This window comes from Dromaius novaehollandiae, chromosome 1, assembly GCF_036370855.1.
Source record: "Dromaius novaehollandiae isolate bDroNov1 chromosome 1, bDroNov1.hap1, whole genome shotgun sequence".
Lineage (NCBI taxonomy): Eukaryota > Metazoa > Chordata > Aves > Casuariiformes > Dromaiidae > Dromaius > Dromaius novaehollandiae.
In genome coordinates, this window is record NC_088098.1 from 39,069,444 (window position 1) to 39,211,529 (window position 142,086).

At 40.6% G+C, this 142,086-nt stretch overlaps 2 protein-coding genes and 1 long non-coding RNA gene across 8 annotated transcripts; 1 reads left to right on the forward strand and 2 right to left on the reverse strand.

Moving 5' to 3' along the window:
• Positions 1 to 1,222: 1,222 nt before the first annotated feature.
• ZDHHC17 (zinc finger DHHC-type palmitoyltransferase 17) lies at positions 1,223 to 79,083 on the forward strand. Of its 2 annotated transcripts, XM_064509338.1 has the most exons (17): positions 1,223 to 1,373; positions 22,588 to 22,691; positions 30,650 to 30,772; positions 36,120 to 36,197; positions 37,612 to 37,756; positions 43,996 to 44,060; positions 44,813 to 44,975; positions 49,661 to 49,786; positions 51,336 to 51,478; positions 56,589 to 56,689; positions 64,575 to 64,699; positions 67,703 to 67,765; positions 68,651 to 68,744; positions 72,550 to 72,633; positions 73,045 to 73,202; positions 73,838 to 73,932; positions 75,888 to 79,083. In XM_064509338.1, exons 1-17 carry the CDS (start codon positions 1,311 to 1,313, stop codon positions 76,024 to 76,026), a joined length of 1,869 nt encoding a protein of 622 aa, XP_064365408.1. In that variant the 5' UTR covers positions 1,223 to 1,310; the 3' UTR covers positions 76,027 to 79,083. The 2 variants fall into 2 exon arrangements, with proteins under 2 accessions (XP_064365408.1, XP_064365411.1); XM_064509341.1 differs by lacking the exon at positions 36,120 to 36,197.
• A 4,454-nt stretch (positions 79,084 to 83,537) lies between these two features.
• On the reverse strand, positions 83,538 to 92,396 carry CSRP2 (cysteine and glycine rich protein 2). Of its 5 annotated transcripts, none has more exons than XM_026100401.2 (6): positions 92,319 to 92,396; positions 88,714 to 88,849; positions 86,488 to 86,656; positions 85,304 to 85,436; positions 84,551 to 84,644; positions 83,538 to 83,914 (listed from the first exon to the last, which is right to left on the reverse strand). In XM_026100401.2, the coding sequence occupies exons 2-6, from the start codon at positions 88,823 to 88,825 to the stop codon at positions 83,838 to 83,840; spliced, it is 585 nt and encodes a 194-aa protein (XP_025956186.1). In that variant the 5' UTR covers positions 88,826 to 88,849; positions 92,319 to 92,396; the 3' UTR covers positions 83,538 to 83,837. The 5 variants fall into 5 exon arrangements, with proteins under 5 accessions (XP_025956186.1, XP_064365438.1, XP_064365428.1 ...); XM_064509368.1 differs by having other exon boundaries at positions 92,298 to 92,350; XM_064509358.1 differs by having other exon boundaries at positions 92,270 to 92,345.
• A 21,795-nt stretch (positions 92,397 to 114,191) lies between these two features.
• LOC112983332 (uncharacterized) lies at positions 114,192 to 118,030 on the reverse strand. The gene is made up of 2 exons (XR_003259208.2): positions 117,734 to 118,030; positions 114,192 to 116,930 (listed from the first exon to the last, which is right to left on the reverse strand). It is a non-coding gene; the product is annotated as an uncharacterized LOC112983332 (long non-coding RNA).
• Positions 118,031 to 142,086: the final 24,056 nt, after the last annotated feature.

Genomic DNA, 142,086 nt, shown 5'->3' on the forward strand with positions numbered 1-142,086 from the left:
GAAAACCTTAAAAAACTTGCTTCTATGCTCCCGGTACTACCTAGTAGGCATGAAGATAACTTTCAAAGAAAACCGGACAGACATTACTTAAAGTTTAGCGTCAAATCAATATTAAATACACGGAGGAGTTCTCAGTTTGCTTTCATTCCACATTATAATGAAACTAATTAAGCTGAACTTTCTCCTGAAACATAAGTTGTACCAAATATTCATTTCAGAAGCGCTGATACTGGTATCTCAAAAGCTAACATGCTTCTCCAGACCTCAAAGCCACTAAGAAGAAATATGCTTTCCCCCAGGTTTGCTGCTGCCTCCCGCAGAGCAGCCGCTCCGTGAGCGTGCTGCAAGGCCATCTGCACCGGGAGCGAGGGGCCTCTGGGGCCCAAGCCCCACGGGCACGGCCAGGCTGTGAGAAGGCAGCGGCACAAAAGCAGAAAGCTCTCCACTGGAAAGCCGGCAAGCCGGCTTTGAACCTCTTGGAAGATTTGTTGAGAAATGTTCGAAGAAGCACTTTAAAGGACTGAATCGGGCTGCCTCGTTCCATACCCAGTGGGCATTTGCGCACATCACAGAGCCAACGCATGATGTGACAGCAGAATACAACTACTGTCATATACATCCAGGAGACGCCAGGAACCACGCTGGCATGCGTGGATTTGGGGAGCGAGATGTGTGTTTAGCTCGCAGAAGCATTACAGTGGCTGACTTTCAAGGACAGCAAATGTTCCTGCTGAAATCATCAAAACCACAGGGGAATACTTTTAAAAAAAATGATAAATTTGTTCTAGAATGAGCAAGTTTTCACCCTAAACTGACAAGCGCTGGCACGTGGGCAAACCCAACAGCTGCCGGGGGGCCCGGTCCAGACTGGTGCTCGCAGCCTGCGGGCTGGGCGGGGAGAGGCCGTTCCCCCCGCCGGCGGACAGGCACGGGCTGGGCTCGCAACGCGCCCTCTCCGCACCTCCTTCCCAGCCTTTCGCTATGGCAGGCGCTGGAAGCCTTTGGACTTGATCGCCAGGGGCCAGCAGCCGCAACAAACGAGGAGCGCCGCCGCTCAGCCCCTCGGCAAAGTCAAGTTCACCGCACGGCCGACCCCGAGGCCGCGGCTGGGCGCCCCTGGGCGGCGCCGCTGCCCGGGGAGCGCTGCCGCCAGCTCAGGCCACGCCAACGGCCGCCAACGGCCGCGCGCCCTCTGCGCCGCGGGGCGGGAGGCGGCGGGCGCGCGCGCGGCGAGGGGCGGGGGCGGGGGGCGAGCGGCGCGGGCGCGCGCGCACTACCCGGCATGCAGCGGGCGGCGGGTTCGCACCAAGATGGCAGCGCCTCTGGATGAGTACGAGAAAGAAGCGGGTTGCGTCCCCATCCTGCACCCGGAGGTGAGGCCCGGCCGCGGCGGGCGGCGGCGCCGCAGCGAGCCCGGCGGGGCGGGGGAGGCGGGCGGAGGGCGGGAGGCGCCGCCGCTCCCAGTCTGGGCGCGCGCCGCGGCGGCGGCCCGGCGTGGGCAGGGCCGCGGGGAGGCGGCGGCCGCGGGCGGGGGGTCTCGCCGCCCCCGGACTGGGGCAGGGGGGAGGCCGGCGGCGGGGCCCTGCCGCCCCCGGGCGGCCGCTCGGGCTCCGCGGGCGGCAGCGGCGTCGCCGCGCAGCATCGCTCGGTGCCCGGCGGCGCTGGGCGCCCGCCCCCGCTGCCCGGCGGGGGGGACGCGGGCGGCCTGCTGCGGTCTCCCGGCCCTGGTCGGCGGCTTGGGCCTGGTCCCGGCCCCGCGGCGTCCTGGGCTGTGTTCTGGAAACGAGCGGTCTGTCTTTCCCGGCGTATTGGCCAGGCGGTGGGAGGAATATTTGCAGATAACGTGTAGAGGTCATTTTATGTCCTATTTTTACTCTTCTTGTCAGCTTTTTTTCCCTCCCCTCTGTGACAACAGCCAGCGAACATGCTTTGGGAATAATGTGATTGTTTGGAAGGGTATTATAAACAGCTCAGAAAACCTATTACGTGCGGACTTCTCACCCACCTGATACATTAAGGATTGTAAGAATTGATTTTTTTTTTTCAGCCTACAAAAAAGATTAATGCATGTGGCAGGCTCCAGTTTTCTTACTTAACAGATGGCACTTCTTTTCCTTAAACAACATCTTAAAGACACTTTTAGTTTTCTTGATGACTGAAGAGGCTGTATAGGCTATATGTGATTGTGTATCCTACCCACTCTTCTCTACCTCTCCCAACTGTGCTCGACTGAGACTTTAAAATAGAGCCATCTGTTCTGAAGGTTAAGCAGCAAAGTATACACCCCAAACAGTGATTCCTTAAGTGAGGTGCAAAGGAGGATGCTACATGCTGCTTTAAAGTAATGGGGAAAGTGCCCTCATTTGCACTGTCTGATGTTTTCAGCTCTGTGTTTCACTGAAGTTTTCAATAGAGGTCCAGGCTATGTCTGATATTATTATTATTCTTTGAAAGGAAATGTTCTTAACTTGTTGGAATTTTAGATGGGCAATCTGGAACAATAAAATAGAATTAAAAAAATGTGCAGACTGCTAGGAAACCATTGTCATTTAAAGATTGAAGATGAGTACTCGTTAACTTTTTGAGTAATTACTATTTAGCAAACAGAAATGTAATTTCATCTTAAATTGATTTTCACTAGTTAGGCAGTAGTCTGGTGGAACTTGATACTTTTCCCTTTGTATATAAAGTTGAGCATTTATAAAAAGATGGAGGAGGAAGTGAATATATTATATACCAACTTCAATCTCTTAATATGCAATAAGTATTAGTAGTCCAATATTGTGTTCTTTAAAATCTGATTCAGCTGGAAATGCTGTGTATCTGACTATCCATTATTAGCTCTGCAGTTGCGTGGAATTCAGTGGGTGTTACCTGGGTCCTTAGAATCCCTTTTATAAGCTTTGAAAGAGAAGGATGTTCTTAATGTTTGTAGTGCGACTAGCTGTTAAAAGAGGGGTTTCTGGAAGTTGTGTGTGTGTGTGGGGGGAGTGTTTGTTTTAAAGCTTGAGGATCCTGTGCCATAGCAGAACTCTGTCCACAGCGCTGTCATCACAGGACCTGCCCACTGAACAATATAGTGCCGCAGAGTTCAGTGATTTTTGGAGGTCAGGGACCTTAATTCTTGTTGGTCTCTGCTTTTTAGGGAAGTAGCACCATATTCTTGTGTAAGTACTGAAGTTGCTGCATATAATCAGTTCTTACTCATGTATACATATAAAGTTGATGGTTTGTTTGTTTTTTTTTCTAATAGAATTGGACTGCCATAATCTTTCCTGGTTTTATCACATTTCCTTTTGCCATTATCTCCATGTTATAACGCTTTTTCAGATTTTTTTTGTGTGTCTTTTTAATTCTTAGTTTCTTACTGTCTTTTTGTTTTGGCTTATTTGTGTTACTTTCAAAGTTTGCTTGGGGGAGTTTTGAGGAGGGAGGTTTTTGTTTTTGTATGGGCTCTTTGGCTTTGCGTTTTGCCATGTGTTTTACCTCTTTGCAAAATACCATAAGCTATTGAACACTATCTGTGTTAATGTTGTAGGAAAGATGGTTTTAGAAATAGTGAGAAATTACTTAAATAGTGAAGTGATGAGAAAAATTTTTGTTTTCTTGTGAAGTGCTTAGCTGAAGCAATTGATTCAAATAATTTTGATAAGGAGAGAGGTAAAAAGCAATGATGGAAATATGGACTCTACAGTATTGATGGTAGAACTGCTTTTGGTGGTGCTTGAGTGGTATCTTGTGGACTGAGTTCTTGGACCTCCCTCTCTTCCACTATAAAAACAAGCCTAATTTATATAATTTCAGTTCAAAGGTTATTTATTCTTTCCTAGTATTGCAAGTTCAGCTAAGCATGACTATGTAGATCCCACTGTATTTTTCTGTTTCTACACCAGCAATGACAGAATGCTTAGTCTTATAGGAGTTTTGAAATAGAGTATGTGCCTGAAGAGTATACATTGTTTACAGTTTTTTTAGAGGGCACAAGCAGGATGTGCTTTTTGTTTGTGTAAGTATTAGGCATTGCTACAAGACTGATGGCGCAACAGCAAAGTGCATAAACAGGGAAGTCCAATAAATAATGTCTATTTCTCATTGTATGAGCATTGTATGATCTAGCATATGATAAATGAATTGAGAACTGCTGGATAACTGATGCATCTCAGAAGTAGTTGCTAGAGGGAATTATTGCTCAAAGCTTACAGGAGTGCATCTACTAGACCAAAACCCGTTAGACTCTTTCATGAATGGTTTGGAAGTAATTGCAAAATTGTCACTAATAAAACTTGCAAATGAAGAAGGCGGGTAGATAGTAAACAGTGAGGACAGAACTACACAAAACTGCCTAGCTCTCATGTTATATTTTGCTAGTAAAATAAAAGTTCACTTTAGTGCAGCCATAATCAAATTAATGCATTGAAAATAAGAAGCGTGGCATGGGATTGCATCCTGAAACTTATTGACTGGTAGGATATTGATAGGAATGAGCAGTTCAGCAGAAGTTCCCAGTATAATGCTTTGCTTAAAAAAAGGTGTAATATGTTATTTGAGTATTTTTTTTTTTTTTAAGTGAGTTAGTGTATAGGAGCAAGGAGATGATTTTTTTTGCCTGAGTATGTGGCAGTACTGACAGTGAAGCCCTGCATTCAGGTTCTGAGTCTTTAAAAGTCATGTTAAAGACTGGAGAGTGTGGAAAGAAGTTAAATGGTTGTAATAATGCCTTATGGCAAAAAGTTAAAGAGCTCAGTCTGCTCACAGTACTAAAAATAGTAAGAAGTGACTTTTTTGCAGCATGTAAGTACTTCCTTACTGAGAAGGGGTTCTTTAATCAGAAGATACTTAACAAGATCCAGTTGCTGGAAAGTGAAGCCAGATGGGATCAAATTAAAAGGCACAAGCTGTAAACAGTGAGGGTGAGTAATCACTATAACAAAATAAGAAGGGAAACAGTGGATTATCCATCTCTTGATGTTTTCAGCTTGAGCTTGGATGTCTTTTTGGAGGCTAAACCCAAGCTTTTGAATCCCAAATAGAGGTAACTGGATGATGATTAAAATCCATGAATACAGAACAGCTCAGACTACATTAGGATGGCTGACTCTGATTTTTGTGAGTGACATACCGCTGCTTTTACGTACATGAAATCATCAGCGTGTTTATGATGTGTGTGGAGGCCCAAAGAGAGGAGGTCCTCTGGGTGTAGATCCCAGGGTGAAGATGGCATCAGTTGCCCTGCAGTCTGATAGCTCCCTTGGAAGAGACAGGATGTGTATGCAAGGCACCCCGAGATAGCGCGGGAACTCTGGTCTGAGCAGTCTCTGCTGGTTTCCTTCTCCCTGCTAAGTTAAGCTTACCTAGTGGCACAACTCTGCTTCCATTTATACAGTGTGGTCCTAGTGTGGGAATGCTACTCAGTGTTTGTGCTTGCCATCTTTGGACTAGATGATTTTAATAGTCCTTCTGACCTTAAACTCCTTAAATTTTCTCGGCAGAGGTTTTTGATAAAAGTCTCTGAATATTTTGTAGTAGGCGATGATAGGTTTGGTTATTTAATTTTGAAATTCAAGAGTTATGGGGGGATCTTTAGGAAATGGATTTTGTTTCTAGTATTCCTTTTTTTATTTGTTTGAAAATATTCCTGGCGTGTGACATTGCCTGAACTGCTGAAGGTATTTCAACTATCCAGGGCTGCGTTTGTTCCTAAAGAACTATTACTGGGAAGAAAGCTTTGTTTTATACTGTTATGAAATGTATACTCCAGTGTTGTTAGGTTGTTGACTATGTTTGAGAGATGGAAATATTGATTATTACAAATACTTTGTGGCATTAGAAAAGTCTTAGTATGGAAGTTGATTTGGCTTACTCTGAAGTCAGAAAAAAGTCTTCCAGTGAAATTGGAAGAAAATGCTAAGAGTCATGGGCTGTGACTTGTCCCAGCTGGAAGCCTTTGTTTTATCTATGGTTTCCTCTCCCTGTGGTACAATATGTAACTACCTATGGAGTTAGAAGCGTGGTATCTCCTTGTATACCTTTGGTGGTGGTGTGAAGAAAACAGGTAAACTTATTGTAGATAGCTTTGAGTCTAATTCATTATGTTTTAAAATGTCAGTGAAAGAAAGTGAGTGGCCTGATCTTAGTCTGACTTTACTCCCCATGGAGTTCTGTTGACATCATTGAGTCTGTGTAGGCATGCAGATTGTTCTCGTTCTTCCTGTAAAGGTATGGAATTTATTTTGTAGTTTATTCAGGGTCACTCCAGCAACTAAGCGTACAGTTGTGATCTCATTCCAAGCCTGATTATTTTTTATCCTGTTACTTAAAAAGGAAGATGGAGCTATGATGTCTCAGAGAAATTCTCATGCTTGTGAATTAGAGTTAATATTGAGAATTGAGTTCTGTTTCAAATACAATGGTTAGCTTCATGGGTTATGAGGCCGGAGGGAACTGCAGATCTAATCTGACCTTCTGTATATCACACAGGCATGGAGTTTAGTTCATGAACTAGTCCTTTTTGTATCAGGGCATTTCTTCTAGAGATGCATCCAATAAAAAAGAAAATAAGCTAAATCCTACAGTAATGGATCATACTGTATAGCTGGGCAAGCTACCCCAAAAGCTACTCTGTTCAAGACTTGCACCTATTTCTAGTATGGATTTAATTTCAGTTTTCCAGTCATTGTATCTTGAGATTTTAACTTACTTAACTTACATATTTCTGTATGTATTGGTGTGTATGTATATATATTTGGTATGTTGACTAGTGTCAGATCCCTATGTTGGTGCTATGGCCTGTAGTCATATTTTAATAGACTAAATAGATTGAACCTCGTGTGTCTCGTTAAGACATGTTTTTCTTGTTCTGTGTTTTCATGGGTTTGCTCTGAGTACAACATCTATCATAACTGTGAAGTCAAGATCAGAACATTATTCCAGTTGTAGTCACACCAGTGCCAGTTGCAGGCAATAAAATAAATTCCATGTTGTTACTCAATATTCCCTGTATGCATATACCAAGAATTGTACTGGTCATCTTCAGAGCTATATCACTTTGGAAGCTTGTGGGAGATAATTATCCTTATCCAGGTCTCTTCAGTGCTTTCTGGATAGCTTCCTCTCTAGGTCTTTGTTTTAGATATGACTTTGCCTTTCATGTTTAAGAATCATTATGCTGGCTTGTCCCAAGATCTGGAAGTGATACAAGCTATACTGTATAGATTATATATCTAGAAATAGATTATTTATGACTTTTTTTTTCTGACTATAAAACTAATCTATAATTACTGTTTCCTCCTAGGCTGCAGACAACTACACAGTAGCGTGGGGTCAAATACAAGCTTTGTAGGATTCTGAGTGCCGTCTCAATAGTATTCTCATATTGACAGTCCACTGAGAATTTAGAAAATGTGAACTGCTGAAAAGACAAGCAAAAGGAGATATTTCAGCTAGCACAGTTAAAGACAATATGTGTAATAGTCACAAAATCAACCATAATAAAATTTGTTCATCACTAACTTTTAATACGTGAAGGTACACTAATAAGAAAGTTAACGCGGTCTGGCTTCTTAATCAGAATGCCAAAAAATACTAACACAAACACTTTGAATGTTAACTCTGTTTAACTAGCACTACTCCTTTACTAAGCAAAAGTGCTGGGTTTATTTTTCTATGAAGTCATGCTACTTAGCATTATTAGTATCTTCTTTTTTATTAATTCTGTACCAAACTTAGACAGGTGAATAATAATTTAAAATAGTAACCCATGTTAGCTTTTATCCAGACCATTCTCCAGGCTTAATGAAAATCTAAAAATTAAATCTGTTGCATGGCATGGCTGACTTAAACTTTTTAAAAATACAGGTCATTTAATAGGAGTTATTAGGCTAGAAAGCATTTAATCATGGCAACAGGATATAATTTAAACTATCTGGCTTTTTCTCAGCTGTTTTTGTTCTGTACTTATTGAATGCTTTCAGATTTTGCATTTTATTGATGGTTCTGCCATTCTCATGTCGTAATAGACAAAAGCTACCAGGATTTCTTTTGTTCTTAGTGCACTGTTTGCCCTTCTAGGGATGTTCTTGTCCTTTTGCTTGCCTTTGAATTTTCCCTGTTTCTCTAATTTGTCACATTCATTGCCTTTCTCTTGTGTGCTTTTTGTTTGTTTGTTTAGCAGTTGCTTTCAATTCTGTCATAAACCAGACTGTGTTTCAGCCCTTCAGACTTTTTCTCCATAGATGCCCAAGATGTCACAGTGTTACTATTAAAACATTTTAAAACAGTTTTCAATTATTTACAGTTTTTCTCCTACATATTTTCCTCTAATTTGGGTAGTAATTATTTTTTAACTTGGAGGCAGGGCCTCTTAAAGCACCAGTGATAAATGTCTGGTTTGACCTACATTTTGTATTTACTTAGACTTGTTGAACACAGACTTTCACTCAGATTTCACAGTATTTTAGTCTTTCAACATTACTTGTTTCATTGTGTTTATCTGTTTGCTCAGGAAGATTATATGACATAAAAATATGAAATGGGTTATGTTTTAACTTTGCAGAAGTTAGTTTAAGGGTATAAAGAGAAAAATATTTAAGTTTGTTGTAAATATTTGAAAACTGGATAATAATTGTCATTGATACCGATATGTTTAGATGGGAGCAACCTCAGTAATTGATATTTCAGCATTCACACTGTCCTTTGCTGCTTTCCAGAGACAAGAGGTAAGGATTTGACTTTCATAACATCCCTTTAGTTGTACATTTCTCTCTCAAGTCTTTTCCAGATGAGACTGCAAATGAATGGAAAGTCAAAAGCTTATCTAAATTCAGAGGGAATCTGTGACTGAACCCTCAGACGTGTTATGCCCACTATGCAATTTAACATTAGACTACAGTTTATCTTTTGTGGTTCTGAAACTCAGCAGTTCCTTCCTACGCTTCCTAGGATGCATGCCCTGAGATCTTTAAACATGTGTCCTTGACCCTCTGTGCAAGAGGAGAGGTATCAAAACCAGAGAGTAGTGGGATGAAGGTGACCCAACAAGGAGGGACTGCAGTAGAAAGCAAGAGAGGACATCAGAGAGAGATCAGAAAGTACTTGTATTGCCAGCTTTTAAAGGATGTGGTTTCATGACTGAGCTTCAGCTGATCTAAAACAATGGTGAGACCCAAACAGTCCTTTACCCTCGCCCAGTGGCTCAACTGTGATTCTTCCTTTTTTCTGCATCAGTCGGTGAGCTGATCTGAGTGAAGCCATTGCTGTGTTTGTGTGAGAACTGATGAGAGGCAGTGGGGAAGGTGCAGCTGGGACCGAGAGCATGACCACCCCTTCTGACGGCAGGACAGTTTTAGCTCGACTTAGGCTGATCGTGAGACCTGTCTTTGAACACTTCTGGCCACCCTGATACTCATTTGATCCCAGGATAAGCCAGTTCAAGGAAGTAAACCAGGAGAAAACTAATCCTTTACTGAGGAATGTGAATAACTTTCTGCCTGTTAGTTCCCTAAACTTACTCATTGTAGGATCAGATGAGTTAAAATACTGACACAAGGCAGGGGCTGAGGTGGTGTGACCAATGCAGGATGTGAGGAGTGGAATAGATTGGACTGCTTCTCTTAAATGGCAGGCCATAGATTTACTGAGTTGTCTTGTACATGCCAAAAAATTAACTATCAGCAGGGCTAGAAGTGACTTTCACCTGCTCCGACTAGTAAGTGCATGAACCAGTCTATCTTTTTAAGTGGGAGCGAGTTTGTTTAGCTGAATGCTGAGCTGAAGTTCCATTTGCTGCTTGGAGGTTGTTGGGAATGCTGAACTGAAACTATTCCATGAGGGCTTGCTCAATTCATACTTTCTTTTTGTGTATGCTAAGGATCAATGGGTCCATGATTAGACTCTGATACTTGTTCTATACTGTGTGTTTGACTGTGCTTATTTAATTTTTTAACTGTTTCTCTGAGACAAGTTAGCTATAAATTCACTGAACAGCATAATTAACGTTTGATGTGTGTGTCTTGGCAAGTACTTGTTGACTGAGGCAGAACCTTCAGCATGCTATGTTTGTTTTTTAGAAGTATGTGGTGTTACCATACTGTAAAGCTGAACTAAGAACATTCATCTCTGAAAATTAATTTTCAGAATTTCCTTGTCTGGGAATTTTAAAAAGTTTGTTTCAACAAGCAGTTGAGCATCAAGATTCAGCTGTATACATATTCAATTACATTTATGAAATTTAGCACTTTGAAAGTAGCAAAATGAATGATTGGTTTTAAGTTACCCTCATGATGACTGACGACTAGTGCTGGTGCTCTCAGCAATTTTTTGATGTTAAATGAAAGCTCCACAAAGCTCTGTTTTATTTTTTTTGAAATACTTACTGAGATTATGGATGAAAACACAATGCGAAACTGCTTGAAAAGAAAGCTGAAAAAGATGTATGTAGATGTTAATATAAGTTACTAACTAAAACAAAACGTGCAGATATTTACCTATGCTGGGGGGGGAGTAACCCTCATGTTTTCAAGAAACAAGCAATAAGAATTTTAATCAGAAAAATTGCCCATTTAATAACTACAAATAATTACTACTTAAAAAGCACAATCTCAAAGACAGTTATGCAACTAGTATGAAAATAGGTGTATAATCCAGGGTAGTTTTTTGTTTTCTAAAAGTTGTCAAATTGGTATGCACTTATGAGAAGTTTTAGGTTACTTGGAAGAAGTTCTGTAAGTGCATAAATATAATGAAGATCTAGAAAACAGTTTCGAAGAATTAAGTTTGAGAGGAGGATTTCAGCATGCTTATGTGGTGCTTGGCTAAACTTGACAAACCTTCTTTGGTGTCAGCATTTCTGATCATCTTTACTGAAAAGTTTTGTTACTGCTGTCACTAAGAAAAATGATCATTTAGAATGGAATGTGTGGTCCATTTAATATTTTCTAGTACTCAGCAGGTGTATCTTGCTGGTTTTGCTTTTTATTCACACTCCCAGGAGACAAACTGAAAATTTTACTATATTTTAACAGTTTTCTGTCTAGCGTATTTTCACCACTGGCTTTTATTGTTGACTAGTACGGTTTTCATACCCTGAGACCTTTATTGTAGAAGCTTCTGCTGGTAAATGACAAAGACTGGTTTTATTTTAATAACTTTAACAGAGGATACTTTTATATGAAATATGCTCATCTGAAAAGGGACTGACAAAGTAAATAAAGGCACAAATAGAAAATACGACAGAACGTAGGGGATTTGTGTGCTATTTAAATAATTCTTTAAATCAGTAAATAACATGATTAAGTACTTGCATTTTTCTTAATTTGCCTATTGACATACCACATTTATATAGCATAAATTCGTATTTACTGTTTCTAAATACTTAATCTTTCACCTTTATGTACAGAAACTAGGGTGAGAAGTGAACTTTAAACCATAGTATTTTAAGCTTTACTTTTCTTAAGCTTTACAAATGCTAGTGAATACATCTGTCTTTCATACTTGTTGGTGACACTGCACATGCAAATGTGAGGCAAACTGGAAAGTCTTCTTATGAAGCTATTACTTACTAAAATATTATCTTTCAACTTAGAGCCATTGACGTGAGTGACTAGAAAGCAGTCAGTTGGTTATGGACACTTGCTTTGAACAAACAAAACTTGCTCTTTACCAGCTGCACCTTAAACCACATGATCTCTGACCTCCATGTACAGTGGTGGGATTAAAGGCTCTCTCTGAGCATCTCTTTCCCATTGTTACATAAAAATTATGTCTGCACTGGAGAGTATTCAGGTTTATTCACTTTGCATGATGGCTGACTTTTTTGCGGCTGAAACTTTATATCAGTGAAATAATTACTTTATCATGCTTGAAATAGAATTTCAGATTTTTTTTTTCAATTTTTCTTCTTTTTAAAGAATGCCATTGTCAACTTAAACTGTAACTTGCTTTGAAAAAGAATCAAAATATTATTTCGGGTACTGAATTTCTCCCATGGTGTTTTAATTCTGTAATTAACTTCTTGGAGGATTTTCATAAATTTATCTTCCTTTCTGTGAGTACATCAAGGATCCATGCAAATAGGACCAAAAAAAGGGGGAGGAAGGTAGAACAGACTACTCACAAAATACTGTCAAATGTGAAAAATGAAAAACAATGACAGTTAACAATGGAGGGAAGGGTTTTTTTGTCATGTCATATTCATTTTGTGTAATTTAATGCTGTACTAGGGGGAAGGGAGAATCTCCAAATAAATTGCATGTTCAAGTAAAATAACAATCTGATAGTATGTATTTGCAAGCCAAACGTTGAACTGTTTCCTTTTTTTTTTTTTTTTGCTGTTTTTTTTGGATAGATAAAATGACCAGTTAAAATTCAAGTGAAAGTGATGTCACACCACCTTTGTGCTTGGGAAATGTAATCTGGTTTAGACAGAAGTTTTCTAGCATTTGTTAACTAAACAGAAGATGTATATGTGTGGTCCTGTTAAGCCAATCTAACAGCTCATAGTTGCTGAAGGCTCTGACTCCTGGAGCTGATAAATCTGTGCTGCCCCGTAGAATTTTTCTTTTGTCTGGCTAGGATATCTTTGTGCGAGTATGGGGCAGATCAGGACTGCTCTCACTTGATGACAATGAGCTGTTGGTCGAATTAGCTGTTATTGGCTGTATCCTGTGGTTTTTCTGTTCTTTCTATGTAAGAAAAAGCTACTCTTCCCATGCCTATAAAGAAAAAAAAATGTGGTGGTGTTTAAAATGATGACATGATTGCTTTAGTCTCTGTTCATGTGACTTCCTCTGTTGCAGAGGTGGGTGGCAATAGTTACAAGGGGGTAGGGACAAGAAAGGAAGTTCTTGCAGATTTTGAAGAACTTCCTTTAAAAAAGTTAAATACCTGCAATAGCTTTTTTAGCAGTGTAGTTAATTGATTTGTTTTGTACTCATTCCATGAGTCTTTCTATTAATGCTAGTCCATGAATGGCTTGTGTATGATGTGTATATGGCATATATGTAATACACAAATCAATGTAAACAAATTGATATATTCTTGCACTTTTCTTTTTAAAAGAGAGAGGAAAACCAAGAAAGCTTATTAAAAAGCATTGTATTCTAACAAGCAAAGAACAGAGCAAAAGGATGTACAGGTGTGAGGAGAAGAAATTCTTAAATATAAATGTGTTAGATGTAAAAAAAATTCTTATATATAAAGGTGTTAATATTAAAGAGGGTTGTTTTATTATTTAGTTCTGTGAAACAGCATGCTTAAAGACTGATATAAAGCATGGGGCAGCATGTTCCAGTCATGCCCGACTTTTATCACGATTCTTATTTCAGTATCTGGTTGCAATCATAATATTGAGAAGTTAAAAAAATACATAAAACAACTGCCTGAACATTATGATTTCCCCTGTTTTCATTAAAAGCCACAGGAAATAGAATATTTTATTAAAGATAATGCATGTATATTTCTGAATCTTTTATTGTAGACCTTATTAGTATTTTCATTTTAAGTGTCTGTTAATTAACTTGGTCAACATTCAGAATTTGCATCTCTGATCATGGTATCGCCTCCTTGCAGCAATATTGCGTAATGTTAAAGGAAAAGCAATTCTAGCCATCTGTTACTGTCCACCAGAGCCATGTGTAGCAGCTGTAAGCTGCAGTATTTTCTTCCCTTCCTTATGTCCGGGCAGGCATGTTGACCTATTCATATCCTCTTGCTATCTGTAATTGAGAATTATGAAATTGCTCTCACAGAATAATTCAGTCTTTGCCATCTTATTCTTTCATGCATAATTTCTCACATTTTTTCCATATAAATACTGTTCTCAGAATTCTCTTTGAAATTATTTCATTTTGGTTTTTGTTTATTGGAAAAGATATAAAGACTTGAATGCTGAAGGAGAAATAAGCATAGCTTTACTTGTGCATTTAGTTATGAGGAGAATTGATTGGGAACAGCAGTATTAGTGCTCTTTCTTGGAAGTTATACTTTTTCTCCACTGCCCTTTTTTATTTCTCATATTTTTCTTCATTTCCATTTATTCCATCTTACTAGTCCTGTTTTCCAAAGGTGGTTCCCTTTTCTCTTTTATCTAGTTGTCTTTTCTTTCCAAAATATTCTTTTTTGAGTCTTACTCTCCCTCCCCTTAGTTTTTTCTTATGCTGCATTATTTATACATGTGCGCAAAGACCTTGTCCTACTTGTTGGTAATGAGTAATGACAAACTAGTCACAGATGCATGTGAGTGATTAGGGCACTGTCAGAGGTGAGAAGCCAGCCTTGCTTTCTTTCCTAGCTGCTCAGAGTTTCCACGTGCAGGCACCTTTGGAAATCAAGTTTGATATGTAGATGGAATTTCTTTTCCTCTTGCCACCTTCCAAGCCAACCAGCTCTACCAGTTTCTAGAAAAAGCATCATTTTCTCCACCCTGTCAGCCTGCTGCCCTTGGGGTGTACAGTTCCATAAGGACCTGGCCAGATTAACACTTGGCAGCTGCCACAGTGTTTTTGCTCCCTTCTCTTTCCTTGCTTTCCCTCTGCCAATGGCTCTGGGGCTTGTCTTCTCACAGGAGAAACAGATTCAACTTGCTGTCCTGATAAAAGAATCTGTTTTTCTGTTCCTTGGGTTTGGAATTTTTATTTATTTATTTCCTCCCAACCGTCTCTCTAGTGAGTTGAGTTGGCTCCTGTAATCACAGAACTGGCTTTGAGGTGAGCAGTGGGAAGATGTAGCCACAAGCAGCAGGAGAGGGTGGCTAGAGAAACGACCTTTCCTTTTTAGCAATGGTAAACTATTTAATCAACTCAAGTCACCCTTGGAAATGGCTCCATAAAATAGGAAGGAGTGAGTGAGAGATTTAGTATTTGCAACCTGTTATTGTAAGTCAGTAAAATCAGGCCTTGTCCCTACTACCTTCTCTGTAGTTTTCCTGACTTTCACTGGGGCAGGAGGGAGAGAAAAGCGATTGTCAGTAGAGAGGTGTGTGTGTATATATATATATATATAGGTAGAGAGGTATGTGTGTGTGTGTGTGTGTATATATATATATATATATATATATATATAAAAAAAAGCTTGGATTTCAGTGAGTTTTTTTTCTCTTCTAATTAAGAATAGCTGTTAATGTTTTTAATGATGGATCATTTTAAAATTAAATTTCCTCAGAATAAATCATTTTCAGCATTAAAGGAAACTTATTTTAACACTGGAAAATTCTTGAAGCTATTTGTGAAGATGAGAAATCTTCTAGGCTCAAAATGTTATATCATTACTTTATCATGAGGCTATTTGAAGCTTTCTAAAAAAACCACCTTAGTAGTTTCAGGAACTTTAACTATTTTCATGAAAACTTGTGCGAGGGCAGGTGGTTTTTAGAGGATGTTCAACCATATTTTTTAGCTGGAAAAAAATTTCTTTTGTATTTATGTGAGAAAGTAAAAGACAAATGGTGACAATACAAAGGTTTTTTTGAAAGGCATGGAGATCATTAGCAATTACTATTTTTCACTTTTTTATAGTTATTCTTGTTTCTTCAATAATGATGGTAAGTGTTCTAGATCAGAATAGGATTTTTAAGCAGTGCTTTCTGTCCTGACAAGTTGGAGGAAATGATCTGTATTTTTGCGTGTTTTCATCTTCTGTTGCACTGCAGAAATAGATGCTATCCGAATGTCATGACTTGTGATTTCTTTTATCTTAGCTGCTGATGCAGAATGACTAACATACTGGGCAAACTCATGCCTGGTGTAACACCACTGTGATTGGTTGTAGCGGGGTGAACTGGACTTGCTGTTCCTGGATGTAGGCTGCTCTGTCCAGGGAGGGTAAGGTCGGCTTAGAGCTGTGCCTGCACGTAGATTATGGCTGCACTGAAGCCATTATCTTTGGCAATAATGCATGGAGAAAGATGGTGTTTAATATCCATTGTTTTTTAAATAGTGATCTTTTACATTACTATACTAAGCTTTTCTGCCGCCTTCTTTGGCCAATTTTATAAGTTTTCTAGTCTTAAAATTCTGTCATGGTGTTGTTTTAAGGAGTAATATCTCTTACGCATAGTTCTGAGCCTTGCTATGATTGCTCTTGTCTTTCTCAATTGCTCTGTTTCTGAACAGCTTCTTCTGAAAATATGATTATATTTGTTTTTACAGTCTGAAAAAGTTTTATTTCTCTCAAGTGTTATTGAGATCAGTGAGCTCTTTTTGCATGTGTTTTTGTACAGTTGTGCTAGAAAGCAGATCAGCTGTTAAATTATCACTACTAGATTGGCAAACCCTCACCTTTTGATACAAGGAGGATTCATAACTCTGTAGATAGCATCAGAATCACTGGATTAACATTTTGTATGTAAAAAGGTTACTTATACACCTTACAAATGGGATAGTGTAAGTATCGTGATTCCTCACATTGTCTTTTTTTTGTCCTGTGCTTCTTCCTGTGTTATATTCATATTATTATGACTCAAGAGGCCTAGCCTGAAAATCCCTGTATGGACAGGGTGATTGTCTAGCAGCGTCAGACCTAAAAATGTACTGTAAATGAAACATCCCATCTGTTAACATAGAATTACAAAGCAGTGGACTTGCGTGGATAAGTGTCTTTTTTTTTAGGCTTATTTATTTGGAAAATAGCGTAAATGTCTATGGAAGTCCTTTCAGTATATCCTTTGGATCGACCTATGTCACTCTAACGCATAGACTGTATCTGAAAGAGTTTTACACTGTGCATGGTAACTAAATAAGATGTTGAATGGTGTCAAATTCTTACTGTTTTATAGAGCAGGGCAAAGGTTTTCTTGTATTTTAAGTGTAGCTTTTCACAGAACTTGTAACAGATGAATATGTACAGGGATGCATAGGCTTTAGAAGAATTTTGGTGTCTATACAGGTCTTATTTACAAGACAATTGAAATCCTTGTGTATTTATGCTTTGCTTTTACCATTTTTCAAATGTCTGTCTTACTGCCAAGTTCTTGTTACAAACTCTATAATAGTTTGTTTATATTATTGCAGTCGTTGAGACAGTGTTCGCTTATCCTAATTGCATTTGCAGATCTTGTCTACAGTCAGGTTATATCTGCAATAAAGTAGTGTAGTCAAACAATTACCCATACATTTCTTCTGATTCTTACTTTCTAAATAACTACAGAAATAACCAGCAGAATTTGACTTCTGGGTAAATAGTTACAAAAGAAGAATTAGTTGCTCTTTTTTTCATTTGTGCAACAGATGCTTCAGAAAACAGTTGTTTAAAAAAATTTATATTGTAATATTGCAAATTATGGTTTTAAATTACAGACCCTTAAAGGACATGATATGAATTTCCTAGAGTGTCTTAAACTTTTGGGGTTGTGCTCTGTGTGGAGTGAAGTGAACTGTATTGATGGGACCAAATGCATATCTGGCATTGACCTAGGAATCCAAAAGTTACTTTGCGACCACAGTCATTAGGCACTCCCAATGCCAAGTATAAGTTATATCCCATAGCATGGCATTGCTAGCAGTCAACATGCTACTGTGAGCCAAAATGCAACCGTCAAGTTGCATAGGTAGTCCTGAATGTTAAAATGTTAAATCTTGACTTTGAGCTAAAGAATTTGTGTCCAGGCTACAAAGAATCGACCATGTTGGATGAGAATTCAAAGCCTTGATAGGCTTTTCTGGAATGTGTCTTAAATGATTTATTTTGAAAGGGAGCAGGAGTTGGATCTTCTTTTGAGGCAAATCTGAGGAGATCCTTTTTTCACAATAACCCAGTGGTTAGAAAACTACATCATACGAGATTGGAGGCTGAGGTCTTTATGCATCTTCCAGGATTTTAGGGATTGTTTTTAACTATTTTTAAATGTAAAATGGAAAATAAATTTGGCTCCTGTTTTCACTAATCAGGAAGCAGAGTTCATTCTTAGTTCATATTTTTCTTGAGTCTCTATCCTTTGAGTTATTTGTTAAATATAATGTAGGCACGGGGTGGGGATTGTTTCTCACTTATTTCATATCGAGCAGTCTTATTTGTCATCACCTCAAATGTAATTTTTTAATCACTTTGGCTATATTAATGCAACATAGTCAAAGCTGAAAGTTTCAGCTTAACAAAGTAGTTCTAAAAATTAACCGTACAAAATGAGATTCAAAGCTACCTTTGTTTTGTTAAGGGTACTATATAGGTACCCTGAAGTGCTTAGTAAAAGTGGTAGATAAGATGTAGGTGAGGCTGATATATATTACATCTTACTTGTTTTGAATTTACATACTTAATATTTTGCTATATTCCTGTAAACCTTTTTGAGAAAGCATTAATAGCATAAAGCTGTGGTTTCATGGTTACTTTAGGCAGCCATAAATATCGTGTTTCTAAAAGGGCGGCTCTCTTGATTTGCTAGTATTGGGCTCAAGGGAGCATAAGCTTGGCTTATGTCTGCTTAAAATGGTCAGGAAAATGCAGCCTAAGAGTAGTGTTTCCTGGTAAATTAATATCTGCCTGAGAATAACTCAGATTTTGCAGTTTGCTCTTATGAGTTTTAGATAATAAGATGACAGAATTTTCCCCTTCCAACTGCTGGCCAAGGCCAAGAAATACTGAACTAAGTATCTCCTCATCAGGGCATTCCAGGACAGCAAATCTCCTTTGTTCTGGCCTCTGGCTACTCGGTTTATCTGCTGCCTCTCTGCTGGGCTTCTCAGAGTCTGAGCACCGCAATTTAATATGCAAAATCCTTGTACAGTTATATAGTATAATATGAGGTGAACAGAGTCGGTATAAATCCTTGTTTCATTTGGAACATGAGGAAAAAGAATATTACATGACACAATACTGAATTAAGCATGCCCTTGTGTTTTAAACTTTGTTTTTCATCTGAATTAATGTCCTCTGTTTGGTACCCTTTTCAACATCATTTTCAACATCAACATCACCCAGGTAACACCCTGGCTTATCCTGTAGCTGGAAAGAAAGGTTTTGTTAAGCTATTGCCATCTTCAGATACAGAAAGAGGCTGTGTTTCCAGATAGTAAGTGTATTGGTTACAACATGATTTCGATGACAGCAGATGCCCTGGTACATATTTAGCTGCTCATCCTGTATAGATGGCAACAGAGCAGCCCTACTGCTGGGCTGGCAAAGTTTGATTAATATAGTTAACTTTTCAGTCTCACGAAATGGTGAAAATATCGAGCATCACAGAAAGCATCGTAGTCATGAAAAGATGCACTCCATTTGTTGAGCACTTAAGTACTAAGTAAAATTGAAATATTCATTTTTCTGAAAAGTATGCATAAAAGATTAATTTTGAAAATAAACCACATATATAGCTCATTTGTCCTGAAAAAGGCATGGAGGAAATAAAGATGTTAAATTATGTTTTCCTTCTGATTTTTTGAAGCTTCACAAATGTCAGAGGATGATGGTTCTTAAGTGTTACATGAGCCACTTTCTCTTTTTATGGTTTTGTGAGGTGTTTAATTTTGTAGAATAAAGAAACTCTAAACAAAAGTGAACATTCAGTGACAAGGTTTTTCTCCAGTTTCTTCATGTGTACATATTCCTATTGAGTAAGACTTTTCTTTCTAGATGAGTATTCCTAAAAGGAGATTTATTTTTATACACAAGTATGCATATATGTATATTAAATTTTTAGTGTTTAAGTACAGTACAGTAAATGGGTTGAAGATGGAAATAGGCTTTTTTGAGTTAGGTAAATCTTTTGCTAGCTAAATTTCAATATTCAGCAATGTTTTCTGATAGTCTTATGTGATAGTTCTGTCTTTCAAGGGTATGATGAGTACTGGCTAGGTCTTTTTGAAAGACTTATGAAAATAGGAATGATTGAGAAGAAGGGAAAGAGGTTTTTCCTTATCTCTTCCAAAAATAGATTCCTGTTTTGCTGCTATGAACTGTTTCTGATCTGTTAGGTTTATCGTCATTATAGATGAAGGATGCAAGTAGCGTGAAGATGCCTTGTTTGGGTCATCTTCAGGAGCTGCACTTCCCTCTTGTGATATGAACGCGTAAGCTCCTGCAGTTTGAAATAAAGAACTAGGCATAGCAATTAGGTCCCAGACAGGGATAATGCTTTAAACTATTTATTTATTTATTTATTAGAGTGCAAGCTTATGGTTTGAGATGATAAAAAAAATCAAGTAACAGAGGATACAAAAAAGTATCTATTAAAATACAAGATTAAGATTGGTTTGCTTACCTAAATGTATGTTATAAGCAGGGGAAAAAATATGGTGTTAAAATAGTTTGTCCAAGTTTAATGACTGACTTTTCTGTACACTTTTCTTTTCTTTTTTTTATTCAAGGCAGAAATCTTAGTTTAATTTGGAGGAAGAACTCTTTTTGTATGTCAAGTATTTGACAGCCCTAATGAGTAAACATTCAGTCCTTATTTTTGACCTGCTTTGTCCTTTTGCATTTGTTGCTGAAGACTTTTGCTGTATTATTTCTTAGTCTTGCTATGGTTTTAAAAGGTCTAAAAATTTGAATTTCCTTAAAAGGGTTTCTAATGTATGAAATTTCTATTAAAATACATTAATTTAATACACTTCACCAGTACAAAATGTAATACCTCATGAAGAAAGATTCCAGTGCTTCTGATCTTATTTCCGCTCTAAAATGTGCACGGGTACCTTATATGGAACAAATACGAACATGACCAGTCTAAGTTACTCAGTTTTGAAATTAATGCAGAGTTTTGGGATTTGCAACTGACTAGTTTCTTGATGGTTTAGTCTGAGATTGCTATTGCCTAATATGTTTAAGACTTCTAGTAATTGACATTTCAGTATGTTGAAATCTGGTATTAGCTATTTAAAATGTGCTTTCCAGACGGAATTGATTCTTGGCTTTTTGTCTCTCTAAAAAAGATATATAATGCATATAATTATTTTAGGCTAGAAATACGTGTAAAGTAGCTTTAATGAGAAAAATGTGTAATGACTGATTTGATTAACTTTATGCAGACATTGGGAAGGCATTGTGTTTATACATGTATGATGAATAAATTCCAACTAAGAAATTAAGACTTGTTTACTTGTTTGCATGTGAGCTAGGTTGATAGGTATGTGGTTAATGTTGTCCCTGGAAGTCAGAAATTGCTTTGGCTGGCTAACCAAAATTGGATGAGATAAGAAGTTACTAATATTTCCCCTTGTTACTGACAGCTTCTTTTCCAGAAATAATTGCACAGATGAGAGTGTGAGAAATGAGAGGCCTGCTCATCTTGGCAATAAATCCTTCTCTCTAGTGATAACATAATAGAGCTTTTAGTCACTTTAAGGTAGGAGTTGGCGGGGCGGGGGGGGGGAGTTTGCCTTTTAGGAAAGAATATTGTGGGGACTTGTGACTGACAGTCCTTCTGTTAAAGTTAGGTGTCTTATAACATGGTTGTCTTAGTTCAGATTATTATTTTCCCCAATTAAAAAATTCCTACATAGTAAAACGGCGAAAAAGTCAATCACCGACTTTAAGTGGAAGTTGGAATGTTTCATAAGGTGTTTAATGTTTTCAGGTGTAGATTAAAGAAACAGAATTTCTGTCCACTTAAACGTACTTTGGGGGGAAATTGAGCGAATGAACTGCTACATAGAAAGATATTACATATTTCACTAAAATCAATTCAAATCCATGTTTCAGAACTTTAACTGCAGGGTTTCTTTCATTTTTTGCTTTAGTGTTCTAGTTATCACATTTTTGATTGATGCACAAAGGTAATCAACTGTGATATTTGTCATTTATGAAGATTTCTGTAGAAATTGTTAAAAAAAAAAACAAAAAACCTCATTCTTTTCAGCTTGCTGAGCTGATTTCTTTGAATTCCTTCCTTCATGTGGTTTGTAAAGCAAAATGGTACATTGCTGCCCTAGTGATTTATGAATACAAGTGTTTTAGTGTAAAAAAAATTGTCAAGGAAAACCATGTTTCACCCTTCATCAAAAGAATTAAGTATGTAGGGAACAGTATCTGTGAACAAGTCATGGTGATGCCATTTATTTCTGTGATGAGGAGCTCTGGCAAAGTGTCACAATCTGTTTCTTAATTTTCATGTCAAGAGACTAGTTAAATGTATAGATTGTCCCTGAAGCTGATACCGGAGTTGAAGAACCAATATAGTATAAAAAGTAGGTTCTAGTAATTGATTTTAACTGTTTGCAAGTACTTCTGGTTTTACAGACAATATTCAGCTACGCAACCTGATGAAGTATAACGTTTGTAGTAACACAGTAAGATGAAACCTTGTCATTATACAGCAAATGGCTTTTCTTAGCTATGTTGTTTTGTGTTGCATTTATAAAATATTGTTATTACCTTTTGTTAGCATTCAAAAATAGCATGGCATAGGATTTGGCAGAACTCTGCTACTACAAATGGTATCTTCTGGAAGATGTTTGAAATGCAATATAGGCTACTGCATTCTGTAGTATACAGAATGTAAAAACATGCAACTGGCCACCCTCAGATTTATGTAGCTTTATATATAATTTAACTGGATACTGCCTTTATTTTTACTTACTTCTAATTTTTTGGTTTTAATTTTTTCCTGAGAAACTTCAGTACTGCTGAGTCTGATGTTCTAATAGTAAACTTTTCTTTTTTTAGGAACTCAAGCCTCAGAGCCATTACAACCATGGATATAGTGAATCTCTTGGGCGGAAAAGCCACATTGATGATTATAGCACTTGGGACATTGTCAAAGCCACACAGTAAGTTTATTCTTGTTGAGCGTTAGGTTTGTCTGTGTCTGTAGTAGTTGAAAAACAGTAAAATGAAATTTTCATTTATGTCAGTTTGAAGGATAAGTTTACACTTGTAGAAATAGTAATGCAAGATCAAAACTGAACTTTACAACATTGCTGTTACAAGCATTCTATAAAAATATGCAGGAGTAATTGTTATAAATTGGGAATATAGGTGGTTGCTGGGCGGATGTTTGGAAGAGACACTAGTTTTGTTTTTTTTCCACCAGTTTGGACTGATGTTTATATTCTGTAGGTGATCATTAAGAGGTAAATGGGCAAAACAAGTATGCAAACCTGTGGGTTTGCTTGAATTGTTGGCATCATTTGTAGCTTAGAAATAATGCATCTGTATGTAATTTCCTTCATCACCTCTAATTCTGCTGTTTCAGGGTTCTTGTGAAACTGAATGTATTGCTGAGAAAGGACTGTAGGAATTAATTGAAATTATACTAATGAATAATTGCGTTTTTCATGCCAATTAATTTTATAAGTTTATTTCCTATACAGTCATGTAGTATATACTAACTCACAAGATTTTACTCGGGGTTATCATCACATCACTTCTCAGTTTGCCTTTGACAAACCACCACAGTGACTTTTCTTCAGCAAGTTGAGATGATAGGCTATTTTGTAAGGTACTTTTTCCTTTACTGGTAATTTGAATGCCTATGTTTCTTATCCTGATAAAGTATTTATCTTATTCAAAAGATTTTTCTTTCTTTTCTTTCTAAAAGCCATCTTCTCCAACTAAAAGCACCTTTTCAGCTATGTATTATGCACAGGCCCTGTGTAGGTGTAGGAAGTATGTACTTTCTGTCACTTCCATTTTTTTAAATTTCGAATTGTTAAGAATTACACTCCTTGGAGTGGATGTTGACTGATTCTGCAGTTGTTGCTGTAAAAACTTTAATAGTAATACTGCAAACTGTAACTTACTAGGGGAATTCCAGATGTGAAAATATTGGCATACTGTTAAATTAGCTACTTTTTAAAGATACGCAAGTATCATTATGGCACAAGTAACTTCTAGTTACCTGCTTCTGTTTTCTGTGATCATAGCACATTCTAAATTCAACCATAAAAGACTTGTGTCTCTGTTACCCCTCGAAGTTATGCGGATCTGTGCTTTGAGTTGAGTTGTTAGAATTCTTTTCTGGTGTTCACCAGTGAGGATTAACAGGGCTGGGAGTCACTTATGCTCCCCCGCAATCTTCTAAGGATGGTGGACTGCTGATTTACCTTCTCTGTAAGAGAGGGCTATAGTTTCATATCACAGGGAAAGGTAGCTGCTAGCATGGAATATGATGAACTTAGGTTAGTAATATCCCTTGGAACCTCCCTGACTAGAGGGAAATCTCACCTTTTATCTTAAATATTCACAAGGATTTTATGGCCATGTTATACAAAACAGGATGACCTTCACAAGCTGTCTTTGATAAGGGGAAAATCTCTGAAATTTAAGACAGGAAATAACCCCCCCTAATTATCATAAGGCCTGCAGTAAAATAAAGCATTCTGCTAACATGGTAATTCAAACAAAAAAAACTCATCTTGGCTCCACATTCCTATCAGAAGTAAAAGTTTCATTTGATAAACAGCAATGGCAAAAAGGTGCTTCACTAATATGCAATTCTTATTAAAAATGAATGAGGTGGTTACTGATTTTTGTAGAAATATAACTTTGTTTTTATATGAATGAAAAATAGAGGATCTCATTCTCTGCTGTTTGCCCTCAAAAATCAGTGTTCACTTAGATTAAAATATATGTTGACTTAGTTTGCTTGTCAGATCACTGCTAATGCAAAATAAAAAGGGTTTGCAAAAAAGGGCCATTTATCTGTCTCTCAGAATCCTCCATCCCAAACAGTTCAGCAAGTTCAAATGTAGCAAAATAGAATAAGAATTGTTTTCAGTCTCTTAGTTTTGGTGTCTGTCTTGCCCCTTACCTTCCCCAGCCCTCCCACCTGCAGGTCCAGACACTCACTATTTATGGGATTGGCAGCAGTTAGGATTTTTTCAGTACCTGAGCATGCTTCAAAAGCTCCCCAAAAGAACATTACGGGTTTTCTTTAAAGTGAGATACCATCAAATGCCATGTTGAGTGCTTAACACTAGCAAAATGAAATCCCATTGGATTTAAGAGTGATCTGATAAAGCTAATTAAAAAAAAAAAAGTTGTGTATCTTATCTCTTGCCCCACCCCCTGGACCAACAAACTGGTCTGTGTTGTCCAAAATCTATTCCCTTCTCACTCAGGACTGTTTGTCTGCAGGTTATTAATGGCCTTTAGTGGAATTTAAAACTTTGCTGTAATTTTGATTATTTCAAAATATTTTCATTACTTCCATGGAAACAGAAGGAAGAACTAAGAGCTAATGTTGATTGTCTCCCATCTGAGATTAAAAAAAAAAAATCAAGAACTGGTAAGCATATTCAGGGTTGTGTAGCTGCTGAAATTTGTTCTATCTACTGTCATTGTGCGAAGTATGTTTTATTGCTAGCATGTTATCCATATGTTCATTAATTTTAAATGGTTTGATGTTACAACTTAAGTGTTCTTACATGAAGGCTTCTTGATAGGTAGAAAATGTATTTTACCACAGTATAAAATTGTTGTCTGTCAAATTTTTGATAATCCAAATATTTAGTCATATAGTATGAATAGCTAGTCAGTTCTTTAAAGTTTTGTTTCTTGATTATTGTTGGTCATGCTGCATGTCTCATCGTTAGAGGTTTCTGTGTAAAACTAATGGGCTATGTTATTGTTACAATATACATTAAAATGGGCAACGTAATTCCTTAAACTTTCGAAGTTAAGGAAAAATGGGATGAAAAGATTACATTCATCTGTATTACACACATGCTGTTTGACTGTAGAATTCCACTTGAGATGTTGAGTTTATTGGCACTTGATTACAAAGAAATAAAACAATGTTAGTAAAATACTGTATTTGCTTTTTATGTTCTTCAGCAGGGGGAGAGGATAGGAGTTTGCAAGCTCCGTGCATTTCCAGTAAAATTTGTTCATTCTTTGTTTTCATACCTTGTTCAACTGTTCACATGCTTTATCTTTGTAGCCTGTGGATTAGATACTTACTACGTTAACATGCTCGTACACTGAGCTGCAAATCTAATAACTACTTTTACAATCAAATTCAGACTTTGTTTGGAAATGAGCAGTTCAGTTGATATTCTTGTTGCAGAGAATTTAGCTGTATTTCTCTGTTCCCTGCTCTGCACATGCTGTATGTTCCATGTAAGTTCTTGCAACTCTTACCCAGTCCCGCTTCTGCGTATGTTTTAACTGATACCAAGAGTATCCTCAGTCTCCTTATTTTGGAGAAACTTGTGCTGGAGTAAAAATGATAGTGCATGGTTTATTTAATTTGTATTGATATAGCTAATCCGGTGAAAAGTATCCTTTGTAATGTATTCAAAGGCATAGTTAAAAGTACTAGCACCAATACTAGGTCTTCAACTTGCAGATGTTGTTAAAATGTATGTGTCATCCCTTGGCATACTGTATTCAGTTAGAACAAAATTCTGTTCCTGTGTGTTTCTGAGAGCAGTACTGGGCCATTTGCTTACATGTATTTGAAAATTATTTTCAAAGAAATAGTCTAAATTGAGCCACGTTTGCCTTTGCTATTGCAGTGGAGGAACATTAGATATTTACTAATACTTTGTAAGTACTTCATGTCTAGCTGCATGGAAAGTCTTCAGTTTCTTCTATATCTTCATGACTTTTCAGTTCTGTTGAGTAAAGATGTGAGTGGGCAGCTCCTGCTATTTTGAAAATATCTTAAATAATCATTATGGACATTAGTATTAAACATTAATGATATTAATGAATGCTTTCATGCATTCTTTAAGATTGATTCCTTGTGCTCAAGTACGAGGGCATTGGGATTTTATTATTGTAAAGTTAACTTTTCTGTTACTGTTCTTATCCACTGAGATCCTTCAGAATGAGGTTTGTGAAACAGTGCAACACAAAATGAAATATGCTGCATCTTGCTCAGAAAAAAAACATGTCTTGAATATGTTTGAGAGCATGTTTTTTTCTTCTTCCTTTTCTCATCATTCAGAGGGTTACTGATAAGAAGTTAAACAAGATGCATATTGAATAATTCAAATCATTGAGGGCTGGTCAAAGTGACAGTTACTCCCACCTTCTTTGCATTACCGAAGGAGTCTGTCACACTCTGATCCAAGCGAATGGACAGAGCATCACCCAGATGTGGCTTCTCTGTGACTGACTGTTTGGGCCAGTGGATGCTGTTGATCTCTTTGCTAAAAGAGCAAAAAAGAAAACTTGGACATAGGTCCAAAGTTCACATGGAAAAGTGGTGGCTTTAACAAGAGTAGTGACATAACCACCTCTCTCTAGCCTGTTTGAGGTACGTTGAAATATATGCAGCTGCTGAACTTTGTGTCTCCTATTGTCATGGTTCAAGGTTCATTAAGCAGCTCTACTGAGTTACTGCTTTGCTGTCGGAAACAAAGCTGTCTTATGTTTTGCATGTTGAACAATAAGGATGAGTGAAAGACACATGTTGGTATTTAACCCCCATCATTCCCAGGGGCGAGGCTTTAAAAGATGAAAAAGAGCAGCTTTCTACTAATTGCATTTCCAGTTAAAACAGCTGTGAGTGGAGTTAGGATAGCAAGAGGCAGGAATAAGCTCCTGGCCTACCTCCTGGCTGTTGGTGTGGTGATATACTCACTGAAGAGAGATCCCTTCCTAGTATTGTGACCAAATTTGATGTTAATCATTCAGCAAAGCTGGATGCATCTGTTTACAAAGCCCTGTGTGCTTTTGGACAAAAGAAAAGTACCCCAGAATCTTTTCACATTTTAAGTATGTAACCCTGTTTTGAAAGTACTAAATTCAGAATATGTTTTAACTTAGGCTGACAAATACGAGGTTATAACTTAGCTACTGAAATGTCTTAGACTCTGTGATTATAAAACAAGCCTATGCAATGGTATTTGTGCTGTGAAAGAGCTAGTCCCATTTCTTTAAGAACAAGGCAAGATCAGTAGTATTCTTTAATAATGCTCCATATTGATGTTTACAAATGTCTTCTGGAATTCACCCAGATGCTGAATTTATTAGTTTAAATACAACCTGTCCTCTTATAAGAATTTGAACCTCTTTTTTCTTTCCTCTTTCCTGAAGGGTGTGTACCCCTTAATAGCAACATTGAGTGTAATTATGCTGAGCTTCTGAAATAAGTGAATGACTTTAACGTCGTGTAATCTAACAGTATATCATGAACTTTGGGGGAAGACAAGGTGAAGTCAGCTGCAGAAAACTGATGGAAGAAGTGTAGGTAGTATTTGAGAGAAGAATGCTGATACTCCTAGGGCAAGAACTTATGACTACATCAAATTCAGAGTGGGGGGATGGATGTGATTTGGGGGGGGTTGTTTTTTAATTATCGACAGCAAACTGGTTCCAGGAACAGGAGCAACTCGCTAAATTCCTAACCTTTTTAAAGCAGTTATCTGTCTCAATCCTTAAGCCCTCTTATGACAGCTTAGTAAATTGGAGCGTTATTTAATTATACCTGGTGTGTTGTGTCTTCTGTAATCAGTTGTGACTAAGTTCTAGGTAACAAAAATAAGCTGCTAGCAACAGAGAAGCTGATGGTGACTTAAAATACACTGTATACTCTATTCTCAGTGTAACTGGCTGAACTGGAATGCGTTTTGCTCTTGGAAAGGCTTTCCTGATGTATTGCTGAGCTGCATGGTATGTTTTGCGGCTGAGCAGTAGGAAATGTGTGACTTGCAGTTTGTCTTTGTGGGCAGGAGAAATCTGTGTGGCTAAGACTGGGGAGGGAATCTGGTAGGACTGCAGCTTGTTGTATCCAAACCCATGCAGTAGGCTTTGCCCAGGTGCTCGGAACAATGTATTAACCTGATAAATCCAGCATAAGAGTGAATTCTAGTGTAAGAAAGACTTAACTAAGCATGAGAGGTTACTTTCAAGGATATTCATTTTGTGCTGCATAGTTATCTAAATCATTTTTACTGTTTATCATAGCTGACTGATAGGATATGATTTTTTTTCTGTATTAATCTGTTACATGACAGATTCACATGCTCACTTCTTACACTTATTCTTGCCTGCTGTGTAGTCCTGCTTATTTAAGCAAGATGAGATTCAGCTAAGCTCAGCCTTAGCCAGTACAAATTTTTTTAAGCTGATGACCACTAAACTTAATAGCAGGGCTGTAGGACATTTATTTCTTATATTGTTGCTTCAGTTACTTGTTAAACAAACAACAGACTCTAGAGTAGAAAAGCTTATCAAGAAATGGGCTTTTTTGCTAGTGTCCATAGCGTAGTGTTAAGCCATTTGAACAAGCACTCATCTGACCACGCTTCTGGTCTAGCCTGGGGCTTCAGAGATAGTACACCTAAAGGATTGGATAGACTTGGTGTCTTTAGCTGATTTCCTGGCAGAGTATGTGTGTGTTGTCTGGTTGGCTGCGTAGTTTTGTGAGTCTTTGTAAACCAAATTCTCCTCCACTGATACAAAGCTTTGCTATCAAAATTATTCATGACTTGTGCTCTTTTATTCAGACTCAGGATTGTACAGACATGTTTTTAATGACACATTCCAGTTAGTATGTGGTGAATGTAATAGTCTGGGGGTTTTTTTAATACTTTGAGACAACTATAAGTATATAACAACAATTTCTACAATTTGTTACATCTAACTTAAATACTATCTAAGGAAGTATGTGCTTCAAAACTGTGGTAGGCTTGGAAAGCATTTAGGAGTTAGTTGACTTCAGTCACCTAAGGCCTTGCTCTGAGCACTGCCCAGATTGAAGCTCCGTTTGAATAAATGAAAGAAAAAGCAAGGGTGTCAACTACCAAGGAAGAAGGCCTCGGCATCAGTTGTACAAACTAATCAAGTGGAGCAAAGGGGACTCAATTTATTTAAGGATGTTTCTTTTGCAGAGAGCAAAATGTTGAAACAGCATAAGGAAAACATACCTAAACTCTAACTTTGAGACGTTATGGTACTGCTGTAGCAGAAGGCAGATGTTGCAGAGAGGGCAAGCAGTAATGTTATTCCAAGGTTTACACACACATCAGTCTCCTACATAAGATCTGGTATCCCTGTGGATGGCACAGACATTCAAACGTAATCTTTACACACCTTTCCAGGTTGCTTTTATTGCCACTAAAAATAGGTGACAGAACAGTGTGAACATCAACACAAGTGTTATTTAATGCTGGAGTTAGTCCTACATTAGATGCTGAAGTGATGTTTATGCTTCCTGCATTCTTTCAACTTTCACAATTATAGGCAGGTTTTTTTGAAATAACGTTTTGAAATAACGTCCTTTTTAATGAAAAAGTTAAGACTTGTTATTAAAGAAAACATATAATTTTGAAGTGGTGTTATAAAAAAAGAAAATAGTACTCACTTAAATCAAGCAAACTGTTAGTAGTTTGTTATCAGGGAAAAACTAGAAGTGCCTGGGATCTGTTACTGTTTGTAACTGACGTGATAATCTTGTGAATTTCTTAGGGAGTTACTGTTAAGTCAGGTGGCTAAGTGGTTCTGGCCTTCAAGAGAAAGAAGGGGGAAACAGAGGTGGAAGAAACAAATATAACTGAGTCCCTTGGGAAGAGAGAAACTTTGTTTCCACTAGACATACTACTGATCTGTATTTCATCTTGTTCTGCTGTGTGGTTTGCTGTGGAGACAAACTTTCTGTAAAATTTTGAATTGGTTAATATAACTTCTGGTGGTGGAAACTTCCTTCACCAGCATGTGAAATTTCCACCTTCTTTCTCTTCTGTTGAAGCTTCTGCACCTTGCTCATAACTGTGATGTTTGCTTGTTTTTTTTATCCAAGGTAACATCTTTGAAAAATCTTATTTTCTTCTTCAAGGTATGGAATATATGAACGATGTAGAGAGTTGGTAGAAGCAGGTTATGATGTACGGCAACCAGACAAAGAAAATGTAACACTTCTCCATTGGGCTGCAATCAACAACAGGATAGATTTGGTGAAGTATGTATCATGTTTTTACTTAAACATCAACTAATTGTTTCCTTAATGTTGGTATTTCTTTATGGTGTTAGTCTTAATTATCTTAACCTTGATTTTTGGCCTTGAAATTCAGGGAGGGGGAAAATAAAAATCTAATCTGCATTTAATGATGTGATGCCATAGTGAACAGAATTAACCTGTTAAATGTCCAGTAGTCAAGTTCAAGCATTTTTCAGATGAGATAAACCTGTGGAACAGCTGTGTGCAATTTATTTATACTATGGAATAGTCATTGTAATATTAAATTTCCCTTTGAGAAAGGGAAATCTGATGCACAACAGTAGTGAATTTTTTTAAGCAAGATTAATGTGGTACAAAGATATATCCTATTTAATTCAGCTTTTTGTCCCTGTCATTTCAAGAAGTCCTGACCTGACTACTTTGCATTTTAAAAACAGGCTTGCTACAATAGGCAAAGTTGTAGCACCTCTCCTTTCAAATAATAATAACAATAAAAGCCTTTAACTGTGGGAGCTGTGGAATTTGTTTTTTCTCAATTTATAAGATCCAGACCATTATATTTGAGGTTAGGTTTTTAAAGTGTATTATTATCTTTCAGAACCCTGAGAGCTTAAATCCTGAAGGAATAATTCTTAGTATTTGCTATTTTACAAATTGTGAAAATGAATTGAACGCGATCCTTTCTTTGTAACACTAACAAAACAATGAACTAAGTACATGCAATTAAACCTAAAAATGTAAAATATTATTGAATCAGCAGGATTCTATTGATTTGGCATAAACTGCACACTCTGGATTAGTCTAGTTTTCAAAATAGTTCATTAATGAATGGGTGTATATATTTACACAAAAAATGCAGAATATCTTCATTTAAGCTCAGTCTCCCTACATATGTCTATCACCAGAGCCTTCATCAGACCAGATCTTGAGTATTGTGAAGTTTCCTGAAGATCTCAAGTTCAGCTTTCTTTTATGTTGTTTTTAAGAGGACTTTTTTTTGTCCTAATACAGTTCTCTAAAAGCAAGTTAAACTGCTGAACATTTAGAAATAACTCAGTGTTTTTTGGAAGATTTCATTGTCCTCAGTGGATGGTACAACAGATTTTATATCTTGTGCATTTGGATATCCTTTCTTTGAAAGATAAGTAACAGTCTGCATCCTCCCAGCACGTTGAAAGAGAGCCATTTGCAAAAGTGACAACAAAATGCAAGACCCTGGCTTAGCTCATTAACCCTTATAGGAAGAGAATATTTTTAGACCCTATTTTTTTCTTTTTCATTATTTTTTCCTTGGGGTTTGTCTTGGGTCTTTCGTGATTAGCATCTTACAACTTGGTTTGAAATAATTGTAATACCTGTAATTTTTCAGATCACTATTCTTCTTTAGTAGACGTACAGCATCTGAAAGCAGTTGTTATTTCTTGAGCTCACTTTTCTGTCCAAGTTGAATGTGTAATGAATTGATCATCTTACTTGAGCTGTTTGAAGACATATTTGCATTACAGATATTCTGTCTCACTTGACATGTCTTCATAAAGTCTGAAAACTGAACGGCATGAGATAACTATCACTTCATTCATAAAAAGTCATTATGATGTTGGGCATTTGAAGAAAATAGACCTATACTGTGAATAAAGACTGAAGTCTCTGTATTAACTTCGCAGTGAACCTACCTGCATGATGCCTGCTTGCAGCTTAATGCTCTGCTTAGCTAGCATTGTATTTAATCTACAGCTTTTTTTATTAACCCTTGTTTTGAGACCTTTAGCCATTCACAGAGTAAAATCAAAGCAAGTTTTAAATTCCCTATTAGTCCTCTATTGTAGCTTAACTTCTGATAGAAGTAATTTAGCATGTGAATATCTTCTGTCCTGTTGTACAGTATTGTTTCCTCCAAGCTTGTTACTAATAGAACTGTTACAGCTATTATATTGTAAATAGAGGTGGTCAAAAATCACCTTTGGATTTGGGTAGATGGAAGTCTGTTTTCAAATCTGTCTGAATTTCCAGTTTGTTCCTTATTATATGATAGAGAGATGTCTCCACCTTCATTTGAGTATTGAAAGCTTTAGTTCTGAGACTGTATAGTCAAACTTAACTGTAATGGTGCCAGCCGTGTCTTTTTCAAGCTTTTTCAATATATATTGCTGGCAATTGAATGTTCATAAACCTAATGTGCCTAACTTTTCCATTTTCTTCAACAATGTGGCAGTGCTCTTGTCCCTTTTTAATGTATTTCTGCCAGTGTGGCATACTGCAGTGCATTTTCTTACTATTTACCGGAATGCATGCTGCTTCTTCCTCTCCTGAGACTACTAATGTGTCTAAGTGCATCTAAAATTCTGTCTTCCTGATAGAGCTGTCACTCTCTCCAAGTTTCTCTGTCTTCAGAGGTCTCAGTTTATTTTAGCTTTTGTCATGGCGTCTTTTTTTCTGAGACACTGGATTATTCTGTTTCCTCAGGAAGAGATGACTCTGCTTTTTCTTGTTTGATCTTGTTGTAGCATCTCTTCCCAAGTTTGCAGTATGTGTCCATTGTGGACACAGTGGGCAGTTCCATTAAGTATGCTAGCTGGTGAGCTTGTTATCAGAGACAGAGTCTAGGTGCAAGTAATCTGCCCTCTTGGTTCCAGATCAGAGCCCTGCTTGCTGGGTGCTGACTGCACAAGGTCATCCCAGTGAAGTAGCTTTGCAGCTTGTCTGTGGAAGGTTCAGACCTAGAAGTAGACTTCTCTCATTTATTTTTGCTAATCTTGTCTGTTGTGAGACTTCCAGGTTCAGTCTGGATACCAGTGAAACCCTTCGGCAGAGCTCTTTCTCATTTCTGTAGGGTCAGTGTCAGACCTCTGTAACACATTTTCATCATGAAACTGATCCATTATTTTGCTTTTGACACAGGTCTGTGAAGATGGCACAAACTGGCCTCATTCTCTTTACAGTTAGCCAGTGACTGCATTTCACCATGCCATTTGTTGAAAGTTTCTCCAGACAAGGGTCTCTTCTCCTTTTCCTCCTCTTAACAACACTGAATGCATGTACTTTAATCCCAAAGCTACTGAATCCAAGCAGGGGCAGCTTTCTGATGCTTGGCAAAGATGATTCTAATGTGGAGATCACTGAAAGTATTTGCTTCCTAAGGCAGCATCTTACCAGATCTGCTTGTTCTGAAGCAAGTAGGTTGCTTAAATTGGATTTGCATACCTGGCATCTTTTTAGCACGGATGCCTAGATGACTCAGAGTAGAATCAGCCAGCTGATCCTTTATCAGGGACATTCTCATCCAGCATAGAAGTGATTCTGTGGGACAGATCTATCTAGACAAGATTAAGTTCTCAAACTGATTTTGAAGAAAAATCTCACCATTTATGTGTATTGAAGCTGAAATAGTGATAAATCTCAGCTTATTTCACGTTCCCTTGAGGGTGTTGTAGACTGTTATCTCAGTACATTATCTGGCAGGGGATGGTCGCCTTTTCTTTCCCCAGTTGTCAAACTGCAAGTTTTTCATTTTAAACGAGATGTACTAACCCCTAAGCAATGTTGGTGCTCTGTAGAATCTGAATATAGACTCTGTCTTTCTGTGGGGACCAGTGTTTGAATGAAGATGAATATGCTTGATGGTCACCTCCCTGCAAGTGATTGTCACATCAGTGAGATGGATCAAAGCTTTGACTCTGAATTTCTCTATGCTGTCTTTTCTCTAGACAAGGTTCCCTTGAGATTTCCTTCCCAAGATTGGCTTAATCATCTTCTCAGTGTCTTTTCCACATTTGTTCTTTGGTAGCTGAGACTTTGCTTCACATAAATGAAATAGTCTTGTCCCCTTACCTGCAAAGAATAAATCTTATCTTTTCACCAACAGAGGACCAAGTCTTTCAGAAAATCTTTGGTGGCTCTTTTTGAAAAATTCAAAAGTTTAATAATTTCAGCAAAGATGTTGCAATTTTTTCTGTTGGTATCTGAGGCCATTTGAGTGGACTGTCCTGCCAAGGCAGTAGGACAGCAGGATTAGCAATAAGACTTAATTACACCAGAGTTGTATGACACTGGCGCTGCTGCTGAAGAACATCTCCATATCTGGCAGTTCTAGAGCAACCATGTGAAAAGACTTTCTTGTAGGGGTTTTTAGTGTGAGTGTTGTTAGCTAATGCATTTTTCAGATGTTGTTCCTATAGGTAACTTGTAGGCTGTTTTGAATTTGCACCCTGTGTGAATGCATAAGCACTCAAGAAAAAGGTAGTTACGTAGCAGTAATGTGTTTTTCAGATTTTTTGTTTCCCTTCTTGCCATCAGTCTTGAAATACTGAGAGGAAACTGAGGTGCAGCAAGGTCTGTGCTGAGGATTTGAAGGGTAGTTTGTGTGGGCAGGAGAGTAGGTTTCGTATGTACCTTACAGGTATTATGATGGCAAAAGTCTACAGGCACAGGTACTTGAAATGTGCAAGCATTTATGAATCTATAGATAGATTGTAATTTTCAAAGATCTGTTAGTAATAACTTTTTTCACTGGCTTGCACAGCACTAAATGAAGAACCAATGGAAGAGTAATATTGCCAGTTTAGTGTCCCAGATATAGTAGTACGGAAAACAGCTTACAAAAATAATACAAATGGACATGGATATGAATTGCTGTGGATTAAACATGGGCAACTTACTTTGTTGCTACAGGTGACTTCTCCGCTTAAAATGTTTTTGAGGGGAAAAAATAGCTTATAGCCAATCACTTTAAAGTATTTTTAAAGTAACCAGTGCTTTTGTCCTTTGTTTAACTGTGGCTGAGAAGCATCTAAAACCTTTATACTCAGCTAAAAGCATAGCAAGCATTAATACTTGGAACAGTGACTTTAGCTGATGCATTCCACTGCTGACACATGCTGCAAGTTGAATTATATAAAAGTTTCGTTTTGTCTTAGCCAAAATTCTCTAAATATGCCAGTCTTCTAGCAGCATTTTCTTCTACCGTTACATTTAGAATTCTTTTTAACCTAGCAAAATTATGTAAATCCTAAAAACAAAACAAAAAAAAATCCATTTTATTAAAATACTTACATGGTAGCACAATTTGTCTTAATAAATATAGCATTTCTGTTTTACAGTGGATCTGAACTAGGAAGCAATGATGTGTGTAAAACACTAAGAAGCATCCCTGCTCTCCCAACCCACATCAAAAAAGGCAAAAAATCCAACATATGTACATGACCTTTTAAAAAGGAAGTTTATGAGAAGGCAAGCAAAGGTTTTGATTTGTAGTTGTCTGTTTTGCATAATTTCAGACATATGCTTGCTGTGCGTACTTTATTTTTACCAAGACAATCAAGAATAATGTTTACTTTTCTTGTTTTTCTAGATACTATATATCAAAAGGTGCTATTGTTGATCAGCTGGGAGGAGATTTAAATTCTACCCCGCTTCACTGGGCAACAAGGTGGGGAAAAGTCTTCTGGGGTTTCCTTTCCTGCATTGTTTTTCTTTAACTGGAATCTGCTACTGATTGTTTTATGAAATTCCTTTATTTTATGGAGATACTTCACGCAAGAATCTATTTGGTCATTGTTGACTGGACCCACTGTGAATGTAGTATGTTTGAGCTACAAGAGCTTTCAGCATATGGTTTAACTTTTGTCTTATCTCTTTCTGGTCACTATGATGGGAAAAAGTAAAGAAAAGTTAGAGTTAATAGTTACCTTGGTTTACTCTTAGATCTTATTTTTGTCCCTTTTTCTGGAGTCAAGCAACACTTGTGCAGATGTGGCTTGCGATGAGTTTTGTGTGATATTTTCCTCTCAGTGGTCTCTTGTATGTGGACTTTTAAAGATGAACTTAAAGGAAGAAATCAGGTTTATGATACAGAAGATGGTCCAAGAATGATGAGTGGCTGGGAAAATAGATAGCTTTCTATTAGTGGCGGCTACTTTGGACTATTGCATATAAATAGGCAGGAAAGGAACACTGTACATATTAATATTAATAACTGTGGACTGCAAAAGGAGAGTTGGCACAGTGGCTTTTAGAGCATTTAATGTATCAAAATAATTTGTTTACTTAAGATGAGAACTTGCTCATTAGAATCAATCTTTAAAGGTTTTAGCATGTGTATTTCTTGGTATTAAAGGTAACACTTGACTTTCAATGTATTAATAGTAGGAATGCTTGATTAAATTCCTTGGCGTTCATAGCCGTAATCTGTTCTGTGAAGTATTGTTCAAAGGTGGTTCTGATACACTCAAGGTCTTTTTGCTCACGTCAGAAACTGTGCTGACAATTGTGCAGCTTATTAACAGGAAGAATATTTCTATTTTCATTATGCCAAAAATGTATTTGAACTTATAATGTAGTGTGGAGAAGATGTAGAGTGGAGAAGAGTAGGCCCATGTTTTTTTTTTTTTCTCCCCCATTTTTATGTCAGTACTGCTCTTAATAGTAGAAAGATAAACTATATGTCCTGCAAAAATCAGGAATATATAAACTAGCTTGACATCTCTTAAAATAGCTGGTTTCATATGTAGGTTGGAAGAAGTCACAATAGATTGGATATATGAGCTAATGACTTGGTTTTATTTTGTTGTCGACTGGCCTTTTGCTTCACAACACACCTAAGCCAACTGCATGTGATGCATGCATTGGCTGCATAGAATTGCTCATGTGAAAGAGTTTGCTTATTCAGTTGCAGAATCAGATCATGACAATCACTGTTTTCAAAGAATGAGTCAAAGTTCAGAAGCTCTAGTAGTATAATTAAACATGTTGAATGTATTTGTCCTATTCAAATATTAAAATCTTAATAGTTTTTCTGTGTATAGTTATTCAGTTGTTTGTTTTTTGTGTTTTGTTACATTTAGACAGGGTCACTTATCCATGGTTGTACAGCTGATGAAATATGGGGCAGATCCGTCGCTAATTGATGGAGAAGGATGTAGCTGTATTCATTTGGCTGCCCAGTTTGGACATACTTCGATTGTTGCTTACCTGATAGCAAAGGGACAGGTAAATTTTAAGTAATATCATATTTAAATAGATTCTACTCAAAATAGGAAAACAATTGAAAACTACATCTGTGATTCAAGTAATACAAAAAATTTACCTGACTAAACATAGAAATAATTCAGTGTATTTTACTGCAGATTACAGTTTTTGACGTATGTACCATCTGTTTTAAGTTTATCTCCTTGAACAGTGGTCGGAGTGCTTTGGTTTTAATTCATATATATGTTTAGCATAGTATGGGGAAATTCTAGATGATATTTTTTAATGCTCTTTATTTCTAATGAAGTTAACTTTTAAATGCTCATGGTGACAATGATAGCAAGTATTTTAGTAGTCTTCATAGAAGCATCAGGCTAGACATGGATAAAGAAGCTAATGACATAGGGCTGTCATAGGTCATCACTTTTTTACACCTCAGTCCACAACTTCTTATTGCTATAGTTGCATGTGTGTGTAGATCTAAAAAAAAAAAAACCAACAAAAACTCTTGCTTGCCTCTTGTATCATTGCTGTATCTATTAAATGTGTAGCATGTGTACCTGGTACTGTTCTCATTGTCTCCCATCCTTCATTTTGTATGTTTAAAACTATGTTCAGCTTTTTGTTACTCACCCTTCATTATAAATAAGTTGCAGATACCCACAGATATGTGCGTGAAACACAAAATTTGACACTCAAGTTTGCAGACCACATAGAAAAATCAGAACCCTCCTCTCTCTTTACAATTTAGTTAATGCTGTTCCCAATTTTATATTCTGATTTTTCTTTCAAATAGGAAGTGGGATATGATTCTGAGTCTTGTAGAATTCCCTTCTGAAATCAGTGCTTTTGGTCAGTGTTGGCTGGAAAGTATTGCTATATTATGTAACAAATACTAAACCCACTGCAGAAAATATGTCCTGACATTCCCTTTAAAAAAAATAAACTATTGCCATATGCATCAATTGGTTTGTATCTCAGAGTTTTGTCAAACAGTACTTAGTATATAGTAGAGATCAAGCTAGATACAAGAAGATGCAGATCATATATAAGAATTTTATAAGAGCACAGTGGGTGGAGAGAGATACTTTTTCATCAGGAACAACTGTTACACTTTGTTCATAAATTATGTATAATTTTATAGGGATTTTAAGTTACCAGAAGAATCTTGCAGATACTGTACATGTAGGAACTTGTTTAAAGTACAGCATTAAATTTAAGAATAAATGGCCTTTAAAATGCTCGATCTTGATTATGAAATCTCCCTGTAAATGTTTGCATGACCTGATGTCTATAAACAGAATGTCCTATTTATCTATCTGAGCATATAATGCTTCAGTCCGGGAGAAGCTGTGTGTACGTACATACATACATATGTAGGCACACAAAGCTTGTTTTAAAATCTGTCGTCTTGGAAACAGCTCTCCTTATCATAAGCTTTTAAAAAGATGATTCTTAAACTTGATAACATTTTGGGTTTAATGACTTCAGTATCCTTTCCATGCCTTAAGTTTGAATTGATTTTACTAGTCACTTTCAGAGCACTTCAGAAAGCAAAACTTTAAAATTATATATCGATTTGAATGTTAAAATTGAACTGAACTCAGTTCCGTACTATAGCTATACTACATACAGCTACAGAAACCACATAATTTCTACAGAACCTGTGGGAACTGCATGATTCTACTTTGTTTTCTCCTCTAATAACTATATGTGAGATCATTAATTGCTCACTTTATTTACACTGGTCTTTACCTCCTTTATACCATGATTTGGGGTTGGAAATGTAACTGCCGTTGCCTAAGTTTTGCCTTTACCTATACGGAGACCATGTTCTCTTAAATCCAAAAACTATATTTGCCAAACATAATTTTGTGTCATAATGTAGTATCTGCATGGTAAATGTTGAATAAATAAATGTCAAAATAAATCCATGTAGGCTGCTATGCTTTGTTAGTACTGGTCCTGACATCCTTTGGGGACCTTATGGTCAGAGGAAAGGCAACTTTCATGCCTCCAGTCAGCTGTGGAGAGAACTGAGTTACAACTGAGAGGCGGATTTAGTTTTACTCCTAATTGAAGCTGCTCCTAATTGTTTCTTGTCCCTTTTCCAGGCAGGGCTGGAACCCAGCTTCAGTATTACTGCTCTGTTCTCTTCCTGGGTTGCAGCGGCCAACATCAAAACTTCCCATCTGAGGCTAGAGTCCAGTCCTCTGGTGTCTGGAGTATATTGTATGGGAAGACCTCTTGATCAAGTTCCCTCTGGTCTCAGCTGGAAAGTAAACCCCCCTGCATGCCAGCAAGCACTACTTTGCCAAGAGGCAGCAGTTGCTGATAGCTGTTGCTTTTTATTTTGTCTCATCTCTTACTGAATCTTGAGAGACTAATTACTTGGCCATATCATAATTTGCTCATGTTGTGTCAGTAAGTTGCCTGGGCCAAAATCAGCCTGGGGCAAGTGTACGGTATAGACATAATCAACATGGCAAATATCAGAATCTGTAGCACTGTTCAGGTTTAGATAAAAGAAGATATTTTAAAAAAGAAGAAGAAAGACTTTGAAATAGCATGAAGGCACTTGAAAACTGCTTAAAATTGTCACTACTTGATACTGTACTTAAAATTCCAAAGGCAAATCAGGACATAGGATATACAAACACATCACCCCAGGGCAAGTTAGGATATCAATATGGTGTATCAGATATTTGAATAACTGGCAGTCTGTGTGTTCTTGATTCAGTGGCAAAACTTACCTCAGTTGCTTAGATCAGAAGTTACTGTAAAGTTACTGTTGGGGTAAAATCATATTCTGAGACTTATCTTGGAGTATCTATGATTCCTTAAGATCATAGCTGAACTATCCCTTACTTTATCAAGTACAGGATTTTTCTTATTTTTTATGCTTCAGATACTGTGCAGAGCTACTTAAGGCTTGATTCTGAGCTGTGGCTTAGGAATAGCTGGCATATGGGTTTGGAGAACATCAGTGTGATGAAAGCAGCTTTGCTCTTAAGTATTGTTAGCTCTCTACCGGTATTGAGGTTTGTTCTTCCAGCAGGGTTCAGGCCAGTGTATGACAGTGAACCAAGTGGTGTTTACTCCATAGACCTCCTATACAGACATTAGTTACAGAAGTGTAAGACAAGTCATGTTTCTTCTTCATGACTCTCAACGCAGTCTCTATTTCTGATGAAGGACTAGGTTCTTCAGAGCTTTTCTTGTTCAAAAGAGCAAGGTTGCTTCTGGGTTTTTGTGTGTGTGTGTGTGTTTGTGTTACCTTGCTTGATAAAAGTTGCCTGTCAGCCTGCACTCAGCTTTTATCACTCATGACTCTGATCTCAGAAATCTCAAATCTTTGCTTTGTGAATAACTGAGTCTTTCTCAGCGTAAGAAATGTTTTCAGTCTTAACTCTTCCTGATAAATTTTCTTCATTCTTTGCCTCTAAATATGTCCTCTCTTTTAGAGTCCAAGTTCCCCTTTTGCTGGATAACAGTCCGTGTAAAAGAGATCTTTCCTTGTAGAGAACAAGGTTCTGTACAAGGGCATGATGCATCTCTGTATCAAGGCCTGCATTCTATAAAAGAACCAATAATGGTTCCAGAGATGCTCCTTTTGGGCAACTTAATGCATTTCTAAGTGTAATCTCTTGATGCTTTTTGTGCTTTTGAGAAGGCCATATTGTAACACGTTAGTGTTTGACCATTATTTGTTAAATGTCCTGATAAGACTAGATGCTGCTGTGAGCTATTTGCTCGTCAGAATTCTAACTCGCAAACCATACTGTTTCAGGTTTTTGTTTTCAGAAACTGGGTTTAAGCAGTGGGATGATTGCTACAGCAGGAGTTTCTTCCTTGAGTTTTGCCTCCCCAAAAGCTTTTATGCGAAATCCTGTATTCATATCCTAGGATGAAAAGCTGGTTTGTCTTTAGATATGCAGAGTTCTGTTTTAGAACCAGAATTGTCCTATTCCAGAGCCAACTAACAGATGTACCAATTTTGGTACAAGGTATTCTTGTGTTTGAAATATGTATACAGAGTAGTAGCTTGTGCAGTCTTTGATCATTGCATCTCTTTACTTGTTACTGAGATACTTGCTTTTTGCAGGGCTTTGACTGTTGTCCTAACCTCATAGAGACCTGTCCCTGAGAAGTATCAGATTGACTTGTCATTGAGAGTCAGACAAGAAGTTAATACCAAAACACCTATGGTACAAGCCAGAGCACATGAACAGTTTCTAAATATGTATATGCTGTTGGAGGAGGCTTTTTTTTTTCCTGGAATGTACCCTCATGTTGCTTTGGGTGATGAGGTTATGATCTGGCAGAATAACAAAACTTTTGAGAGAAGTTTTGTTAGATCATTTGTCTGCTATCCACAGGTTATGTGTATAAAATTGTATGAAGTGAACCTCAGTTTCTTTGGGACTTGTAGTTCCCTTGAAGAAGGATCTACCTTAGCCCCCACTGGAGCTTATTTTGAGTAATGGTTGTAGGCTCTTCAGGTAATCTGTTAAGATGTGCAGGGAGTAACCTGTTCTTACTCAGTGTCACCTAGCGCAAAGTTTAACTTTGATTTGTCAGCGTGGAATTGCTAAAGAAGTCTCTTTACCTACTTGCAGGCAGTCAGGTACCTGCTGTTGGTCACGGAAGGTTAGCATTTCTGTATGAAATCTAAAGATGAAAGAGTGATTATTCATATTATAGTAACTTTTACATTCTTCAAAATGTGTTGTTCACACAGTATGAACTATGAATCGGTTACACTTCTGAAGGACAGAGAACTTGAGGTTAGGCCATGCCTCTAATTTTCTTCTTGGCAAGAGGAGGTGAAAGGGAGTCTCAGCTGCTGTGCAGCCCTAGTAGGCTCAAAAAGATCTAGTGTAGACACATGCCTGGGACAAACAGACATGGATTCTGATCTCAATGCATGCAACGCACTTCTGAAAAAACAGTGCACTAAAATAATGGGTCTTTTTCCACACAGTCAATCTGTTTTTATTTCCGTTGTTTTGGTTTTGTTTGGGGTTTTGGGTTTTTTTTTTTGTTGTTTTTTATGTAAAATGTAAAAGCTTCTGCAAGGTCGGGAGCTTCTTAAAGCAATTATTTGGAAGACTAAATTGCATTTTCTGGGAAACTTCTGCCTGGTCAGGCTAGCAGTGCAGTCAGTGAGGATCCCAAGGTGCTAGGCGTCTGGCAGACAACAGAGAGAAGCACAAGGTTCTGGAGGAGATGGAAAGCAACGTTATCTGCTTTCTTGGTTTCTGTCAAGGGTTTCAACAGCAAATGGTTTTACTGCGAAACTTCCATCTTAATTTTTCTAGTAAGAACTGAGCAGGGAGTAGCATAGATGTTGATAGAGCTCTGCTGTCTCTAGGGGAAATTATGGAGGTCTTTATTTTAGAGTAATTTTGTGTTTGCAGTCATGAAAGCTGCCCAAATGTACTTGAGAATCTCATCTGCCTGATGTGTTTAGGAATTCCCAGCTTCTATGTTACTGAGGCAAGGGTCTGTAACAGCAAAAATACTGTAGGTAATATATGCTTTCCCTTCTGATGATCTCGGAGGATTGTCTTAATCAATTGCCCTGGATGATAATGTTCTGTTATTCAGTTGTAATGTTCAGTTAAGCATCATAATGGAATACATTTTTTTGTTTGTTTTAGCCATCTGTTTAGTCTCCACTTGATTTTAAGTTAGTTTTGTTTCTGAGTAGGTTAATTGTTTTTTATTAATGGCTTTTGCTTACACTTAACTCTTTTGTGGTTTCCATTAAGTTGATATCCAGATATGTAAATGCCCTTGGAAATGTGCAAAGTAAAACTGCTTTGCAAGTAGAGAACTACAGATACAGCTAGCATGTGACCATGTAGGATGCTAAGTCATGTTTTTTATGTTTATTTGTAAAGTACTTTATCAAATGTTAGAGCATTTTATTTAAATTTCCCCTGCTTTTGAGTGCAATATTGCACCAGTTATGTATGGGGTATTTTATGTTGAAGGTAATTTAAGATTGAAATGACCAGTCTTGTACCCTGTAGTTGCTCCTTAGTTTCCAAAATAGCTTGAAATGGTCGTGTTTTTGCACTGGTGGTGTTAATAAAATGATATTTAAAAATGAAAACAAACATTATATACTAAAAGCCTGCTAGGTTTTCTCCAAATCAATTGGCTAGTCTCATAAAATGCTGCTTCTTAGTACAAATCTTCTAGCTACTGAAACTTGAGGATGCATATCTCACCAGCATTTTTTTTTTTTTTAGGATGTAGATATGATGGATCAAAATGGAATGACACCTCTAATGTGGGCAGCTTACAGAACACATAGGTAATATACTCGCTGCATTTCTGACTTCTTGGCATTAAACAAATGGCATGGAATGATGACTTTCTGATTTGGAGAGTGTTTTGTTTTAATTAGCCAAGGTACTTCTCACAGTTACCGCTTTCTTCACTTCTGACCTATTCAAGAGAGAGGATATTATGAAGATGTATTCACCAATATGAACTTTCAGTCTACAAAGTAAATCTTCTTGTAGAGGTTAGCGAAAAAGACACTTCTCCAAAGAACAAATTTGTCTGAATTAGTTTGCTGCTCAGAGGGGCCTGTCTCCATTGATTGTTGAGGAGCTGAAGTTAGGTTTTGAAAATAGCAACTATTATCAGTATTGTCATTGCCTCTTTTGTTTTCATCTTTCAGCATGTGGGATGGAGGTATAACACATTCAGTACTTTCATTGTCATCTTTCAAACATATAATCATGTACATGCTTTTACAAATTTGTTAGTGCTGTTACATTTTTGAGAGATGCAAAAATAAAAATGCATACAAAAATGTGGTACAAGACACCAGAGAATGAGCTTTAATAGATTTGGGCAATGTATGTCTTACTAAGCTCCATTTAAATTCAGTAAGATCTTTGTGGATTGTTAATATTTATCAGCAAAAAAGTAATTTTGCTGTTAAATAGTATACTTAATTACTTAATTAATGTCCATTATAGAAGCTGAACTCATTAACCAAATTGGAATGTGTTTTAGTTAATCTTCTGTAGATCTAACAAGACTTTTCTTTTCTAGTGTGGATCCAACCCGATTACTGCTTACATTTAATGTTTCTGTTAATCTTGGAGACAAATATCATAAAAACACAGCACTGCACTGGGCTGTGCTAGCAGGAAATACTACAGTCATTAGTCTTCTGTTAGAAGCTGGAGCCAATGTAGATGCTCAGAACATCAAGGTAAACACTCAATCTGTTTTTATCCTAAGTGATTTAATGCAGAAATAATCTGTGATAAATTTAAAGAACAGATAGATGATTGAGGGTATGGTGGGGCCATGAAGATGCAGCAAAAGCCATGCCACTAATGTTTAATCTAGAAATCAGTTTTTTACTAACAAGAATGTAGAATCACTAAATCTGCACCTTCAGTAGTACACATGTAAATGCATTTACCAATGGGTATGTGCAAACAGATGGTTTGTGTGTGTGCATTTAGACTGCATCCATGAAGACCGCGCATTTAGATGCAAAATTGGAAAACTGACTGAATGTCATCTAGTTATGATTTGGGGCGACTTCATGTTTTGATGGAGTGAGATGGGACATCTGTGTCTTCTCCCAGAAAGAAGATAGGTGCTCCAGTAGGTCTCCTTCACCCAGGGGCAGTAAGGAAGTTTGAGGCCTGGAAGTATCAATAAGAATAAAGTCAGAAAATTGGTTCTTTTTTGGGGGCAGATCTGAAGTTGTCCGCCTACTCTACCTGAACCTCTTAACCAAGCTAGATTCAGCACTAACAGAGCCCATCCTACCCATGGAACAACCAAGGAGCTGTTCCAATTTATGCTATAGACATAGAGTCCATAAGAGCTTGGCCAGCAGTGGGAAGTGGGCATATTAAAGCTTTGCTCTACAGTGGTTTCTCTCTATTGCTCCTAGACCATCCTGTATATCCCATTAGATGCATTTTATCACATAAGATAGTTCTTCTGTCTGTGGTGTCAGGAAAGAGCTCACTTGTAGAAAAATAATTCTCTCCTACTCAATTTCTCTTTGAATATTTGTGTTTTGCACTTAATGAATGGTACAAATAGGATGGTTAGATTGGAAAGTACAGCTTTACATGTACATTTATAAAATACTTAATATTTAGTTTATCTGACCTTTCACCATTTTTTTCTACTGATTAAGATGACCAGGGTCTGTTGTATTAGGCTATCAAACGAAAAAATTGTGTTGTGATCCACAAGTGTTTTAAACAAATCAACTAGTCTCTCTTGCATTCATTGTTGTGGATATATAAATGGTCTGTAAGGTCAGCTGTGTGGATGAAATACACTTCCAGTCTCACTTCTTGCAAACTGTTATGAAGCTGTTTTCTGTTCCACCTAATGGTAAAAACTAGGGGATTTTATGAAACAACCAGTGTGTTGTAACTTGCCTCCCTGGAGAGACTGATTAATGTTAACTAGAGTTTTAAAGTGATCCATACCTAAGTTTCCTGACTTTCATGGAATCTGTAATTAAAAATTAATAAATTTGGCCAAGTGAAAGAATATCTACTAGCCTGAAGCAGTTGATAGTTTCCTTCATTATTGACAGACAGCAGCAGTCAGTAGGAAAATAGGCTTTTGAACCTGCTGGATCATGATATCTTTTCAGTCATGCCAGAAGACATGAGCCTGGCTTCATTAGTCACTGCCTTCCTTCTGCAGTGGAGTCTAGGTTTCTTGTTTGCCTTTCTATTGATTCCCTAGATTTCTAGGATTACTAGGATCAAAATTATTCTAGTAGTGGCAGTTTTGCCATCCTGTCAATGGTTTTATAACAGATGCTGATTTGAGTGGTATATCATATGTTTAGCAGAAGTTTATAGTAAACATACAAGATTTTGAGAGATTTCCATAGGTACATAGAAACTCACTGTCTTATGCTTCTCCTTTGACTGTTTAGCAAAAATGTTTCTTTGAGCCAATAATTGGTTGTTGAAGTGTCTAGCTCATGTTTTCCTGAAATTAAAAGGAGTCACAAAAGTTTCCTTTCTGATACAGTCATTTCCAGATCTCTGTTCAGTGAAGTCCTTTTCTCAGATAGTCTGTGCAATTGACCAGAAATGTTGATAAAACATTTAAGGTTAAAGAAATATATTGGCTGGAATCCCTTTGTCTTTTTCAAATTATGTAGTGGCTGAAATATTGAGTGTGAGGTTTGACCTTTTTTATTATCATTTCAAGGTGGTATATGTTAGAAAATTACATGCTACTAGCTTCCTAGGTTTTGGTGGGGAAGTTGATGTAAATTGAAACCAGTCATCTAAGTAAGGCACTATTTTTATTTTGCATGGCAGACTGAGAAATATAGTGGGGGCTGTGTGAGAGAAAAATATAAATCAATTGCACTCATGAGACTTACTCTAGACTAAAACTTGATATTAAAAAAAAGAGAAAATCTCTTGGAAGTATACTTCTATTTTGGAAGTATAATGATGCGAGGTAGCGTAATGGTAGTAACACCACCGTGTGTATACCTTACAGATGCAGTTGCTTCAAGTTAATCAAAGTGGGTTTGTCCTACTCTAGTTACTTATCTTCTTTGTTATGCTGTATAAGGAACTAATACTACTCTTTTGGTATTAAGACTTCCCCCCCTTTTTTTGAGAGCTGGGTTTGGAGATGTAAGCTCCTTTTCAGTAGCGAAAGTATGCTTTTGGAGTGTGGGTTTTTTGGTTTGGGGTTTGTTTGGGTCTTTTTGTTAGGACAAAGTGTCTTGCTACACCAGGAAACAGATTGGGCAGATAAGGACAAATTTTCAGAAGTTGGTGAATTGGAGAAGGGGAGGAGGGATGAATAAATTTAAATATAGGTAGAAGGCCCCTTTCCCCCACCCCCCAACAGAAAAAGGAACTTTTATGCTTTAAGGAAGATACTAGTTTAAAAAATATCAAAGCTATACCTAAAGTCCAAAAGATTCGCTAATAGTTTCTTGATTATGTAATGTATCTGAAGACTCCTTTGTGGAAGTCTACATTGAAAGTGCCATATGGTAATGTTACTTCAGATTATTCTCTCTGTCTAATCACTTTAAAATCTCAAAATATATGCTATTAAAGCCTTATTGCTTGCTGGCAAACTGATAATTGTATTACTAGACTAAGATTTAAGATCCCTGGTTTGCTGGGGGGTTGTTTTCCTTTAGTTTGCTTTTTAAGCAAATTGGCCATGCATCCCTGTGACTATGAGGAAAATGTTAAAATGGCCAGATGATCAAAAGCATAGTGGAAGATGTCTTTAAAGCTCCCTCAATCTCTTTATCTAGGCAGTTCCTAGGTGTCTCATGGCCCTCTAGTGGAAGGGATGCTCAGCTGGACCCCAAGACAACTTCAGGATTTACTTGGGAGATCAACTCCCAGAGGGGATTGCTTGTCTGCAGGTAATCTTATGGTCTGGATATATAAGATGACATTAAAAAGCAAAATAGAGCATCTTTGGGGTTTTCCCAATATTAGCAATTCAAGATGCTATTAGCTTTGTGATGAAGCAGGCACCATAGTTTGATCTCAGGAGTTTCTGTTGAGGATAACTTGGCTAACTTAATCTGTTTTTTAATCAGACTTTGAGGTTAAGTGAAGTCAAAAGGTTGTTCTTTACTAATTTATTTTGCTAGCTTAACTTCTCAGACAGAAAAAATGCCAAGTTCTGTTAGGCAACAAAACACTTTGCCTCATAATCTGTAGTCTGTGCTATTTGCCCTCCTTTTAGAGACTCGGAGCAAGATTTCAAAGGCAAAATGAGAGTTAAGTATGCCATTCCCATTGTTTTGCTGTGGGATATAGGTAACTAACTGTCCTTTATGTCTTTGAAATCTCTTCTGTCTATAGTAAGTATTGCCCTTCCTGGGTAATTTCAGTTTCTGGTACCTGTCTCACTTTTTTTTTAGGAGGGGGCCGAGCGATGGAGGATTCAGCCATTTTTCAAGCCTCCATGAATGCTTTGTTTAGGAGGGGAGTTAACTCCAGTAGAAGAGAGGAGGAGTCAAATGCAAAACTGAAGCTGGAGGTACCTGCAGTTGGTTGTCTCTTGCCTCCTCTATAATTTCAGACCCAGTCAGTAACTTTTGTTTAGGTCTCTTTCTAGATGTTTAAAAAGCAGTAAAATCAAATCAGCTTGGTAGGCACCTTTGGCCTCTATATATCTCTTTCTCTTGCTCTCTCTGTTGGTTGTCCTTGACTGTAAGGAAAGGAAAAGCATAGACCGTTGCTGGCTTTGCACTCGATGTTTGTGAAGCACAAGCCAAGCATGAAAGCTCAGAGTTTGGGAGCAAGCTGGATGTGAGGAATCAGTTTATTCTTTCCCATTTTTTTTCCTAGGACTTCAGTGACTGAGACAAAAAAGAGCATTAAGCTGGGGGGGGGGGGGGGGTCCTTATCAGAAACATTCTGTGATATTAGTAATTTCACTCTGCCAAGGAGGCAGAGGGTTAGCTGAGAAGTAAGGCTTGACACTGGGAGAGTTTCCATGATCCAGTGGGTCACAAATTCTTCTTCTCTGTTTGATTTCTGCTGCCTGTCAATAGCTGAGGGGGAAGCACAGTCTTTCACTTAGACTAGTAGACTGTGTGTAGAACACTGAAACACAGATGTGTTATGGCAAAAGCAAGCTTTGCTGCATCAAGACATTTAGTGTCAGGATTACAAATTTAATATTCTGCTTGTCTACTCATATGCAGTTATAAAAGTGAAAAAGACCAAAAGGAATTAATGATCTGTTTGGTGTCAAGTAGGCTGCAGAGAGGAAAAAAAAGTGCCAGAATGTAGTGCAATCTGTGTTTAAATGTATTATTTTTACCTGCCAATCTGCTATTTCAAAAGTGATCTTAATGCATTTTATTTTTAAATTAGATGTTTCCCATTTTTATGCTCCTGGCAGGGAGAATCACCACTTGATCTAGCAAAACAGAGGAAAAATGTTTGGATGATCAACCACTTACAGGAAGCAAGGCAGGCAAAGGGATATGACAGTCCATCCTTTCTCAGAAAGCTGAAAGCTGATAAGGTGAGAAGAACTATAACATATAAAATCCATATTACTACTGCTGTATGTATGTGGGTTTTTTGTGTTGGGTGGGCGTGGGGATTTTTAAATACTGAAGCTTCTCCACACTTCAGGTTTAGCAAACATTGTCATCTTTTTGTTGTGACAACTAACTGCAAAAACAACCTTATTCAAGAAAGTGCGGGGGGGCGGAGGGGGGAACCAAGCCTCCACACACTATCTTTAGCTTTTGCACTGGCTAAACATCAGGAAATACCAAGCAGTGGTACTGCTGGGAGTAGTCAAGACTATCACAAAGCTGATTCTCAAGTATCTGAGGAAATAAGTGTTTTAGATGTCCTGAACTCTGGTCTCCCTAATTACTCAGTGTTTTCTGTTGAATGACAAAAGTCATCAATCTTACTGGTATAATGTAATGTATGAACCTCTAACTTGGAGGCCTTTTATTTCTTCTCAATTTATTCTTTAATGCTGCAGATAGTATTTGATCTTGGTAACTGAGATTTACTTAATATCCCTGTCAGCTTTCAAAATGACTTCCTAATTAACAAAAACCTGTATGTGTGCAGAATGACCAATTTTAAATAAAGTTCGATTTGAATTCTTGTGATTCTTGTGTTCAGTTTTTGTTTTGTTTTTTGAGGCTCTTTTTTTGGAGGTGGGGAGTGCACATGAGCAGAACTGAAATGCTGAACCTCATGTTACTAAATTAAAGCCTGGTACCTGGAGAGTTGATGTGATTGTACTAAAAGTGACCAAGACAAATGAGAGAATAAGGGGTAACATATTGCTCTATCATGAAGAACAGTCTGTCTGCCTATAGCTGGAGTACTTGTATATAATTAATGTTTACTTAGAAGTGATAATATCATGCTGGATATTTTTCAAGTGTTGCATCACTGATTTGTTGTGATTTCTGTAGAGATGCATTGTATCCTGATAATTAAAGCATTGGCTACAGCTTTTGCTTTAACCCTATGGCCATTTAATAAAGTAAATATTTGTGAGTTGTCCCATTATGTGATTTTTGCCCTGCATTATATGCATAAATGTGTATTGTGACTGTTCCTCAAATATCCGGGAGTTAAGTGCCCTAATGAGGAATTGTATCTACATTGTGTGAGGCTAAAAAGGTCCTTTCTTTATGTATTACTTCTGTAACTTCAATCTTTAATATTCACTATCCAAAAATCTACTGTGTACTCTGCAGTAGCTCATACACTTGGATGGATTTTTAGAAGAGAGCTAATGTTGCCTTTATTCTGGATCAGTAGCAAAGTCTCCAAAAGACAGTTCTTGGTGGGGGAAGGGTGGTGAGGAGGGGGACAAGATACCTCATTTGTTACACAGTTTTAAGATGATTTGGGGATGTGGAGGGGAGAGATGTAAATATGGGAAATGACAAAGAAAATAATCTTAATCCTTGCTCTGGGTCAAGCTGGCTAAAAAATTAACATTAATTTTATCATCTGTCCTTTTTATTATAGGACAGTGTTATACAGCCTATTCCTAAAAGTAAAATAACATACTGATATTTGTTTCTATACAGGAATTCCGTCAGAAGGTGATGCTGGGAACTCCTTTTCTGGTTATTTGGCTGGTTGGGTTTATAGCAGACCTAGACATTGATTCTTGGCTCATTAAAGGGCTGATGTATGGTGGAGTTTGGGCTATGGTGCAGTTTCTTTCAAAGTAAGTATTTCCCACAACACTGTCTACTTACTGTGTATGGAAGAAGTGTTTAGTTGGCATCTTGTTTATTTAACAAATCATCTTAAATTTTTATTTTTATGTGTGTTTTTGGATATGCAGCATTTCTGTTTTGTTGGAATCTTTTTTTCTCACTACTTCAAGGAAAGATCTCTTGCAGCTTAGGTCTTTTAATCCTCTGTGGCCTTACAAATAGCCATTGAATTACTCTGGATGAATACCACTGACTTAAGAGAAGCTAACAGCAGAATAGAAATTCAGTCAGTCTCCAGAGGAGGGTGCTGAATGTCTGTCTACAGTCATCTGTGTGAATTTTGAAGGGAACAGTCAAGGAGAAAGTTACTTGAAAAGGAATAGAAAAAAAAGTACGAGTGCGCTAGTAAGTCCCACTTCTTCTAGAATTAAAATACCCCAAAGTATTTAAGATTTACAGAGAAACATAGTCAGATATAGGATTCGCAGCTTCTGTTGTTGCCAAAAGGGGTGACTAAAGGAGAAGGCTTCTTTCTAATAATGTATTTTTAATGTTACCTAATCATAAAGAATTCTAGTTCTGTGTATGTGTGCGTGTGCACACATTTATGATTACTTTTAGATATCTGTAAATACACACACAGACATCTTCCAGCAGATTCCCGAGATCTGTGCGCTACTTCATCTGTACTTAGCTTCTCAGTGTCTTACATTACATATATAGAAAAACCTAGTATATCCTCACACTTGAGAGCTTTGTGCTTTTCTGGGATTGGATGTCATGCCCATTAGAACCATCTGCTCCTCCTTCCTTTTTGTTTATAGAGAAAAGAAAAATATACCTGTTCCTTAATACAAAAATTCTGTGAATTCAGTGTATGGGTATGATTCCCAGATGGACCTTGCTTGCAAACAGCCATTGTCAAAAACTCCTTTGCACATTGTTTTTTTTGGGAGCTCTGCACACAGGACAGGCAGAACAGGGCTAAGATAACAGCAGGCCTAAGGGACTCTTGATGGCTTTGTCTTCGGTGTTGAATATTACCATTGCTTTCTAAATAATCTTCAAGGCAGAGGAAGAATATCTGTGTAAAGTGATCTTCTCTGGCTTAACGAAGATCCCCATTAGAAACATCTTTAGGAATCTTTTGAGTTCCTTGGAAAAGTACAGTCTTACAACAAAGGAACAAGCAAACATCAAGCTCCTTATATTAATATGCCTATATCACTTAAATTTTCACATATGTGGGGCAAATCTCTGCTCATTTTCTAAATTCTAGTTTCCTGAAAGTGTTTTCTTAGTTGATGCAATTGCCTTTCATTGACAAGTGTGCCAAAAGCAAGTAGTTTTCCATGGCAATGTACTTGGCTGTGTTATGTGTACTCCTGCGAAGGTGTTTTTAGCTACCTGGGCAGCCTCTCACGATACATACTATGGAACTGGAATCTCTTTTTTTCCCTCAAGGCACTTGGAATGTCTGACTTACTATTAGACACTCTCTTCTAATATACTCTTACAAATTAGATCTTCTCGTATCTATACACTCATCAGCTTAGTGAGGCTAACTAGTTGTTACTGTCCAAGACATATTCTATAAAGAAAATGGATGGTACTCTTATGCCTGTTTTCATTCTCAGATCAGCACTTTCTACAGATTGCCATTTTTGTTTCTCAGGACCATTGAAGTTGGAAGGGACTTTGGAGATTGTCTAGTCCAACCCTGTGCTCAGAGCAGGATCAACTACAGCAGGTTGCTTAGAGCTGTGTCTGGTTGTGTTTTGAATCTCTTGAGGATGGAGATGCCACAGCCTCCGGACAACCTGTTCCAGTGCTTGACCACCCTCACACTATAAAACATTTTTCTTGTGTTTAAATAATGTCCTGTACTTCAGTTTGTGCCCATTACCTCTTGCCCTTTCACTGGATACCACTGAGAAGAAGCTGGCTCCATCTTCATTTGCTCCCATCAGGTATTTGTTGTACACATTGATAAAATCCACCCTAACCCTTCTCTTCTGCAAGTTGAACAGTCCCAGCTCTCTCAGCCTCTCCTATGTCAGATGCTCCAGTGCCTTGATCATCTTCATGGTCTTTGCTGCACTTGTAAATCCATGTCTGTCTTGTACTAGGGAGCCCAGGACTGGACCCAGCGCTTCAGATGTGGTTTCACCAGTGCTGAGTAGAGGGAAATAGCCACTTCCCTTGATGTGCTGGCAGCACTCTGCTTAGTGCAGCCCTGGAGGCTGCTTGTCTTTTCCTGCTCATGGAAGCCCTGCTTGTGGCCCTGCATCTTGCTTGCCAGACTCAGCTCCAGATGGGCATTGGCTTTCCTAACTCCATCCGTGCAGGCTCAGACAGTGTGTACAGTCCTCCTGGGTCACCTGACCCTGCTACCACCTCTTGTACACTTCCTTTTTACATTTGAGTTTTGTCAGGAGCTCCTTGCCCATCCATGCAGGCATCCCTCTAGCTTTCCTTGACTTCCTGCACATTGGGATGGATCATCCTTGAGCTTGGAGGAGGTGTGACTTGAAAATCAACCAGTTCCCCTAGATCCCTCTTCCCTCCAGGACCCTATCCTTGGATTCTTCCAAGCAGGTCCCTGAGCAGGCCAAAGTCTGCTCTCCTGAAGTCCAGGCTTGGGATCCTGCTTTTTGCCTTGCTTCCTCCTCCGTCCCATGGTGACTGCAGCCAAGGCTGTCCCTGATCTTCCCCTTCCCCCAACCAGTTCTTCTGCATTTGTAAGCATGAGGTCCAGCAGAGCACCTTATTTCATCAGCTCCACCATCACCTGTGCTAGGAAGTTACCTTTATCGCACTCCAGAAACCTCCTGGATTGCTTGTGCCCTGCTGTGTTGTTCCTCCAGCAGACACTGCGGTGGGTAAAGTCCCCCTTGAGGCCCAGGGCCTGCAAATGTGAAGCTTCTTCCAGTTGTCTGAAGAAGGCCTCATCTACTTCTCCCTGTTCAGGTGGTCTGTAGCAGACACCCACCACACCATTGCTCACATTATCTTGAATCCTAACCTGTAAGCGCTCAGCCAGCTCATCATCTGTCCACAGGCAGAGCTCTCTGCATGGAGTTGTGCTGTCACATACAGGGCAACTGCCCTTCCTTGCTGTCCCAGACCATCCTTCCCAAATAGTTTTTATTCATCCAGTTGTGTGAGCTATCTCACCATGTCTCTGATCCTGATGAGATCCTAGCCCTGCAACTGTATGTAGACCTCTAGCTCCTCCTGTTTGTTCCCTGTGCTGTGCGCATTACTGTACAGGCACTTTGGAGAGGCACCAAGTCATGCGGATTTCCCAGGAAAGAGCGTGAGAGCTTCCCCCATAGTGTTGTCCTCTTGGCACTTCACTATCTGTGTGCATAGGCCTGAGGGGGGCCCACTTCAGCCCTGTGTTGCTGATCACAAGGTCACTCTTGTCCACCCTGCACCCTCTGCTTGCCAGTCCTGTCCACAACTTCCTTGCTTGATTGTGGGTTGTCATCTCCCTCCCCTGTCATTTCTAGTTTGAAACTTGTCTTACCAGGCTGGTCAGCCTGTTGGCAAAGATGCTTTTGCCCCACTTGCTCAGGTGGGATCCCATCTCTTCCCAGTAGTCTTCAATCCTCAGAGGGGGTCCTGTGGTCATAAAAACTAAATCCCTGCTGTCAACACCAGTTGTGCAAACAGCTGGTGACCCGCAGGATCCATCCACACCTCCTCAAGCCCTTCCCCCTCACTGGCAGAATCAAGGAGAAAGCCACACCTGGGCCACCATGCCGGTGGCCCTTGCCCTGAGCCAGGTGTTTATGCTTGACACATGGCAGGCTTCCCCTGACAGTATTGCTGGTGCCCACATGGAAAAGCAGCAGCAGGGGGTCTGAGGGCTGGACAAGCTGTGTCAGCCTCTCTGCAAGGTCCTGGGTCCAAGCCCCTGGCAAGCAGCAAACCTCCCTGGACAGTAGGTCAGGTTGGCAGATGGTCCTTCGTCTCCTGCAGGAGGGAGTGTCCCACTGCTGTCACTCACTGCTTCTTCCTGGTGCTGCTGTGGGGCTCGGGCTCAGTTGACTCGAACGCTTTTCTGGACACAGCTCCTGGCCCTTCATCTGCATGGGACTCTCCATTTCCCAACCTGATAAGGACAGGCTCTGCCTGCCCCTCCGTTGGTACTGTAGGGGGTTTGGACTCTTGTCTCTTCAGGGGCTCAGAGATGATCTGCTCAGTCTCCTTTCCATCATTTCTGATGCTGCGCAGTATGCTGACCTCCTCCTGCAGCTCCTTGTCTAGGCAACGCAAGTCCTCAACCAGCACAATCTCCTGCAGGCAAAGGACATAATTTCATCAAGTTTCTCAAGATTTTTGTTTCCTTGAGTTTTATACTTTTGACCTGTCTGATTTGTGTTTAACGTTCTTTCACTTTCTCTTGTTCTTTGCTTAATGTTTAGTATAAATATTTTTTTAGGTGTTTTCTATAAAGGCCAGAACTGAATGAAATTGCAGTTACTTCTGCTATTGTTCTAGTAGGTATTCCCTTTTAATTTTAGCTAACCCACTTAGCTGCTTTTTCTCCTTGCTACTTTCACAACAGAAAAATACATAGAAATCATTGAAAGAAAGAAAAGTTACTGCTGACTAACTAATATATGTTGAGATGTATCTACTCTTAATAATTAATTTGCTCTGCTAGCTCATCTTCCTTATAGAATTTTCTCAAAAGTCAAAAGAAACCTTCAGTAGACAAGGGACAGTTACTGTAACGGAGTAAAATGGGAACTGCTCAGTGCACAAGTTTGTCTGGGGCAGCCCTGACGGCACTGTCGGGACAAAAAGCCGAATGCATCAGTGAAAGGATGTTTGAGAAGGAGGTGGAGGAAGTCTTATTTCAAGCAGTTTAGCATTTTAGAATGTGACTTTTGATATGTTTAGCAACTTTTCCTTGAATACAGAGTCCTAGTCATTTACCTAACTTGTGTCAGCTAAATTCAAGTTTTTTTCCAGAATATCCTTTAAAATGCAGGACGATAAGAAGTTGAAAAGAATTCAGATGCCCTGCTCTTTTAATTTTGATTGAAGAAGTAACTTTCTTTCTTTATAAATTGAAACTTATGTGACATCACTCCTCCTTTTCAGGTCATTCTTTGATCATTCCATGCACAGTGCACTGCCACTTGGAATATACTTGGCAACGAAATTCTGGATGTATGTGACGTGGTTCTTCTGGTTTTGGAATGATATCCTTTTCCTGTGTTCAGTAATATTTTTTTTCATGTTAGTAATATGAAGTAATACCCAGAGTTATCCTACATGTAAAAGTAAGTAAACTAATTAAAACTTTAAAATAGCTGTCTTCATTAAAAAATGTCTTCTGTGTTGATAGTTAATATTTTTATTGCTTTAAAAATGTGCACGCTTACTGCTTTGCTTCAGTAAAGCTCATAACTCATTTATAGCGGTCTACAAAATCTGATATACTTTATTAATTTCTTAAATGCAAACAACTGTATAAAACGTGCTATGGCTGTAAGTTGGCAAATTATGACTTTTTTTGAAATGTCAGATGCTGCTCCTCTAAAAAGCAATAGATAATTTTCCAGTGTGTATTAATGCTAGTGGAAATAGCCTTATAATTAGTTCTTCCCAAAGATTTCGTAGATTTCACTTCATACAAACTGCAGATATATTTTTAACACTTAACTGTATTTTCAGTCTTTGAAGATGTATGTGTTAACAGCACTACAGAATATAGAGATTCTGTATATGCCCATCTCTTTCTTTGTCTGCCTAGATAGGAACACTTCATACTCACAGGGTAAAAATTGATTCAGAGTTCATTGAAGAATGTCAGCTGCCCACATTAAAGATACAGATTCAAATTTTTAAACGACTTGCTTGGGTATTGTAATTAAAATAACTTAGAAATGGAATAGAGATTTAATGTGTTTTATTAAATTTTTAATACAGTTCTAGTTGTGAATACTTGAAGTGAAATTAATATTTATGATAGATGTTGGCTTGGCTTTTCTAGAAATTGTTTTTCTTTTCAGCCTCAAAGGAGCTGTAGCATGAAATAAGGTAGTAGCAATGCGACCCTTTTATCATCTTGTCAATATGTTCTCAAATCTTTGCTAAACGAGCCTCATGTCCTTGGGTTGAGAACGCAAAGTAGACCCTGTTTTTGTACTGCCTTTGGCTTCCACTGTGAGTAAGAACTATCTTGATATAATATTAAGAGCCCTATGTGATGGGAGAGGACTGTTACTTCATGTTTAAAAAAAAATAAAAATCTAGTATCCCTCAGGTAAGAAAACTTTTCTATACGTGTTAACACAAAATAGTTATTGAAATACAGCTATTGAAATAGTTATTTAGAAATGCTTGTCATTCTACCAGTCTCATATTCTGACCTGTTTTCTAGGTTTTTACTGAATTAAATTTCTCAGTAAATGCTGAATGAAGAAAACAAGTACAGTACAATATGAATAACAAAAAGTTAAGTTAAATAGCTATACTTAAAAATGGAGGTATACTTTTCCAGTTCTTATGGAGAAGAGTAGATACTGTCTGAATATGTCATGCAGCTAGGCTGAAGCTACTTTTCTGTTCTTTTTAATATGAAAACTCACAGCCTGACTTAGAGCAAATAATAAAATACAAGTTTCTTGAGCAATTATAACTATTACACCGTCTCAGTTTTGAATCTCCGCCCTCTATACCTTGTAAGTTTTCTTTAGTAGTATTGGCAAGCATGCATTTCCACGGTTTTGGGGCTGCAAATGCATTACTACGTTACTATGAAATGCGTTCTCATGCTAACATTACATCATCTTGAAACAAATCTAAGAATGTGTCCACTGTATGTGCAACTTTCAATTGAAATCATATGCCATACTAAAATAGCTGCCATGGCCAATGTGATATGATAATGGCCACTATCTTGAATGTAAAAGACTGTGCATTAAAGAAGCACACTGTGAGAAAGCAAGCTGGCAAATTGAGATTTTTATCAACCTTTGTATGAACTTGGTGAGTTTTTTTTATTCCCTTAGCTGTTAATTTTGATTAGCATAACTTGAAGTTCATTTTTGTCAGAGAATAGTGTTCATTGTTCACTGGAAGTAGTAAGCGTAGGAAATTAATTAACCTGATATGAAAGTCTGACTTCAGAGCAGTCAGTAAAATAACTACACTATTTCTGTAATTTGTGGTATATACCTGAAAACCTTTGCAACAGTCTTTTTGTACGCAAAAGTAAGAGTCTAAAAATTTCAGTTACTACTAATTGCTCTCATTAGAGCTGATAGAATTCTGTGTGGCAAGCTCTTCCAGAGGCTTGGTCCTTGAAGCCATCTTCCTTTAATTGATTATTTTAAGTTGGAGATCTCTGCAAAAAGATTCCAGATTCATTTTTCTTCTTCTGGAAGATTGCCCTGTAGCTTTATTGGGGGGAAAAAGAAAAGAAATTACATGCCTGCTCTATTTTTATAGCATGAGGCACACTATTGTGGTTGGAGTAAGAATTGTATTTTTACAGCTTTATATGATTACTTACAGCAGACCAGAGTATATACTCTGTAATGTTGAAGCGATATCTCATGAAACTTGTCCTGGCAGTCTTCACAGATCCTGACAATGTTTTGCTCATAAATAAAAAGTTTCTAGTATTAAGCAACTAGCAGGAATTGCCTGACTGGAACTTTAAATGTAATATTATAAGTAATATAAAAGGGGTTTTTTGCTGTGTTACTTGAATATTCAAGTGTTTAGTAAGAATTTGTTTCTCTGTAGATCCTTTTAAGGTGTTTGGTTTTGTGGGTTTAATCCTGATGAGGCAAAAAAGGACAGTAGAAACAGTGTATCACAAATAACACACACAACCAAAGACTGACAGTGCATTTTGTTGATTATCAGGGTGGTCACATGAAAAATAAGGCCTTCTGTAAATTATAAGACTTAATGATGTGTCTTTTAAATGAGCAGTCTTGAGAGTAAACTCAAACAGTTTTTATCAATCTAATGTACTTTTGCAAGTGTTTTCATTCTACTGGATTTTTCTCAGCAGCTTCCGAGACTGGTATCTTTGTTAAGATAGAAATAATATTCTTGCTGAGAATAAGAAAGTTACGGTCGATGTATTTTTGGAACAGAAACATAGGACCATAAATTCATGTATCTTTTTCTTCTTTTTGTATTTTTTCTTTCCTTTTTTTTTTTTTTTTAATCTTAGAATAACCTCAGTTCTGTGTTAACACAATGCTCTTCAGAAATCTGTTTGGTCATGACAAAGAAAAGGTGTTACATTTCACTCTCTCCATGTGTTCTCATCTTCAGTTCTTTGCAGAATAGGAGCAATTTCACCAAGGAAAGAAAGTCTTACACACCTGATCATTATATTTTAATTTAGTTTTATTTTTAAAACAACAAAAAAAACTCATTTGAAAGTACATTTTTTTAATCAGGTGAGACTAGAATTTTGCATTTCTTTCCCTTTAGCATTTACAGGTAGAACATTCTCTTTTGTCCTGTAAAAGTTTAGGGCACATGTACTGAGGCCGTATCTCAGATGTTCATGCAGTCTCTTTTCAGTTACAGCTGAACAAGTATCACCTAGTATGTTAGAAGGTTCTTTCACTGCACTGTTTTTCTAAGATGTCTGGGTTTGCGGTAACAGAAAATGTTCAGAGTACAGGTTTTTTTGTTTTTGTTCTGCCCCTTCCATTTGGTGCAACTGGGAGTATGCAGTTTTCATTAATTTTTAAGCTTTTTTAGTATAACATGTGACTTTTAGTGCTGAGGTAATGAGATGACATAAGCCAAATTATCTACCATTGATTGATACTTCATTAGTTATCTTTATCTGATTTCAAATACACTTAAGTGTGGCGACTGTTTTTAAGTAAAGGAAAACAAACAGTATGTGCACATTTTTTCAAGGCAGGATCTTTCTTAGCACTGAGTGTGAGAGAGTTCATCATGATTTTCATGCTTTCACAAAGCTGTTACAGTGGTGTAGTGTTTTGAAAACTGTACCGAGCCAATTGGCAAAGTTGTGCAGATAAAGCAAAAACATACGTATTATCAAAATTTTACAGTTAGCATCAGGAAAAAATAAAAAAGAGGCCAGCAGTTGTTTTTAGGGGGAAACCAAAGACCAAAGAAACCCAAAGCCCAGAACCAGCTATTCACAATTTCTGTTGTCTTCTCTAAATATTTTTTATAACCAAAAATATAAAAAAAATTCAGTGTGTGGAGGTGATGGCAGTGAATGAACTTTTTTGTGCAAGCTAAGGGATTTTTCCTTATACTAGCTAGATGATGGAGGTAGAGAGCCTTTGCAGAGCTTTATCTGGTTTAAAAAAAAAATACTGTCTAATATCTAGTCAAATGAGGGGGCTGGCAGACCTGTCTGCTGCAGTTGTCAGCCTGTACTCTTGGATCCAAATGTGCAGCTGGTGTAGATTTGCAGATTCATTAGCTTGTATCAATCTCTGACAGCTTTTACTACCTGCAGATCTTTCCCTTTCAGAGAAAGGGACTTTACTGTTAGAATAGTAGTTAATGGAAAGATGCGTCTTGATATATAATGTGCGGTTTGGCTTGGTGTCAGGCTCTGTTGTACGATGTGTCGGTGAGATACCAGGCATCTGCGTGTACTTGGGCCTTTTCAAATAGGTGGGGCAGTTCAGGATAAAAAATAAGCTCATCAGATGTTTGTATCACTCATCGAGTTGGGGGGGAGTGTTGTCTTTGTTTTTCATTTTAACGAGGCAGTCTTTTTGGCTCAGTGTTTTCTTGGAATAATTATATTGATTAGGACTAAAAGTAATAAGTGTTTGTTTCATGGATGTTTCTGCTTTGTCTTACGCAATGAAAACTGGGGAGGCCTCATAAAAGATGGCCAGTCGATGGCAGTGCAGACGGTTAATGTCTGCCAGTATCATGCTTTTTGCAGCCCCTGATACAGTAATGTGCTTTTCTTTGCATGGTCATAAGTAATGAGGACATCAGGCAAAATGAGGCCTTGTCTCTGGTGAAGTGGTTCCTTACTCTGTAGCTAATGCAATACTACAAGAGTTTCTTACATATGGAGAGTTTTGAGAGATGTCTGTGATATAAGTTGCTGTGGGTCTCTTTTGGAGTAAACTTGAGAGAAGAATTCAAGTTACATGATTTTTAGATACCTCTAGTATGGGCATCCATATCTAAGCAAGTTGTTCAAGCTCTCTATAGCCAGTAGAGAGAAACAGACACTTGTGGAGAGAAATAGCCGCTTGTAGGGCATTGCTTGTTTCGTTATTCTACCTATCTTGATGCTGAAGATAGGTGAGAAGTAGCATTTTCTTTCCATAATGTATAAAGGCAGCCTGAGTGGCTTAAGGTTAGGTGAGAGGAATCCAACAGTTGGAGGGGTTTATCCTTTTCAGCATCAGATGCCAGAAATGTCCTGGAAGAGACAGTTCTAACATTCCTCCCCCATTCAGAGCCTGCATAGTTTGCAGCCCTTCTCCCCATTTTTTCTTAAATCTTATATGAAGCTTGTTTTTGAAAGTATTGATGAAAAATACAGCTGACTTTTAGTCTTTCACCACTTTGTTACTGCTCACCGATACCCAAGTCTCCTTTCCCATGTGGTCTCCCGGCATCCCCCAGCCTCGGCATCCCCCAGCCAAGTGCTTTGTGGCACAGTTTAGGTTGCCAGCATGGCACTCATCTGCCACGACCCTGGGGAAAGGAGAGGCAGAACTCGGACTGTGTGACAGTCTCCTGCGTTCTCCCTGGGTTTTATGAAGTGCTTGTTTAATGGGGGAAGGCAACATGCAAAAAAATGCTACATGCTGAATTTCTACTCCTGTGGCTTGGATCCATGTATGGCTTCACAGTTGCAGTACTATCTTGTCCAAATTTGAGTCAGTAAAAACACAAGGCCAAAATCTTAAAGTCATGAAACCCTTTCACTGGATAAAAAATAAATTGTCTTTTGCCCTATCTTCTTTAACAGTCTAGACATGACGTATAGTAATTAGGAATGGTTCATATAATTTTTTCAATTGTACCTTTATTGTTTATAACAGATGTCTGATTAAGGGATTTTTTTAATGAATAAACAGTTTTCATTGTTGTGACAAAAACACCAGTGATAATATTAGCATTTTAAAGAAAATGTAAGCTCTTAAAGCTAAACAAATAAGTTGAACTTGCTTATTCTTGGCGGCAGTTAGTTTTAGAAGAAAAATAGGAAGAAATTAGGTTGTATAGAAGTTAAACTCAGAGCTTTTCATATGTAATGCATCAAATGGAACTCTGTGTGTTTAGGTTATAGTATACCTGTTTTTTTCTCACTGTTATAAACTTGCTGGAAATGGCTTGTTACAGGAAAGATTAATTAGCCTTTAGTGAGTTAATGCTAACAGTCTACTATATAAGGAACATGATTAAAATTTGAACTGAACTTGCCAGGTTTTTTTATTGGAAATTTACAGCCAGTCCTTCATCCAACAGAAGAGGGAAGCAAAATTTATTTGGGATACATTTCACATTAACTTTGTTCTTAGCATTTCAGAAGTCAAAAGAGGTTTTACTTAAATTTATTAAAATTTCAAGTTTATTTCACATCACAAGAGCAGTGTAAAAGGATTTTAGAGGCTTATTCTTATTGTGTAGAGCTCATGATCTTTTTCGTTTTATATTTGCTTGTCTCTATACCATGTAGATTTGTTTAACAATGGTTTATGAACATTTTTTTCTGAATGCTACTTAATGCTTTTCTTATAAACTTTTTTCAAGTTTCTTTCCAAGAAACTTTGTTCTTCTTCCATATTTCACATATACTTTAATTTCAAAATAGATTTTTTTTTTCAGAGCATGCATAAGTGTTTTTGTTGTTTTTTCAAAGTTTTGGATACCAATTCAGTACAAATTGCCACATAATGCTTGTTTTTAAGTCTTATGTGTAGGGTTTTATAATGTAAGTGCACATTAAACTTTAATTACAGAAAAAGCCTTAATGATTACCAAATTAGAGAGAGAGATTCATCTAAGTAGCTTGGAGTATAGTGTAGTTTGAATGTGCAGCAGTTTGTGCCCTAATAGTAAAAGTGTCTGTTTTAGGTGGTTAATACTGTACAGGCTTCTGCTGTGCAGCTTTGTCAGATATGCTGTCTCTTTGCATTTGTGACTGACAACTGCCAGTTATTTTTAGTGTTGGCCAGGTCTTTCGTAGATGTACTAAACAGAGTAAACACTCCAGTTTTCCAGCACTTAGGGAAGAGATCTGTCTGAAGTATTTGGTTTTCCAGCATCACTGCTAGGAAATATTTTGATTCTGTGAACGAGTGTAAAGTTTTATGAGACTATGCATATTAGGTGGAAAATCATTCAACACAGGAAACTTATTTTAAAGCTAATGGTTATTTTCCATCTTTAAATAGTAATTGAATTTTTAAACATTTCCAGGGAATACTGAGTCCTGTGTTTTTATAACTATTAGTAGATGTGTTACTATGTTAAAAATAACTTTCATTGATGTGAAATACAAGTATTGCGTTATAAAAGGACAAGGTTTCAGACAGTACCTTTCTTGGAGATAAGTGACATTTGAGACATGATTGCCATGTAGCTTATTCGTAGCACAATTCCTTATATGGCTAAAAGCAGCCTTTTTTGTCATCTAATTGGAATTTCAAACCAATGAAGACATAAGCAGTCAAATGAGTTTCTCACAAATAGAACTTTGAGATGTTTATTGTGAAAACAGGAAACACTTTAAGATAAGTTTCATGGAATTTAATTTATTTAAGCAAAGAAATAATGATAAAAACTGAACTATCATTGTTCATGTTTTAGTGTGCAAGTGCTTTTAAAGTGTCTCATGGAGAACAGCATTTTAAAAATAAATGAATTTTCAAGTTTGAGCAGTAGAGAATACTGAATACAAAGTAAGTTCATACAATAGAACTTATTTGGTTAATTCAGAACACTACAGTGACTAAAGAGCATTTGTTAAAAATTAAATTCACTTTGTATTTGTTTCAAAATGACCAGTATTATTAATTCATCCCACAGTGATGTTTTCAAAAAGCAACTTTGATTTTAAACTTTAGATTCCTTGACTTTGAACACATCTCAATTTTTTCTTTATACATCTTCCATTCCTTGCTAATAGTGTTGCACTTTTCTACAATTTTGGAAAATCCTGGAAATCTGATCCAGGAATCATCAAAGCCACAGAAGAACAAAAGAAAAAGGTAACCATGAGTTATTCTAAAGTTGTTGTGCTTCAAGGGTGATTTGCCTTCTGCCAGTTGGTCTGAGTAGTTTACTTTTAGTACAGGAAACTTCAATAAGTTGTATAACAGAACGTCTAAAATCCTGAAAGTTTTTTCCTTCATTTGTCTTCCAGATTTCTTTTTAATTTGAAAGATGTGTCTTACTGGTCCAAAGTTGCATTGAGTAACAAAATAAAATTGCAGCTTAAATTTACAAGATAAAAAGTTTAAAAAGCACTGAAGTGAAAAAGAAAATGTGAAGTTACTGAATTTTGACTTAGTGAAACAAAAATGACCCACTATGGAATAAGTGTTAGTTAATTGGATTCTCTAAAAACTTTCCATATTTCCTATCATCTCAAGTTTTGTTTACCTTCATGTCTAAATGTGTTTGTCTGACTGCCAAATACTTTAAGGATAAAATAAGCCAAACCCCGGCAATCAGTTCTTTTTTTGTCTTGGTTTACATATTAGAGATAATATGTATGGTCTTGCAATGGTTTTCTGAGACTTGATAACACTATTGCTAGCAATTCTGATTTTTTTTTATTGAAATGATTTTTCTCAACAGTCAAACTGAGTATTGAAAATGCCAAAATTAAAAGCAGCAGAAACTTTTTCTTTTGTTTCATTTTTGGGCAAGATTCCTAAAAGTTTACATCCCACCAGAAGTCAGTGAGATTTGTGGTCCTAGTTCACATCGACTTGTGAAAATACCTGTATGAATTGACATCAGACCACTGGGTATTATGACCATATATAAGGACAAAAGTGTAATAGTCTTTAAAAAATGGTGTGATGGTTCAGATGACTTTTGTTTTTTCGATTCATTGCTACTGGGTTTTCTTAGTAGATGTGCAGATTTACCATGCAGATTCCTTTTTTATTAGTGCAAATTTGCCAAAAGAGATTCTAGTCTAAGTACTGTTACTTCAGCTGGGCTAAGTGACGTACAGCTTAGAACAGTCAGCAACTGCACTCTGGTTCTGATTCAGCAAATTGCACAAATATGCAGCTCATCTGATCTGCTTGTGTAAGTAGTTGAATGTGGGCATAAAACCCTTTCTGAACTGCATCTGACTTGTAGAATGCAACTTCTTTAGTCACGTGCATGTCAGTTAATGAATGTTTTGGATTTTTTATGCTGCAACTAACTGAATTATCAAGCGATCTATTATCGGGGCATAAACCACTGCGGGGCATATGCTTTAGCTTTCCCAGTGTCGTACTTTCTTCCCTGGTTTCATAATCTGTTTCCAAATGTGTTTAGGTTAGGTTGAGTTAGCTTTTAGCTATTGAACAATTAAGTAACCCAAAAAATTCTTTTAATTCCAGATCACCAAGTTAAGTATGTTTGGAAATGTGCAGTAAGCAATATTCTCCAATGTTTATTCTTCTGATAGGTCTTGCCCCTTTTTGGTCTAGTTATTACAAAATAAGTTGAGTTACTCAAAAAAAAAAAAAAAAAAAAAAAAAAGCTAAAAAATAATAATAAAAAGCACAGAGAATAGACCTGAAGTTTGCAAAGCACAGAAAACTCTCTCTAACTTGACTACTCCTGAGTCTCTATGCATTATAAATTTTAAGGAAAGTTGTATTTAAAAATGTCTCTGCTCCTGCTCAGTTCTGTTCTTCTGAACTTTGGGATCTCACTGCTGGATAATTGCTGAACTCCAGTGTTGAGCATCACAACATGTACATTTCCTTGTGCGCCTCTTCATTAGTGTAGAGGTACTTCCACTGAAATCAGAGGAACTATTTGTGAAATTCTCCAAATGTATTAGAATACCAAAAGGCAGACCAGCAGAAATCAGAAAACTGTAAAGACTGTTCCAAATTGAAGATTGGCAGTTGGTTTGGATTGCAATCTTTTATTGCCCTGAGATCAGCAAAGAAAGCATTAAGACTCTGATTTGCTCCTGAAGTATTGATTGTAGCTTTTCCTGGCTATTTTGAGGAAAGAATTCCAGATTCTAGAATGTTTCTATACACTTTTCTGACCAGTTGTTAAGTGGACTATCTTGTAGGAAAATTCTGCAACTTCAGTCAAGCTCCTCATGTTACTGGTCGTCATCTCATTAAGAAAGTGGTATGTGACACACAAGATATTCGTGGTTTGAAAGTGAACAGTAGACTAGCCTATTTGCTGTTAGGCTATTTATGCTGATCGGATTCTTTCTGGATCAAGGAAGGCTAGTTGGGCAAAGAGTGCTCTCAGGAGATTTTCCGGATGTTGCAAATTTCATCTAAAGCCTATTGTGGCACAGATTTCAAATGCCGAATTCTGAAAGTTGTTGTAAACAGGTATTTTCATTCCATGGAATAATAGGTTGTTTCCTTTGCAACAATGAAGTGGATACTGAAGGAGCGCACAAAATAGAAAGCTATCATTTCCTGTGAAGGAATAGGGATGCTTTAACAGATACTCGCTTCTGTATCACTTGATCCGTAAGTGTAGCATTATCTGTAAAAGACAGGAAGTTTGGCTTGCATTACACCTTTCCTTTGTAGAAGCTCAACATGTAAGGGAAGAGGTGAATATAGATTTGAAGATTTTGACAGGATACTTGTGGAAATAAAGTCTGTTTTTTAGAGTGACTGATCCTGCTAGCTTCCTGAAAGGTCTTGTGTGGTCCTGTTTAGAAAATCAGCTTCATTATTTTGATAGGTTTAACATCAGGTTAGCCAAACTGGTGCTAACCATGGTGTAGATATATCAAAAATAACATGGGCTTACTTTTTCTCTAAATCTGTGTAGAATAGGAATGAGTGTAAGCTAGAATTCATTCAAAAATAAATGTCTATATTGGTTTAGTTAAGTAAGTTTAAAATCAGTTTCAGCCGAGTTTAAGTTGTTTCTAAGTGTAGAAAGTGTCTGAGATAGAGTTCACAATCCTGGGTCTCAGATGCAAATACTATATTGGTTGTCAGCACTTGTCTATATGCTAAATTCTAATTTCATTTCTTTGTTTTTTTCTGCAGACAATAGTAGAACTTGCAGAGACAGGAAGTCTGGACCTTAGTATATTCTGCAGTACCTGTTTGGTAGTGTATTTTCTTTATCTGTTGCAGCCCTGATTTTATTTATTTTTTTTGCGCTGGGCCAAAACTAGATACTTACATACTGAATACATTTTTTGCCTTAATCGTGCTATTTCCAAGATGGACTGTGTTTGCAATCTTTCATTAAAGCAGTGCTTTGAATAAATAATGTATCCATACACAAAAAACAACCCTGCAATGGTAAGAGGAAAAAAATTGATCATTGTACAAATGATTTACTAGTGTCACAATCCAAATATCCAGTATGTCTAGCAGGAGAACAAATGGTGGGTTATGCACAAAATAAGTTGTGAAAATCATGGGTGACATCCTACTACCTCTGTACCTCCATTGTAAAGCAGTGTGGTGCGTTGAATAAAATATTTTTCACAAATCAATTGTACTTCTCAAAATTTGGCAGCAGTCTGAAAACAAAAATCTTAATTTTTGTACTTTTTCTTTCAATTTGGCAAGCTTTACATCTGTTGGACTAGTGATTTTTCAGTTGCACCACAAAACACTTGGAGAAAATAACTGTTTAAGAAAAAAAGAAAAATAAAGAAAAAGTAGCCAGTTTCACAGTAAATGTAATGCAAGAGTTTCTTTTTTAGAAAGGTAACTAGTTAATTATCAGTGTTGTTAGTATTATGCTATAATGCTCTGTACTATGTAGAAGGCAGTTGATGCTAATTTTAAAAACTTAGAATCTTTTTATGCACTTACAGGTGGTATTTCTTATGGAAAACAGATTCTTAAAATTGAATCTGGAAAATTATATACAGATGTGACACATTAAAAAAATTGTGTGTTTAAATCAGAGGTTTTTTTCTGTAGTAGAACTGTTAGTTTTCTTTTATGATTCTAAACAGACTTTAATATCCGTTACAGATACGGAAGCCAGTGAGGTCTAAACACTGTGGTGTATGCAATCGATGTATAGCAAAGTTCGATCACCACTGCCCATGGGTGGGTAACTGTGTAGGTGAGTAATTTGCTAAAATACAATTTTCTCATAATAGTGAAAGAAAGGGAAAAGCTTGTGAAATTGTCCCTACGTATTTTACAAGATTTTGTCTGTTCTTTGATGATGACAGTGATTTGGTTTCTGCAAAAGTCTGAGGAAAAAAAAATCTATTGAGGGCTTTTGATAGAAGGAAAAGCATATTTAATTTTAATTTTTACTTTTCTTCTACATATAGTTCTCTGCCTTATTCTCCTTTGTAATGTCTGTTATGTACACATCCTCAAAACTTTTTTGTTTCTAGTTCAGTCTTCTATCTATATACGTTTATTAATATAAGTCCTAGCAGGTAAAAGACTTGAAGCTTAAATGCATTTTCACTTTGTGCAGAAAGGGCCTGTACTTATTCCACAACTGTTTATCCTTTATATGATATAAAACTTAAATTGGAAAATCATAGGTAAAGAGAAAGTTAATGGGAAAGTATATGTAGTCAAAAATGTAATAATTATAGCAGCTAGACTCAGAATGAATTCCCGTTGAGTTGTTGCTCTCTTTTTGAACCCCGTCTGATCGCTTATCCTCCCCCATGATGATGGGAGGAACTGATGTATATCAGGAATAAAATCTAGAAATGCTACTATTCCCTGTCTCTTTTGAGAAACTTGTTTGAAGATGATTGTTGTGTAGGGGGCACTGAATGCTTTTCACATTTAGGAGATGGTACAGCTTCCTTCACCCTTTTCCTGGACAAAAGAGGAGGTAGCTTTAATCTTGGGGAGTAAGCAGGACTTGAGTTCATCAACACCTGACTGCAAATAAATATTATAGTCCTTCCAAATGTACCTCATAATAGATAGTCACAGCAGTTTAAAATGACTGTCCTTATGATCAGGAATAAAATAGTCACTGCTGGGATTTAAATTGTAATGTGGCATCACTAAAGTCCCATTGAGATGGATTCATCTCACCCTTAAGACCTCTTTGGTCTTTATGGTAAAACAGTTAAAACATAACTCAAAAACATAACAGAAAAAAAAAGAAAAGGAGGTTTTGGAACATGTTTAGTGACAGTTTGATACTTGTTTTACTGAAGTGCTGAGGAAGATCCAGCACTTTAGACGGTGATTTGAAAAGCATAAAAAAAATGGGGGGAAGAGCCTAGCTTGTGTTTAATGAGAGAATATGTGAGTAATGGGATTATGTTAGTTGGAGGAAATGTTTAAAAAGAAGGTGATGCCAAAAAAACAAGTGCTCTTGCAAGTGGACTTGTACAGATTGGGATAATTGGTGGTAAAAGTAAACATCAGGACATTTCAAAAGTATGCTGGAAAAAAGCATTAGATGTCACCTTATGGGAACAGTCCTGAACTGTAAGGAGTGATGGTCTGGATGACCTTATATGGATTTTCTGTCTCCGATTTGTACACGGTGGCTCTGAGCATAGTATTACAAAACAAAATCCATTCTTAAAACAGCATTTGTGGTATGTTTGCCAAAAAAGGGAAACATCAGTTTACGACTTTCTAGAAAGGCAGAGTTTAGAAATGTTTCATGTGATCTTCCTTTGGATGTGTTAGAAGGATAAGAAAAATTTTGCTAAAGACAGGATTGAGAGATATTGTAACAGTGTGTACAGAAATTCTAAAATAGTTCTTCTGGGGATGAAAGTTGTAACACAAAGAGATCAAGGATGAGTAGTTTTACCACTGAAAAAAGTGACAAGAAGTGCAAGCTATTTTAAAAATACATAATTATTTGGTGTTTGGGGCAAACTATATTCATCATAACTGCAAAATTTTAGCTAAAATTACAATAAGCAAGTCTCTAACAGAGATTAAACTTATCTTTTAATAGAGCATCAAAATGACATTTTGTATTTTACAGTTGGTTCTTTAATAAAAATCTGTTGATTTTTCATTTTAACACTTAAATTTCGAACAAACTGCAAATTTGCAACAGAAGTTTAGTTTTTAAATAATAGCATGAAGGGAGATATCACTGAATTTTATCATGTTATATATCACACTGGTTATGCTGAAGTCGTATTGAATTTTTGTTCCAAAAGCAGCGGCTAAAAAATTAGGCCTCTCGTGTATAAGCAATTATTTTACAGTTTAGAACAATGATTTTTTCCCCCCTTTATAAAAACTTCTTCTCCAAGGGGCTATAAGCAGGAAAAATGAAGAAACGAGCAAGCCATCCAAATTATGCAATATAATTCCATTAATTTAAAAATCAGTTAATTATATGTTGTTATTTATGTATAAGTAACATAAACACAACCATATAAGACAAATCAGCAACTATTTCTTAGAGTATTGTTTTTAACAGTAGAGGATCACTCACTGCATTCCTGCCAGTTCAGGATGACGCTGTAGGGAATAGTGCTGTGTTTTGCCCAGTCTTATTTAAGATGCAGAAGAAAGGCAGTTTCACTACTTTTACTTACTAAAGTCTTTTTAACCATGACCAAGGCTGTACCTGTCTCACAGTTTAAACAGTCTGTGCTATGTATAGTTCATACACTGGGTTTTTGTCAAATACAGTGGGATTTCATGTTAAGTAGAATGTTTGGTTTGGTATCACTGGATGAAAGGAGAATTTCATCAAGTGTTTATCAGGTGGATCTCTAGGTCAGTGTTTAACTTTGTTGTTAAAATGTCTTTCCCAAGTCATAGTAGTTCTGAAATTTAGGATGCAAATGGAAGCAATACCTTCGAGGCCTTCCCAACACTATTTCTCATAGGCTTTTAGCTGACCGAAGGCCATGTTACAGCATATTTTACATCCGAAGGAACTTGTTTGATTTTTCAAGGAAATGTCTTGTGCTTAGTCTAGCTTGTGTTGTATGTTTATTTTTCCTCATCTCTTATTTATATATTCTTTCAGTTCTCTTGCTAAAAGCACTTGATTGTTTTGGGCCTCCAGAGAATGCCCTTGTTTTAGTAGGCAAAACATTTGACGTAATGGACAAATAAATGCCATGCTGGTAGTTGCTGACAGTCAAATCTTTGGGAGCCCGTTATCCTCTCTGGGTTCAGTTTACAGCCTGGAGCTATTGGGATGTTATGATAGTGGACATATTTTATAAACAGAAGGAAAGTTGAGCACTTCAGAATTATGAGGTACTCACATTAGAAACATTTTTTAGCTGTACTAATGTTTAAAAAAGATTCATTTTTAATAACTCTTATTTTTATAACTTACATTTAAATTCAGTTATAAACAGAATATTTGGGTTTTTTTCCCATACACTACTTTAACCAGGTATTTAGGCCTCTTCAGTTAAATGTGTTTGATTCCAAGTTCTGTTAGAGATTTTATTTGTATTTAGCTGCATCAAGAAGGTTTAAGCATAAATTATGTTTTAACTTATGTTGTCATGGAAGGATGTGTATTTTTTCATATTTCCATTCCTTTTAAGTAAATGAAGTCTGCAGTCTGTCGAATTTTTTTTTTTAGTGGGATTTTTAAAAACATTGAAGTAATTCTTGGCTGCTCTTGGCTCTGCAACTGCCGTCACCAGCATGGCTCTAAACATTGTCTGTCAATAATTGTATTAGTTCATGACAAAGGTCACCAGTGAAATGCATTCCCGTGAATTTCAGCTGTAATGTGGCAGGAATTCAAGAAGCTTTGTTGTACTTGGACATAAGTCACAAGTGAAACAGTTAAATTTCACTTTATTAGAGGTTATAGAGGCTTAATAGGCTGGAGACTAATAAGCAGTACCTCTAAGCAGGGAATTAAACTTCCTCGTGTAGTGTCATCTCTTTCCTGAAAGTGTGATAGTTTGATTCCTCTTGTTCTTGTGCAACTTCAGGAGCAGGGAACCATCGCTATTTTATGGGGTACCTGTTCTTCTTGCTTTTTATGATCTGCTGGATGATTTATGGATGCATCTCTTGTGAGTAAATGTTTTCTTTATTTCATATAAATACTTCATCTGTGGTATGGGTTTGTTCCCCCCTCCCCCCTTTTTCAGATTTTTACCTTATCAGAGTTCTGATACTTTTTATTGTGGAATTGAACTGTATAATCCTTGCCTGTATCAGTATTTTAAGTCAGTCAGAAAAGGATGCTTTTCTTGTCCTCAATTTTGTCTTCATCACAGCCATGTGCGTGAATGTCATGTATTAGATGAGTTGAGGGAGAAGCCCAGAGGTAGGGAAAGGAAGAGGGAGCAAATAAAACTGTTCTAGCATGTTGTCATTTCCTTATTTCAAGTAATGCAAGATGCTCTAATGTCAGTATTATGTTGGTGTATAGTAAATGTGTGATCTTTAGTGTGGTTTCTGACACTTTGTTTTTTCTCTAGATTGGGGATTCCACTGCGAGACAAGTTACACAAAGGATGGATTTTGGACCTATGTTACACAGATTGCTACCTGTTCTCCTTGGATGTTTTGGATGTTTTTGAACAGTGTTTTTCACTTCATGTGGGTGGCTGTGTTACTCATGTGTCAGATGTATCAGGTATGGAAGAGCACTTAATCTGTAATGCTGAATGTTGGGACACAACATAGAATGTTACTCCTATATATCAAATGCTTACATCATTTAAATTAAAATGTTCATTATGCAAGATTGAATGTTCAGTCTCTGAACCGTAGGTGGAGGAGGTGGGCATCTGTTATCTTTGGATAGAAGACATCATTCACTTCTTATTGTTTTTTGTTTTCTTTTTGAACAAAAGGTTAAAATACCTTTCTCCCACTTTTCATTCTCAGAATGACCAAAAAAAAAAAAAAAAGGCAAAATAGTCCAGAGAAAGGCAATAAAGATTAATAGAGGCCTAAAGGTTAAATGTATGGGTAGAAGTAGAAATAATGCAGTAAGTCATTAGCAGAAAGAGAACAGTAACTTCAAATGGGATCCAGTATTTTCTTAAACTGTTTAAACATGGTATGTTAGGATCACATGACTGTACTCTAATCTAACCAAAACCAAGTTCTTCATTATATGCTTTAAGACTAAAGGCAAGTCATATTGAAAGCCTTTAATGAACAATGAGACTTAACAGTTAATTTAATCTTTTCCAGATCTGTCTCAGTAGGGTTTGTTTGCATGTTTTATATGTGCTAACTTGCTTGTTTTTCTCCTATCTGTAGATATCTTGTTTAGGTATCACTACAAATGAAAGGATGAATGCAAGACGATACAAGCACTTTAAGGTTACAACCACATCTATTGAAAGCCCGTTCAAGTAAGTTTTAAAATGTAAACATGTATTTCTCATTTGGGTAGCCATGTACATGAATGAATTGCACAGCTGGTTGAAATGGAACTTAACTAAATATTTTAAAGTATTTTCAATATTTGGAATGCTAAATCTGTCACCTATTTTTACACATTCTACTCAGTTATAGGAAGGGAAAAACATTTTGTAGTGACTCTGGACAGGGATACATAAACCCAGAAAACAGTGCTTTCCAGTAAGTCATCATAGTTTGCTGTAGAGGTCTGGGGAGAATAAATTTAAAATACTCTCTTTGTAAATCAGAGATGTCCAAACCAGGGGTAGCTGCTTACTGCATGGTGCAGGCATTGACCTGGATCTTCACCTCCACACTAGGCACTTTTTGCTGATGGATATTAGTGTGTTGTTAGATTTGCTGCAGTGCACTAGCTCCCCGCCCCCCCCCCCCTTTTTTTTTTTTAGACTGTGGGAAAGAGGCAGCACTTCCTGCTCAAGAGGAAGAGTATGGCCAAAACTGAGTGAGAGGAAGGGAGCAGGATGTCCCAGGGACTGAGGCCAATGTTGGGTGGGTGAGACATGGGCTTTTGGGTATCAGTAAGTGCAGGGTGGGTTGGGGTTCTGGTTTCTGTAGCAGTGAGGGTGCAGGCTGAGTGAGAGGGGGAGCTACGGGATGTGAGAGCGTTGGGACGTCAGTACTTGAAGGGTGGCAATATGGTGGCATGGAGCAGTTTGTGAAGAGCAGGAAGTAGATGAAGCCATGAGACTGGCGTATTGATGTGCTGAGGGTATGTTATACAAAAGGAAAGGAGAAAGGACAGAAGTGTGTCTCATCTGCTGCACATGCTGTGTCGCGAGTTGGAGCTGCCTCTCTTTCAGGTGGTACCCAAGGAAACAGGAGATGGGAGTTTTTCTTGTAGCTTGATTTTGTGCTAGAAGAGAAAATTCTGTAAGATTTCTCTGTTTTTATATATACCTTTATACGAAACTTAATGAGAAATAGACAAGCATCTTTGTATGGTTGCACTCTTCCTAGAGGTAAGAGTTATAACAAAATCATGTAATTATTGTGCCTGAAGAACACAGGGCTGTGGACAGGGTAGGAAAAAAGTACTGGTTTTGTCCCCAAGTTAGCGTCACGTTCACAAACCATTTTCACCGAAATAACTAATATTTTAAAAACTACTCCTGCAAGTAACAGCAGAAGTTTAAAATAAGCGTCTTGGCATCGCCTGTCAGATGAAGCACTGACATCAAAAACTCGCGTTCTCTTATTTGCTTCAGCCTAGTCTGGTGTATATCATGACACAAGCTTCCCTTCCAGAAAACACTGATCTACTCAAATTATGTGTAATTAAATACAAAATGCGATTTTTTCCTGGAATTTTGGTATAAGCATCTTAAGTATTTGACAGCAAACTGATTCAGCAGCAGAAATGCTTGAACTTTTCATTCATTTAATTCCATGTGATACTGCTGTCTTAATTTTGTGCTGTCTGGGGGCTTAGCTGATCTTAGAGCTGCAGCTGGTGAACCAGCACATATGACAGAGATAGATCAGTGTTGATAAAAATGGAAGTTATTCCAAGAACACATTCACTTCATGCTCTTTAGTGTCTTGCATCCATATGATACAACTTTTGTCTTGGGAAAGGAGCTGAATTTTGATATTTTATATGACGGTATATTGTCAATCACGTGTTACAGTTTTTTCCTGCGTTTTGGCAGACAGTGAAAGAAAGTGTCTTGGCTGTGTCTCAGACCAAACATTTATCAATCTAGTGACTTGTTCTTATTTCAGAAATTACTCATCAGCAAGCATTAAGATAATTCTTGTATGCATTGGTTTTCTAAAGGCAGGAACTTAAAGGGAGAAAAAGTAGATTTGTAGGTAGATGGAAAAATGTACTTTGTTAGATGAGCTATGATACTACTACTAACATCTGTGTTTGTTTTGTTTTCAGCCATGGATGCATAAGGAATATTATAGACTTCTTTGAATTCAGATGCTGTGGTCTTTTTCGTCCTGTTATCGTGGACTGGACAAGGCAGTATACAATAGAATATGACCAAACTTCAGGATCAGGCTACCAGCTAGTGTAGCACCACGTTCATCCTGTGAGCATATCATATCTGAGTGGTGCCTGAAAAATTTTCTCTCTCTCTCTCGAATCCACATCCCTTGAAGAGTAGCATGCTATGTGTAGGGCTGATGATGAATCTTAAGGTACCTTCTCTTCATCAGAATTTTATTAACAGAAGTAAAAATGGACAGAATAAACTGCCAAACCTGATAAGGAAGAGGAGGAAGATCAAAAGGGGATTTTAACAGTTCTTAACACGAGAATTATTCACAACAGCATATTCACAGTATTTGTTGTTGGGTTTTTTATTTAAGATCTTTCACAATGGAGCATGAGATTATTGAAGTATTGACATAAGTAGTTATGTTGTGCTGAGCAGAATACTCTTTTCCCAGTACAGATAATTCCAGTGGAACAAGAATCCAGAATAAAAAAAAGCTAAATTTCGTGATGCAAAGCTCACTAAGATTGCTACATTGTAGTTCCTGTAATGTGACTTTTTAATACAGGTTTTCTGTAGTATTATGTACATTGAAAAATGTGCATTCCAATACTGTGATAAAAATCATGTGGTGGGAATCCCTTGTAATGCATTAAGTTATTGCAATACTGTGATAAAAATCATGTGGTGGGAATCCCTTGTAATGCATTAAGTTATTGCAGTAGAGCACGTCAGATAATGTTAGCAAAAAAATACGTTGCCTACGTTTTTTGATTGTTATTGCCACCAGTTCCTGGTACAATTAAATGCTTGTAATAACCCTGTTCTGAGATTATATAGTCTGAAAATAAACAATTGTGAAAATAAGGAAAGCTCTTCTGTCAAAGTTAAAGCCCCGCTTAAATGCATGATACACCTTTAAAACTAGATTACAGTATATAATATTGAGCAAAAAAAGTGGAAAGAGTTTATCTTTGAAGTGATTGTATAAACAAATAGTGATGTTTCAATATTAGGTTTCATCCCCATGCTGTACAGTGTAGTGCAATCAGAAACATGTTCAAAGAGAAGTGTCATAGGGAGAACCAAGGATGTGACTACAAAACTCTCAATTATAAAAAGACAAGAAGTAATGGTTTTAAATTTAATATGACTACAAAAGAACCTAAAGCTATCTGAAATACTTTGTTTGCATGTAAATTAATGGAAAACAAACTTAATTTATTTTAAAAAGTACAATCCCGATAATAGCACATGCAAGTAGAAAATCTAATGCAACATTCTGAGGAAGATGGTGTATCAGCAAGTGGAAATCACCCTTAATTTTTTATTTTTAAGTTCTCATGCTACAGATATGTTTGGAAGGTAAGGAATGATCTGAAATTGCATTCCAAAGGGGCTTTTTTTGAATGTGATGCACTGATTTTTGTTATGGTGTTTTCATATACTCATAGTGAGTATTCACTGCTTCCTTAACTATTGTTTACAGAGAGACTGAGAATCAGGTTAGTTCTCTTCTAAGTGCTGTAGCAACCTAGTGGTTCGAGAAACCTGTGAGGGGAGTTTGGGGAGGGGACCTGAAAGCAGATGACTGAGACCAGTGTAAAGAATGTGTATCTGTATATAAGTAATTTATCAAATAGTTTTCTCTTTGTGAGTGTGTGTTTAGTATATTTAAAGCTGCTCATTTCATTTTATTCAACCAAAAAGTGTAGGAAGATATCTAATGAGCTTTTAGTGATGTTCAATATTGCTGTTAATAGGCATTATACCCTGCAAATTCACTGCATGTTTGATGCTTGGCAAAATTAGCGTTTTCTGTAATATGCAGATTACAGGTAATAAAACAATCTAGTGGTATTCCCGCCCCTTGCCTTAGTAAGAGGAGCAGTGAAACTGTAAATAGTTGATGTTCAGTATTTGCAAGTAAACATTTTTTTTCTGTAGTTGTTCCTTGATCTCAAGACACATGCTTAGTTTGCAAGTACCAGATATCAGGATTTACGGAAGTGCAACATTAGAGTACTTGAATGTTTAATACTGGAAAAATCAACATCATCTTGGACACAGTTTTAATGGGAGAGGTTTGGGTGTAGGGGTGGCAAGAAGCTTTTGCTATTTTTGTCAGACAAAATTTGTAATCCCAATGATGACACATTCTACTTCAGTGAAAAGAGTTGACACCAGTTATTCATATTTTTTATAATCTGAAAAAGCATGAAGACTTTACAATGTTGTTTATTTTAATTAGCAGTAATCTGCATTTTCTTCATCTTTCTTTCACATTTCTGTTGGGGGTCGGTTGATGTAAGGAACTTCAGTCCACTTCATTAAATGTATTGTAACACCAGAAGAGCACTTGGTGTGTAAGACAAGTTTTGGGTTTAATTGCCCAGTTGCATTTGCTACCATGAATTGTGTCATGCAGTCCATGTAAAAAATGTTTGCAAAGAAGAGGTGATCTTTGGTAATAAGTGACAAATTCTGCACTGTTTAGTTGATAATAGCTCTCTGGTGACAGTTTTGCTAAGACCTGCAGAATTTGAGCAATAGTAAAAATGATAGTTGTTAATCTTAACCTGCATATATGGATTTGGGGTGTATAAACAGTTTCCAGTGCAAAATGTAACTTGTCTTGAGTAATATTGAATCTTTTGATCTGAAATCATCAAAACAAGGGGGGGAAAGCCAACTATGCAGCATTTTTCTGTCAAGTTATCAAACATACAATTCACTTATTGTACCAAAACTGCATTGCTTCTGAAACTTAAGCTGATCCAGACCAAGAACACATCAGATCAACTTAATTTGATATCAGTAGAATAAATGGAAATTTTGTCTTGGCCCTAAACATGTGCTGTTTCTTTGCAGGTTTCTATATTCTTTGATGCCCACCAGTTTTTTTTAATTAATATGCATAAAACAGCATCACTACATTTTGAGCTATGGATTTTTTGGTATATTCTTTATTTATAACTGTGCCAAGTATTATTTTAATACTGTCGAGATCTTGATGTATTACATTGTGAACAAAAAATATCTGTAAAATGTTTAATAAATTAGCTCTCCTTACATAAATTAAATCTGTTAAATTTTGTAAGTTATTAATCAAATAAATATTGACTCTTAGAGGCAGCGTTTGTCTTGACTTGGGATGTGATTTTGCACTGCAGTGTTTTAGTCCAAGTTCAGAAGCCATACCGTGAGAAAATAACTGCTGTCTTGCATCTGATTTGAGTAATTTCTATTTCCAGAAAGGTTGCCATATGTCTCAGAGATAGTATGTCCCCCATTCTATGCTGACATGAGATCCTGTAAAACTTTTTGTTCACTGGATTTCAGTAAGTTGCACCTTTGTACCATGGATTATAAGTTACTGTTCACTAGTTAGATAAACCTTTCCTTTGGTTAAAGTATGCTGGCAACATGACTGATTTCTTAAGGGAGAATGGCTTTTAGGTGCATTTCAGGTGGCCAAATGTAGATGATTAATGACATTTGAGATACTCTAAGGGTTCAACAAGTTAGCCATATGGGGCTAGTAGATGTGATGACCAAGGCATGCACTTTCTGGGTGGCACTTGGAGAGAAAGGAATACCTTGACTCTTATGGTCTGTGCTAAAGGGTAGATTGTAGTAGAAACAAGGTAAGCAGCCAAGTCAGAATTTACCAGAATACCTATAGGCAGCAGTATACGTTAATATATAAGGCCAGGACTTCAAAGCACACCTGATTTAGAGGAGGAAAAAAAAGTCTTTTTGTGCAGGTTGAGGATATAATACTGATTGAGAATTGCCACTGCTGTTGTCCCTTTCCCAGGCAATGGTTCCGGTCAGTTGGCTGCACCTCCACTGGCCATCCTTCAGCCTGCCCTGTGAAGGCCAGGAAAGCTACTTTCTCTTTTGAGAAGACTTTCTGTGGTGGAGATCACCATTTGAGATTTTCCCTCACAGCAGTCGCTGCCTTTGGGAGATATGGGTGGGCTCCTGATGACTTGAAAGCCTGTTGCTTGGTTTGTTTCATTTGGGAAGAATCCTGCACCCTTGTGACAGCATGATTAGAGTCCCCTCCCTTGTGCTTTCCATGAACTGTCTTTACATGAAATCAAATTTTTTTGCTCTGAAACTAGCACTTACAGGCAAAAACTTGCATTTGGATTTTAGCCATCTTATGCTACTGAATGGGGACCAGTGAGAATTGCGCCTACTGATTTCAGGTTGAATTTATTTGCAGTAACTTATAAACTTAGCCCCATATTCACATTGCCTGCATTCCTGCATACTACTGAAATACTTCTAGATGGTGAAACCAAAGTTGTTGTTTTTAGAACCAGTGTAAATTGGAGCTCCAAACAGAGACTAACTCAAGGCAGTACTCCAGCCTGGACTGAGCGCTTACTCACCAGTTGCTACTGAAAAGCTGGCAGTAACCAAGTGAAAGCGCTTCAGTGCAAGTTACTCATTTCTCTTGACAAATTTGATGTCTTTATGGTTACAAGTTTTCTTTTTCCTTAATTTTTTCCTTTTTGTGGCTAAATTAAATAACTAGTTGAGATACAGAGTAGTTCGGAGCTGTGAGTTATTGCTGTGACTCCCTCTAGGAAATCAAAGGAAAGCCCTTGATTTTTAGTGACTTAAGTCACTTGTGATCATTTTTTCTGATCATTTTTTTTCCTAAGAATCGAAAGCTCTTGTTTATAGCAAAATGAACCATATGCTATATGCCAATTTTTGTCAGCACAAATTGCACCCACCGTCTCTGCTGATGCGGCTATTTTTAAATTGCTTACAGTAGCTACAGCAAATAATGGGAAGCAGTTTCATCTGCTTAGGCTGTTAAGACTGCGTGCGTGTCAAGAGAATGATTTTGGCTTCTGTCTAGCAAACAGGGCGGCTCAGCATCTTACAGTGCCTCTCCTAAGAACAGCAAGTGCTTCCCTCGCCGAACAGGACTGCAAAAAGGTGATACCGTCACTGTCTTTGTGTGCCCGGCTGCTGGGGCCCCAGTACAGCCCCCGAGCTGGAGCGGCCCGAGTTGGGGAGTGCTCTGCTGTGGGGAGCCGGTGCCTGGCGAGGAGCTACATGAAGCAGCCTTCTACCTCCCGTTGCCCCCAGGCTTGTGGGCAGCCCCACAGGGAGCTCAAGTCTGACCTCAGAACTGATCTTTTTCTCTTCCCTACAACGATTTGTGAGGCAGCTGTGAACAGGCATCTTCAAGTGTTTGTGGTTGGACTGCTCATTGCTGGGTGCTGCCAGACAAGCAGAGCTTACATCTAGCGCTGATGTAGAATATATTAATACGTGTTTTCCCTTTTCTACCTTTTTTTTCCTAAGTACCAGACTGCACATACCCATATTTTCTAATTATTAGTGCTCCAAGTTTAAGCGCTGTACTTTGTACTCTGCATTTCCTGAGATGCTCCAATTGACACTCTATTTGGTTGCTCAGAGGAAAGCTCAGGTGAAAATGTCAGAGATGAGGTCTGGGGGTGAATCCCTTTGGGGAGGAGGAGAGACCTGTTCTGGATTATTTGACTAGCCCAGGGCATCTGAAGAGAGAACTCAGCTCACATGGTTATGCTGCTGCACACCCCCCCATGCTTAGTTAGAAATAAAGATTGTGAAAGTTGTAGCAATATTACATGGCCGTAAGAAGGGAAGATAAATGAAATACCTTCTATTGAGCTAGACTGCAGAATTGCTTGCAGAGATTTCTGAAATGAATGAATTTTGTATTGTGTTTCTGGTATGGAGAATATGTTGAAGTTGATGTTCTTTCAATGTAAGAGTGTGTATACGTGTATAAATGTATTTAGGTAGTCTGAATTTATTAAATTATTTTTTCATTTTATCATTATCTTTTAAATTTGAATTTAAAAGGCAGTTTCCTCAGTTTTGAGACACTCTGACCATCTGAGATGACTACATTTGGTCACGAAGGTCAGAATGACCAAGCCTCCAGTAGAACTTTATAAGTAGCTTTCATATACTACTAAATGGTAGTGATTTGCAAGAACTTAACATACCAGAGAAGTGTACCCCAAAGGACCCTCAGTTTCTGTCCTGAATGTAATTTTTTGTTTTAGGTAGTGCATACCTTAATGCTGAAAATGATAGTAGTATCCTAGCTGGAATAAAAGCTTGTGATGACTCACTGCTTAACTATATCAATTGATTTTGAGTTGTTCTAGAAGTTGTATCTCAACTTTTTTTTTCCTGTTAATAGCCCTCCTCCCCCTTTTTAAGAAGTCTTATTTTCAGCTGCTTGTTTATTTTTTTAGTCCTAGGACAGATTCATTAGTTGGAAGCCAGTCAGAGGGCTAGGCATGAGCCTTTGGATTGGGTGGAAGAGTGGGAGGTGAAGGAAGTTGTCCTGACAAGTGTGAAGTTGGCAAAAAAGAAAAGTACCTCTGTGAGATCATCAGCAGTACAATGTGCTCTTGCTTGCTGTTGCCCTCTCCCACCCCAACCGTGTGCTGGATCTCAGTTACTGTTCCTGTTTTAAGCTGTTGGCTTTTTTCCCCTCAGTGTGAACTGTACAAGCTCGACTCACATTTTGGTCGGTCTGTCTGTCCTTCCTGATACCCACATTGTTCTTTAATGACCCATACAAAATGCTCTTTGTGTATTATTTTGACTCATACATATTTTTCTAATCAGGCTTTTGGCTTGCAGCACTTCACTACCTCAGACTGTGGTAGTGGAAGTTCTTTGAAACTCAGCCTGAAACTGCTTTCACATAGTTGATTGCTCCTTTTACTGTAGCATTCCCAGTCTTGAAAGTATCTCCATGAATTCACTCTGTGAATGTTTTTTTCCCCAAAGGTATCAGGCTGCTTCTGAACCCAGACAGTGTTTCAAATCTCACCTTTTTGTTTAGCTAACTTCTATTGGGTAAGAAAGATTGGTGCAGAAACTAAACCTCCAACCTCCACCCCCAAATCACCCAGGTCTTAACAGCTGGCCTGAGCTCCTTTCTCCTCACCTATGCTTGCCTTTCCTGACAACTGAGCCCCAAAATCCTTGCAAGGCAGTAGCGTGTCTGCTACTGAAAGGGCTGAAGAGAGTCTCCTGTGGTAGCCTGTTAGGTGCTGGAGCGCAGGCTCAGGAATTAAAGTCACATTATCTACTGGAACATTCAAAGCATAATTTTATTCTGCTCTGAGTTGTTAATTATACCTATTTTTGTCAGTGTGGAGGTAAAGTCTTCCACTGAAACAGCTGAAATCCTCTAGAGCCTTCAAAAAAACAAAAAAACAAAAACACACAACTCTGTTACAACACTGCTGAAAAAAAAGCTCAAAAGCATGTCTTAAAACTGAGTCAGTTGCTGAGCAGGGATGGTATTAGTCTGCAGTTGTCTTGACAAAGGATTTCTGTTTGCTAAGTCCTGTGTATAGCATAAACCTCAACACCTAGACCAATGCAATCCAACAAAAAATTATGGTCAGAGGGGTTTACTGATAGTCATGCTGGGTTCAATATGTACAGAGCTTTTGGTGAAGTGCTATACTGAATCTGTATCATTTTATCTCCACCACCACCCATAACACCCCAGGACCCTCCTTCTGTCTCAGCATGCATTTGAATCTAGTCCACATCTCATCTCTTTATTATATTTGAGAAAGCATGTAACTTCTTTTTAGGATACAATCAACAAGTAAAGCTTTATTGAATAGATATACAGTATTAAAAGTGTTAAAATGTGGCAAATAAAGCAAGGGGAGGAGGAAAGTAGTAGGGTTTTTTTTTTTTAATGTTTGCTAAAATTTTGGCCCAAGTACTATAGTAAGCTAGTATCCATTTCACAGTAGTTAGTAAGATTTAGGAAACTGTTTTCTTGCAGAAGAGTCTCAGAAGAGCCATAACAGGTTTTGAGTTGTGCTCCCTCACTGAGCATGAACAAGGGCACCTGCTCCTTGACCATATCCGAATCCTTTAGGGCCAAAGTTCTTCGCATAACAACCTGCAAGAAAGATGAACTTGTAGTAGCTGAGGCTTTAGACTTGAGAGCAGCATTTTCCAGACTAAGCCACTCAACTTCGCTTTAGGCATCGGATCATCAGAATCCAAAGAAATGCTCAAAAACAAGCATTTAAGTTGTGCAACTGCCATACCTAAACTTAATGCACCATGTCTGTTCTTTCGACAGTTTCTAACCTACTTTGCTCAGTGTAAGCAATTCATAGATCAGTCTCAGGACTGGATATCCCTGAAGACATGCTGTCATCAAATCATTGTGTGGATCACCTTCACATCCATGATATCATGCAAGGCAAGGCAGGATGATTGCTAATTAATCTCCTGCATTGCAGTTTGCTCTCCGACCCACTCAAAGGGCATAGAATACTGTTATATAATTCGGTATGTAAAGTTTTATTTGCAGGAGACAAACTACATCAATAGCTTCAGTACTATTTCATTTCTCAGTGTTGTTGCCAGGATTTATAGAGTATTTCTATCTTGACAGGAGCTGAAAAGTCTCCTTGTACCAGGAAGAAATTCAACATCTGGCCTTATAACACACATCCACACACACAAACACCCCCCCCCCACACACACACACCTTAAACCATAAGCAATTGATCATTTCTTTCCTCACCTTTACAATAGATTTCTCCTTCTTTTTCAGTTAGGGTTGTAGATTCTAGGCTCTTTCCACACTTGGCACATCGGAAGCAGTTTTTGTGCCAAGGCTAAGGAAAAACAAAAGAGTTTAAGTACACAGAATCCCTAAGTTTGTTCAAAAAAAGTTAACTAGAGATGCCTGCATCAGTATAGATGACTGATGCAATGAAAACTAATCAAAGTGTGCCAGTAACAGGTTAGAGCTGTATTTTTTGAGATGGCACACAGCTCTGAATTCCAGGCAGCATCCTGTTCAGGAAGTATTTTGAGAGGTTTGGATTTGCTCTAATAAATTTAGAGCAGATCTCAGCTAACAGTAGTCAGTCAGTCACCTCTACATGGTATTTTCAAACATGAAACCTTCATGAAACCTGGTGTTTTCTGCCGAAACCTTCAGCCCATTTCATAAGCTGTTCACTACAAGATTGTTCCCTCTTCTGGGGAGAGTGCTCCTGTAATTTGATTGACAATATTGAAGCTTCATCTCTGAAATCCAAGGTGAGCACTACTCTTCACCTGGTGCTTCCATTTCAGGTGTTCTTCCTTTGAAGAAGTTGAAGACTAGATTGATGTGACTATTTCCAGTGTTGAGAAATGCCATTTTAAGGTAACTACACCACAGTTTGTTCCCTGCTGCCTTCTGGATAGCATACTTCTAGCAAAGCCAAGTAACATGTGTCATTCACTTTAAAGTCCATTTAGCAGTTAAAAAGGCACACTTCCTTACCTTTCCAGCACCTATTACTTTCTCAGCTGCATAAACAGAATCACCACATCTAGAGCATTTCTCTGCACCTCCAAATTTCTGAGCAAATTTCGAAGTATTTGGATTTGTTGTCGGTCGGTGGGGAGAGGGTGTGCTGAAAGAAACAAGACATTTATGTTTTTTTACTGTTTTAATAAGAGATCTCTTGCTCTCCTTAACAACATGAATGATGCAGCATCTAGCACAGTACAGGGAAAAAAAAAAAAAAAAAAAAAAAAGAAAGCTCCTTTTCAAAAACTGGAGAGATTGTTACCAGTTAGGCTATCTGATTATACTTGGTAAGAACAGAGGAAGAAAAGGCCATGCTTCAAAGGATAATGACTACTGAAAAAAAGTTACTTTTCCTGAGAGGCCTTCTTCTTTCCACCTTCTAAAGAAGTGAATTCCAAGACATATATGAAGACATTGGATTTATCAGACAATAAGTTAAAGATAATTGTGTTGAACTCCTCTTAGCTGCTCATACCTAGAGCTTGAACTGATCACTGAACCTAATGGATTGAACTATTTGTCATTTCCAGACATGTTCTGGCTGGAGAGCATGTCACAGAAAAGTCAAGCAATAATCTGGGAACTTGCACAAAGCAAGTTTGAGGCATACCTCAACTTCTTTTTTAGATACTTTGCTTTACAGACAGAACTTAATCAGACTAGGAATGTTTGCTATTTAATAGGCCATTAATTTTTGACTATAACTGAGCACAAATGGTTCTTCATTTACCAGTTACACATTCATTCTTCCTGTAGCCTCAGCTTCTCAACTCTTTGAATCTACCCTTGCCAGAGCCTGTTGAACAGCTACCATTCACATCTTATTTAGGAGAGCATCCTAAGAACGACACTCACTTTTGCATCCTGTGGACTTCTGCAGAACCATCAGCAGTTTAATAATCCAGTCCTGCTGTGACTTGGTTCTGGCATCCTCAGCTGCAGTAACTCCTACTCATGCAGTGCCTACTCACATACTTAAAAGCAGAAGTTTTGCGCACTTTTAAGTTATAGTCTCTGCCTCTTGTTACACTGGGGTCTTTTGGAGTGTTTGCTTTCCAGACAACATGAATTTGATGAAATTCTGCCTGAAAAACTCCTATGAAAACTGTAGTGAAGGAACAGGGCCACACACATCCCCAGCTCAGTTAACTTACCTCTCAGGCTTAATACCCAGTCTCTCTCCCCTGTCCATGTTCAGTGTGCCTGCCCCTTGGCCGTATCCATAACCTTTTGGGCCATACTTTTTTCCATAGCAAGATTTGCAATAAACTTCAGCATCATGAATTGCTACAGTTGTGCTGTCCAAGTTTTTCCGGCAGACCACTGGAGGGAGAAAGAGGGAGGCGGGGGGACAAGTTAAATTGCCTTGAGGACTCATCTCCATCAGCACATGTTGTAAACCAAAATATCAAGCGAGAAACTATGTTACCATAATTCTTCCCATTAGGTTCTAGGACTGCTAAAGAGTAGAGGGGGCAGGGTTTTTGGTTTTCTTTTTTCTTTCCCCCCCCCCCCCCCCATTACTGAATTATGCTTATCCCTATAAAGGGGCTCTATTCCCTCCCACCTTTTTTTCCATGAGCATGACATTTAGAGCCTGGAAACTTGCTGCAGCTTGATGAATGCAACTGCTCAGAAAACGCAGATAATGCAGTCAGCAGTTTCCCTTGACTGTTGCCATAGTTTGAAGCAAAAGTTTCAGCACAGAAGAGTCCCTATCCCGCACTTCTGGCTGGGGTAGGGCAGGAACAAGGAAAACCCCAAAGTCTTTTTTTCCTCTGCTGGTTTTGGGCAAAGTTAGTACTGTTTCACAGCTATACCAGCGGGGCCTTGCTCACGTGGCATTCATAAATTGTCCTTGAGTACAGCATAGGCATCCCACTCAAGGTTAGAGCAGCAAGAACTATTTCCTGTTTTTTTGAAGCTTCTTTCAAAGTTGAGGTGCTTTTTCAGTCTGCAACAGCATTCTGCCTGTAACAAAGAACCTGTACTGAATATCCAATTGCACCACTTGTAGATTTTTAGTATTAAAAAAAAAAAAAAAAACCTTACAGTCTTCAAAATACAGAGACCTCTACTTATTGCATTCATTAGCTCCAAACTTTTTTATAAGACAGATACCCAATAAGTAATCCAACTAATGCATGTTCGTTAAGTCTACAGACTTTAACCCCCACAGAACTATGCACTAAGCAAAAGCAAATACCGAGTCAAACATAGTAGAGCCATTGTTTGACTATAAGTTCCAGGTTTCTTTTAATAGAAACTCCCATAAAATGCTGAATATAAGGCAGCTGGGGCACCTTTTCTTTTTTTAAAAACGACTGCTGTAGAGCTAAGGAAAAGGAACATAGGTGCACCTAGACTCACATGCCATTGCAGTTTGCTGATGTTATACTGCAGATTAATAGCAAACTGGTTTCTAGTTGCAGCTATGGTTTATATAAAAGCTGAATGCTAGTCCTGTCTGTAGATATTAAATGCAAGCAAGTAAGAAAACAATATTTCATGTTTGTAATAAGGTAAGATTCTTTTATTTTGTCAGGCAGGCTGTTTGTTTACAAAGTACTAGCCTAGAATTTATAAAGTGACCCTTTGTTTCTTTCATCTAATCAAAAACCTTTTCAGCAGAAAAAGCTATTTTCAATGCTTCAATAGATTTGTTGGTTGGACTGGAAAATAATGCTTTGGACTCCTTTCATCTGAAATAAACCACAGGCCCCTGTGCCAAGAAAGTCTAGGCTTTTGGCTGTACTAAAATATTGACAATTCAACTGTGCTACAAGCATGCTAGTGTCCCAGGCTGCATGGGAGCAGATTAAACATTCCTTCAGGGAAAGGGTTTTATAACTCTTCCATCAGCCTTAGATGCACTGAGACTTCAGGCAGAAGTTGATTTGAACTTGGTGCATCAGTGCAAACTGGGCTCTGTCACTGGATTTTCTCCTCTACATGAGCAATACTCAAGCTCGGTTTCCATCCTAAAGTACCTGCCTCACCTATATGGAGGACAGGACCAGGATGGGGTGAAGGGAGGAGAAAGGGAAGAAGAGAAACGGTGAGGGGGATAGGGGGGAAGAAAAGCCACATTCTACTTAGTAGCGGCGTTTCTCAGCTGTCCCACACTGAACAGGCAGGATAACACTTGTTCAGGTATACACGGCACCAACAGGCCTAGGAAGCATGAAGCGAAACGCAAGTCAAGCCTGACAGGTGGTGGACAGAGTTGTCACTGCTGTCCCTACGCGTCACAGGTCCTCACTGAGCATTGGATTTGGAGCCCTGGAAATTGTCTGTGGAAGAGCACCTTGCCATGGAGACTCCTGCACTACCGCAGACGAGGTTTTGATGCCACGCAGCGAAAGCACAAGAGTACTTACTGCAGAGGAAGCAGCACCTGTGGAAGCTTCTCCCATCACACTGCACCTCCTCAGCATGGTAGACAGTCCGGCCACAGGCACCGCACTTGTTTCCACCTCCCCAGTTCGGCATGCTGCCCCTGCAGACTGAGCCAGGCTGGAAGGGAAGGAGTTTGTTAAACCACAGCTCTGCTCACGGTTTTAGGTTAAAGAATTAGTGTTACAGGCTCCTTTAAACAAGCTCTGCTGAGTTCCGCTATCAGACTACAAATTCATGATTTTTTTTCCAACTATTTAAAAATTTGACCTTCTATTATATGAGAAGTTTATCTGATCAGAGCATCTTCTCAGCCCATTAGATCCCAGGCCAGGCCTACAGGCTTCAGCAGACCCTCTGTGGCTATGTGCAAAAGCAGACAGACTTCCAAGGGGAAGAGGGGTCACTGCTGCTTAACAACAAGAGAAACAAAGATATGGTCTTCACCAGCCATGTCTTCCCGTCCCCGTTCAGGATTTTGAAAGTTACATAAATTGGATATGCACAAATTACAGTTCCATGCACAAGGGCTTTACTGTACCTTGAGCAATCCTCCCCCCCGCCCCGATGGATATAATTTCAGTTTCTATGCTTCATTAACTCGGGGCCTCTCGGCTGATGGAAGCGCACCAATTGTGCCAACAATGGCATTTTGTTTTACTGCCGGGCCTATCACTCGGAGCACAGCACAAGCCAGAGCGCACCTCACCGGAGGGCCATTTATTAGGGCTGCAGGGATATTCTGAACTCCTTCGAGAGCATGCCTACATAGCAGGGAAGTTAATGGGGATTAGTCCCCCAGCACCCTGTTGCTGTTACATGAACTATGCCTTTGCCAGAGAGGTACAGGAACTGCACCCAGCTACTCCAGGGACTGCTGCTGCTTTGGAAGAAAGTAAAACCATCTCAGGCATCACTTGCAGCAGACACACTGTAGGCTAGTAAGGAAGGACAGGCACCAGTGCTGATCACATCTAACCACAGTTGTAGGAACAGCCTCCTACGTTAAGCCAGGAGCAGCAATGGTCTCAGCAATGGTCTCACCTGAACCTGACCTTCCCCCTCCCTGTCTTCAACTCACAACACTTGTTTAATGCAAGTCTGCTCCCTTTCGATTCATCACCAGTAGATGACCATTCATAAATGCCTGGGCCGACAAAACTAGGGAGAGGGTTAAAGACTGAGTTGAGCTTTCAGGCCTCATCCCTCCCCCTGCTCCTGCTCCTCCCTGGCCCCTGTTTCAGGTAGCATTCTGGGACAAGGACCACCAGCTGGCCAGCTGGATGCCCAGCGGGCACCTACTGTAATGCTCCTGCGTCACCTGCACTGTTCCCCCAAATGCTGCTGGCTCCCCAGCATCACAGCAGTGTTATGGTACGGGTCAGGCAGTGGGCAGGGAAGGAGGGATTTCACAGCAGCAGCCCACTTCCACCCGTGCCACTCACCTTCGGTTATTTTTAGAGGTTCTCCTATGTCCACAGAGAGGGGCAAGGGACATGGGACAGCACCCACATGAAAAGCCTGCACCCTTGATTCAGCTTTGCCTTTCATCTCTCTTAGCCTGAAGCCAAGGGCTAAGAGTCTTTTAAGCTGTCTCTCTAGCCAAGAGAGGAGCTGGAAACTCCTGCACCACACAGCCTCCTGTTTGGTAGAGGGAAGCAGCTCGTTTCACCATCCTCTTTCTCCAAGAGCTCTCACCAACATCTTGGACATGCAGAGCCAAGAGGACGACCGTGGTGCAGAGCAAGGCGCCCTGTGAGCACCACGGCTGCTGCACCTACGAGATGCGACTCACAAGGCACATCTCAGAGCGGCAGTTTTTGCTAAGCCCGAATTGAGCGGCCCATCGTACCGGCACCATTAAAGTAAGCAGCCTGCCCAGGCAACCTGACTTGCAGCTCAGCAGAGATTTAAGCATGCAATGAGGGCAGCGTCGTTCCCGAGTAAGACATACTGCCAAGTAACTGCTAAAAGACCTTTGTCCAAGAAGGAGCAAACAGCCATTCACAGCATGTGGGAAAATAAGATTAGTCTATTAACACGAATTGGGGCAACTTAGGTAAATTCCTAGGCAAAGGCTTAGGAAGCTTCCGCAGAGTGGCCAAGTGGTGCTGTTTACAGCACTGACACTAATTACTGAGATATTCCTTTGTTCAGTATTTCTACAGGATTAGCACCATTACTGCTCCGCGGTTTAGAACTAATGCTCTGACCAAGCTCGTAAAATTAGTTTTATGACATTTACCACTTTGTCTTTGTCATTCTTGGCACAACTGCAGAGTCTAAAAATTAAGATTCCATTTCTTTTATTCAAGCGTTTGGCTGTGCTACCGCGCAGCAGCTGACATCAATCATGGCAAACGGCATCCTTAGTTAAGAGGAATATAGGCTGCACAAAGCTTTGGAAAAGGAATGCATTAACAGGGCCGGGGGGAGAGACTGCTTTCCATTTTTGTGCTTTCCAAAGTGTAAGTGGTCTTCTGTCCTCTTTTGCTCTCACTGTCCTCATGTTCTTGCATGCATTTAGTTGAGTTTAAGGTATTTTTAATTATTTTATTAGCAAATGATTGTTTAGCTCCATGCATGCTAGAAGTGAAGACTTGGATGAGGTTTGCAGCTTTGCCACAGACCCCTGTGCAGTATCGGGCAGCAGGGGACACAGGTCCACCCTTCCTGCCCAAGGGTAGCACTAAGTGTTAGACTCTCCGGCAACCCCAGGCTGACTCAAGCCCTCTGATAAGCACTCCAAAAGTTCATTAAATAAAAAAGAGGAGTCGAAGTCAGTACTTCAAGGCAACCTTGGTCTCCTCCGCAAAAAGAGACCGCTATTTATTTTCCCCGTAACGTTCCCACGACAGCTCGCGCAGGAGGAACAGCAATATTTCCTCGACTATCCAACAGCAAGGGTCACCCTGAGGCAGAAGCGCCCAGAAGGCGCCGAAGGAGACGCAGACGACGACCCGAGGAAGCACAGCCCGGCGGACCCACGCGCACGCCTGCCCGCGGCCTGGTCCCTCAGCGCCACCCAAGAGCTCCCGGCCGTCCGGGCCTCACCGGGAGCTTCCCGCTCGGCAGACCCCGACTTCCAGCGCCGCGCCAAGCTTTCCTCGCTCCCCGCGGACGTTCCGGCTGGCTCGGGCAGGCCCTCGAGGAACCGAGGGGCAGCAACTGAACACCCGGGCGACCTCCCCGCCAGCACCGACGACACCGAGCTTTGACCGCGGGTCTGCCGGCGGCTCCTCTCCCTCGCACCCGGGCGAGGGGGGCACCTCCACCGGGCTCGCGCCCTCCCACACGCCCGCCACCGGCCGCGGCGGGGGCGAAGACCTTTCCGACCCAAAGGGAGGTTTTAGGCACAAGAGACCCCAAACACCCCCGAGACAGACCCGGGGCGCCCCGGGCCACCCGCCCGCCCTCAGAAACACACGCGACCCCTCTCACAGCGACCAGCCGCGGCCCCCCGGGACCCCCGCGGGGCTCTTCTTTGGGGGGGGGGGGAGGGGGGAGACCGGCACCGCGAGGCCCGTCCGACCGTCTCACCCGCCCCAAAGCGCCGCCCCGGCGCCACCTGCGCAACGCCCGCTCTCACCGCGGCACCGGCTCCTCTGGGCCCGGCCCGGCCCCGCCGCCGCTTAAAGCACCGGGGCGGAGCCAGCGCGGCCCCAGTGCGGCCCCCGCCCCGCCCCGCCCCGCCCGGCGCCGCCGCCCCTGCGCCCGCTGCGGCGCGGCCTGGCCCTCGCTGTGGGGCCGGGCCCTTCCCCGCTGTGGGGCTGGGCCCCCGCTCTCCTGTGGGGCCTAACCTGCCCCCTGCCATGAGGCCAGACCCCGCCCCACCCATGGGAGCAGCCCCCCATTTCCACTGTGAGGCCTAACCCGCATCCTGCCGTGGGGCCTGACCTCCCCCCACCATGGGGCCAGACCCACACCCCGCTGCAGGGCTGGACCCTCGTCACCGCTGTGGGGCTGCTCCGCAGTCCTTGCTGTGGGGCCAGACCCTCATCCCTGCTGTGGGGCTGGGGCCTCACCCCACGTGGGGCTGGACCCTCATCCTTGCTGTGGGGCTGGGGCCTCACCCCACGTGGGGCTGGACCCTCATCCTTGCTGTGGAGCTGGGGCCTCACCCCACGTGGGGCCGGACCCTCATCCTTGCTGTGGGGCTGGGGCCTCACCCCACGTGTGGCCAGACCCTCATCCTTGCTGTGGGGCTGGGGCCTCACCCCACGTGTGGCCAGACCCTCATCTTTGCTGTGGGGCTGGGGCCTCACCCCACGTGTGGCTGGACCCTCATCCTTGCTGTGGGGCTGGGGCCTCACCCCACGTGGGGCTGGACCCTCATCCTTGCTGTGGGGCTGGGGCCTCACCCCACGTGGGGCTGGACCCTCATCCTTGCTGTGGAGCTGGGGCCTCACCCCACGTGGGGCCGGACCCTCATCCTTGCTGTGGGGCTGGGGCCTCACCCCACGTGTGGCCAGACCCTCATCCTTGCTGTGGGGCTGGGGCCTCACCCCACGTGTGGCCAGACCCTCATCTTTGCTGTGGGGCTGGGGCCTCACCCCACGTGGGGCTGGACCCTCATCCTTGCTGTGGGGCTGGGGCCTCACCCCACGTGGGGCTGGACCCTCATCCTTGCTGTGGGGCTGGGGCCTCACCCCACGTGTGGCCAGACCCTCATCTTTGCTGTGGGGCTGGGGCCTCACCCCACGTGGGGTTGGACCCTCATCCTTGCTGTGGGGCTGGGGCCTCACCCCACATGGGGCTGGAGCCTCCTCTTTGCTGTGGGGCTGCGGCTGCACCTCCATTGTGGGGGTGGGCTCACACCCCAGTATGGGGCTGGCCCCCCTTCCTGCTCTGGGGCCAGGGGACCTGCATGCCCAGACACCCCCCGGTGAAGCACTTTCTCTGGGGGTTGGGGGGCTCCAGCACACAGCATCCAAGCGAGGGGTGAGGAAGGACAACATGTGACTGCACCAGCCACCTTGAAAAGTGGGTTGGTAACATGGAAATTGCAGTTTCAGATATGACCAAAACTTGGGGCTTTATTTGCTGTACTCATTTTTAGGACTTTTTTAATCCTGAAGGTCTCTGCTGTCCCCATGAGGTGCACGTGGGCCTCATGGTGGTGCTTCGCGGGGAGCACGGCGGCAGGTTGGCAGGGCTGAGCAATACGTAGGGTGTGAGGGGCGCTGGGCCGGCTCCCAGGCACGAGGGGGTCTGACGGTCCCTGCATGGGTTTTAACAATTTTCACAGTAATTAGACATGTCCACGTCCGGCAGTTCAGACTGCGGAAAGCACCTCAGTACTTGAAGCCCCTCTTAGAAGTGGCCCCTTCCCCGACGTCTGCAAGGCCATCATGCGCTGCTTGTGTTGATTCAGGTTTATGCACAGGGTGTTTAGAGGGAAACGCAGGTTTATCTCCTCCTCTGTTAATCAAATACCAGATCAGCTGGTCATTACCCGCACAAACGCCAAGGCGCTCTGTTTCAGCACAGGAACAACTTCACCTGCACCAGAAACAAAGCCCAGCAAGCTCGGGGCAGGCGGTTTCGTACCAAACATTCAATGCAGGTATTGTAAAATGAAATGACAGCCTGCGAGACAGGTATGCGATAGGTCCCGCCGGGGCTGTATCAGCACAGGTGGCTGGGTGTTGTATGACCCGCTTTGTCCAGCATCCGGGATATGTTCGGGGCCAAACTGCTCGTATCACGAGATTAAAATTTACCTCCACGTGAGGCATGTGCATGAGAAAGGTTAGCTGTCCTCTCCCGTTAAAATGTGCTTCCAGTGTGTTGCAGCCTGTATGCTGGCAATCATGACTCACTCAGATTTTTTCCTTCCCGTTTATGATTTTTTCTCTTCTTCATTTGCAATGAATTGTGAATGACCAAATTGTGCCCGATTTGTGCACATCTTAGTGCTCTGTTCCACAGGCAAACTCGGTATCTGTTCCTGTGGAGTAAGACCCAGAGCCTGGCCTCAAAAGTAATAAAAAAAAAATTTACTCTAATTTCTGAGGGAAAGGAGCACAAACAGGAGCAGAAGTAGTAGTGACTTTTGCTTCATGACTTGGAGATCACGTTTAGGGATAGGATCTCCCCGATTCAGAAAAATAAGAGATGTGTGAGTCAGAGTAGGCTGCCTCCAATTATGCCTGTTCCCTCTTGTCCAACCAGTCCTGCTCCTAGCCCTGCTGGAACGACGTGTAATGAAGTTATGTTATTTACCGTGTCTCCTCAGGTAGCCTCCAGACGCTATTAGATTTTCCCTTTTTTTTCCCTAAAGACTATCAAAAATAAACAGCAAGTATCTCAGAAGAAAGTAGCACTACCGCTCTATTAAGATCTGAAGTGATGCTTCCCAAAGCAAGGACACGCTTACTGTGCCCAAGTGGTCCTGCTGGTGGGAACCACAACACTCCTCTGGGCCTGCTCGGTGGTGAGGCACTGCTAAGGGGGTTGGTAGGCGGTCTCACATCCACGAATTAGTTTTCTCATGTCTAGTATTTAGTCAGTCTGTCAGAAGTAGAATAACTCTGAGGGACACCCATAAATGTGGTGGTAAGTCCATTACTATGGGAAGAACATTTAAGGAATATGTTACTACCACACTCAGAAATAATACCTTGTAACAAAGGAGAACAACATTAAGAACAAAAACTTTCACCACAATTTATTTCTATTGCTAATGATTATTCCCTATCAGTACATCTTATAAATATGCATATATATATATGCATATACATATATATATATATATATATATATATATATTCTATCTCCTTGGCAGATCTCTTTTTCTCTCTTTCTCACTTTTCTGAGGGCATAATTCAGAATTTTTTAAAGATAAAGCCTGCACCTGACCCTAGAGCATTCCTCCTTGCTGCCCTGCACTCATTACTTTGGATCTCCCCTCCCATTTGCTTTTCGCTCCTGAGTTCCCTGAGCAGCCCCATTGCCCCGTCCCCTGCCTCACCAGCCTCTTCCTGCCTAACACCGGACTTCTGCTGTAAACTCCTCAGACGCGCTTGCCCAAAATCTCTGGCGCTGGTGCCCTTGCCCTGTTGATCTGCCAGATCTGGCTCCAGACTGCGAGCGGGGGAGCGCGCTTCCCTTTTCTTGGCCGTGCGAAAAGCCACAGGCTGCGTGCAGAAGCAGTTCTCCCTCCACTTGCAAAATTGACCCAAAGCACGTTCATTCATCAATTGCACCTCAAAACAAAATTCTCTGGTTTTAGCTTTGCTATAATTTTATACAGAAGTGCTTTTTCCATGTTTTGGGGGACTGAGTAAATAATCAGCTTGCCTGATCTGCCTGTTTCTCAAAAGACTTGCCACATGTCAGTGTCCTCAGGCCTTTTACATCCACGAAATACTTTCCACTCACCTGAGATTATCTTATCCTGGTTTGATCTTCTAAGTATGGTGCCACCTGTCTGCTTGCAGGGGACAGTTAATCTGCTTGCTCTCCTGTATGTAAGTTTATTTTGTAGCCCAGATTTTACTTTGCAGATTTCTTTTAGTTTTACTTAGCAGATTTCTGACATAGCTTTTGCACAAAATAGTGATGTTACTGATAGAGCTTTCTTAATTATGCTTTTGACAGAGCATAGTTTAGGTAGTTTTCCTATTAGGAAAGATTGTTTCAAAGCTTGTGTCAGAGCTAGCCTTAGCGGTCAGATACCTCTCAATGTTTTCCTTGGTACCTTAATTAATTTCTCACTGGCTAACCCCAAAACTTGCCTTTAAGCAAACGGATTTTGAAGTTAGCTCTATGCAACATCAGCTAGTGAAAAAATTAATTCATACTCAGTATCGCCCTTATTTGCCCTATGCTAGAAGGGCAGGCTTATTTAGCTAACTTCCTTATTTAAGTAAAATGGGTCCTCCCCCATGCTGTAGCACCTCTCCTCCAGAGGCAGGAGCTGCAAAGGTCCTGCCTGCCAGGGGACGGTGGCAGAGCCCATTTCCCCTCCTCAACGGCTCGGTCACCCCGTGGAGCATGGCGGCGTGGAGCACAGCTCTGCCGCGTGGCCCACAAGCGTTCTGGTCGCTGTCTTTTCCCCTCCTCCCCTTGCTATGAAGTTAGATGATTTACCCCCGTAAAATAGTACTATGAGAAGCGGCTGAGAGAGCCATCTGCCATCTCCAACAGCCTCGTGGCTGGGGCTGTCTTCTACAATGTGGGAGGCTGCAGCGCAAATCCCTGCTACAGCCTAAGGATCTGAACTTGGTTTTCATGTGGCCACAGCAAACGGGCCAAACAACAAGCTGTTTGGGAGAAGGAGACATATAAGCGCGCTCCCACCTGGGTGCTGCAGAGATCTGGGGCAGGGCCTGGGGTGGGGGGTGGGGGGGGGGGGGCAGAGGAATATCTGTCTTTGGCAGTCCCAAAAACTTAAAACCAAACTCCAGGGATTTGGTTTTAAGGGCTCTGAGCTGCAGAGCAGAGAGTGAAGCAGCTGTGGAGCTGCCTACTGTAGAAAATGTGAGAGCCAGTGGGTGTTTAAGGAGGCTGAGCAGAGGGGCCTTAGGGCCTGTGAGAAATCTCCGTGTAATCCTGTGTGCTTCAGCACAGGCTCTTAACCTGTGTCCAGCTCAGCAAAGTGTTTGGCATGGTGGACCTGGAGTACTTGTGGTCTCCCAGGGAGATTGTAGGGATCTTTACTCATGCGAGGGTCCACACATGTGCACCAGCCAACAACAGCAAGCCTTTTTTTTTTTTTTTTTTTTTTTTTTTTTTTGCCTTGAAACATGCCTGCAAATAGCTTGTCCTAATTTCCAGTCCTTAGATGTGGGCTTTCAAAAATTTTTCAATTAAAGTTGTCCAGCATGTAGGAGACAATAAATCCTTGTGAACTGTTGAGCTCCTCATTAGGAAAACGCGAGTGGGGTGAAGCGCTTTCTCTAGGGAAGTCTTTACAAAACCCTGCTCAGAGCAGCAGAGAGCTCACATTCATTCTCACGGTCTTGCACACAATGTTGAAGCCTGATGTGAGATTTTTGTACGGTTATCTAAACCCCACAAAGATGGAAGAAACACATGCTTTGTGTATGATCCTAAACACATTTAGTGAAGTAACACACAACGTAGACTGTTGGTGCTGATGCTATCAGGTGACATTGCTGTAAAAGCCCAGCAAAATATTGAAGCTATTAGACTGAAGTTGTGAGGTTTTGAATGGAGATTTCTGAGAAGCCTAGCAAAACAAACTCCATTTCAGGTGCCAACTCAGCAGAATACTAATACCTATACTCGTAATGATGTCACCTTCCTGGCAGGAGACGTAATTTAGGTTGAAAGTATTGATTTCTTTAATAAAGCTTGATTTATTCACAGTACACTCACAAAGCCAGATTATCCCTTGCATTGTGCTATGGAAAAACCTGCAGGCAAGAGCTTAAGTAATCTCAAAGATGTACAAGCTCTGTCACTGACTGACAGAATTTCATTAGTGCAGGACAAAATCTAAGGACCCGCACAGCTTGCCCCAATAATACAGGTACTGATTTGGAGGAGGGCAGGGAAATGTGTTTAATATTAGATAGCAGGCACGGAGGGGAGAGCAAGGTGAAACAGTCTGACTTTGCTGTTTTCGGAAAGCTTCCCAGTTCCACCAGACTGCTAGGCGATTTGCTGGGAAGGCATTACCCAGATAGCAGTGGGTGGCAGCGCTAAATCCACAGCGTGAAAAAGCAGTGCTCAAGCTGAGAAAAGAACCCATGTGATTTTTTTCCCATCCACCCCATTCCCAGTATTAGTTTGGACCCTAAACCCTCCTTCTCCAATGCCCTGGCACTGCTGCATGTAGCTTCTTGTCTTGATAAGGAGAGGAAGCACAAAGGAGAGTAGTGCTGGGAGGGATGATGCTCATCCAGTTCCCTGTTTGCCTGCCAAGGAGCACTGCCTGGGGCTGGCTTACGTCACCTGCGCCCAACCTTCGCTGTATCCACTGGCAGTCTGGGGCCAGAGCTCACTGCTGGCTGTGGTGAGAAAGAAGGGGGTGGCTCATTTCCAAGTCCTCTTCATGGAGTTTGCTGCCTCTTTACATCAAAGGAGAAGCGTTTTGGACTCCACAAAAACAGCTAGAGGGTGGTCAGTGTGCGAGGTCAGCAACGTGCCGATGCCGGTTGGAAAGCAGGCTGTCTCTGTGGATGGCTGGTTGCTACAAAATAGGTCCTTGGTGTCCCTCCTCCTGGCAGCACAACGTGCTAAGATGCAGTGATGCCTCACCTTTCCCAGGCTAGGAAACTCAGAGCTGCAGAGAGGGAGGGGCAGAAATTTTGGCAGGAAACCTGCCTAGCCTCCAGGGGAATAAGCTATTGAATGTGGTTGGTCTGTAACTTTTAGCATGTCTCCTCGCAACGAGGAGTGTTTTAATTACACTGTCTGCAGAGGGACTCTGCGGGATTGCATATTGTTCCTGTTCTCTTTCGGGCAAAAATGAGCATCAGACTCCTACTTTGCAACTGACCGTAACGTCTGAATGGCAAACATATGTCACCGTGGAGCACACAAGTGTGCTACACAAATCTCTTTTCTCCAGCAGCAGAGCAGCGAAGGAGCGGTGTACCTCCGCCCTTGTGCAATCCACTGGTGGAAGAAAGACCTGGGAACTACTCATACGTGGGATTATGCTTCATTAATAACCTGGCAAAATAGGAGAGGTGGCACTGGGGTTGGGCGTTAGTGGTGCTGCTAACTGATGTTGAGCATGACAGCAGCAGGAAGAGCCAGCTGTAAGCTACATCCTACCTTTGTTTCCTCCCTCCCAAAACTGTGGAAACCTTTAAACCTCTCTAGCAGACTCTGCCCGCAGGAGTGAAGAGGACCCTGTCTTCACTCAGCTTGCAGATGGGAGATGTGTGGCTAAAAAGCCCCGTCTGCAGAGCCACGATCTTGCATGTAGCAGTTGTACTTCTGACCTCTTCTGAACAGCCCGTCTTTACTGCAAGCACCAGCACTACCTTCATGTGGTGACTCTCTTCGGCAGACACCGGCTATGGCTAAGGCAGCATTAGTCCCCGCTGCCAAGGCTAGTAGTGTCCACTCGTTCTGGAGGGGGACGTATCCATGGGTGTCCCCATGGGCAGGATTCATGGCAGTAGCTTTGGAATAAAACAGTGACACCTCACATCTGGATTTCACCGTGTGCTTTAGGTACCACCACAGCTGAACTGTTCACCTCAGTGCTGCGTGAGGAGGAAAGAATACCTCATGAATTAAATCAGATAATACTGATTATTAATTAAGGCAATTATCAGCGCTGGTTGGAGTATTTTAATTACCACTGTCACAAAATAATTTTGAACCACTAAAAATAGATGATAGCTGTACCATGGAAACACTGATTATAGGCAGAGGTTTCAGCAGGGAAAGCATGTCAAAGTGAGCACCCGGTGTCAGTGGTCCAGCGGAAACTGCCTACTGGGGACGCTGCCCTTCCACCACGAGCTTTGACCCGCATCCCCTGGCCCTCCCTGCCTCCCTGGCCCTCCTGTCCCCGTCCGTGCTCCGTCCCTCTCGCTCAGCCAGGGTGCAGAACGGACCCTGGTCAAAACTGGCTGTGCAAAAATAATTTATGGTGGCGGCGCTGGCTGTGGCCGATCATGTAACGACAGCATAAGTAACAAATCAATGTAAGGCACTCCTCTTTTCTGTGGTTTCTTTGGGTAGTATTTTATGACCTTCTTTCCCAAATAGTGAGTGAACACAAGCTGTGCTTAAAAAGATCACGTCGACTGGCTGTTGCACATCACACAGTCTTGGCAATAGCCCTCTTTTCTTGGCACCAATACAGAAGCACAAGGAAGTTACGGGGGTCAGGGGCTCTTCTCTACAGTGCTGATGGTCAGCTTTCAACACTTGGCTTATTAATTATCTTTAGTGCTGCGTTCAAGTTATAATGGCCATGGTTACATAATGCACGTTCTGTAACAGTGCACAAACAGTTTTTCTAAGACAGAGCAGAGCCTGTATAACACAAATCTCTTTTGCTGAGAAATTTTGGTGTAGAAAAGAGAAGAAAGAATTAAAAGGATTCTTACAGATGCTTTGCCACTTGGAGAGGAAGATCCAGCTTTAATGAAAGTGAAATCCCATGGTTAGGAAAAAGCCCAAACAATCTACAATGTTTTCCTTAACTGGATTACAAATATCATCTTTGGAATATGTTTAAAATCAATTACTCTTTTCTCCTTGTTGTGCTGTCAGTTTGCTTTCTACACTTCATTGAGCAAGGCAAAGAAACAAGGCTGTTGTGCATCTTATTGATTCCACTTTGTGTTGAAAGTCAGTTTATCTTACTAGATGTAGGGCAGTGGTAAATGCTATTCTGATTTCTTTTCTAGCATAGATGAGATAGTTATCTCCACAAACTTTAAAATTGAACAAATTGATATCATTGCCTACCACAGGGTCTTTGCTGACCTTGCTTGGGACCCGAGGTTCTTCCACACAATGAATTAAAAGATGCATTGCACCGTAAAAAGAAACAGCATTTATGCAGCAGAGAAAGACAGTCAACTTAATACATAATTTCAAATGCGAGAAGACATATGAACAGAAATTGAAGTGGAAGTGACTGACATTTACTGTCTGAAAGGTAAGAATTAAACAGGAGTCAAAAAGAAGTTTCTGAAGGTTGCTTTGCAACCTGCTTTTGCAGGCACCCCACATGGGGAGAGCTCGACAGAGAGAACAGCAAGTGAGAGGCCAGGAGTGAGGAAAGGAAACAAAGAGAGCAAAAAGGATAAATGTGTAAATGGGAAAAAAGAGGAGTGGGAATAATGGAAACTGGAAGACAGGTAACTAGGAAGATAATACACAAGGTCCCTGTGGAAACTGTCTTCTGGATGAGGACAAAGAGCCAACATTTAATACTGTTTGAGACATGAAAATGGAACAAGGGAGGTGGCCAGTCATCAGCATGAGACAGGTTTTAGTATTAGGTTAAAAAAAATTCTTTTAAAAAATCAGAAGCTTATTAACTGCAAACTGGCTACTAGATGCATATGTTTATTCTCAATATTCCCTGCAAGTACTGGCACTATTCGTTCTATTCTGTCCAAAGATGTTTTTCCTGTAGCAGTCCAAAAAGGCTCTATTTCTGGTATCCAAATGCTTTAATAAACCATTCATGAACTGAAATTTTATTAGTTAATGGTGTTTCTTCCTCACTACTGCAAAGGTTATTTCCCTTAACTCAAAATAGTTTGTATATGAATTTTTTTCAGAGACTGAATTTCAAATCAGAAATATATATAGTCAATTGTGTGTATATTTCCATAGCGAAGTCTGGGTCTTTTTTGACCTCTAGTTACACACATTACAATTTATTCTCTATTATTTATTCTACGCATTTGAGCTCAGGGCAAGTACACGCCTCCAGTGCAGTATAAATCACCTCAAATGTTTCAGTTGAAAAAACATCAATTAGCCCATTCTGCAGTGCAGTTTAACCCCACGCTTTGTGCACATACAACAGCCGTGGTGACATGGCTGCGTTGGCCAGGAGTGGGAGGAACAGCAGGAAAAGGGCCTTTTATCACTGTGGTTTCTTTTTCTCAGGGGCTGGCTGAAGTTATGCTAGAAGAGCTGCGTCCACTGGCGGTTCTGCAAGTAGGACTCCAGCGGTGCTGCCGGGCTGCAAAGCCCTGGGGCGAGTAGGCAAGTCTCTAATCAAGGCAAGGCTGAAAGGTCAGATCAGGAACCCACTAAAAATGCCTAAAAGAGGTCCACTGATTTTAGTAAGATCTGGACAGGCTTTCACTGCTTTGGTAGTCCTTTCCCCTTCTGTAAAGTGAGAATAATAATAACCAGCATGGGGATAGGGAGATTGAACTAGCTAGTGCCACACCATGATTAGAGCTGCTTACAGTCCTGGCACTAATTAAAGGTCAATATACTAGTCTGAAAAGGAAATGCTAGGGGCTGTTATTATGGTGCTGGTCCTTTAGCAAACAGCCTTCTGCCTCTGTACGATACAAGCTTTCAGCTTCGCTTCTTCAGTTGGCTCCAGCATCAGTATTTCAAACGGAGAAGTTTCAGCACGGCTCAGGCCAAACCTCCCAGAAACAGCAATGGAACAAAACTGCAACGAGCTCGCATTAATTTCAGCATGTGAGGTGCTGCAGAGTTAAAAATCTTTCATACTAGTTTTGCTTTCTGAAATCTAACCTCTGTGTTTAGCTGTACATCAGAAATAAAGGAGCTTTGTTTCCGGCTTGTGGTTATTTGGTAGGAATTAGGCCTTTTAAAGACCCCTTGGCATTGCACGCATTCTTCCAAAACTAGCTTTTAACATCTTACAAATAATTACATGGGCCTGAAATTCACAGCTAAAACTTGTTTTGATTTATTTACACATAATTGTTGTCATGCAACCAAATACTGTTTTCAATTCAGTATTATGTTCCTGACAAAAAGGTTAACAGAAATCAAAAGCAAGTAGCTCTTCTAAAATGTGGTCATTAAAATTACGTTATGCAAAACATAATGCAAAATATTTTTTTTTGTTCCAAAAGACATAAGGTGAAATGAAGCAGCTCTGCAGGTTAGTACAGCAATATTTACTGTTTGATGGTACTGTCTGTGGTCTACTCTAAAATTGAGAGAAGGCAATGGGAGGAGTCCGTAGTCTGCAGTGTGTTTGGAAGCTCCACCAAAATCGACAGGAAAGTCAGCTGAGAAAGGAGGATTTAACCGCTGGGCAACACATTTACTGATAGTGACACATTCAGGATAATGAATGCTGGTGGTTGCCATCGGCCTGTGGCTGTTTTGTATTCAGAGAGGACTTACAAATTCCTGGCACACGGTAAAAGGTGTCTCAGGCACAGATTGCCTCCTCTCTCAGGACATTCAGGTCACTCTCACCCATTTAGTATTTCAGGAAAATATTTCACAGACCGCTTACATGATTCAGGAGTACAGGTCTCATTTTTAAGAACTGATGGACAGATGGACTAGACATCTCATCAGGTTTTGGTAGCTCAGGTTAGACACCTCTGTCCCGGTAACCATGGGGCACCTGGGTACCTCCGAGGCTTGGAGGTCTCGGAGATGTCCACCAGTTTCCTCCGCTGCTCGGGGCACTCGGCCAGACGTTTCCCAGCACGGCCGCCCACATCGTGCTCCCAGCTCAGTAGCAGGATTGTACACGCTCAAGCGGCCTCTGTGCCGCCTCGGCAGGGCTGTCGCCACAACCCGCCTCTGAGCTTGGAGACCCCGCAAGAGCGTGTGGAGGTCTGTGGGGGCTCAGCACGCTCCGGGGGCCCTGCTGTTTCAACAGAGCTTTTCTTATCAGGGAAACGGTGGGTTTTTTAGTCCAGCGGGTAGGGACGGCTATGGTCTCACCCCTGCTCTTGTTGCTCGTGACTGTACAACAAAACAAAATCCTTCTTTCAGGAGGCCAGTCAGTAGTTTCGGAGTTGTTTATTTTAGCTACTGTAACTTCATATGCTGTTCATATCTGTATAAATGTAATCCTTTCCTGATGTTTTCTAAGCTAATTATCTCGGTAATGTGTATGGAAGTAGTTTCTAGGGGTTACTTGCTTGCTTATAAAAACACTTCCTGGTACTGTTTTTGCTCTCAGCGCCCATTAGGTCCTCTCGCTCTTGCCTCATGGAAAAATGCAGGCCTTGTCATGCTGCCCGATCTTTTATTTTCCCCTTTGCCTGGCAATCCTCTTACCACCTCCACTCTGAAGCCTTAGCTGGGCTTGCTTTGCTACTCCGTGTTTGAGAGCAGATCACAAGTCAGCACAGCGTACGCACGCGCACGTGCATATATACCTGCATGCATATGTATAGAGGAATGCATTATTTTCACGGGGACTGGGAGAGCAGCACAGTTTTGTTACGTGGTGGCATGTGAACCATCGGCTGTGTTAGAGAGGTGCCTGCATAGTTTGAAGCCCAGTATTCGAAGCCGAGATGCAGATCACGGGCAGTCGGGAAAAGCCTGGAGTGCTAAACTCGAACCTGCTATTCAGGGCACTTTTTTCCCTCCACATGCCCATCTGCATTTTTTTAAACCATACTCATTGGCTCTGCTGGTACTTTTCATTCTTTCAGCAATGCGTCGATTTATTTTGTATATAATGGAATTCTTCTAGTGCCTGAGTTATTCTCTGCTTTAGTTCATGTCCTTTTACTCTTGCAGTAGGCACTCACTCAATCCATCTGGCAGCGCGTCCTTTCATTATTTCCACAACTCTGAATACTTCTTTTTCTCTTGAGAGCACACATCCATTGCCCTGACCTTTTCAAATAACCCATACGAAGTTTCTGTATTATTTTAGTTTGCCTTAGCAGCACCTTTACAGTTGAATTTATGTAGTATTTTATAGTTTGATTCTTTTCTCCATAGTTCAATTATACTGCAGGGAAGAAATGTTGGAAAAGTAAGTAAATATGAAAGAAAATTATGCAACATATTACTCCAATATAAGAATTTCAGTGTGTTGTAAATATTTTCTTATATAGATGAGGTACAGACATTTGATTTACTGCTCTTTGTCTGAATCAGTCATATATGGTAAATTTCTGCAAAAAAGACATTGAAGGTGTCTATTATTATTGGCATTAACTGATATGCTTTCCAGAACTGCTAGACTGCTCATGGCACTGGACCAATTTGTTATTTGGGGAGTAGATAAAGTCTTCATTTAGCTTTCTGGCACTCAGCGTAGCTCTTAAAAATGGTTTTCTTTGTTTTGCTTTAGGTTTTCTGTTCCTCTTAAATCTGCTACATTCTGTAGGGTTTTGCCACAGGAGACCAGGGGCCTGGGTATGAGGTGTACTCTTTCTTGGATGCCTTCCCAGAAGGCTTAATTTTGGGTGGGTGGGAGGGGGGCACTTGCAGATAATGTGCAATATTGTACTTTCACGTTGCAGTGTCAGCATTCATGATTTCTTCCAGGACCAGCAGCTGTCACTGTTGCTGATGTTCACTAGATATCAAATGTGATTTTCATGTAATATCATAGCACTTGGAGTGGTTCAATCTTTTTTTTTTTTTTTTTTTTCCCCCAACATGTAGGCTTTACTCATTGCAGAGTCCATTGGTATAAAATCTGAAGTTAAATCCAGTAAAGAACTTGGCTGGTTAGGGGAGAAGCTCGGTAGCGGGTTTGTCCCTGCCTGCAAAGCTTCCTTGATTCCTGATTTAACGTTCCCCCTTGCTGGAGCTGCCCATTCCCCAGCCCTGGCGTGGGCCAGCTGGGAGCCTGGATGATGCCCGAGGCCCGGGGCGGGGGGGTCCCAAGGGAAATGCCACTGCCTCACACGCATTTCTGCACTGAGCATGCAGGCAGGACTGTTTGCACACAAACGCCTTTGCTGAGGCTTCCCCGAAGGCAAATCGCAGTGCTGCTGTGGGCGACAGCCTTGCAATTCGAGCAGTTGACAAGAGTGCGGGAGACTGGGATTCGGGTCACTTTTCAGGCAATAAGCAGGCTGGTACCGCTACGTGGTGGTTTGGGGCCTGGACCTGAGCGAGGGTTTCAGGCTTTGCTTCTCCGGGGAAGACAGGACACCAGTTTGGATCTATAGCATGGAAATTACACTGTGCTCCCTTTCTGTGTCCTCCTCTTCGTGCACGCTTTCTAGACAGCCTAGCCGAGGTAGTAGATGTAGAGCATGTACGCATCTGAGGCTCGTAAATATCTTGTAATCCTCAATTTTTTGAACTGAAACGCTCCCGTATTTTCTCCGAGCATTTTCTAAAGCAGCAATCAGTGAAAACATCTCTGGGAACCCAGTTCTCCAGGACATGTTTTCTCTTTCATCTTGAGCGCTGAGTTATGCTGCAACGGCACAACATGGCAAACACAAACCCACAAATTTACCACAAGTCCCAGAGGAGCCTCGCTGAGGACAATCTGTGCTTGCATTAGCGTGTGTTTGTAGAGCCTGAACACAGAGACCTGACGCTGAAAATATTTGTGACGGTTCGACAGCATGTGTTTGCACATGTCACTGGGGTAGCAGGAGGATGCCACTGCAGCCCGGAGCGGAGCAGCAAGTGGCTGTCACCGCTTCCCCGTGCCACACGTGCTCTGACAGCCAAAGTTTAAATGAGTTTTAGGGGGATGAGAGTGAGCTCTGAATTTCTGCTGTGGATGAAATTAGGCTTCAGCAAGGTCAGTTTTCATCCAGCTGTTGCCTGGGGCGAGGGCACTAGCGCCTGGGCCTCCTCCTAACCCCACGCTGAGTGAGCTGATGGGATAGTGCTGGCCAAATTCTGAAGTCCTTGCTGTATATCGACTCGAAGGGGCTGGTGCCATCACTTTGTCTGTGTCAAGGCGAGGTGTATACAGAATGAGAGCATCAGGATTTGATGCCCCATGGGTCAGGGAAGGGAGCTATATGTTTGGCAAAAGAATATGTTTTAAAAAGCAATTTGAAGAGCAAAAGGGGTTGTGGAGTTGGGCAGGAGGGCAGGTCCCTTGCCCCATGGCTGCTACTGGATTTGGCTCAGAAGAGCGTTGCTGATACAAGGGAGGGTAAAAGGTACAGCTCCTTTTTGATTCAGTGGTTTGACCCGCTCATTTATTTGCTTGTTTATTGGCTCAGTGGCTGGAGTGGCTTATTTCCATGTTCGTTGTAGGTTCACCAGTTTTATTTAATTCTTTGGCATTTTCAAAGAAAGGAGTCCAATTAAGGCCATTTCCTTGAACTTCCTCATTATGGACAGTGCCCAGTTTGTGCGTTCCAGTTACATGACGAGTCTGGTGCGGCCATTCCAGCATTTGGGGAGTTGTAAGAAACTTCCACTTTTATGAAACTGGGATTTTTCCTGTCGATGTAGAAAGAGTTTTCTGTCTGATTTGAATTTCCTCAGGCCTAGAGAGGTACCCAAGAGAAAACTGGAACCTGTGTTTCCTTTATCTTAAATGGATCTGTACAAACTCCTGTCATAAAGGGAGCTTTGAATTAACGGGACCGGAGGGCAACCAGCATTCCCCAGGGAGCACGCAGTAATTCATGGGAACATTCAGGGATGCCTGGGATTTGGGCCTTGATTTGAGGTTTAACCAAAAGAAAGGTGTCAAAATATTGATCTTTCCAAACCGTATGCAGCATTTATCAGAGCTGGCTGCTGAGATTTTTACTCTAGCCCATATCAGGATTGCTGAAACTAGTACAAGTTACTACTACAAATATTACTTAAAGGTTCCTTTTTCTCCTTTAATGTGACTGCTAGTGCTTTGCTAGAGTTCTTTAGCTTCATATGATTTTCCCCAATATGACCTTAAAAAAAAGACAAATTAAATGGCTTGCCTTTTTGGCTACATACATATTTTTGTGGTGTGGTCAGTGATGACTGAACAAAGCTACGGCTTGGGTAAAAGCCACGGCAAACTGCAAGTGTGCGTTCTTCATACGTTCTAATAGGAACGTAACATTGAAATAATATGGCTACTGTCTTACGGTGCCTATAAATAGATGCATTCTCCTACATGAAGATTTCCTAGTGTGGGGGACTGAAAAGTACTACATTTTTCAAATTGGATGAGAGGTGTATGAAAACTTTCATCTTTGTACTGGATACAAACATTGCTTCTCAGGAAGTTAGGATCAAAGAGCAGAAATGATGCTTCCTCATCTTTGCTTTGTTTCCTAATGAATTAAACAAGTTATTTTCCCTTGTCCTTTGCTCTGGCAGGCCTGAAATGCAAGAATGATGGATGTGGTAATGGCTGTTTTTCAGCGTAACAGAATCCTACTCTATTTTTTATCTTGTTTTGGCTCACCTAATTTGTTTCAGATGCACCTATCCATTTGTCTAAGTACTTGTAATTAGGTTAAATTGCAAATACTGAAAATTTCTTTGTTTCCAGACAGCAGCAGAGCTCAGAATGGAAATTTGGAGCTGCCCGATTACGGTGTACAGGCAATAGCTATATTTCTAACACAGCAAATCATTTCATATGCAATGTTTTAAACAAATAAGCACCCAAAGTGGTAAATGTCATTCTTGCACAGATTTCCTCTGAGAATATTAAAAAAGACTTGATACATTTACTTGAATTCAGTACATTCGGTACTCATATAGGCGCTGTTCTGAGTTTCGGACAAGCTGGGTCCTACATGTATCTCTGCTACCTGTTTCAGCAGGTCACTTCTGCACAAAGCGTCGGGGGCTATCTCACATTAGCAAACAGATTGACGCCCAGGAGCTCATGTACCATCCCCAAGGGCTATCCACCAACGTCCTGTCGTGAATAAAGATGAGTCCAACCATCCCCTTCAGATGCAGTCATCGAGAGGGCTGGTTTTGGATGAGACAACGAACTTGGGCTTCCCTTCCCATCTGTGAAAAAGGTTTTTGGCTTTGGAAACTTGAATCAGAAGCTCCCTTGGAAGGAGATTTCTGTGTTGAATAAATTCATGCTCTGCGAAGGAAGGAGAAGAAAGCTGCAGGTAAGGGGCTCGTAGCCCAGAAGTGTAGCTGAAAGTTTTAGGATGTGGACATTTCTCCCCACTGCAGTGTTATGACTCTCATCTATTGTGAAAGAGAAGATAGCTTCCCTGGCCATCTAGCTATAGCTGCACTACTATAATGTTATAATGAGAATGGGCTGGTGTCTTTCAAGGAGACTATCGAATGATTCAGTAGCGTGGATAACCGACTGTGGGTTTCTCCACATGACAAGATCAAGCTGTAATAACAGTTTGGGAATAACGATGCTGTATTTTTCCATTAAATAAACTTTTATTTCTGAAGCCTTGACTGATTTTTAAAGTAATGTAGCCTTTTCTTACCACTAAAGCCCATATCTTTATTACAAAGCCAAACTGCTCTCTCTCAAACCGCAATATGCATGTTGAAACAATACTCTCCTACAGATGATGAACATTTAGAACATATTTTTCTGTATGAATCATTCATTCACTTAAGAATAACTTCTCTTATTAAACAAAATATAGCCATGTGACAAAAATGTTTGTCATAGATTTGTAGTCCATCTCTCCTTTTCATTAGACTAGTAAACTTTTATTGCTGTTTCATATAATTATCTGATGATTGCATCATTTTTCCTCCTTATCCCCCATGGCTTTTTAAACATAATATAAAGCAGCTTCCAGCCTCAGTTTTTTGCAAGAACATCTAAGTAAAATAAATGACCAAGAACTGATTCTACAGTGGGATGAATGCGGATAGATCTGTATCGCCTCTTTGAAGCTGGTGGTCACATACATGCACACACAGTTGCCTGCCTGCGTTTCTCTGCTGGATAAGGTCCTAAAAGAGAACCAAAGTTATTATTCCAATCCCTGACCCTGATCACTGAAAAATGCAGAGTCTCCACAATTTTGTATATTTTCCATCAAAATTAGAAGGCTATCAGGGAGCATGAAAAGTCTATGCTGTAGTCATAAAGCTAGCCTACTGGGTGAACATCCGTTACCAGATGCGAAGTCTTGCCACTGACTATAAAACTACTTTTCATGGATATTATCTGTCCATTTCACAGCCCCAAGTAAAAGGTAAACAAGATCCCAAGTTCCAAGAGTGATTAGTTTTGGTAATTGTTCTGCTGCTTTCTTTGTGCAATTTACTTCTCTAAATACACACTGGGGGAATCATTTGTCTAGTGTACCATGGCACAGTAATTTCCTATATAATTTCATCCAATTGCTGCAGGAACTCATTTGAGTTAGCAGCAATTGTTAATAAATCATTAACAATCATTAACTATGGGTAGCAGTGACTGCTAATCAAGATTTCCATGCTTCATTTTTAATCTCTGAAAGTTGAGCTTTAATCAAATTAGTAGTGTTTTTTGTTATTTGAGGGGGAAAAAAACAGTATGCATCCCATCTATTCAAAGGAACTGTTAGTAACATCTTTGCCTTCAAAAACATTATATGCTTTCACTATAGCTGGTGGAAAAGTCAGGGGCTTTTTTCCTGCATAAACTGCTTGAAAATGTTTAAATTAACAAAGCTTCCCCTATTGTCCATGTGAAGGTAGGGACATCACTGCAGCTATGTCTCTCATGGTCAGGGACTGTGCTACTTGTAATGCTTTTAGTGCCATCTTTTTCTCAAGGCCTTATCTAATAATAATCTACATTTCAGGCCACATCAGCACCACACTTGCAACTGATATAAATATTGCTCCGTTAAGGTTTTTTGCAGCTCTCCCACAGAAGAACATTTAATTCCAGTTTTCTATCGTGCTGCAGTGACTTTGCGGTGGCCCCCAGGAAGGAGCAGAGCGCCGGGAGCCAGGGGGTGACAGGCTGCTGGAAACCTTTCCCTGGGAAGAGAGGCTGGTGGGACACAGCGGCCGTGGGGCAGACCTGCCTGGCTTCTCCTCCTCATCGTGGCAGAGCCGAAGCCGGTCACGGCGTGACTCACCCACCCCAGCAGCGGCAGGTTAGCGGCGGTGCCAGCGCAGTCACTGAGATAAACTGCTTTGCACGCCCACCTCACCGGGAGCTGCAAAGATTAGCGGTCGTAACGTCCCTGGGGGTGAAAATGCTGAACGGCACTCACTTTTTATCGCTGCTGCTTGCCACACAAATACTTGCTATTACATTTATTATTAAAACGCATTTCCCATAGAGTTGTGTGTCGCAAACCCATGAATAGTATTGGGCTGAAATCAGGGCGATCTTATTTCAAAGAATTCCAATGGAATGAACAATAATTTGCCACTAATTGTAAAGAAGCTTTGATAAAAACTCTGAACGGATTCCCAACAGCACATATTTTCCAGCCCTTGCCTGGTAATTTTCAATAGAATCCAGGAACAAGATGGCCATTAACTGTTATGTTAAATGTCATCCAGATTTGCTCATATCATTCTTCACTGCGCTGCATCTTTTGTACGCGTGTTTCCATAGTTTATGGTGTGTGTCCGCATTTGGGCTTGCTCAGTGATACTTCTGGGGAAAAACAGAAGATTAAGTTCAAATGAAGCCCGTGAGGCATGGGTGATTAGCTTTCCCATCTGACTTCCCTTTAAAAAGTACAAAGTTATCTTCTAGTGTGTGGCTCCAGTGGCAAACAGATTGCGTCCACAGAAAAGCCTTTGCTTGTGGACATTTGTTTTCTTGAAACAGGCAAGGTCATCAGTGGTGACAGCATTTGGATTTCATGGGGAGCTGCATGAAGATCGTCTGCAGAAAGGTCTGCAGCCGCGCCTGTGCACAGCTTCCTAAACGACTGTGCTGGGGAAGGGGGAAAGCCGTTTGCCCTCTGACGGGGCAGTTGTCACTGGGCAGGGCACTTTTCGGCGCCCCAGCAAAGTTCTTTGCTGCAGTAAGACAGCGTTACTAGAGACATGATTCAAAACCCACGGCGGTCTGCGGAGACTTCTGCCAACCTACACAGATTTTTGGAACCCATTTGTTTGAGAGCATGCTCAATAACATACTTTGCCGGAAAAAAAAAGACCATTTCTCATGCTCGGCTAGCACTGCTCGTGTTGTTTGCTAGGTGTAACTGTTCCAGAAGTTACCAGCTACTTAGGAGACTATTTCAAAGGCTTCACAAGTGCAATAATACCATTTTATTATTGTGAGCACTTACATTAGGTACAGGTTGGTTTTGCTTTTTTGCCCTTTAATGTGCTGATAGCAGTAACCACTACCAGCTGACTCCAGTTACCAGCCAAATGAGCATGTAGCTCAAACAATTTGTACTACCTCATGGGAAGATTATTTGTTGCAGTTATTCAGCAAATATTGCAAATTCACAGACAATTAGAAAATCTTTTGAATATTTTGTCATCATGACAGAGCTATGTCTATATAGAATTTTATTTTAAATTAATATTTCAACTGGCTCATCTTTAATTTATTCTCTGTGACTGGCCTGGTTTTGTCCTGTTGACAGAGGAAGCAAAAAATGTTTGAATGTGCTGTGATTCCCAAATTCCCTATTTAATAAAAAATATTAAAAATTAAGAACAAGCTTTAAGGCACATCCTGCTGCGCAGTTAGTTGTCTTAAGAAGATTAGCAGATGTTACAGCATCCCAGTCCTAACCGTGTTGGGATCTCGGCTGCCAGTTGCTGAACGGCTGGGATCTTCCCTCACATACACACAAGTCATTAAAAAATAGGATTGTTGGTGTGTTTTGAGTTGCCTAAATTAGGAAATGCCAGAGCATGATATTCATTAGGCTAAATCCACTGCTGCCATAAACCCACGGAAAGAAATAGTATAAATGCCACTCAGTCTATCTAGAAAGGCCTTCAGTACAAGACTTCGTGTTTCAAAAGCAAAGAATCAGCCATTATTTTTGTTTAAATGCACAGATGAAATTCTTTCCATTATATATTGCATTTGCTAACCATACGGGCAAGGCTTCTTTCTGTGCTCTGCTTTAGCGTGTCCCCTCGGCCTCGTAGCTCTGGTGTGGGCATCGCTGTGCCCAGCCTCTGGACACAGGACTCTGAAGGTGTCCTGCCTTGGACTCTGGAGGTGCTAGAGAAAAACTTGCAAACTTTGAGGCTCTTTGGAGTAATTGAAGCACACTCCAATTTGAAAGATTGGATGTTGTTAGACTGAAGTCTTTTTGCTCAAAAAGATCCTGCTGCTTGTTACGTGATAAAATCTCCTTGAAAACTCTTGTACTGGAGCAAATAGCTTGTACCCAAGAAAAGCATCGGCACTTTGCTGGAATGTGTTGGGCCAAACTGCTACGGACAAGGCCACGACCAGGTATAACAACAGGGTGTAGCCAGCGTGCTTTTCCTGGGGATATCGGTTTTCCCTCTGCGTTAGGTTACAGAAGCCTGTTTGCCTGCTGGAGCTGAGGAGCCAGGGCGTCACTCCGCTCTCCGAAAGCTTCTGCGCAGGCAGGTGTGCTGGGTTTCACCATACTCTCGTACATTTGATTGAACAATTGCTATTTAACTCAAGTTTCTTAAAATATCTGAAAATCTGGTGTGGATGCTCCCCAGCTTCTTGATCAAAGGTGTGTAACTTACCCTTGGGACCAGCCAAGCTAAAGACTGAATGTTTGCAAACTGGTGCAAACGTTAACTGTTTTTCTAATAGAAAAGACTGAATGTTTGCAAACTGGTGCAAACGTTAACTGTTTTTCTAATAGAAAATCCATTATAGCCGTGCTTCCGAAGACGGGCACAAAGTAAAGACGACATACTCAGGCTTGTTAGACAAGCTCTGGCAAATCTGTCTGGGGCAGCTAAGAAGAGCAGAACAGATGCGTCAGCCACCCCCGTTCATATTGCAGCATGTTACTACATATATTCTGCCACCGAGGACAAGGTTTCGACAAGGTATAAGGCTGTGAACCAGAGTGGCTGAAGTGCAAATATATATTTGCTTTTGTCAACGCTAGTCTAATAAGCAACCAGATAAAAGCCCACAATGAAAACCTCTGTCAGACAAAAGCCTGGTTCCTGCCTAGGTGAATTCCAAATCTATTTCAGAATTCTCCAATAATCAAAAAGCAAGCACTTCAGAAAACCCTTATCCTTTCAAATATTTATTTTAAAAACAATGGATAGCTACATCTTCGTTTTTTTACTAATCTATGTCTTTTTGTGTAATAAGATATTTTTAAATGATTCCCTTCTGATATCTTTATAGAATACCTGTAATTTCTTTTCTCTCTCTCTTTCCGCTCTGCAAAGTCACATTACACTACAACATTTAAAGCATGGATAGAATTTGACTGTAGCTCATGCAAAGTGCACTTTTTAAGAGCAGAAATAATAAATGCCCAGGAAATTGCTATTTTTCTATCATTATCAATTAAACTCTTGAAAAGGGGAAAAACACGCTACAAAGTTGCTAAAAGATCTACCAGCCCAAACTATTTTTCAAATACAGAGGAAACTTCAGGATACAGTGATATGATTCTTGCAATGAGGAAATGTCAAAACTAGGAAAATTTCATTTGAAACTTACTATTATTCTTTGCACCTTTAATTTATAGTTTGCCTCCTATTCTGTAAATAACTTCTCCATTATTTTGTCCTGGTAATAAATATTCCATTTCAGCCCAGGCGAGTGTTGTAAGGACAAGACTTGATTTGTCATTGCATTTACGAACAAGTTTTGTACAATGAGAAGCTCAAAAAGAAGTTAGGCAACTCAATATTCCTGCTACAGGACACTAATATTCTTCCGTATACTGGAAAGCATTTTTCTTGGTTGTTTAATGACAATATGCTGTTCTTTTCCTGACTTACATATTTTGGCCCTTTGCAGAATACCCTTCACTTTCCAATTAGTTTCCCCATTACATATATAATTAAAGACAAATCAGATTACAGTGATTAGCATATATTATAAACCATTTTACTAATTTCTGAGGGCATATTCCTACAAGGGATAACACAGAAATTAGAAGGCTAATTAGGCCAAAAATACCTTTGCTAATGAATCTAAGCAGCAGTTAAATCCTCTAACAAAAGAGCCATTTTTGTGCATTGAAGGTTGAAGGTGTGATTCTCAAGAACCAACATCAGAAATAAATCCTTGGAGTTTCAGGAAGGTTTGTGAAGGGCTCAATTCCAAAACACCCAAACTATTTATTTGAAAATCTGTTGTCACGAGGTCAAGCTGTAGAACTTAAGACTTTCATACTATTTTAAGTGTCCGAGGGAAGAAGAGCTATCCCCCCGTGAAGTGCAGCTCTTTACACTGTTCTTGAAGGTGACAGGGACGAAGAAGGAGGTCTGAGGCGCTAATGCCAAATTACGGATGTGGTCAGGCAAGGATGGCGGCACGCAGCCAGCACGGTCAGCGAAGGCAGGGTACATGACCACAGGCTCCCAGCTTATTGCTCAGCCAAGAAGACTTCGCACTGCAGTGGACGAGGCGTTTTGGTCATGGCCCAAGGCGTCAGAGGCAGAAACATGCCACAGAGGGATCCCATGTGCTTATCTGACCATAATGTAAGTGCACACTTCCCAGTCCGGAGCCAAATTTGTGCTGGGACGCTGCATTGCTGGCATGGATCCCTGCTGACCCCGGGGAGCTCACGGGGAGCTCGCTGCAGGGCTCCAGACGGGGTGTTATTTATTTGCTCACGGTCCCACTCCCTTGCTCAGCAAAAATGCACACTGAATGCAGGGGAAGTTGTCATAACAGGAGGAAACATGTCAAGTTATTAAAGCACAAGTGCAGGACTCTGGAGACCCAAGGTAATTTGCAGTCGCAGAATGGCTACGTGACCTTGTGAAAGCTGGTTAGTCCCAGACCTCTGGAAGCACAGAAGTACTAGACTCTCCTTTGAATTAGGTACCAAAATACCTCTGAGGGCTTGCATCTCAGTATCCCTGTCCTAGAGCTCCCTATCTGTAAAAGGGAAAAATAGTCCTTTCTAATTCAGATATGCTGATTAAGAATGCTGAAGAGTAAGACATGCTTCAATGATATAAATGAAAGCGCATAAAAGTACCTAAAATCCACCAGACAGAGACTGCTGGAGCTATTGCAGTCACTGCCCTTCCTCAGGCTCTGATCCATAATAATGTGGTAGTATTCGTCAGAGAGTACTTTTCCCTCAAGTTCTTCGTTGGGATATATATCGTTATTCAACTGGGAATAAAGAGTTATTTTCCCCTAGTTCTTCATTGCGATATATATCTGGAATATTTAAGTCAACCTATTCCTGTTTAACAGCTCTATTTTCAGATGCTAATTATCTGCTGAAACTTTCAGCCTCTGATCTTGAAGTTTTCCAGACCAGCTTGCTGCCCCAGATTAATTTCATTTAAATGTGTAGGTAACAGCTATTCTTGTAGACAGGGAAAATATTCTCCCTTCACCTTAAGGGAAAAAAAAGTCATCATAGACTCTTTTGAACAGCTCTGGTGTCAAAACGGGTGGGGGTAAGAAAAGGCTGAAACTCTATAGGAAAATAGTCCTTGGAGAGGTGATGGGCCTTTTGGTGTTCCAGCGAAGTTAGCCAAGGTTTTGGAGTGATAGTTTCCATACGCACAACTGGTTTGCACAACTATTTCCCCATATTTGCCACGAAACGAGGCAGCGCTGTGCATGGTAATACGGTTTTTTGTGCACACTGTAATACATTGCCTGCAGGTGAGGCTGGCTGTTCCCCCATCACTCTGCAGCAAGTAAGGATATGGGAGGCAGTGAACGTGGAGGGATGAATACGCATCAAGATGCAGTCAGAGAAGTCCATTCGAGGCAATTTGTTTTTTGACTTGCCCAGCAGGTGCGTCGCTGATGAACCAATTCCTTTAAAAGAAGCAGAGGAAAAGACCCCACTACCGCAGTCAGTACGCGTGTGTGTGTGTGTGTGTGTGTGTGTGCGCACGCGTGTGCATGCACATGTGTGTATGCAGAATACACTTGCATTTCAGGAGCCTCTTAAATTAAACCTTGTTTAGCTCACCCCAGCCTACGTACATCAGGGTGTCCAGTATGAGACAACATATGGCGTCAGAGGAAAACAAAATCTAGTTTTGAAGAATATTTATGACCTTAGAAGCAGAAAGATCTGCAGAGAATAGAGACAGGTGAAAGCGGTGAAGGGATTTTTGCAGGAATTGAGGCGTATAAGGGGCTTGTGCCTGTTATTCAAGAACGTCTCTGGTAAAGGGGCAGTGATGTTTGCAGACCTGGCACCTCTCATCGAAGCATTTGGGAATCTCAGGTAAACTGCTTGGACTAGCTGTAAATTGATGCTTTTCCAAAGATGCAGTTTTCAGTGACTGTCACAGGCAAAATGGTCTCCACTCAGGGAATTTTACTTAATTTAATATTGCAAAATTAACATAAACTTTTAATTACTGATTTAGGAATTGAGGGGAAGAAAAAAAAAGACAAACAATTAAACAAATTAGAGACAAAGCTTTCCTCCCTTCCCCAGGCTCAGCCGAAGCCCTCTCCTCTCTCCGCTCCCCAAGTTTGGCCACTGGTCGCACTCGCCCCGTCCCAGTCCCCCCAGCGAGGCGGCGGCCGGTCCCCACAGGGCGCCCCGCAGCCCCCGCACCCACACCAGCCACCTGTGGCCAGCACAAGGAGAAACATCACCAAACCTATTGAGACGATCCAGCCATGGGTGCTTTAAAAAGAACCGAATACGGTGAAAGACTGAAGGGCAGAGGAATGCATCCAGGGGAGGTCGGGCTGCAGAGCGGAGCCAGCCGGTTGCTTGGCCGTGTTTTGCAAAGGGCAGGCATCACCCCTGCTCCGCCGCGAGGGGTGAGCGACTCCTCCCCGGGCAGCTCACGTCAGGAGGGGCTCGGGGCTGTCGGTCACTCCCAGAGTGGCTCCTACCGCGGGCCGGTGGGAAGACATCCAAAGCTGAGAGGAGCGGGGGGTTACGTTATATTACGCACTTCCTTTGTGCATTTCCTTCTGGCTAGCTCAGGTTTCTGCCTCTTGCTGTTTCAACATTTGCTTAGTTAAGGACCATAAATTCCTCCCTGGGAGCCAGCCAGCTAAAAACTGGACATTACGGCAGCAGTTCTCATTGCGGCTTTAGGTCTGTGTTTTTTCAAAAGATGCTACTGGCTGCTTGGCTCCAAGCACAGCTGTCCGCACGTCTCGTCTCCGTGGGAAAAAGCTACATCCCAGCCAGAATTAGGTGAACTCTGTTACACACACTCTCACTGGGCAGGGACTAAGGGGCAATCGGAAAAGAAGAAACTGGAAGATAGCTGGGGAGGTAACGCAGGATTCCCTGAAGTAGGCTATTGTCCGATATCCTGAGTGCTAAAAGAGCGGATTCCTCTCCGTTTTCCCTAGCCATTGTTAGGTCCATTTAGCACCTGTGTTTCCTGCTCAGCGCAGAGTCTTCCTACATGCTTGTACAAGAATTCGTCTGCTGGCGCCTGTAAGCTCAATGGTGGCCCTCGGGCAATAGCATAAATCACAGCTCAGGCTGGGATCCTTGCCACCAACATTATCCTCTCCGCTCTGAGAAGATCTAGACTGAGGCCCGGTCTGGCCAGCACATATGCAACTAGAGACTTTCTAACACACATACCCCGCCACCTTCCCGACCCCACCTGAGCTTACGGGGGTGCTGCTGTCTGATTAATCCATCTGTCTTCATCTTCTGATGACAGGACACCCTGTAAAGGGCGGTCTGTCTCTAGCGAAGGGCTCTGCTGTTGACTTCAATGGGATCCTCACAGATCACTGTTCACTAGGGATGTTTCTTCACTAGGAATAAAAAAATGTCAGGAGGGAGTTACAGACATGTCATTTTGTCAGTCTGTTGCCAAGAACTTTAAATAACCAGGATGATAGTGGTCCTGCACATGCTGACCATCTATAGCCATCACTGCACCACATACATTGCCTTGCTAGAATGTTTGCTTTATCTCAGGAAGGTTTTCTGTAAAGGCAAACCCTAGGAGATAGCCTGATCAAGCTCAGCTGAGTGTATTTTTTTCCCTGGGAAGAAAGGTTTCCTGCAACATAACAATTTATAATGCTTTTCTTCCCAGTGGCACTTATAAAATCTGTAAGCATAAAGAATTGTAGCCAAATATAGTATTGAAGACACAAAGAACCTTAATTATTTTTCTGCAAGAATTTATTCAGGGGGGATCAGTGGGAGGTGAGAAGCAAAGTGTTTCCCTGCGTTTCATTTTCCTTAGCTGCCTGTGACAGTATCTGTCTCTCAGCATCACTCTGGTAAGCATGCTCAGAAGCAGCTAGAAGCTGGCTAGACTGTGACTGACGGTGCCAAACCTCTATCATTTGGCTGAAGATGAGTATTTTGGAGTGGTTTCGCTTTAAAAATAACTTTCCTCCCAATTTTCCATTCTCTCTGAGGTCCAGGAAAATTTCCCAGTTGAGGCAGGAATCGTGGGAAAGGTAATATAACACAGTGAGTGTAAATCTACCCTTACTCTGAGATAACTTCTTTAGACTGAAAGATGAAACAGTTTCAGAAGCATTTCCATGCCTGGGTTAAGCATTACAGATGAGCCGCCACTAGAACATCATGCTCCAGGAAGAGCCCTTCCCACCAAGCAGCAGATGGACACTGCCGGCTGTGTGCGATCACAACCTGCTGAGAGCTCCCGCGAGGCTTGCGCTAGAAATGCTGGCTGCAACAGGAATGTTGGCTGGGGCAGAGGCATGTGTTTTAACACAAAGTGTCTGTGCCAGCAAAAGCCGTGGTGCAGATACAGTCATGCTAACAAAAAGCGCTCTTGCCAGCACAGCATACAGAAACTACAACAGCAACAGAGACTCCCTTTCCAGCTCTTGGCATCTACTCCGGGAATTGAACTAGAAGCATCTGCTGTTCCTGTGCGAGTGGAAGAGCTGAGGCCTTGCACGCTGTTGTTATCCTCTCTGGACTGGGCACTACACACTTGCCAGTGGGGAACAGCCACTGTTGCTGCATTCCCAGCACAGCCCCCAAAATCAGCAGTTTTCACGGGAGGATCATGTTGCAGTTTCAATCAGAGAAAGGCATGAGGAGCTGGGTGCACAAGGTGTGCACTGGGGATTGCACTGAAGTGCTTGTACCGGTGTCTGGCTTAAATCAGGGCTAATCCCCATTATCAGTAAGTGCTTTAAAAAATCCTTCTAAAAGCAGTAAATCTCACTAAAAAGCCACTTGGCAAAGATCATGACCAGCTGGCTTAGGCAGGCTAAGCTAACTGGTACTGACAATTTCTTCACACCGAGCACCCTGAAGGCGCTACAAAATACACCCACATCGGTACGTTCCTCCAGCCAGCATAGTGCAAAAGCCGAAGGAGTCTCAAAGAGATGAGATTTCAGCTCTGCCTGGGAACTAGACACCCGTAACAACGGCTTACCTTGTCAGAGGCTGCCAGGTGCCAGTGGGAGGGAATCTACACGCACGAGACAAATGCAAATTCCAGGGAGGCGTTAAACTCATAAGAGTCTTAGGGAAAATAAACATCCTGCTGCAGGACAGAGGCCGGAGACCCAGTGCTAAGTATAACCACTGGGTACTTAAACCCCAGCCAGCAAAGACAGTGTGAGCTAGTTTGTGTTAATGGATAACTGAACACCTAGGGTGGTGACGACACCTTCGAAGTCCACTTGAAAGGAATCACAGAAATTCTCGGTGTGTGGAAGATAAGGAAGGAGGCCAACAAACACAGCGCTGTTCAAGTCACCGGGTCTGGTTTAACGGACTGGAAAAGGATCCCAAAAGCTGTTAAGGCTGGACCCTGCTTCTAAGAGTAACAGGATTCTGATTTTCCCAACCCGAGATGCAGGATACAAGAAAGACAAAAAGAGTTTATTCTTACTGAAAAAGTAACCATTTGGGTAGAAAGAAGCAGATGCACAGCCCTTATTTCTAAGGGCCATTTTTTCAGCCATTTTTCTGGCTAAAGCATATACTTTTGAGAAGGGGTGGAATGATAGGGCACAGCATAAGTGCCCTATCTTTAACACAAAGTGTCTGACCAGACCTTTATTTGAGAAGCTCATTAAAAAAAAAAAAAAAGCATTTTATATCTTTATAGGTTATGGGGGGGATGAAAGTTTGAATCACCGAGACTGTTTGCTTATCACAGACATTGCCAGGATGCTGATACTTTCAGATACTGGTAACACTCAGCTCCCTGACATAAGGATCTCCCTGATGTATCTGGTTTATGACACCGCATCAAATGTTTGCGCACAGAGCTCGACTGATTATGGCCTTTCTCTCGCAACAGAGGGTGAGTTCTTGCTCCTTTTCACAGCAGAGAATTTTTTCTTGTATGTATTACAAGAAAACACATACATTCCTGTTTGTATCCTTTTAAGGATATGATTTAATACTGTATAAGAGGCCTGATTTTGTACTGCCTTGATGCTTGAAATCAGAGGAATGCAAAAATGAACAAACAAATGCAATGCCTTTTTCAGTTTGCTGGCTTTTTCACTTATTTTTCTGTTCACTTTGCAGAGGTGGAAATGACTGCAGAAAGTGCAAGGCCCCAAAACTGCAGTAAAGTCTCAATGTTACACCTTCACTGGGCTCTATACTTAGCTTTGGTCTAAAAATAAATAAATACTTCATCATCTTAGCCCCTGAGTGTGCTATGGCTCATGTTCGTCATTCTTCTTCACTGCATGAAAATGAGCTTTGCAGATGAAGCAGGAAATTGAGTTTCTTCAGCAACACCAGAAGAAAGAAAGAACCACAGCCAGATACAGAGCTGAATTCATTCTACTCATGGAGGTAGAATGGGATTGTTTAGGTAACATACAGACTAAGTTATAAAAAAAGATAGGTTTTAAAAAGTGCTTCCATGTCTTAGTATCCAGGAGGAAAGATCAGAAACCTTTCTACTTCCTGAAGCTCTGAAGAGCAGAGGGGTGAGATCACGGTGGGGTTTCAACAATCCAGACATCTGTTGAAAGGGAAACTTGGCATTGTGCAGGCAATTCTGGCATTTTTTTGAATGTGTTAGTGACACTTTCCAATGCAAATCGTGAAGGTGTTTACTGAGGGCAATGCTCTCTCGAGGTATTGTTCAGAGACAGGGAAGAACTAGGGGACAAATGAGGCCATGGATGGCAGCTTCAGCTGCAGTGACCGCAAGCTGGTTGAGTTCAGGATCCAGAGGAAAGGTAGGAAGGTGAGTGGCAGAAGTTAGGACTCTAGAGTTTAGGGCAGTGGACTTCAGCTCATTGAGAGATTTACTAGGCAGAATCCCTTGGGAAGTGCCATGAAGGAGAAGAAGGCTGACTTTCAAATACAAATTAATGAGAGCTGAAGAACAAACCATCCTGTTGTGCAAAAAGATTGGGAGTTGCAGCAAAAGGCCAGCTTGCTGAAGTAGGGAGTTTCTCGATGAACTAAAACACAAAAAGGGAGCACACCAGGGGCAAATACAGGAGAAGGCAGAAAAGGAGGTGTATGAAACCATTGCTTGGGTATGTACAGACAGCATCAGGAAGGTCCAAGCCCAACTGGAGCTAAAATCAGTGAGAGTGAGGGATATTAAGGACATGGAGGAGTCTACAGGTGGTGATCTATGGCTCACATCTGGTTGGTGGCCAGTTACTGCAGGGCTTGTTTAACGACTTCATCAACAAGCTGGTTGATTACACAGAATAAGCCATTAGCGAAGTTGTGGAAGATATTTATTTAGAGTAAGTGGCTGACAATATGAGTGTCAGAGCTTCAATTTACAGGGCCTTTCATAACCTTGAGGACTAGGCCAACCTAAACCACTTGAAAGGCTTAACAAGGAGAAATGCAAAGTTTTGCACTTACGGCAGAATAGCCCCATGGTTCAGTACAGGCTGGGAAGTGACTAACTAGTAGTAACCTTGCTAAAAAAGCCCTGAGGGTTTATGATGGATAAATGCTGACAGGGCACTGTCACTGCAAACAAGGTAAAACATATACTGGGCTACCTGAGGAGGATCATTGCTAGCAGATCAAGGGAAGTTAATGCTCCCATTCACTTAGTGCTTGTGAGGCTCTACCTATGAAACCATGTCCACCTGGGACCCCCTGTTCAAGAAATATAAGGAAAATAAACAGCAGAGGGCTGTTATGATGGTTGGGAGGCCAAGGCATATGACCTGCAAGGAGAGGCTACGGAGATGGGCTTGCTGAGTCTGCAGAAGAAGAGGCTGTTGGGCGATCTAACGTGAGCAGCCTTTCACTACCTGAAGGGCATTACAAAGATGACAGAGCCAAATTCTTCTCAGTGGTGGCTGGTGGTGTAACAAGGGGAAAACACAAACAGCTTTGAAAGGTTCAGTTGGACATTAGGAAGAACTTCTTTACAGGGAAAGTGTTGTAGCACTGGCGCAGGTTGCCCAGAAACATTGTCAATTCTCCATCCTTGGGACGGCAACAGTCCTGCTTTGAGCGGGAAGTTGGAGTAGATGACCTTTGAAAGTGTCCTCCAACCTATATTTCCATGATCCTATAGCTTCCCTCTCAACAGCAGCCTAGTCTTTGAATAACTTAATGCTTTTTCACAGAAAATATGGATGAAAAGCTCCACTGATCTAGGTATATATCAATGTGAACTAGAGACAATACTTAAAATTTTCATAGGGTGATCTCCCTCCCCAGACAAGAACACCTATCATGAATTCATAAGGTAGGCTACAGGTTATGAATGCAGTGCATGCAAGCTGGGAGTGTGGTTAGTTACACTTCTACCTTGGATATTTCTGGCTGGCTTAAAACTATCTGATTTATAGATTATTAAAATTACACTTATTGTTATGAGTCTTGATAGTTGGAGAAACTGGGTAATAGTCCTTTCTTGTTTTCATTATAGGCCTGTATAATTACAGTTAGTAAAAGTAATGGTTTCTTAAAATGCACTTTGTGTGCTGCAGCGTCCTCAAGCAGGAGTACAGTACGTCTGGTTAAACACTCGGCCTTTAGAGCAATAGCAGAAAAGTCTGATATTCTATTCTGAAACATGTAAGGGGAAAAATAAGCAAATCCCTCACTGAGGACAGGGGTTTGAACTGGCATTCTCCTTCTTTCTTTGATTTCCCCAAACCCTTTTGGTACACCCATCTACCCACCCACTCTCTTTCTAAATTGGAAAAAAAGGGGAATGCTTTGTGCTTTGGGGCATTAGTGACTCCAGCAGAGCCACTGGGATGAGATCAAAGGCTCGTGGGAAAGTGATGAGCTAGCCTTTCTCCGAGCAGAAATCCAGCAACAACCCTCACAGGATTCTGTTGTTGCAGTGGCACGAAAACTTTCGCCCAGATTAATCCTGTCTCATTTTAGGCACTTAATGAGGCACCTAAATTGAGAGTCTTATTGTCTTAAGCTCTCTTATTTGTGTAGACAAGGAACTCCAGAAGGCAATTCAGTCCCCCTATGACCTGAATTACCCTTTCAGGGTATCTCTATCTCCCTCTGAACTGTAAGGAAGCCTTGGGTGACTAGCGTAGGCCCTCCAAGCCTTTCTCTTTATTTATCAACTCAAAAGACAGGAGCCGAGTTTTTTGCCTATGTAAAACTTACAACTTGGGTTAATTTTGTTGGCTGAATGTTTCAGTGCAGTGAGTCAGCCCTGGGCTGACACATTGCTCACACACACCACCCAGACAGTCTAGAGGATACTACAGATGAAAAAGAAGTCATTAACCTGCTGTGGATGGCCAAGAGGTAAGCTAAGGGTGAGTTCTGAACTTGAAAAATGGTTCCACAACGGCTTTGTTTTCACAAGTCAGCCTCTGCAACAGCTTAGTACTGTCAAAATGCTGCAGCGGTCTTCCCTACGCTTTCCTCCTCTCTGGTTCTTGGAGGTGTCAGACCTGCTGTGAGAGCAGTGTGGTTCGTCATGTTGTTCTGGGCATTTGGAGCAGACAGACTTCCAAGATTTCCAAGAGCTTCTTTGTACAGCTCTGCACAACAGCTCTGACTCAGCTGCTGCCTGTCTGAAAATCTAAAACATAAATCTAGGTGAAAGAAGACGACCTGTCCGTAAAGACCTGATAACACTTGGTTGGTTTTCTTCTCTCCCCACCTCACTCTGACATATCCCTGCCTCAAGTTCCCCTGGAAGATCCTATCCCACTGGAGAGGCAGGCAAGCGTGAGCTGACAGGCCGTGCCCTGAGCCTGTAGCTCCTGCCAGCTGAACTCTTCCCTAGGGGGTATGAAAGGATCAGGGCAATGTCCTCCAGTGCATCATTTTGCACGCAGGCGCTGCTGCACACAACTGTGTTGCAGCTGGCATCCAGCCCTTTCACAGCCTCCTATTGCCCCCTGTTTAATACTACCTTCCTCCTGGAGCTCAGTCACTGTGTTTGAGAAGGTCTGATTCAGTCATATTGTTTATCTGCACCAGGTAAAACATCTCCAGCTACTTCTTCTAAAAGACAGCACAGCTTTTTCCTCTGCCTTCTCCCATTACAAGGCATGCAGTGCTGTCTCACTTTCCATTTTCCATGGCTTTTCAGGACATGATAGTTCTGCCATACTTTAACAAAAGTATCTACTGCCAGTGCGCATAGAGAAACAGAAAGGGGTACTAGAAAGACAAACTTCAGTTCTTTTATCAGATATTTTTCAAAACTGTAGCCTGGATTCCTGCCTCTTTAATTTCAGGCACTTAAATGAAGTGCCAAAGGGAGAAGCCTAGTCAATGGAGAGGGCTGCTTCCAGATGGCTGCTGTTTTTTAGCTTTCCTCAGGCACCATCAGAAAGTGACCACCTTTCTCCACTGCCCACCTTTTTACTAGGCCAGGGTTGGACCACACTGGGCCTCCTGAGGTGTTTAAGTAGGCTGTCTGCATCCTGGAAATCCTCTCTTTCCTGCTGTGAACCTGGAAAACACATTCCAGGCCTCAAGAGTTGTTCCTATGAAATAAAGGTGTTGGTACTCAAAAGGTGCTGGCTTTCCTGTTCAGATGTCAAAATACACATTTAGCTTTTGTTCCACGCAGCTACCCGCTTGTTTGAAGTTGAGAGCACATGCCGAGTGCTAGTTTCCTTCTTTTCTTGTATCAAAGTGTACACTATATGTCTGTAGAAAAGTATCTTTAAGAGTAGGAAATCCTTCTTCCTTTCATTGTCTATCTATTGGACATGTCATCCATTTATGTAAACAAATAGGCAAATTTTTAAAAAGTGGAAAATCCCAAGTACTTCATTGAATTAACTAACTTTTTGCCTTTCAGTAGGTTGCATTTACCTCATTTTGTGTAGTGTAACATTCCTGAAACTTTCCACATGTTTCCCCAAGGTATCCAAAATCCCTGGAGATTCCAGAGACCAGATTAATCAGTGGACACTTAGGTTGCTATATAACCCTAGATGCAGAGGGAGTGGATCCCAACTCACTGGAAATCATCTGGAGGATGTGCAATTAAAAAAAAATTAAAATAGAAATTCTAAATTCGTGTAGACAGATAAGTTGTACAGAGGCAGCTAAATGTCGCAGTACTCAGAAGAGTGACTCTACAGGGCATGTGCTCTCAAGCCATTGGGATAGCCAGCCAGGGTGTGGAGGAGCTGGGACGGCTGTAACTCCCCGGCTAGTGCTACCCGTTGGAGTGCAAGACCTTCCAGCAACACGATGCAGGAAGCCCAGCACAGCTCGCTGCCTCCAGGAGCCAGTGCGGGGCTGATCCAGCCTGGGCGGCATAGGGGACCTTGCTTCACCAAATAATAGCAACAACGGGGACTGTGGAGTCGAACGTTTCCACGTTACTTTGAAGTGTACTTTTTATTTTTCATAAATAGATAGCTATCTTCTTTCCCTGAAGAAGAACAGAGCATGGTTTCACATTCCCAAGGACGCCCACGTGCCTATGTGCTGGAAGGAAACATCTGTGGACAGGAGCAGGGGTGGCGAGGCGTTCTCACTCTGTGCTGGTTTGAGGAAATTTATAGCGAGCCACTCAAGCATTTTTGTGAAAAATGAGTTGTGTGCTAATGTCCTGCTACTCCGGAATATTTCAGGGCTGATGTTTTCTGTTTGTTTTAATTTGGGCTTGTTTTGCATGAGATGCCAAAGAAAATTAATTGGAGGGGCCACAGCTATGCCTGCACAGAGTCCGAGCAATTGGCAGCAGCACATCTGGAGATCAGGCCGGTGTCTGGGCAAACTGGAAAGCGTGACCTTGGGCCCTGGTGCTGGTCCCTTCCAGGGGACCTGGCAGGATCTGGCAGGTGTCAGCATGGCACCCACATACCGTGTGACGCCCATGCACCGTGCAGCACCACTGTGCCATACGGCATGAACAGGGGGCCCGGGACCTCTGTGCATTCCCAGCAACTCCATTCACTGAGAGGGTGTTGGCACAGCCAGGACGTCTTGTGGGACAGTGGGGAGTAACTGCCCTGCTGCCCTTCTCCCTCTTTGCTCCCTGACAACAGTATTGGTGGGCCACATTTTATGGACTGGATTTCTAAAGATTTACAGATGCTGGAAAGGTGGGACAGGTGAACAGCTCAGAGGCTATCAACTTCAAAAAGTGAAAGAAGCCAGGAAGATGTAAGACAAAGCTAACATTTGGATGCTGGCCGCTCAAGCTGTTTCTAAAACGTGCTTTGGAAACTTATGTTGGCTTAAGCTGCAGTAAACCAAATTTTGAAAAGAAATAGGTTCTCTTGTCTCCATATCCATTAGCTGATGCTGTTGATCCAAAATACTTACAGAACCAGAGAACTTACTCAAAGCAATAGGCACTTTGAACCCTACCTGTCAAGACTGGGTCTTAATAAATGCCTCCTTGGAAATCAGCGCGATGGGCCTAATCTAGCCGTCATGGCTTTGGAATGATTTCCTTGGAAGAGCTCAGAAGATTTTTCTGTAAAAGGAGGGCAGGAGGCTGTTCTGTGGTGTTTCTAATCCTGATTGCTATACGCCATAACAGGATCTGTAACGCTTCCGTTGTTCAGACGTGTGGTTTGGCAATTGTTTTGTCTTGTCCCAGCATTTTCCTTGTGCTTTTCTTTCTTCTTAGTAGAAACATATATATACACAAAAGAGTATTCTGTTTTATGGAATTGATCAGAAACTGGGCAAAACCAAAAAACCTGTCAACGAGACTCAGCAGTAACTGACCCCATGCTGAAGTAACTCCAGAATTGCAAACGTTCCTTAGCTCCAGCTCACTCCCCGCCCTCCAAGCACGGGTGCTCCCTTACGTGGAGGCATTCTTTTCATTCCCAGCACGTAATGTCTGAGATGAAACATTATTAAACATAATTAAATATATTTAGGAGGTGCAATCTGCCATAGTGCTGATATCTATAATAACTGAGGTGTTTAAAAACTTCATTGAAAAATGGAGCTGCATTTTTGTCAAGTGCGATACACGCAATGCCTAGTAATGTTTCTGTCAAACTGAAACTCAATGCCCTACTGTTAAAAATTAGGCATCTGGTTTAGTATTCATATCCAGAAATGTTTTTTCTGCTGTCTGAAAATAGCCTCCAACTTCACTGTGATGATTTTAAAATACACCAGAAATGTATTTTCCTGCATAGCTATTCATTCTTTCTCAAGAATATAGAAAAAACAGACTGGACGCATTTTGTCTTCCTTGCTCCAAGCATTTTAACAGGTGGGCTACTTGCCTTACCGCCATTTGGGCTCCCCACCATTCTTAATAGGATTATTTGGATAAATAAACTGAACCAGCTTTGGTTCTTTGTTAATCATACACCTGAGGCAAAGCATGCAGAAGTTGATGGAAAGAAAGGATGTCTGCTCTGGTAAGAAGTGAGCCAGTGTTGCGTTACTATGAAAAGGCATCAAATTAAGTCTTCTTAGCTGAAAGAAAAAAAATGTTTTTTGGCATAAATCTCCAGGTTTATTTCTGTTACAGTTTGATGAACACCAAAAAGAGAACAGGTGGGAATATGTTTTGGGGAGGGCAAGTGGGAAGAATTATTACAACTATCTTAATGGCTCACAGATGTTCCAGGTAGGCATGTAGATATCTCTTTTGTTTCAGAGATACTTCTGTACTATTTTGCCAATGCTCAAACTCATTTCTCCCTTTGAGGCTATATCTACCTTAACTATGGTTGGAGAACAGGTTACAGTCTAGCATGGAACAAAAGCAAGAGAAGAAAATCAAACAATGAGACAAAACCAGTTTGCAGCATAAAGAGGAACAGAAGAATTTCCAAAAGTGAAATGATGATGCAAAACAGGATGGAAATTCTCCTTCTTCTCCTTGAGGGGTGAATGAACTAACACTGCAAGGATACAATGAGCTGCATATAGCAGTGACAGACGTCAAAGACAATGTTCTGACAGAAAGTGTGAACTATAGAAATTTAAGGCTGAGCAGTGCTGTAAGTCTGCAGATCAGAGAAGAGGTGAAGGTTAAACTCTTTTCTGTTATCCTAGGCTGCCTTCATCTGCTTCCTAAGCCGTCATCGTCAGGTAATTGAAGCTGCGGTAAAAATGCGCTGAGGAGTCGGACCTCCATTTGAGATGGAATAACTTGAAGCTGGGACTGACTGTTGTAACCGAGGCGTTCTGACACACCACCCTGCGTAACACTTCTCGCTTTGTCCTTGTCACCTGGCCCTTTAGCAGAGGAGTTAGATGATTACAGCCACAGTGGGACTGATTCTGTGATGGAGTAGAAGTAGGGGTGGGACTGAAGCATCTCCTGTACCTGATGACTGAAGGTGTAAGCGACTTTGATGTGTTGTCCAAGCATACAAGAAAATATGCATTCTGCCCACAAATGCAACACCAGAAGAAGGTATTGCCTGCTCTTCTTTTCCACCAGGCTGCCCGAAACGCCTGCTTGCACAGCTCTGCTGCTAGGGCTGCTCGTGAAACTCCCTTACTTGTTTCAGCCCAGGTGAGCTGAGTTAGCCAACACCAAGTGGAGCTGTTTAAGCTAATGGGAGTGAGGGGATGCTCTCCGGAGTGGTAGGGGAGAGTGGTGACGAGTGGTCAGCAGCAAGCTAAGAGCAGTAATCTTTTCAGCTGCCACAGTTGTATTTGTCCTTGGTGTCAGGCTCTGGCGTGAACTTGGCTCAGTGAATTTATCATCCTGTAAATATGCAGCTGCTTCCAACTGTGAATTTGAAGAGTGGGCAGACAATTTTAATGTTTTAACCAATTCCTTCAGTTAAAATCACACTAAGACAGTTAGCTTACGGCTCCTGAAAAACTAGCCAGATCTGTGAGAGCAGTTTTTCTCAAGCAATTTCCTTATTTTGTATATAAAATACTCACTAAAAGTGAGTCCGGTTGTGGAAGAGTGTGTAGGTAATGGTGCAGCACTATATTTTATCTTCATATGAGATACTATGGGAATCAAACCAAGCCGGCAGGGCGGCATATTTGACAAGAGGTAGAAGAGATGACCCTGCACAAGCCCATTTTGTTCCTGGACAGAACATTTGTCACAGCTGCAGAATTGTTCTGCTTTGGATGTGCAATATATTTTTTCAGTCAAATATTCAAGAGACTGTTCCCAGTGCAAATGTGGTCTAATGAACACTGTGTACTAATCTCTGTTAATGCTGACTCTGCCTGTGACTTTGGGTAAATTATTTCATCTCTTTGTGTGTGTCCCCATCTATAAAATGACTTCCTCACAGAGACGTAGTGAGGATTTGTTAGCTAATATTTACAAAGTGTTTTGAAGACATAAATACTAATTTTACTTTAGTGGCTCTGAACTAAATTTATGGGATTAGGAGGGCGTTTTACCCTTTGCATTCTGCTCCATAGTTGGAGGCTGCAGTAACCATCCCACAAATATAAATGCATCATTTCCATCAATCTTTATGCCTAGCTGTTGTCTGCTACTTGTTTTCTTTACAAATTTACATGGTTACTGCCTGGCAACTGTCTATGAGCACCTAATCTTTTACAGCAATTAAGGAGTAAATTATATTCATTTCTATAAAATCATATTAGAGATGAAAAGTTTTTGCACGCACTAGTATGATTTGTCGCTCCAAGCAGCTACAGGGTGATTTTTTTTTTTCTGCAAGGATTGATTCATATAATCTAAAGCCTTTCATTTCCCAGAAAAACAGCAGAATCCTATTTGGGATAGGGAGCACCATTAAAATTAAATAAGATTGAAATTCATACATTTATTGTATGCTGAATCTCTGGAAGACATTGTCAGGTATTGTTGTAAATGTCTTTTCTGAGCTTCCAGACTAATACACTCGACTAATGTACCTCTGCCTTTTATGCTGTAGTTTAATATGCTACAAGAGATCACTTTAGCACAGTGAAGCAATAGGAGTCTTGATGAGAGCTATTGAAAAGTGTAAATGCACAGAACAGCCTGACTAGAAGTCCTGTTTACTGCTCCACTTAGATTTCCACCAATGAAACTGAAATCACTGTGTCCAAAGTTGGTTGGTCACATGCTTTTTTGGTCTTTTTCGCAAAAGGAGGTGCAGTGCATCGACAGTGTTGCATATTCTATTACTGGAAATAAGCAGGAGCTGGGTTAACTTCTGGAGTGGTGCAACACTGCTCTGATCCATATCTTGACATGCAGTCCCTGTGGCAATGTTAATTAAGTGTTACAGTTATTGTCCATTCCTCCATTTCCCATGTTCTTCTGTTCTTTTATATTGGGGTTGAATGGGTACATTTCCACTGTGAACAAGGAAAGGGGGAGATAGAGAGAAAATCGGCTGGGTGCCTGGCATGGCATAAAATGGGCTATGAAGAACTGGATGAAGCTACTTACCTTCACCAGGAAGGGTTACCCTGGGACAGACAGTGAAAGTCATGAGCAGCTGTCCATTAGCTTTTAATAAGTGATATTCAAGAACAGGGGAATACAAGACCAACTGTGAAGAGGCAGGTTTTTTGGCTTTGCTGCCATCTAGCAGAAGGTAGACAGCCTGACACCCATCCACCCGCTGGGACAGAGAAGCAAAGTGGATTCCTGAGATATGTGGGGGATAAAGAGGATTTTGGCTGAAGACTGAGATGGCCATTCTGGACTAAGGCATCTGCATTTTGCTCGTTGATTGTTAAGTGGTGGCTTGGTTTTGGAAGGGCAGTTGTTAGACTGCTATTCCCTCCTGCTCGTATTTAATTCCTTGAAAAGGAAAACTCTCCCTCAAGTGCAGAACGAGCTGAGACTCGCTCACACCACATGGAGAAGTGAACAGGGCCTCATTGCCTCGTCAGTGCCATTATGTTGAAGGAGATGTGGGGACAAAGATAAAAAGACTGAAAGGAATTCAGATATAGCCTCTAAAGTCAAACCTTTCCAGCAAGAGGCCCAGCTCCAGGCATGTGGAGCACAGACCATTCCCACTCCAGCCATAGTCTTCATGGGCAGCTGTAAAAGAGTTACCTTGCTGCAGTTTGGCTGCTGGTGGGTCCAGCAGTCACTCATGCTACTTAATGCTACTTTTCCCTTGTTATTTTGAGCTGTAGGGAGACAGTGAAAGCTTTTGCACACCGTTACTTTGGATGAGATGATCAATACCATAATATCAGAGTCCTTTTTTGAACCTGGTTCTTAGAGGCTGCCCTTCTCTTACATTTCGTTCCCGCATGGTTGGTTCCAAAACACCTACAGATCCTCTCCTACTACCTGTGGATCTCTGAGGAATAATTTGAGTCCACTAGCTTTTTTCCTAAGGCTCTTAAGGGCTGGATTCCTGGGGAGAGGACAGCCCTCCTTTTGTACACAGAACACATTCAATAATAATTAATAATAATCCACTAGGTCTAGGTATGGTCTAGGCTCATGCTAACAAACTTTAGCTTCTAAAGCATTGCTAACAGGTCATTAAATCATTCTCAGTTTATACCGCTTTATTATTTGAATGATCTTGAACAAAGCTATGTTATATAATGATCATGTTAGCGTTCTAAATTAGCTTCCTTTCCTGTAATTATTAATCCTCCAGCTTCCTCTTTCTTGCAATCTCATTTTTCTCCTGCAGCATATTGTCCTTTCATAGAGGTAGATAACTAGATCTCGCAGACAGTCATTTATGGTCTGTGTTCGTTAGTTCACAGCCAAAGGAAGTTAAGCAGACTCTACTCTGATTTTCCTTTGGTTCAGTGGAAACTGAACATTTATTATGGTTCTGTTGCTGAGGGAAATTTCAATTGCTAACGTAATACAGGCTACAAGTTCTCAGAAAGAGAAAGGCTTCATGTTCTGGAACAACTGAATTCATATGCATTCTCAGGGGGAGGAAAAAAACTGCTAAACCTGAGCTGAGGTCATTGAAATGTGCTTGTGAGGCTAACACACTTTGTGAAAATGTTGTAATTATGCCCCAACTAAGGATTAACCAGATCACTCAGAATGAAGGTTAAGCTTTAAAAGAAACTGAGGCAGGTTAAGATACAGAAATACGCAGACAATTCACCCACATACCTGTAAGTCTACCCTGTAGTGACATACACTATATGATTGAAAGTAAGTCATCTTTCCCGCCAGATCAGATGAGACTGACTTTTTTAAAGACAAAATGAGAATTTTTATTTCCATGTTTTCCTCTCAGGCATCACAATATGGTGAAGGTCATTTGTCTGTGAGGAGTACATCGGAAGCAATGAGACACACACTCAGCTGAGTTTCTGGGCCACTGCTGTTTTCTGGGGCTCATAAATTCAGCGCTGAATAATGTTCGTTTTGTCTCTAAATACATGAGATGTAATGCAAATGCAAATACGTGTTAGGTAATTTAAGAGCTGCTCTGGGGAGAATATTGACAAAACTTCCTTCCCGCTTCAGGCAGAGGCAGCCAAGAAAGGGCAGGGAGGGAGCGGGGGCTGTGTCTCACCTCCTTCTTCAGAGCCACTGGCCGGAGAACGGCCGTCAGCTCCCAAAGCGAGTGGGCTGGGCAGCACGTCGAGCCCTGCCAGAGCCGTGATTCTTGTCAGAGTGCTATTTATCAGGGCATTGCTGACCGGGGCCACTGGTTGGGGTGGAATACACATCACCATACACATGTCCAGCTCCGGATAGGCAGCATGGCGGGTCGGAGGACAGGAGCTGGAGAGTGGGATGTCAAGGCCCATCAGCATGTACTGGGGTGCTAGGGAGAAGCACCTGGGTGCCTGGAGACCCTGGCCTGTAAACACTGAGGAGGAACTTACAGCTCCTCCTCTCAGTTTCCCTTTAATTTAGCAGTAGAGCTGTTCTTATCTTCAAGTATGGTTTTATTGCACACGCCTTCTTCAACTATTTCTTTTCCAACAAGTTCAGTAAATGAGAAGGGAACGGTGCCTCCACTCTGATGTGCACCACTGACCAGCCCTGTAGAGGTGGCTTCCTTTAGTGCGACATATGCACTGATGTGACACAGCCTCTTTTGTCTTTCGTGGGATTTGGTGGCCAATTAAGGTACCTTGACCAAAGGGCAAAAAATAAGGGGTTTGATGACTAAGACTTAAACTCTGCAGTACCTGGTGGATACTGCAAAAGCATTTGTGTGCTGGCTCCAGACTTCACACACTTTATATGTCTCCTTCATTCACTCCTCACTGATAGTTCCTCCATATGCTCTTACTGTTGGGCTGTGTCTGCTTCACAGATGCATCCCATTCCATCCTAGCAGAATTTCGTGGTTATCCTCTGCACCTAACTGATAAGGGAAACATACATTTATTCCTAGGTAAAATAGATAGACTTCACCAAGAGAGAAAATCAAGAGAATAATTTAAGCAATTTAAAAAAAAAAAATAGCTTTCAACATATGTTGTCACTATAACCCAATCAATTGTTTTAAATCCAATAAATTCAGAGTTAAGTTTGTAAAACTGAGAATGTTTCTTGCTACAGAAAAGTGCCATTAAGCCATCCAAACAATACTATAGAGGTGGCACAATTATGATACAACTTTGTACAGTCTTTGTAAAGCCCACCTCAGAAGGGAAGATTTCTCTTCTGTGCTCACCACATCAAGACTGGTTGAATTAGGGAAAGGGTTTGTAAACCTAAGTGCCAGTCAGATTCAAAGATGGTAGAGCATGCTCTTCATATTTTTCTGACTTGCTCTTTCTTCCTGTATTAAATCACTCAAGGCACAGTAGGCACTTTCTGTGATAATTTACCTACGGCTGGCTTAGTGATTTGACATGTCAACAGCATACATCAGCAGAGTGTCTTTAACTGTAGGATGGTATCAATGATCCTTTGGGTATACTTTGGCTTAAAATAAATTTTCAAGACAGGAATTGTGTTTTCAGACATGTTTATCAGGTAATGGGACTCTCTGCCAGATCAAGGTCCCAGTATACTACTAGTATGCAAACAGTAAATGCAGTTAATTAGAAGCGCGTACAGAGTCGTGGCTTTTCTTTTGTGAAGAATATATGGTACTGCTCAGAAAAGAACAGTTTTTCCAGCCAATAATGAGTCACCTAATACAGATTTGCTGAAATCCAGTATCAGGTGACTGATTCGTGGGCTACTGATAAATGACCGAAAGCGGTAATTAGCGAAGATCCCTAAACACAAGCTTTTCTATTATATCTGTGTTTATATCCTTTAAAACACATTTATTCACTGTTCGATGTGTTTTATTCATTCCATTTAATATAATGTCTGTGCTTCACAGAGGAGGAAAGGATGGATTTTTTTCATTTCCTTTCTGTTAGATTTTCACTCCCTCATTCGCACCAACGGTTTTGCATGTGCAACTAACCAAACAGACAATTTTGCTTCCAGCACTGATTTATAGGTTCAGCAGATGTCAGTTAGGCATATTCATGGAACGATGCTAGAGGAAGTGTGGTTTTTAAGCATGATGTTACCCCCTCTGAGACTACTTATTCTGTTGTGTGAATGTTGATAGTTTCATGGAGAAAATGTCAAGAAATATTCATGAGAACTCTATCTCAAATTTCCCAACAGCTGAAAGCCTTTTAAAAATATATGCAGAGAATTTTAAATTTTGCAGAAAACATGAGGAATGACATTTCCCTCTGAGATGGAAGGCATGAGAAGAAATAGAAGTGATTGTGTCCCCCTGCCATTGAGGTATTTCCACTCTCAGAGAATTTGTGGCCACTTGGAAAAGATCCTGTCTGGGCCACAGTAAACATGAGGAGAGCTGAAAGAGATGCCAAGACAGTGACACTTATGTTACTTAAACTGTTAGTTCGGAAACTGGAGAAAGGCTCCGTGTTTTTATCATGCATGGATTTTGTTTCTTGCACAATAAGGAAAGTTGGAAGTGCTCACTGCTCTTCGGTCCCCTGTGATGTCGAGGGAAAGAGTGGGTTCTACACGACAGGGACTGCCCCAGGAGGCAGTAGCATCGTTTGACCCTGTTCAAGATCTCGGCGCAGCCAGGATCTTTGACGTTCTCGGAGACCGAAGGCTGTGTCAGGCTAGTAGCTTGTCGTAAAGAGGCAGCAAAGTTATGCCCCTCGACAGTTTGAGATGGCCCATCCAGCAGAGCAGATGCCCGGTATGCAGGTGATACAGTGCCTCATAGCTCATACCCTGAGGAAATACAGGTACTTGGCTATAACGGTGGAAAATGAAGGCAGGCACTGGCAAGCTGGCTGGACCCAGGGGCCTGTTTCATTCCTGCAGCTGAGCTAATGTATCAGCAGTGTTGTGTTTCTGGAGCAGTTAAGTGGCCAGCAGATGCATGGGTAGTGCTGGTGCTTGCCAGAACCCCAGGCTAATGCACTGCCCTTCGCAAGTCCTTCTACAGCCCCGCTATACAGGGCTGCACGTCACATACATATGCAGAAAAGACATTTTGTTTTCCTTACTGGAAATCATAAGTATATTTGAGTCTAGAATGTAGCATTACAATTTGAGATCACCTGGTAAGGCATTTTGTGATGCAAAACTGTGTGGCTGTAGTTTTGTTGCTGCTGGGGACTTGTGGATCATTAGAACAGAACTAAGAAATCTCCTTGCTCAGGTCAGCCTCAGCATCGGTATTAACTCAGAAATCAGCAAGCTATTCATGCAGGCAGAGCTTTGCAGGACTCGAGCATGTCAGTACTTCCCACCTGAAGGATGCTTCAGCTTGTCTGTCCTCGATCCCTACTGTTGAGATGCACCTGTATCTAGGACTCTCTGGAAAATGTAGGTTTCTTAGGGCCAAAATAAATCCGTTTCATGTTCCTGCTGAAGAAGGTGTTTGGAAGCTTTACTAACTGGAGGTGCGCTAAGTCCTGTGACACAATGATGTAGAGCAGACGATGAGGAGTGCTACTAACTCTGCTGTCAAGAGCTCACGGAGACCATACCACCTCTACCTTCCTACGCTCCTCTTCCTGTAAAAAATATCAAGCCCTATTTAGTGAAATACCAGTTTTATAAACTGTTTTATACGGTAATGGACTTAATCCGTCTGCATTAGCTGGAGAACTCATTTAGCACTTTTTTCAGAGCATGCTTTTCAAATATGACAGAATTGGTATGGATATTAATGTGATTTTCTTGGCCACAGTAAACAGCATGCAGGATCTTTTTTGGGCATGCAGGTGATGCGTTCACAGCAATTTGTTGTTGCTAAGCAGATACGCTGCTCAGTTTCATATCAGCTGAAATGTTTTCAGTGTGTATGGCTTCCAGTCCAGATGTGCATTTCAAAGGTTTAAATTCAGAGGTTATGAACACGTAGATACCATAATCATACCTGGCTCCAGGACCAAAATGTTGATAGGACAGAATGTCACTGAGATAAATGCAGTGAGAAAAAATATGACATGGCAAAACCTTACTGCAAGTAATCAAAAATGTCATGCACTAAAACACCTTAACCTAACTAGAGTGCTACCAAGGTATTTTTCTTAGGCATCTTTTTTTCCAGCATCTCCAGATATACTCACTGTTCTGAGTTTGCTTATAAAACTCTTCATCTCTTCTTCAGCCTTACCTTTCCTCCAGAAGTACCAAGTTAACTCCTGTTTACTTCATTTCCTTTACAGTAGTTGGCTGACTTAATTCCTGATGCAACTCCATTAAGTTCAGCACGGTTTCACCAAGGATTAGCCTGCTCTGCTCACCAGTCCTTAAGAGAAAATCAGTGCATTTAATTGGATATAACTGACATAATCAACAAACAGTCTGGGTAAGATTCTTCCTTACCTTGAAGCCCACTGCCCTTGTAGTCTAAAAATGGCAAGAAGTGACTTCAGCAGTCACAGATGCTTAAACACTCTCAGTTTGGTGTAAGCAGTAGCCTCACAAAATTAAAAGCCTCAGAAGGCAAAGATCAAAGCAAGTTCCTTTTATAATTTTGCTCTCTGTGCAACAAATTCGCTCCTTGTAGCATGTCATAATAGAAATTCTGATGTCTTTCAAGTGAGTTTTAATCCAGGTCCCAAGCGGGATTTTTTTGTCTATGCTATGGCATGATGGATGTCCTATATGAGTGACTCATTCATCCCTAAAATCTCCTGTAATTGTGTCACTACGCAATAGGATATTCATTCAAAAAAAATCTCTCCCTGAGCAACAAACCAAAATAGTACTGTTGAATTACAGACTCTTAAAAGCAGGAGATGATTGTGGCAATGCTGAATGGCAAACCCATTAAATGGAGAGTTTAAATATGGCCTCTGTTGTTTTTTATGTAGATATACTGATATTTTATTCATGGTATAACTTTGTAATATCTAGAGAGCAAGCACAAAAACATTTGGTTCTTTCTCAAACAGAAATCACAAACGTACATTGATTTATGGATTTCTGCTGACATCATCTTCATCTAAACTAGCAAAGATTTTATTTTGAAATGCCAATGCTATCAATGACCCAATAATACAGAAAAAAAAGAAAATAAAAATTACAGTTGCCCTTCTTTATTTATGCAAGCTGAACCATACTGCAGCAAGGACTTAATTAAAACGGGGCTTCTGAGAGCAGACTGGCACAGGTTCATTTGACTCCTTAAAGAGTATCTCTCTGGCACATAAATGTTCTTCTGGAGAAAACACTATGTGGGACAGTCCTCTGTTAGCAGATGGACAGGGCTGGACAAGCCATTTTCATCTCTGATTTTAGGATGAATTCTCAATTGCTCCTTTTAAGGAACTGCTGCAATGAGGGTAATTCCTATCCTGCCCTCCCTACCCCTTCCATCGCTCCCAGGAGCTTCTCTGTATTTTGTGTTTATTAGTATTGCTGATTTCTAAATGCTAACATGGGATTCGCCATAGCAGGAAAGCAGGAAAGTAAGGACTTGTCCCAGCAGAAGGAGTATAGTTATATACCCATTTTAGTCCCCATCTCAAAGGCTGTGAACAAGACATGGGAGACAACCTCTCCACTCCCCCAAACAAGCCAGTACAGGGTGGGCAGTTCTCGAACAGATCACTTCTGGAAACAAGATGGATTTGGGGGGGGGGGGAGGGGGGAGGAGGGAAGGGAAGTGTTGTGCCTCAAGGGCTACCCCTGATTAGTTGCACCACCTTCCAGGCAGCGCGTTTATAGATTTGCCTTGAGTTGCAGCATCTTTCTCATTTGAAGGAACTTATTTGGGATGGTCATCTGGTTTGCAATTTGGAGAAGGATGGGAGGCATTAGGATACGCCATAAAACAGTGACGTATCGTGAAAATATGGGAGGTGTCCAGATGTTCATACAGGGGGTTACCCTTTGCATACGCAGGATATTGCAGTCCCACAGAAGACAAGGCAAATAGTTTCAGGGGAGTGTCAAAAAAAGCATCATGGTGCGATACTCAGCAGCAGACTGCTTGGATTTGCTGATACTGTTCATTCTTTGCAGAATTGTTTCCAAGCCTGTGATCATCTAACAGTTGTTTCACGTTTTGCTAGGTTTGAAATGAAATGACCTAGCTTCTATTCTGGTTCAGCTGTAGTGGACTTGCTGGATGGCTGTTATTACTGCAGAGGCTCCTGAATTTCTTTTATCATCCTCTTCCACAGCATCACTTTTGGTTTAGTGTCTTGTCCTCCAAAGTGTTTTCTAAGCCTTTTTTTTTCTTCCACATACATTTTCAAGGTGCTGTAAACAGGCTGTATTGTTGGTGAGCTGACAGAAATCATCTTGAAAGGACAGGAAGGACACCAAAAAATTAATTCCCATCAGAATGGAGCTTAGGTATCTTCGGCTGTGGTTATAGAGGTACTCCCACTTCTGCTGTGCCAATTAAACCCATCAGTATTGGGGTGCTGGAGGTCATATGCAGACTTCTGATAGTGCTTCATTCTGATAAGCTACTCAGGACAAAAATCCCATCAATACTAGCAAATGCTAAGTATACTGTGAAGCTCTTTGTCATAAGGGCACCTTAGCCAGATGTGACTAGGCAAAATTCCCGTTGCACCTTGAGGCCTGCTGTGGATTGCCATGCAATGAGCACTGGCGTCTGCTGCCATCCTAGGAGGGGTTGTTTTCAGTTGGTGCCGTGCGCATATGGTATAGAAGGCGACCACAGATCCTCTGGTTGGAAAGATGTTTAATACAGCTCACTACGTCGCTAATTGCTGAATGTAATATCCTCCGTTTGAAGTGCTACTGAAAGGGGAAAGTTCTTCAGGCTCCCATCTGGTTATGACTAATCCTCTCAGCCAGGCTCCCCTTGGCCAGGGAGAGGCCCAAGACAAGAACGGTCTCTCTCCCTCCTAAATACAGGGTTTGCTCTTCGGTTTAGCTCAGAAACACTAGTGATTAGAGTACAGAAATGCCCGTAGGTATATGTAAACATGCACTCAGTTTACAAGGTGACATGTTAAAACTGATTCCAGCCTGTACACAATCTCTTTCTCATTAAGAAGGTGTAATTAATCGCTTTGTCTTATTATCATGCTGTTGGATTAAACAGAGCCATTTTAACCTTCCTCTATATCTTGGAATCTACTTTGGCGTAACGGAAGCCAATTTCCTTTGGAAAATGTGATTGAGTCTTGTAGCTGTGTGTTTGTGGCTCTGCAGAGGTCTTCCAAAATTAAGTAGGTTTTAGCCTTTTAATTAATCACCTAAACTTGAATAGCACGTTAGAACTATTGCCTTCATGTCTCTTTCTTTAGCAAACCAAGTTGTCAGGGACCTGAGCACATCCCCGTCTAGGAGTTTAGCTGGCGAAGTTAAGGAGTCCCAAGGTCAGCTCACGGGAGCCGTGGGGAAGACAGGCAGCAGCGAGGGCTGCCCCTCCGTGCCCTTGGGAGCTGCTTTGCAGCCACGGCTACACCTCCGGCCCCCACCTGTGCGACCTTGCAGCGGTGCAGCAGCTGTATCTGCGCCCGGTCTCCTTGCCCCTCCATCCTGGGACGCCGTGAGCTCAGGGCAAGGCGCAAGCTGGGCTGCCTCTTGCCCAGCCTGGGAGAGGTGGACATAGTTTGAGCTGGAGAGACCTCCTAGCAGCTCTGAGCAAGGAGGGATGAAACCATGCTGTCAGGCACATGGGAGGAGCAGCACCCTGAACTGCACGTAGCAGGAGCAAAGGCAGAAGAAACCGGGATGTGGACCTCCTCTAGGAAAGGCTGATGTTCTGTTTCCCCTGTCCCTGGACAGAAGAGGGTTTTAGAGGTAAGAGATGGTGCTGAGCAAAGGCTGCAGTCCTGGGCACAGGCAGTCATGGTTTGCAGAGCCAAAGGCGGAGGACAGACTGCACAAAGCCAGGTGGGAGACACATGAGTTGGGCTGGTTCGTTCCAAGCTGCCCACACCTTGTAAAATGATAGACTGCGCTGGGAAATGTGGACCCAAGGTCTGTTTTCCCACATAACCATGGGAGCTGTGTAAGCCTTCTCTGTGGTGCCTCAAAACCCAAAAGAATTCAGGTCCACATCTTGCATAAAACCTCACAGCTCTGCTGTGGTCGATGCAGATGTGCCAGCGTATACCATCTGGGGGCTGGCCTTGTCTTTCTGTTTGCTTTAATCCATTCAGTCATTTTAACTACCTCTCTGTTGTGCTGAAAATGCTGTCCTTTTTTGCCACAGGCCTTGGAGAGGTCTCTGCTTGCTAATCTGCTGCCCACTGGTGACCGAGTCCAACACTGTATTTTAATGGACCTCTGTGCAGCCACAGAGCTTG

Bases quoted from the DNA above. Each gene is read 5' to 3' on its own strand.
- ZDHHC17 (XM_064509338.1), top strand. From the start codon at position 1,311: ATGGCAGCGCCTCTGGATGAGTACGAGAAAGAAGCGGGTTGCGTCCCC. The intron at 30,773-36,119 runs GTATGTATCATG...TTGTTTTTCTAG, and splicing joins AACAGGATAGATTTGGTGAA to ATACTATATATCAAAAGGTG. The intron at 73,203-73,837 runs GTATGGAAGAGC...TCCTATCTGTAG, and splicing joins TCATGTGTCAGATGTATCAG to ATATCTTGTTTAGGTATCAC.
- CSRP2 (XM_026100401.2), bottom strand. From the start codon at position 88,825: ATGCCGAACTGGGGAGGTGGAAACAAGTGCGGTGCCTGTGGCCGGACT. The intron at 85,437-86,487 runs GTAAGTTAACTG...TGTTTCTTTCAG, and splicing joins CTGGGTATTAAGCCTGAGAG to CACACCCTCTCCCCACCGAC. The intron at 83,915-84,550 runs GTGAGGAAAGAA...TCTTTCTTGCAG, and splicing joins AGGAGAAATCTATTGTAAAG to GTTGTTATGCGAAGAACTTT.